General features: G+C 37.6%; 11 protein-coding genes and 1 non-coding gene across 31 annotated transcripts in view; 7 read left to right on the top strand and 5 right to left on the bottom strand.

Annotated features, from left to right (window-relative positions):
• The window catches only part of LOC128893797 (cyclic nucleotide-gated cation channel alpha-3), a 106,196-nt gene extending 96,556 nt beyond the window's left edge, over positions 1–9,640 (top strand). For 2 of the 3 annotated variants that reach the window (XM_054155028.1, XM_054155026.1), the window contains exons 12-15: positions 588–737; positions 7,048–7,215; positions 8,539–8,865; positions 9,372–9,640. In XM_054155028.1, coding sequence (XP_054011003.1) covers positions 588–737; positions 7,048–7,215; positions 8,539–8,865; positions 9,372–9,640 — 914 coding nt within the window. The remainder of the gene's footprint in view (positions 1–587; positions 738–7,047; positions 7,216–8,538; positions 8,866–9,371) is intronic. The other variant, XM_054155029.1, reaches the window with a different exon arrangement.
• LOC128893807 (uncharacterized) lies at positions 9,581–18,470 on the top strand. The gene is made up of 2 exons (XM_054155046.1): positions 9,581–9,720; positions 11,842–18,470. The coding sequence occupies exons 1-2, from the start codon at positions 9,677–9,679 to the stop codon at positions 12,803–12,805; spliced, it is 1,008 nt and encodes a 335-aa protein (XP_054011021.1). The 5' UTR covers positions 9,581–9,676; the 3' UTR covers positions 12,806–18,470.
• Positions 18,471–21,899: 3,429 nt separating this feature from the next.
• Positions 21,900–26,127, top strand: LOC128894361 (elongation factor 1-alpha). 2 transcript variants are annotated; one of them, XM_054156043.1, is made up of 5 exons: positions 21,900–22,020; positions 23,545–23,719; positions 23,950–24,558; positions 24,758–25,033; positions 25,281–26,127. In XM_054156043.1, exons 2-5 carry the CDS (start codon positions 23,576–23,578, stop codon positions 25,635–25,637), a joined length of 1,386 nt encoding a protein of 461 aa, XP_054012018.1. In that variant the 5' UTR covers positions 21,900–22,020; positions 23,545–23,575; the 3' UTR covers positions 25,638–26,127. The 2 variants fall into 2 exon arrangements, with proteins under 2 accessions (XP_054012018.1, XP_054012017.1); XM_054156042.1 differs by having other exon boundaries at positions 21,990–22,098.
• A 3,264-nt stretch (positions 26,128–29,391) lies between these two features.
• On the bottom strand, positions 29,392–43,109 carry LOC128894175 (protein ECT2). Of its 10 annotated transcripts, none has more exons than XM_054155694.1 (19): positions 42,414–43,109; positions 42,243–42,312; positions 41,020–41,302; positions 39,529–39,739; positions 39,301–39,436; positions 39,006–39,215; positions 38,764–38,910; positions 37,391–38,653; positions 36,783–36,917; positions 36,475–36,724; positions 36,031–36,158; positions 35,548–35,944; positions 35,028–35,468; positions 34,777–34,931; positions 34,545–34,630; positions 33,956–34,048; positions 33,056–33,230; positions 31,598–31,716; positions 29,392–30,574 (listed from the first exon to the last, which is right to left on the bottom strand). In XM_054155694.1, exons 3-19 carry the CDS (start codon positions 41,084–41,086, stop codon positions 30,532–30,534), a joined length of 4,056 nt encoding a protein of 1,351 aa, XP_054011669.1. In that variant the 5' UTR covers positions 41,087–41,302; positions 42,243–42,312; positions 42,414–43,109; the 3' UTR covers positions 29,392–30,531. The 10 variants fall into 10 exon arrangements, 9 of the variants coding, with proteins under 9 accessions (XP_054011669.1, XP_054011670.1, XP_054011671.1 ...); XM_054155695.1 differs by having other exon boundaries at positions 42,418–43,109; XM_054155696.1 differs by lacking the exon at positions 42,243–42,312.
• A 60-nt stretch (positions 43,110–43,169) lies between these two features.
• Positions 43,170–50,705, bottom strand: LOC128894179 (choline-phosphate cytidylyltransferase A-like). Of its 8 annotated transcripts, none has more exons than XR_008461473.1 (11): positions 48,437–48,890; positions 48,158–48,323; positions 47,700–47,844; positions 46,882–46,989; positions 46,441–46,549; positions 46,221–46,337; positions 45,964–46,115; positions 45,666–45,887; positions 45,434–45,601; positions 45,009–45,240; positions 43,170–44,768 (listed from the first exon to the last, which is right to left on the bottom strand). XR_008461473.1 is itself a non-coding variant. In XM_054155706.1 (11 exons), exons 3-11 carry the CDS (start codon positions 47,808–47,810, stop codon positions 44,666–44,668), a joined length of 1,212 nt encoding a protein of 403 aa, XP_054011681.1. In that variant the 5' UTR covers positions 47,811–47,844; positions 48,158–48,323; positions 48,437–48,883; the 3' UTR covers positions 43,170–44,665. The 8 variants fall into 8 exon arrangements, 7 of the variants coding, with proteins under 7 accessions (XP_054011681.1, XP_054011687.1, XP_054011685.1 ...); XM_054155706.1 differs by having other exon boundaries at positions 45,119–45,240; positions 48,437–48,883; XM_054155712.1 differs by lacking the exons at positions 48,158–48,323; positions 48,437–48,890 and adding an exon at positions 50,578–50,705 and having other exon boundaries at positions 45,119–45,240.
• Positions 50,706–50,844: 139 nt separating this feature from the next.
• LOC128894178 (importin-5) lies at positions 50,845–59,287 on the bottom strand. Its single transcript, XM_054155705.1, has 14 exons — positions 59,179–59,287; positions 58,081–58,230; positions 57,227–57,453; positions 57,030–57,126; positions 56,224–56,789; positions 55,810–55,918; positions 55,222–55,521; positions 54,961–55,143; positions 54,733–54,859; positions 54,281–54,643; positions 53,938–54,191; positions 53,329–53,849; positions 53,022–53,241; positions 50,845–52,949 (listed from the first exon to the last, which is right to left on the bottom strand). Exons 1-14 carry the CDS (start codon positions 59,257–59,259, stop codon positions 52,854–52,856), a joined length of 3,294 nt encoding a protein of 1,097 aa, XP_054011680.1. The 5' UTR covers positions 59,260–59,287; the 3' UTR covers positions 50,845–52,853.
• LOC128894451 (small Cajal body-specific RNA 8) lies at positions 56,877–57,005 on the bottom strand. The gene has a single exon (XR_008461554.1). It is a non-coding gene; the product is annotated as a small Cajal body-specific RNA 8 (non-coding RNA).
• A 1,677-nt stretch (positions 59,288–60,964) lies between the features above and the next one.
• LOC128894177 (paramyosin-like) lies at positions 60,965–64,962 on the bottom strand. The gene has a single exon (XM_054155704.1). It carries the CDS (start codon positions 64,960–64,962, stop codon positions 61,033–61,035), a length of 3,930 nt encoding a protein of 1,309 aa, XP_054011679.1. The 3' UTR covers positions 60,965–61,032.
• Positions 64,963–68,291: 3,329 nt separating this feature from the next.
• Positions 68,292–75,760, top strand: LOC128893757 (myosin-2 heavy chain-like). The gene is made up of 8 exons (XM_054154964.1): positions 68,292–68,789; positions 68,892–69,304; positions 69,461–71,546; positions 72,033–73,647; positions 73,768–73,881; positions 74,417–74,638; positions 75,022–75,047; positions 75,117–75,760. Exons 1-8 carry the CDS (start codon positions 68,292–68,294, stop codon positions 75,435–75,437), a joined length of 5,295 nt encoding a protein of 1,764 aa, XP_054010939.1. The 3' UTR covers positions 75,438–75,760.
• A 489-nt stretch (positions 75,761–76,249) lies between these two features.
• On the top strand, positions 76,250–79,119 carry LOC128894180 (uncharacterized). Its single transcript, XM_054155714.1, has 5 exons — positions 76,250–77,245; positions 77,490–77,680; positions 77,914–78,075; positions 78,383–78,547; positions 78,736–79,119. Exons 2-5 carry the CDS (start codon positions 77,570–77,572, stop codon positions 78,880–78,882), a joined length of 585 nt encoding a protein of 194 aa, XP_054011689.1. The 5' UTR covers positions 76,250–77,245; positions 77,490–77,569; the 3' UTR covers positions 78,883–79,119.
• Positions 79,120–82,917: 3,798 nt separating this feature from the next.
• On the top strand, positions 82,918–85,610 carry LOC128894444 (probable cytochrome P450 6a14). The gene is made up of 5 exons (XM_054156164.1): positions 82,918–83,486; positions 83,831–84,353; positions 84,454–84,675; positions 84,894–85,145; positions 85,219–85,610. The coding sequence occupies exons 1-5, from the start codon at positions 83,148–83,150 to the stop codon at positions 85,389–85,391; spliced, it is 1,509 nt and encodes a 502-aa protein (XP_054012139.1). The 5' UTR covers positions 82,918–83,147; the 3' UTR covers positions 85,392–85,610.
• A 6,815-nt stretch (positions 85,611–92,425) lies between these two features.
• Positions 92,426–133,875, top strand: LOC128894445 (hemicentin-2-like). The gene is made up of 10 exons (XM_054156165.1): positions 92,426–93,448; positions 93,553–93,976; positions 122,956–123,300; positions 124,107–124,418; positions 124,532–124,683; positions 124,783–124,927; positions 125,207–125,500; positions 125,995–126,384; positions 127,921–128,238; positions 132,140–133,875. The coding sequence occupies exons 2-10, from the start codon at positions 93,895–93,897 to the stop codon at positions 132,652–132,654; spliced, it is 2,553 nt and encodes an 850-aa protein (XP_054012140.1). The 5' UTR covers positions 92,426–93,448; positions 93,553–93,894; the 3' UTR covers positions 132,655–133,875.
• Positions 133,876–144,179: the final 10,304 nt, after the last annotated feature.

The following is a 144,179-nucleotide window of genomic DNA, read 5'->3' as shown; positions in this document are numbered from 1 at the left end:
GCGGCTGCCCTATCCACGGCGAAGACGAAGACGGAGAAAGAAATACAGCGGACTCTTTCTCTCCTCCAGTTCTCGTTCGCCTAACTTTCCATAATCCGTTTCCGGGCCGATGGAAAATTATTTTTCTGTTCGTGTTCATTTCTTTGCCCAACGTGCCAAATATTGGTCATCATTTGCATATGAATAACGAAAGTATGACGATACGGCGATGTAAGGATGATATTTTGTGTATATTATGCTTATTTGCCAAAATTTCGTACGAGATATTTATGTTCGTATGATATGTACGTGATATGATATTAATGCGACGATGACGATATGACGATGATATTTTCCATATATTTATATTTATATTTATATTTATATATTCGCTTATGAACTATACATTTATATAAACATCTGCAATAATTAAAGAAAATAGAAATAACGTACGTTGAATATATTTCACGATTATTACAATGATACTGTTGTTCATGAGTACCGTTTTTATGTCATTATATTAATTTATGTCATAAACGCATAAAATCCGCAGTTTAGTAACAATTATCTATCTAACCTATTACGAACGTATCGTGTACCTGTTGCAGGTGAGGTAGGAAAGGAAATGTACATAGTGAACAGAGGCCGACTGCAAGTTGTGGCTGACAACGGGAAGACAGTCCTCGCTACCCTTAAGGCGGGTTCCTACTTCGGGGAGATCAGCATACTCAATATGGGGACTGCAGGTAAAGAGTGCGGTAAATATTCCAAGCGGACCAGGGGCCCGTGAGCTGTCCCCCTCGTATTTCACGATCACGTTTTCACGTTTCACGTTCTTACCACTCTGTGAGAGGGCAAGCCGTCGAGCCGGTATGAGCCGATCTAAGACCGATTCTTTCTAGTAACATATTTTTTTTTTACTCTTGTACTCTCTCTGTCACCGACATTCCCATTGTCGACTTCCACCTGCTGTCCGCGGTCGACGATCACGCAACGAACCGAGGCGATCGTTCTTTTAACTAAAGAGTTAAATTCATTCCAAGGATGAGAAACTAAAGAAAATAAATCGATACAAATTTCTTCAATCAACATAGAGGGAACGAATATTAACCGGGACTGACTGTACGTTTCCTTCGTTTCCTCTCGCCCTTTCTGTACTCTGTTCTCTTCATCTCGTAGAAACTCCCCTTTTCCTTCCACCCTTTCATCTGTACCATCCCCTTTAAACTCCCTTCCGTAAGACTTCGCTATCTCGTTTTCCACCCCCTTTCAACCTCGCCTACATTCTAGCTCTCCTCGTCACGTTCACTCTTACTTTCCACCTGTTCGATTCGTCCCTCGCCATGCGCCCTGCCATACAATTCTACTGGCCACCCCTTACAGCTCCCTTGTACATATTCCATATGGCTCGAATGATATTAGTTGAACTATTATTTCAAGTAACGCGTTACCTTGTTCCATAATTATTTTCATATCTGCGATAACTTTTGAAATAATATTTCAACTAGTCTTGGAGTTGTTGTTCAAAGTCGTGTCAAGTCTGAAGTTATTTCAAACGACTATGTCAAGTAATTATAACATAAAATACTAGATTATTTGACATGATATTTAAAATGTGCCCAGGTTTGTCATCTGAGTTTTTTAGACTTGCTATGAATTTATCGAAAATATATGAGATGAACATTTATCCTGTATCCTATCTCCCTCAGCCTAAAAACACTCATCCACTCGATCGCTCAGTTCGAATCAACCCTTTGTTTACGCGCACATCTCCATTATCCTTTCGCTCAGCCATTCGCTTAACCCTCGACCCCCGAATGTCCCTCTCATCCTTGCTCGTTCTACCGTGTCAAAGACCACACAAAAATCGATAAAGAAAATGACCACTTCTTCTCTTCTTGCCTCAATTTCCCCCTCTACTAGGTAATTCAATACACAGCCATTGTCCACCACCCTTCTTTTCCTCCTAAAGCCGGCTGATTTTCTGCCACCATTCTTTTATCCCGTATGTACTCCTCCAACTTCTTTGCAACTATGCGTGTACACGCTTTATATAACGTGAACACCAACCCTCCCATAATCGTTCATATTCATCCCTCTCCCCATTTTACTGTAGACACAATCGCTCCGTCTTTCCAACACCCCAGCTATTATTCGTCTTTCCAAACCGTTAAATATTTACTACAGCGTATTTCACTGCGACTCTTCCTTTATGCATCCGGAACTCATTCAGCGAACCATTGAGATTTTCTCTTTTTTCAACCATCGAGAACCGACCGTTTTTCAGTCGGTCACTTCTTAGACCCGTGTCTGACCAATATCGTCAGTTATCACTTAGAGACTGAAACTTATTAAAATGCGAATTTTATGCATTTATCGTACAAATCTAGTAAAGCAAACCTTGTAAATTTCATCGTATCGTAAGTTCGTGTGCATAAATAAAGAAAATTTTATATAAAATTGTTACGGTGCATCGTAATAGTTTAATAGCGTTGATTGAATTTTTATGAAATATTGCTTATCGTATCGCGTAAGATTTCTTATTGCAATTTGTTTTGAAAACATGACCGAAGAAAGGAACCGGTTTACAATATCTGCAACTGAATCGAAGAAAAATCGTTGAAATCGTTGCGAGATCGTCGATGCGTTTCGAATACGGCCCGTGACACGTATTGCCCTTTAGCCTTCGCCCCTCTGTTTTTATCGATTGTTGTCCTCCAGCTGACGAACCGACACGACCTACTGAAACGTAATAGATACCGCCCGTAGATAAATCATGTTTCATATCGCGACTCCAACGCGGTTTTTTTCAGGGCAATAATATAAATATTCCCGAAAATAATAAAAAACAACCCCTCCGGGTGCACCGATTGTAGGTCGTGTCGGTTGATCGATTTAAAATGAAAAAAAAAACATACTTTTTGCCATTTCTAATTTTATCATGCTTACGTAGTTACATTAGAAGACCTAGCTTGGAATTTACCATTTGAAAGTAGGGCGCGCTCTTCTAGCATTCTTTGACATTAATTTCCTTTGGCACTCCATGCTTCTATGACATGCTGAAACTTACATTTTCTCTTCATTTTTTGTTCATGATAAATCGAAGGAAACATCTTCAAATTGTTTGCAAACGATTCGTACGAATAGAGAACTTCTTTAGAGTCGCGTCTGACCAATATCGTCAGTCATCACTTGGAGACTGAAACTCATTATCAAAATGCGAATTTTATCCATGTAATCAGAGCCAACTGATTGGTTCTCCGATAATGAAATAGCTGATAAATTAATCATACTAATAAACAATCTCCAGTTGGCTAAGAAAATATTCGAATGCTTGCCACTAATACTGTATGGAATACATATTAAAATTCTTGTTTGTAGGCGTTCGAATATTCTTTTCAAACCAACTGCATACTTTAGAATTCCCAACAAATATGGACACGGAAATCAACAAATATGTTTCCTAGATTTAATTTAATTTCTATATGAGAATATCGTTACTCAGTGCACTGTTCATGTACCTACTATATTTCTCACATTTTTTCATTACCATTTCTTAACGTAGCCTCTGAATAATAATTGCAACTTACTGCTGCAATGCGCGCACAGTTGGCGGATTATAATAAATCTGCATTCAAATACTATTGTTTTACACGTCTATACATTGGCTATCGTAGTTAGTTTTCTGTATGATAGACGATTCCTGCCATACGACAAATATTTCGCCAACGTGTTTAACCTCGAAGGGTAGTCAACATGTGCGATTTAATCTAATCTTTCGAATCATATAAAATATAAAATACAATTTTATAATCGAGTCATTATTCAAAGTATTATTTGTATTAGTAGGACCTGGGCAAATTTTAATTAAAATGAAAACAAGAATTATATTCAACACGGATATTTGAAGATAAAAGTAATATTAATTTAATTGATATAATAGCTCATTCAAATTACGAAAAAGAATTTTTTTAAAAATATATTTATAGAAATTTGCTTCGAGCAAAATTCTTTCTTTGAATAATTCGTCCACGAGAGATTTTTTATCTGTGGTCATTTCAAAATTGTCCAGGTCTGCTATTAGTAAATAATTAACAAAATTTCCATTAATATCGATAAATTCTTCTAAAATCTTGTCTGGTATGATTGATTAAAAATTAGCTACTTTACATAAAATGACTGCCTTTCACGAAAACAGCTTCACAACACACCCATTATCAATGAATTTCAGTAATGTCATGGGAATGACCGTGCAACATTGACACTGCGTTTGCGACATATTATTAATCGCTTCGAGCCTTTTTTATGATTAAGTTTTGGAATTTCTGCCAAGTACGCAACATAAAAAACTTGAACGAACGTACAAGGAAATTTTCAAGGAACAATTCATTAAATTAAATAAAAACAAAATCGTAATTGGGTGCCAATGAGATCATTTTTTTGCCGATTGTCTTTCACGTTATATGAATATCATTCTGTATTTTTAATGCTATTAAATTATCTGCAACCATCAAAATATTAATGAGATCAGGTGAAATAAAAACTAAATTAATTTAATTCGAATTAAATTAAGACCAATACGCAATTTGCATTTCGTATAGCAACGATTGACCATTTGCATTACGTTAATCAAATTTCCATATAAATAAACAGAACTTTATAACGTGTGTCATTGTATGCATTTCGTATGGGAACATAAATTCATTAACATTTGTGCCAGTAATTGGAAATCGAGTTTACCATTGCTGAGGTTGTATATCTTTCCATGTGCACGAATGTTAAATATGAAGTTCTTTTATGTTGCAAGCCTTAATATGCATTTACCCGAATACACATTTTATTCTGTTTGTATTCGATCATCCTGATTAATTTCACAAAATAAATACATGTCTACACAAAAAGTCGAATTTTCCATTTTCCAGCACGCATATTTTGTAATTTTTTAAGACTACCGGACGTGTTTGGTAAAATAAAAATAAAATTGAATCGAACGAACGTACCACAATGATAAAAGTTACTACTTGTACTCGATGTTCTTTCACGTGTAAATACCCTAACAGTGTATTTGATTCTGTATCGATTCTGTATTTGATAAGAATTTTTGCCGAAGATAAGTTGCATGATGATTTTATGTGAAAGTATTCGATAACGATTGGAAACAACAATGGCAACAGTGAATTTGATGTGGTAGATCATTATTCGTAGGTTATTGGATTTTATTATATGGAATGCTTGTTAAAAACATGTTATAGAAAATTAATACGAGAAATCCATTCAAAAAATTCTAATTTATGACGTATACAGTTATACAGTTTACTCTAAGTGTCAGTAGATTCGATTCAAATGATGTACATTTCCAAAATAAGTTTAGGGGTAGAATTTGTAATATGTGAAATGTTCAATTTACGATGAAAAGAATTTTATTTAGTTTATGAGCAATCTGATGCTTTAGATTGCTTTCAACAATTTAACAAAAAATCTACAGAAAATTGATAAAAAAAAAAAACTTGTTCCCTGTGGTTTTAAGTTAAGATAGTCCGTTTGACGTCGTACAAAATTTTTTTGCTTCCTACAATATATTAACTTTTTCATACCTTTTATAGTGCTCTACCCCTTAATTCCATTTACATGAGACTGCAGTGTCCTGAATATTAAGAATCTTAAATTCTCTTTTTAGATTTCTTAGAGATTCTCTTTAGATTCTTTTGGGTAAGTTCTACAGTATCCTCACGTCCCTCCAATTTTATTTAAGCATTTTAACCCAAAATTGAACCTCAATTTATATAATAGAGATAGTTTATATCTCGTTAGCTCTTTCATACAAGTTTTTAATTAAGAGCGCAGTCGAAGTACCGCAGCCATTTAATTTTCATTGGGTAGAGCGGACTTAATATTGCAACCAAAAAGTTAATAGTCCTTCAAAGATAAATCTGAGGTGATTCTGCATTCGTTCATCATGCGGTAGATTGTTGGGCTAATATTATTCAATCTTTGTCACGAGAGATGATTCAAGTCTCTTTCGTTATTGTATCGACGAAAAAGTTTGTGATATTTTAGTTGATATAAAAATACATTGCGCGCATAAATATTGTAGTCAGGCAAAATGGACATTTCGCATGTTACAACGCAACTAAAATATTGTTGTGTATAGTTATATCATCGTTTATATTTATCCTGCATATATCGTGTATACGATGCAATTTGGTGTTGGTTAAGTCTCCACAACGATTTACTTTTGAAAGCCCGAGACTGTTTTAAAAACGCACAGGAAAGTATAATAGAAATAATCCTAGAGAGATCTGAATTTTTGCTCTTTTACAAATTTGATATTCGTATCCTTGTCACTGAAAACTAATTCTATTTGATTGCACTAACACGACTAATACGTTCTCACATTTATTTATCAATCTGTAATAAGAGTTCGTTAAGCATGATTTTTGCCGCGAATGAGCCAAGGTTGTACTCTGACACGTTCGATGCTGCGCATGCGTGTTAAGGATATAATTAAAATTTAAATTTCTGGACACTCATTTAAAATAATATATACTTACGAGATGATAATTAAAAACGAAATGAACGGATTTATTAAATGTCGAAGAATTAATTTGACATGAATGAAATACCCAGATTAAAGTCAAGATGAATGTTCACAAATTAAACATTTTATAAATTATTATACAAAAATATAATTGAAAGTGTAATCTAGAAAATCAGAGGAGCTATAGATCTGAAGATAAACTGTGTAAATGGAACTCCTTGTTGCTATCAATACCTCGAGTATCGCGAGAATGTTCAATCCCGTTTTCTTGTAATGATTTTGGTTTGGTGGAATTTCGATTTCTTGCTAAATTGTTAGTCTGAAATAAAACGAAAAACCGCTACGAATGCGTAGCATCGAAAGTGTCAAACACGGAATAAACGGGCGTATCGCACATGGACATTAAAGGTAGGCCCACACCGCGGATGTAAATCTGTGGTATCGAGGAACGATCGATGGATCGATTCCGTCCGGATACAAAAGAAAGCTTGATGCACCCTGATAACCAATAAATGGCTACATCGTCGCAGGTAACCGACGAACAGCCAGCGTGCGCTCGGTGGGCTACTCGGACCTGTTCGTGCTCAGCAAGAAGGACATGTGGGACGTGCTGAAGGAATATCCTGCGGCCAGGATCCGCCTCGAGGCCATCGCGGTGAAAAGACTGGAAAAGTACAAACGGGCACCGCTCGAGAAAGGTAGGGATTTATTAATATTGGCTCGAGCCATAATTACTCGGGAATTGTTCTTTTCGAAACATTCCTGTTAGCTAACAAAGAAACCCAACTGATTTTCATGTCAATTTGTTACGTTAATAAATTCTTTTCATTGTATATTATTTTGAGAATTATTTAGCCATTTCTTATTTCTTTGACGAAAGAATTAATATATATATATATATAATTCACATCATATTTATTTTCGAATGACACGAAATTGCAATTAAAATTTACCCGGGTCTGTTACATCGTTTAACCTTTAAAATTAATTATTGGCACTCGATCGCGATAGGTTTCATCCTTGTCGGCCAGTTAGAATTTCAGTTAATTTAACTCAAAGCTTCCGTGTCTCGTAACTTTTCTCCGCGTTACAAACTGAAGTCTACCGTCGCATAAGCATCCCCTGTTGTTAACCTTTGCGGCATCAACTATCCATTATACATGGGGGCGTTAAATTATGTCGGAAGGAGGGAGTACCTCGAGCTTAAGGTCTTTTGTTTGCGAATAGTTACGAGACAATGGGCGAGGACGTCAAAGGACTCCCCTAAAGAATATTTCCCCGCAGTGTGTCGGCAACAAGCACCGTCGGGCGCCGGAGTTCTAATTAATTAATCCGGAAGTTCGGGACAAAACAAATGCCGGCTCGTCCGCCCTCGTCTTTCCCCTTCTTTTTTTCGGGCGAAAGAAAGTTCACCGCTATTGCGAGCGAACTTTCGAACCAGCGAATCCTATGGTGTGTACTCGGAAGCGAAGTTGCCCGACCTAACCGCGTGCATACCTATCGAAAGCACATGCACGCACTCGACTGCGGTAGCTGCGCGATGAGAAAGGCGCGGTGGCTTAATTAAAGAAGCTCGCTACTGGAAATGAGAGACGGTTAGACGTGGTTGCCAGAGGCGCCCGAGGATAACTCTCGAAACAAAGAAGTCGAAGACGAAGGTAGAAGTAGCTGAGTTATAGAGAAATTTTGAAGAAGCGTCGAAGTTATAAATTAATAAAGGTGGATGTTCACCCTCTATGGACTCACGTAACTTTCAGCTTACATGCTGAAACATACAGCTTTGCATTCGAGCCCTTTTTTTCTGGTATCTACCAGCAACTAGAGATGTTTCTTAGCATTCTATTGCCACGAATTCTAAGATATTTAGATTTTAGAATAAGCTCACCTTTGCCTCAACGATAATCATTTTATTGGCACTTCGATTTCCAAAAAAATTAAACCTAAAGAAAAGCTAGTGGTGACCGAGAGTCACCTCTCGACTGCACAGGGCTAAAACCTATATGTACGAAATGAATTTTCAGCGGCAATGGGACGATGCCAGAGCACGCCAGGACTCGTCGAGTCGAAAGGACGCATATCGCTGGAGGATATGTGGGTGTCACCCGTAGACACAAAATCTACCCACGCGTACTCGACAGGGCACTCGTTGTTCTCCCCCAGTCCGAGTCCGGTGATACTGCGCGGCTTAGCCAACACTGGTAGCAACGTCAACACGAACAACGTCGCGAGGAGCATGGATAGTCCGATGAGCGCCACGAGCAGCGGCCACAGCAGCGAGGATCAAACCGCCAGGGCACCGCACTCCGCTGCTACGCAAACCTCCACTGCCAGACAGTCCACCCAGTCCGGCAAGTATTTCGTTTTAGGTGAACAAACGATTCTCCAAGGACCTCGTGTTTTCCTCTGGGGCTTCACGTCTTTGATATCTTTGTTAATCGAATTTTCGAACCGGCGAAGCATCTCATGTGGCCCAAGTAAAATAAAATGCTCTCTGAGGACGGACCTAAAATAATATGTCACGATTATGTATACGATGGTAAATTCATAATAATGTTCTAATTTCAAATTGTATGAAAGCTTCATTTTTTAAATATTGTAAGAGGTACTTTTAATTAATAATTCTGCTGACGAGTAAGCATGTAACCTGTTAGAAGATCAATATCAAAATTCGATACATTGTAACGTCCATCAGGTTTAGACTTATTTATTCATTATCATGTATGACTCGTTACAATAGAAATCATGTTGAAGACTTCGAAAATTAATAAATATTTATACACGAGCTACATTCATAGACGACTGTATGTAAAAGGTAGAGAATTAATTTTATACTAATACGTATGATTCTTTCTAGGTATGACCTGTAACAGTATGACACAATTAGTCAGCGAAGGTGCGACGCCACTGTTGGATACCCACGAAGCATTGCTGGCAGAGATTAAACGTCTTCGCGAACGGTTGGTTTGCCTGGAAACTGAAAACGCGACAATGAGCGTCAAATTGAATCAACAGCAATGGGAAGTGGAGCACCGATTAGCGGAAATTGAGATGCAGATCTGCGGTGCCAGCTCGACCTCGAGCGTGGAGGACAATAACGAGAGAAATCGAGAAAGTATCATTTAACAAGAAACAAGGCCGCGAGAGCGCGGCAAAGCGAAAATGGGGCGGATACGACACTACTTGGCGGACGTCACCGACTACAGGTAGGGTGTACGACTTAGACTGACAAAGGGAACATATCCAATTGTCGCACGCCAATTTTGATTAAATTTATGTGGTAGGTAGATCTCAAACAAATATTTGACACGTATTTTCTTTTTTTTATCGGTAATGGTCCATATTGAAGGGGTGAAAACAGCCCCTAAAGGGTTTTCCCAGTGATGGTAAATAGTAGTATAGTAGTACATAGAACGATAGTAACTCTCAAGGATCATTCTTGTCACGATTTTTATAGTTATTATGCAATCAGCAATGATTTCAGTGAGAATGTTCGCTTCGCTCGATTGTTTGTCACATTCTATAAACGAATTATTAACTTTTACGACTCGTATAGGTTAGTATAGATCGTTGTGACATTACAGAAAAATTTCTGTTACGATCTCGATTTTTATTAAACGATCGTCATTAAAGATTTCAGTCTTGACTACACGGTACATCGTTAGAAATATTCGCTTTATTCTATTGTTTCTTAACATTTTGCATATAAATAATGAACATTGGTACTCGTGGAAGATAGTATAGATCATTAGCAACATTCGAGAGCAGGTATTGATACGATTTCGATTGAAATTAAACAGTTATAAGCGTTTTTCGATGATTAGTAAGGCGAAATTTAAATTTTGCGCTGGTGGCGCCATCTAGCGGTTGGATCAGGGAAGCTCCGGGTGAGTAATAGGATAACAGAACGCTAGTGGAGGTCTACGCTTGAAACTGTGCGAGAGAGAAAGATGTACTGTGCGAGAAGGATAGAGAGCACCGACGCTGGAAACAGCAGGGCGCATGCGCAGAGCACACTCATTTGTTTATCGTTTGTTTATCGGTTATTTACAAATAATCCGTGAACTTTTACATACTCAAATTAAAGCTTAGGCTTCTAGGAATCTTCTCCTGTAAATGGATTGAATCGTTATGCACTATTTAAATAGTTGTAAACAACTTAAGACAACCGTAGTTCCAAAGTAGTTCTGACTACACCATCTGTCATCGCAATTATCGTTAATTAATCGATATTCGGCATATAAATCCTGCACTCTGACACTCGTGGAAGGTAGTTTAGATCCTTTGCAACATTCAAGGACCGTTTTCGTTACGATTTTAATTGTTATTAACGAGTTGTCAACGAATTTCCTGTCAAGGACGCACTCCACCTGTCGCCAATGTTTCACGTACTCGGGCACCGTTTCTAAAAATTGTTCAGAACTTTTTTTAATCAAATATTTTTTTAAGAATTACCTACCACATAAATTTTATCGAAATCGACGTGCGACAATTGGATATCGGATTCGGCTGGTCTCCAAAGATTTTAGAAATGCGATAATTAAAACTAAGAAAAACATCGACGTGTTAATGGTCTCAAAGATCTATTCGTGATAATCAATTATTTTGAACACCGTAGAAAAGAAAAATACTGCTTAAATCGGGTGTTACAGTGTACATTAAATTCACAAGCATTAATAGCACGCCAGGAAACTGAATACGCGCCGCCCTCAGGGCCGTGCAGTAACGGTGTAGCAACGATCACGTTAAAAAAACAGCCGCGGGCGTCTCTTCCCGCCTAAATGGCGCGCCTGCCGATAGACAACACTCTTTCAAAACCTTTTAAGTAATTTTAGATGCCGTAGATAGCACTCTTACGCGTTTCACTCGATATTTCAATGGTCGTACATATTCATTGTTCTCGTGCGCTGTTAATTAATACATGCAGGGTCGTATCTAGGATTTTTAAGGCCCGTAGAATAAATTTCTAGCTGTATACACTGCAGTTTTTACACATCTATTTAGACTCTAAAAAGTAGAGATTCTTCCCCTCTGCAGTGGCAGATACATCCGCTGTAATAACTATTCGTACAGGAATCAATCCAAAATAAAACTTCGTATATTTATTTTATTAATAAGTTTCAGAGGAAGGAATAAAATTAAAGTTCGTTACCTTCAATGTTAACCTTTTATTTCTTTTCTTGTCAACTTTATTTTAAATTGGTTGCTGTACGAATACTTCTCTTTACTTTTGTAGTAAAATAAAAGGTCGAGTTATATTAAACATTCCAACAGATCGCTCCGATATCCCACGATTTCTTGATAAACGCAAAGAAATTTCTTTACAGGTACACCGCGAACGATCAAGAAGATCCCGAGGGAGCCAGAATATCCGGGAGATCTAGCGACACAAAGTCGATCGGTAGTCTCAGTCAACATTTCTTCGAGAGCGACGAGGACGAAAAATATTACGGCACCTGTAATGGTTACGACTCGCAGCCCGGCAGCAAATCGAACTTGTTACTCTGCGGCGAATGCGATCAAAAATCCAGAACCTGTACATACAAGCCGCAAGCGGCCGGCTCCGAGTGCAGGTACGTCGAGGAGCGTTTCGACGATCGGCTCCACGATCCAGGAAGCTCCCGCCCGTACAAAAGTCCTGTTCACGTGTCCTCTCCGCGATCTCTGCGTCACGATCAAGACTTCGGTGGTCAAAGTTCTTCGCCGAGGTCGCCGTACCGCGATCAAGACTATCCAGCTCGAAGAGGCTGGACGAAGAAACACAAGCAAGAACACGATCAAGAGCACTACGCGAACAGGGATTTGGAGCAGGACGATGACAGTCCCGTCTGCGATCTCTGTCACGGGAACGGTCACGTCGTCCAATGCGAGCACTGCGACTTCTCCAGCGAGGGTGATCTGATATGTTTCCGATGCCAGAGCGACGAGGCCTCGTCGAACGGTCAGAGCTGCCCTCGTTGCGAGACGAACGAGAGGATGATGTCCAGCAGGCTATCAGGAAGGTCCCAAAGGGTTGGAACGTCATCCAGCGACGAGGGGAAGTATCCGGTGGACGCCGTGGTGAAAATTCAAGTTAACGATCACATGATCGACGTGGACTCGGACGAGGCACCCGAAAGTGACTTGTCCAGCAGCCATCATCATCAGAGGAGCACGATGGAACGGCTAGACACCATCGTCGAGGCAAAGGGAGACACTGCCAGTGAGAACGACGAAGACAACGGGGGTACAAAGATTAATGGAACTAAGAGCGCGAGATATCTCAATTACATGATCGTACTGTTTCTGTAAATAAACACGTGGTCTCGAAATAACTGCGGTTCAACTACGGAGTGTGTTGATCCGTGGAGAATATTGTCTTGTTGAGATTAGTACTGGTCGAAGGATAGGTTTATTGTTGATACGTCGATTACGATATCGTTCTACGTGTTATTACACTATTTGTGCTGGTAGTGTCGACGCTATACCTCTAGACCATTTTATATTCTATTGTATATAATATATTATGTATTATATTCCATGATTAGTTATTATAATTGCTATCCTTTTATTTTATTATTGAATTCGATCTAAACGTTATGATACGGAATAGTATATACAGTCTATACTATTCTCGATAACATTTAACTTTGACAAGTTTACAGTCCGTGAATTAGTGTCGAGCTATCGAATACGCCGCTGAAAGGCGCGATAATGATATCATATTAAAATTACACGAATATGCATAGTAAGACTAATAAATTCAGCCGAACATTTCTTCAAGAGAACGACAACAAAACTTGTCGTCGCTTTTTTACACAAATCTTCTACGATGAAGTGATACGGAATTTCTATTCAAAATTTTAGTATCTTTTACTGATATTTCAATTTCGACAAAACGTATAAATCGATGAAATTATAAATTAAAAGTGAAATAATATTCAACTAAATAAAACAGGCTTAAATTTCCCGCACGGGAATTCGAAACATTTAAAAAAATAGCGATAGTGATAATCCGCAGTGCACTGACTCCGTTTAAAACCTAAAATTTGTAAAAATTATTTGGTGGGTCTATTTACCGAAAGTCAAGGACGATACTCTTCATTCGAAACGAAATATTTTCGAAACTGTTATCGCGTTACATTACATACGACGCGTGACATTTTCGAACGTGTTTCGCGGGTTGTTTGACATCGAAATTTGTATCATACGATATATGCGGCGCCGTAGCTCGACTCGCATGTAAATAAACTGCCAAAAAACCTTATTTCCTAGAACCGTATAGATTAATAGGTAACTCGTAATAGTTTAAATGCTATGTGAGAGAATGAGAAGGAGAGAGAGAGAGAGAGAGAGAGAGAGAGAGAGAGAGAGAGAGAGAAGTTACTTTACATTCGACACGCGCAATGTTGCCACGAGCTGAGATCCGTGATGCAACGATCGACACGATTCCACGCGCGACTTTTAGAATGGATTTGTGCAGAAATCATATTCATTTCTAATATACAGATTAATTATCGATTCTCGTAAATCCGAACAGTAATCAGTTTGTCGTATACATTTATCTAAACAAAATTAATCGTAGCAATAGAAAACTCGCTCGTATGTATTTGTTTAAATTGATTGCACGTTTTAAATGCTTCGTTGTGAAGCAATTAAGATTTATACACAAATCCATGGTATAACTACTCATGTTCGGGACCAACTAAAGCCACAATCTTCATTACCGCTTTCGATTTCCGTTCTCACTTCCGGTCATTATCCCTCAACCACTGCTTTCATGCACGGAACATGAGAATAGTGCAGAAAATTTCGGTATACTTAATCAAATAATATAGTCAAGGAAAGATTAACAAAATTTACCAAATTTACAAAATCACTTTCCTTTACGTACGATTCACTGATTTCGAATGATTAAAAATGAACCTATCTTGGGAAAATAAGTTCTAATGAAAGAAGAGTGACGAAACTTAATTCAGAAAGTGATTTAACCCTTTGCGCTCGAGGCCCTTTTTTGTGGCATCTACCAGCAACTCGTGATGCTTTCGCAGCATTTTATTGCCACGAATGCTAAGCTTAGATTGACTTTAAAGATATAGCCCGATTTGTGATCGCAAACTAATTTGAGAATCAGGTCACCTTTACTCCTTCCACAATTATTTTATTTATAAAACTTTGAGTTCTAAAGAAACGAAACTTGAACAAACATTAGTGCTGGTTGATTTACTGCGTGAAATCCGGTGGTGAAAGTCACCTCTGGAGTGCAAAGGGTTAAATGATCCACCGTACGCACATCTTCCGCAACGAGATTCCAATAGCCACAGAGGCATGTAAAAACCACGAGCGTGAACACTTGTTCGTCGAACCAAGCGAAGCGTTCGCAACGATACGCGTCATCGATTTCACGAAACGTAAGCGAATCGAAGGGCTGTACAATTCCTCGTCCTCGTGCCAAGAGATCATCTCTCCTCGAAGGCCTCGACGGGACCGAATTTCTCCAAACACGAAAAATCAAAACGGGATCGCATCCACCCTTCTACCTCCCGCGGAAACTTCGTAATCGGCGCCGGAACCTTTCGCTCGCCACGTCACTTCCCATCCCGCGTTTCAAAACAGCACCGGCGGCGATGTCGCGGTCAACTATCTGAATGTTCATTTACAGTTGCGTTTATAGATTTCGCGAGCGTACTTGTCCCGACAGCGAATTCAACGTTTCCTGTCGCAACGAAGACAAACGTTTGGAAACGCGATGACTAGAACGATATCTAGATGACCAACTGCACGGATATTCACCCTGTAATATAGTAAATAAGGCCCGTACTCGAAATGCAAGTCTCAGGAATTTGAACCATTCTGCCGTCAAAAGTTTTCGAGATTCTCAATTCATTCTTTTATTTTTTACCACTTGGATATCCACTTTAGAGAACTACTTTCGGTATGTTTTTTCGTAGGGTTCCGTATGATCCGTAATGTAAAAAAATTTTGATCCGAAACGTTCATTATTAAAAAAGCTACGGATTTTGGAGAAAGAACTAAAAATTAGACTCTTTAGACAGTTTCGTATTCTTTTTATTTTTTCAACTTTTTGCTTAAAGACGCGCAATTTCTCGTTTTAAAAATTGAAATCCGTTTAATCTCGCAAAATAATTTTAGGCGACAGCTATAATTAACTTTGCGCGAGACTTATTTCCAAAGTCGAACGCGGCCATTAGAAAAGTATTAGAAAAGTCGTTCTTCGATACACGAAATTCCAGAGATTCTTAACGATGTGTCTTAAATAAAAAACAAAAAAAAAAAAAAAGATATGCAGGCATTTAGATCGTATTTGAGTTTCCTTCGTCGTTATCCGTAGCTCTTCACGTCCGATACTATTTCTATGAATAACGAGTTAGCTAACGAAACATTCAGATACTCGCAATTCTAATTACGTCTTTTCAACCGTTCAGCCGTTCGAACAATAATATCGGGCGCAATGGTTGTGACTCGTCGAGCAACGTTCCGTTACGAGCGAGGCGTCGTTTTTTGTATATCATAGGAGAAAACGAAGGGAAAAGACGGAATATAGATCCTTCGAAATACAAAAGTACGAAGCAATTTTTAATATGGATAGCGATTTTTTTAGTATTTATAAATCATCGAATAGATTTTAACGGTTAAGTACAATTTTTTTAATGTTCACCTTTCCACTTTGTAAGCGTGCCGCACACGATTATCGCTTGGACAGACGAAGATCCGTTTTATTGAATGGAAAATGTAGCCTTTCGGCAACGATAGGGACGGATGAGGGGGTGGAGGGGAAGCGGAGCATAGAAACGCGTAATTAATTAGCACCGATAACTGCCACCGGGGGTATGTTTCTTGCGGAGGCTAGACTCACGTCATCTGTATAATATTCAGGGCGATAGACATTATCAACGATACAACGTACAATTTAAGGGAGTAATCGTTAAGGTGTACCATTATCCGGTAACTACTTTGCCTCGAAACAACGACGTGGTAACTTGAACGCGACGATCTTTTCGCAGGAACCTTTCTAATCGTTGTCATTTACAGTGGTGCCGATGAATGAATCTACTTTTGAATTTCTAATCGTCCGAGTAATTCTCCCTTGGTGATTTCTTTCTATTTTTCAGCGATCTTTTCGCGGAAACTTTTCTAATCACTATCATTTACATCACGATCGAGTAATATTATCTGTGCGTGTGGTTTTTTTTATTATCTTGTATTTTATGCGTGATTATTTCCAAAAAAAGATGGTAGTTTCATTTAGCGTCTAAAGCGAGTTGAAAATAAGAGACATATGTCGCGCGATTCGTAGCATGTGACGTAGGCGGCGAGTTAATTTCGTCTTAACTATAGCGTTCACGTAGTTTTAATAGGGTAGAATTGATCAAGTTACTTCGTCATTGCGCCGAGGTATCGAGAATACTACTCTACTGCCACGTTCTACGACTAAAAAGAACTTTGTAATCATTGAGAATACCTAGTCCTATACACATCGCGGAAGCATTAATTGAACAAACACTGGGCCACTAAATTCTCTCTCCATTTTATCGAAGTTCTACGCGAGATTGTATTCGTCGTAAATCAATTTCTTTTTTTTTTTTTTTTTTTTTTTTTGTAATTCGTAACGCCGTAGTAATCCACTTTAATCGTGTATGGTTACAATCCGAGAGTGTCGTTTGTGATTATAATAAGATGGGGAGAGAACATTCAATCGGATTCGAATGGAAAAGAAGTCTGTTTAATCAGCCTTACTTATACAATTATTAGGTATATTATTATATGAAGGATCTTGTTCACTTTCCGTAACAAGCTATCCGAAACAATTTTTAAAATTCGTATAAAAGTCATCAGAGTATAGTTTCAATTGTTTACTTGGAGAGCATTGCAGAATGCACTGGAAATTTTAAGCAGTTAACAGTATTCAACTGCTACCTTTCGATTCTCTTTGAATTTCTATTTGAAAATACTTGTTCCACGTTGAGAACCAACAAGCTCTTAACGAATAATTACTCTAATTTTAAACAAAAATTCTAAAGTATACGAATTAGGAAAAAATGTGAAACTGACGTTACACTTCTACGAGCCATTATATTACGTATATTTCCACGAACACAATTAGACACAATTAATCTCGATTTCTTCGTCCGTTGAAATCCAAATCAAACATTAACGTCGCATTTCGATGACTCCGCATTACAGATCCACGTACATCCGGTTTGCTTGAAGAAAATTGCTTATTACGGAAAGTCAATTAAGTGCTTTGTAAGCGTGATTTGTGTACGTACATGTATGTCGACGTAATTTTAATTATAACCCTGAGAGAATGCTGTGGACAACGATAATCTCCGAGCAACGTGCGAGTTGATCGACTTGTATGTAATTAGTACACGTTATTTTACAATGGATACGTTCAATATTTATTGCTACACAGCCGTTTCTTTGTATCGTTTAATAATCACAACAGTGTTATATGTAAAGTTCTACGCTATCTAAATGTCCGTGATACGTGAACATTAACAACTTGATTATTGTAATCCCTTTATTTTATTCGAAACGTGCCAATTTTAATATTCAGTTGTTCATAATCTCGTTCATTTGCCTGTAAACATATCCTTCTTTTTTTTCTATTCTCGTTTTAATTAATTTACCAACCCCTCACTCCGTGTCGACATATTTCATAATATAAAAGTAATCTGAAACGCGGCATTGAAATTGCTGACGAACAATTTACGAACCAACTCGATATCGTAAGCCTTTCGATATCTCATGTGCCATTGTAGTTTCAGAGATACCGTGACTGTAATTGCATTTTTTAGGGTGCATCTTTGATGAAACCGGGGGGACCGATACGCGGAATGACACTAATCGATATATCGATACAAAATTCAAATGAAAAAAATTGACAATTTTAAATCCGTCGAAGAACCAATGGAATGTTTACACCAACAACTTCCGGCGAATACCAGAATGATTCATTGCGAACCGGCTTATTTCCACCGCTAAACCTGCTCTCGTAATTGTCGCGATTCTTAACACGAGACAAACTATCCGACGAAATAAAAGGAACAAGAACGAGGTCTCTAAATGAATGGTCACTCAGGAATAAAGTTATAACGTAGTAACAATTGCGATATTGAATATTGACATTTAGCGAACAGCGTTTTTGTAAATATGAATATATAATATAAATATAAATGATAAATAAACGTAACGAATAGTATGGATATGTACGGAAACTGTGTACAGGGTTGTTGAGAAATGTACCGTGCGATCAGACCGAGCATTCGTTTCTTTCGACGAAAATATTATTGAACAAACGAGACACAGCGAACAAATACGAAATTAACGCATGCCAATAAATGTAATAATCGTCGTCTAAACTAACCAGCGGTTCGTTCGAGTTTACTTGGGATACATTCTTTTGCGTTAGCGTTTCTCCGATCAGAGATGAACAACCGAGAACGATGGAAGTCACCCTGTAATTTACGATTGTCCCAATAAGAGATAACAAGCCTGAAATAACAATTTATGAATGGGAGATGTATACGCCCGCGTGAGTGTTAAAATACGAACGAATGCGTAAAGAGTGAACGAAACATTGTGCATTTACTTCCGATTAATATAAAAAAGAAAAAAAAAAACAAACAAATTGACCAAAATGTCGGCATTAAGGTAATAAAAGATCCGTTGACGATCGTTACTATCAAATGGGAGACATCAACAGAGAAAACGGGAGTGATAAACGGAAGGAAACGCAGAAAAAAAAAAAAAAGGAAATCATCACGCGCGAAAAACGACTGTAACCACACGATTATCAATTACAAAACCGCGTAACGAGCACGCGTCGCGTGCATCGTGGACTATATACACAAACATTAAATACCGTTGGCCGTGCAAAGTGTGCACGGAATTTCTTGTTCACTTCTATACGTATATCCGTTTCCTCCTCGGTGATAGAAGTTATTTTTAAATTTTCGAAACTTAGTTGCGCCGCTCCCACGTGCGAGTGTCATGTACGATCGGATGTCAGTAGAAATTCAGAAATATAAATAGACGATTGAAGTTGGAAATGGAGTTTTATTTGAGAACACCCTCGCTACTATATTTATAGAGATTCTCGTTTCTCTGTTTGCGTTGTTCATGCACTTATTTTAAACGCACCTGCGCTAGGGTGATCTTTATTTTCACGATTTTTAAAATCTATGTTACGCACCCCAGCGAATATCTTACAAATACATGAAAAAACATTCCTGCAAAATTTAACTCCTGACGCCTCCGCCATGCTTATCTTTTTCCATAGAAGTAACACGGGTTGCCCTACCATCAGGCGCACGAGTCGTAACGAAACATTTATTATCGCCAATTGCATAATTTAAGCTGAACGATATGCGATATCCTTCTGTTTACAACACGATACATTCAAAGTATTATGCTTGTTAAACTATTACAAAATATTTTTGGCGATAGAAACAAAAAAAATACATCAGACCAATCTTGATTTCAAAGAGGTCATCGTAAATCGTTCATCCACAAGTGAAGTAAATAAGAAATGGTAAGGTCAACTTCGTTTTTTAAAATTAATTCATACATTTCTACTTACCTTCTATTGAAAAGGTAATTTTAATCTTTTTTTAACATCTTACCGGCCGGTAGCAATTGGACGCAATATTTTTTATTTTCAGAAATTTAATACCGTAAAATATTTTGAAAGAGTCATTGTACCAACTATAAAATCTATATTTCGCTTATCGTTGCTGTAACAACAAAAACATTTATAACAAAGCTTGGGAATTTTGTTGCCCTAGATCAATTTTCGATACAGTCGATAATAACCCAGACATGAACCTAAACTATTTCTTTGTAGGTAACAGTTAGCGAGGACTAATTTATATCGAGGAAATTATCAAATACTTCAATGATTTACATCAATCATGAACAAATTATTGATTGAAATGAAAATAAGAAATAACGATTTGATACAATTTCGAAGAACAATTTCACAATCATTTCGTATAATTGTAACATAAAATAATATGTTAGTTGTCATAATGTTTCAAATAATGTTTTGAATGTGATCACAAAAAAGGTTGAATATTAGTATTGTTACGTTAAGTAATGAAATATTTAACTCGAGCCTTACGAAACAAGGATAGGACATATGGAATTTTAAAAATGTAAACAATAGGGCAATATGAAAGTTCATGGAGGCAACATTCTATTGTCGCCACCGGAAAGACATTGTAACAGGAATCCAGGGCTGTAACAAAGTATTGTTAGTATCATATACATTCCTTCAAGATTCGCATAACCTCTTTTCGCCTTTCACTTAAATCACAGTTAGTGTAGCGTCGATAGGGTTCAAAGTTTCAACGAAAAATCCTCAAAAACAAAATTATGCAAAAATTCAGCTAAATATGTACATTTGAAGCAAATTTTCGAAATAAAAATCAAATAGTTTTATTTCTTTTTTAAAGATTAAATCCATCTAATCTTTATTTATATTTGGAATATACATACATACATGTAACTCCAAATGTTTCACATTTCTATCTTCCTATACAATTCCTCTTGTACTAATAAAGACTTCACTGATTAATAATATGGAATCTCCATATACGTACATATTTAAATAACGATACTTCTTTATCCGATCATGACTAATTGATTAATCACGATTGAAATGTAATACATATACGGTATTCAAAGCGTGATAAGAATACAAAGCAATCGTGATTGCCTAATGATGAACGTACATAAATTAATAGTTTGGTAATGCAATTGAAATAACATTACGAAAATATTTAATAATCTCAAAATGCAAAATGCTTCATGTAATAATCTTGGTTCGCTAGATTGCATCGTGGCCGTGTTGCTCCAGTCACAAATGGCAGTCGTAATTGCATCGAACTCACCTACACCATCTTCGATCGAACGCTCCGATGAAAAGTCAGCCTGGAAGAAAATCGACTCCTCTTTCATATTATTATTCAGCATCTTAAAGTTCAATGGGTTCAGGATTGTAACATTGAACTTGATGTTACGGATACACGAATGCATCCCTGATCATAGCGACCTAACATTCTCTATCTTTTTCCCGACTCCATGCTCGCACACAACCATACATCCATGTATTCTACCGTTTACTGATGTATATGTATGAACGCATGTATATACCTGTATATATGTATATATAGGTATATATATGTATGGGCTCGACGCGCCTGATGTTGCTGCGTAACCGTAACCTCGAATGCAGCGCACCGTTCTCTAAAGACTTTAATTTCAGTACTCGTCGAAATCAACGATTTACGAATGTCATTATTAAACTAATAATGCAACGTTTCAGTTAATTTATTAGAATATTAATAACAGAGGAAAGATAATAAATAATATGCAAACAAATGGTTCGTTACTTGACGAGTGATCGATATGGTGGAGGCGCTGGATTCGAGACTATGGTCGGAAGCCGTATGCGCATGTCACTTCACTTGGACGATCTCTTTCTGTCGTGGCATCTGGAGGTGAGTGGTTGTTCGTGGTTTTAGCACAGGACTGTAATCCGTTGATTTTCTTACCGAGGAGGTAGCATCGAACGTCAGGTACAGAATAGAACAACGAACGAATTATCGACGAATTGTGTTGTGACAACAGTTTTGCAGAATTATTGTTTTCCTCGGTGAATCACAACGATGGAAAAGAAGCGCATGGTCGATTGCTGTATTAGCCGGCTGTTCGAAACGCGGAGCACATGCTGTTCATCGTAAAAATCGTTCGACGTATTCTCGTAAAACGTTGAACCGCGTGATTAATTGTTGCCCGTACAAAGAAATATCCACGCGGTGAAACAAACGACGAGTTGGACTTGATTTTTAAACTTAAAAAATGAAGTAAAGGCAAATAACCGGATGCAGTATGGCGGTCGCTTGTCAGAGTTGCAAGATTCGGTCACGAGTTCGTGCATCATTGGAGATATTCTTAGTGTAAAACTTTTAATTGTGTGCTCGACGGTCGAACGGGAACAACGACAAAAAGAATTTTAACGATTCATCGAAAAAGGAACTGTAATTGATATTTAATTCTACGTAACTTTCGTATCCAGGCGTACGATATAAATCTGCTGGAAATCGGGTGCAACGACGACCTTGTGGGACGACTTGTTGCCGACAATGGAGTTCGTTTACCGATTTTCAGTGTAACAAATTGTTATGTTAATCCTTTTTTCTTATCGCAGAAACAAATATTCTTGTACTAAAGTGATAACAAGTGAACATTGTACTATCGGAAGTACTAAGTGACAAATTTTTAAACGAGTGATATTTACTTTTACGTACGCACGATACGTACTTCAAAATTGAACAATCTGTTGCATAACGTTAATTATATTTTTATAGTACTCGCAATCAATACATTTCTATTTAATAAAATTATTCGTTCTTTGCAACTTAACAAACTTAAATGGTAACTATATCAAGTAATTTAATCATTTTCTTGGATGTACTTTGTGAACATAGGAATAGTATGCGGTTGTTCGACAAACATCACGTGTATCACTTCCCCTGTAAATTTCAAATTGATAGCTTCGAATATTTAAAAAAATAATTACAGTCCTTTTTCTTGGAAAATATTACAATGATTTAGAACGTGGCATCGTGCGATGCCAAGCGTCAAGGAAATTACGGCAACGTTGCAATGATCTTGCCATCTACAAAATGGCTGCCAGTTCCGTTCTCGAATATTCAGATATCGCCACGTGGATGTTAGAATAAAGACAACTACTTTATTTGTGATTAAAACTTATTAACTTGTGCAATATATAATTTTATTGAAAATATGTCTTACGGAAAATTGTATGAATATTCTATTATATTTCGAAAGTGAATTTGAAATATTGACTTTTTGAAGCATGTGGTCTCTACACATAACCTGTTTAGCTTAAAGAGATATTCGTTAATAATTAATAATTTCTTGCCGGCTTCCGACTGTTTTAGACCCATACAGTTAATCTACGAAAATGTTAATCTTTAATTTTTTTTCTTTGTTTTCAGAATTCACCAGTAGTCTCGCCATAAATTCACCATGGGTAAAGAGAAGGTTCATATTAATATTGTCGTCATTGGACACGTCGACTCTGGCAAGTCCACCACCACTGGACATTTAATTTACAAATGCGGTGGTATCGACAAACGTACCATCGAGAAATTCGAGAAGGAAGCCCAGGAGGTAAGCATCGAATACATATAGCATGTAAAGTAAAGACCATTGTTTATATTTGTATTGCTTATTAAAATTCAGTATAAAATATTGAGTTCATGTCACTGATATTTCTTTTGCTTTAGTCCAGTGATATTCATGTATAATTTATATTTAAATATTTTGAAACGTCTAAAACATAGAATTTTAATTATATGAAAATTAAAAAATGGAATGATTCAATTTATTATTAATTCTAGATGGGCAAAGGTTCCTTCAAATACGCATGGGTATTGGACAAGCTGAAAGCCGAACGTGAACGTGGTATCACTATTGATATCGCTTTGTGGAAATTTGAAACTGCTAAATACTATGTTACTATTATTGATGCTCCTGGACACAGAGATTTCATCAAAAACATGATTACTGGTACCTCTCAAGCCGATTGTGCTGTATTGATTGTGGCTGCTGGTACTGGTGAATTTGAAGCTGGTATTTCGAAAAATGGACAAACTCGTGAACATGCTCTGCTTGCTTTTACTCTTGGAGTAAAGCAACTGATCGTTGGTGTCAACAAGATGGACTCCACCGAACCGCCATACTCCGAAGCCCGATTTGAAGAAATCAAGAAAGAAGTATCGTCTTATATTAAGAAGATTGGTTATAACCCGGCTGCTGTTGCATTTGTGCCAATTTCTGGTTGGCATGGAGACAACATGTTGGAAGCTTCTTCCAAAATGCCCTGGTTCAAGGGATGGAACGTTGAACGTAAAGAGGGTAAAGCAGAAGGAAAATGCCTTATCGAAGCTCTCGATGCCATTCTTCCTCCTACGAGACCTACGGACAAGGCTCTTCGTCTTCCTCTTCAAGTAAGTTACCGAATTAATACAATGGTATTAAGTTTTTAATTGTATTTTATGATGAGAACAATTTTAACTCATTCGCGGTTTCCACCGGAGAATTTTTTAATTCGTTGATGGCCAGAGATGTCTGACTAAAATAAACTCTTTATATGATTAATAGTCTTTTATGGAACGTATAATAATACTGCGTTAAATTTAATTGTAGGACGTATACAAAATTGGTGGTATTGGAACAGTACCAGTCGGACGTGTCGAAACTGGTGTATTGAAACCAGGTATGATCGTCACATTCGCTCCTACGGCTTTAACCACTGAAGTTAAGTCCGTCGAAATGCATCACGAAGCTTTGCAAGAGGCTGTTCCTGGTGACAATGTTGGTTTCAACGTTAAAAACGTATCCGTTAAAGACTTGCGTCGTGGTTATGTAGCCGGAGATTCTAAGAACAATCCACCTAAAGGTGCTGCTGATTTCACTGCACAGGTAAATGTCTAGAGCAATATTAAAATTAATAAACAAGTTATTTTATTCTAATTTGAAGTAAATAATAATAATAATTGGCACAATGATGAGACTTTAATTACTTCATTCGCGGTTTTCACCGGAGGATTTTTTAATCTGATGATGGCCGATGACGTCTGAGTGCTATCTATATTATAACATTCGTATATAATGAATTTGTTAATATTTATCTTAAAAAAATGTTTAATCTCATATTGTTGTTGCACAGGTAATCGTGCTGAACCATCCAGGTCAAATCAGCAATGGATATACACCAGTGTTGGATTGTCACACTGCTCATATCGCGTGTAAATTCGCGGAAATCAAGGAGAAGTGCGATCGTCGTACTGGAAAGACCACCGAAGAAAATCCAAAAGCTATCAAATCTGGGGATGCTGCTATTGTTGTGCTCGTTCCGAGCAAGCCCATGTGCGTCGAAGCTTTCCAAGAGTTTCCACCTTTAGGACGTTTTGCTGTTCGTGACATGCGTCAAACGGTGGCTGTCGGTGTCATCAAGGGTGTCAATTTCAAGGATGCTACTGGCAAAGTCACCAAGGCTGCCGAGAGGGCCCAGAAAAGGAAATAACTAGTTTCCGTACATATGTATTGCCAGATGGGCGTCGGTGTATAGTAGCCGAAGTAGTTTACCTTCTTTTTTCACGTTCCTCGCGCGAGAACAGCGTTATATTATTACCATCGCAAACTGCAATATTTTCTACAAAATCGCAACCAATGAATAAGAACAATAGAATTGATAAAAAATCGCGACGACTGGCTTTTCATGTGTGTGAAATTACACGTTCGCCACATTTCTTTGACATTCGTATATTTCGTTTATCGAAGTGGTTGCTTCGTCATTTTTCTCATCGGAAAGAATTTCGTAGGAAAGGTGAACGGCCGAACGATGGCGACACAACCAACCTATTTCTTGTTTCCACGAGTTCCGTGCAAAAAGAAAGTAAACTACAAGAACTACTTTTAACATCTGTTTCACAAGAACATCAACAGACTTCATAATTTAGCTCGGCTTAATTATATTTTCTAATTATACGGAAATAAATCCTATATCTGCGATATTCGAGAAACATCTCATTTTTTGTTGTCGTTATTACTAATTAGTCATTGCCATCCTTTTATCGTAAAACGCTTCATATTTCCGAATTTATGTTTAAGAAGTGTCTTGAATTAAAGAATTCTTTTATTTAACTTAAATTTTCATCATAAATCGAACGTCTTGACACAAGAACGAAAACTGAGAAAAAGAATGATTGGTAGTTCCAGTGCAGATTAGATTGGATAATGGGACCTGTTTTCTATTATTACTTTTCGATTACCTGATAGGTAAGGAATTGAATTGTTGAAGATATATACACAACATTTTTCTACGAAATATTTCTTTACAAGGGTTTACCTTACCTTTTTACACATTCTATCTTGAAAGGAAGTATGTGCGAAGATACGATTGCTCTGCAATGGTCCAGCACTTTTAGCCCGCAATTCTCCTATAATTGAGATTGGTTAATAACGGTTTTCTGTACATACATATAAATAACAGTAATAACGAATGAAAGTGAATAAAGGAGCTACGGAAACAGTTAGTGATTCATTCTTTCGTCGTTCAGTTTCCTATTCCTTCCAGTCATCTTTGAATCTGCGAAGTATAAAAAGAAAGTATCGAACGCCAAAAAAGGTAACATAATATATTACAATTTTTTCTGTCAGAATAAAGTCACAATATGCAACTATTGAGCGGCTCACTAAGCCGCTCTGTGAGCGGAGTTTAATATTAGTGGCGCCATCGGTGGAGAAACGTCTAAATTTGTAGTGAAAATAGTTCCCACCGTCTCTGAAAGATGGCGCAACGGATCAATTCTAATAAATTATATTTTATTAATGCATAATTAATACGATTCGTTGCTTTATAACAGGGCAAGTATTAATATGTCAAATTTATTATTTTTATGAATAGTTATTTAATGTAGTAACAATTATAAACCCTTTAAGTAGTGGCGCAATCTACCAGCAACAGTGGAAACTATTTTCACTACAAACTTGGACGTTCTCCCGGCGATGGCGCCACTAAAACCCGCTTATACCCGGTGGTCTTTCTAAATCCACCCATTGACAATATATAAAAATAATATGATTTAATAACAAATTTTCCGAGCGTTCCAACACTTTTGTTGGTGTACACTCGATGGATAAATTTTACAAGAGAAATAAATAAAGGATCGTATTGACAATTGTTTTATTAATAAAATCTGATTATGAACAGTGTTGTATACCATTTTTTGCCTCACACTAGCTCTGCTCTGATGAATACTTCAATTAAAAATGTATTACTGCTTGATACATACTTTGACATAACAAGCATTTTTTTAAATTTGTTAACCACCCAATTGAGTAAATTACATTTTATGGTTACAACTGAAAATTTTACGAAAACATTAAGACTTGGGGAAAGAAAGAAAGCAGCTTCATCTTTGATTTACATAATAAAGAAAAAATTTATACAATCAATTACAGTATCATATAAATAGTAACGACTATACGCGAATTACAAGTATTACAATAGTTTTACGCGTGTAGTAAAAAACATCATTTGCGCTATACTACACTTACATAGTACTTATCGGTAATATATACAGTACTCCGAATTGAACAGTACTTTCCCGTCCCTATCGGAGAAAACGCTGAACATCTAGTTCGTAAAACTCTACGATTCCAAATGTTATGTCAACGGTTCCACGACAGTAACGTCGAAATATTGACTATTTATCAAACACGTAACAGTTATTATAAAACATTAGGATATCTATCACAGTCCATGGACGTCAGAAAAATAAATCAACGATTCAGCAACCGATTCGGTAACTAAAATTCACTGCAATGCATTGCAATATTTATAATATTCTAAAAGATTTCGAAAGATTTAGAACGAAAAAACGTATTACACCTTTTCCTCACCGGCTAGACATTTTCTGATAATTAATTGTAACAAATAGATTTTATGAACAGTTATTTTTCTACGATTTTGCACGGTGTTCTTATATTTTTCATTTGCCCATGCGCCGTGCTAGAATGATGCTGTTCAATTTACCAAAACTTTAAAAAACCGCTTAATGGAAATCAAACATTGGAACAGTGACACTGGAACCTTAAGAGTCTAACATAAGTTAATACTCGAAGTACGAAGTGCTACCAGAGCATTCGTAATTACGCGCAAGCACGCACTTCGAGTGCTAAATGAAGAGTTACAAAAATATCATCCATGGATTTTTCGTTTCTCTCACACCAAAACATTGAGAAAATCGTTGTATTTAATGGTTCTTTTTATGTAAAGGCACATCATTTAAATAGGCATTGTGTGCAAGTGTTAAAGAGGCAAGAATTTCGGTAATTGGTCCTTGTAAAGAGTCAACAATTTGTTTTATTTCTTTTTGCAATCTTTCAATTTGAATCATAGTGCCAAATGTACATAAATATTATTGATGGATTCTTCTCTTTTAATTGAGACCATCAAAAGCAATTACATTGACTACTGAACACTAGAAGAACAGATTGCAAAAAGCACAATTTATTGTTACATCCACAAGGACTAAATATAATTGACACTTACATCTCACAAAATAATTTGCTTTCAATTATTCAACATATTCACTCTTAATTCCGTATGATTAATCAATCAATCAAATATTCATTCAATGTATTGATTGGAATAGTTTTTATGCAAAAATAGTTTTGTATCTCTTATCTCTATATTCATGAAGTGATAAGTATGCTTTTTTTTCTGAAATACAAATTTTAATCAATTCTGAATTATCAATTCTCAATTATCATTTTTGGTTGGTGTTCAGAGAAAGAAAAATTGGCATGTTTAGGGAGATTTTATTTCCAACCAAAAGAAGAAACTGTCAGAATTTCTCATAATTAATTAACTAATTAATTAATTAAAAAAAAAAAAAAAAATACTTCAGGCAATAATTTGATTTTCATTTATCTATTAGTATAATAAATATCTCCCAAATCTTATGATATGTTCATTTAATATACTGCTCATTGAGCTGGAATATTTACAAATTTCTTGTATACTATGAATAAAATATAATTCTAGAAATAGTATTATAATATGTTTCTTAAAAAACAATTATTACATCCAAAAGATTACACCACAGAGAATAGTGATTTTCATTTTGTACCAATATACTTTTTGAAATTTGTAATGAATCTCACAATAGTTTACGATACTTAATAATTGAATATTTTAAGATTTACGATACAAATAACATATACGATTAATATAATTGAAAAATGTATAATGACTACACAAATATTTCAGATCTGCGCCAAATTAATGAAATGTATTTCGTATTTCCCAAGAATATAAACATAATCCATTTAAAGTGTAGACAACAGAATAGTTTGTAATCTAAACAACAAACTGGATATTTTAACGTGAATTTTTATAAAGTCTACAATTACAATAAGCGTATAATTGGAGACCTAAAAAATGTAACAGTAATGTAAGGGTAAACTATTGCTTTTTGCAACTATTTCATATTACACAGTACATTATTTAAAAGAGGTATCGATATTAACGTGTTCAAAATCTTACTTTCTTTCACTGTATCATCATTCAATCCTTTCAAAATTCTCATTCTAATGCAATTACACAGTTATAAGAAAGAAATAAACACACTATAATACATATCTGCTTTTAACGGAGCTACATTTTCCAGTGATATTATATTAAATGAAATATATTAAAATCAAAACAAAATAAACTGAATAAAAAAAAAATAATGAAAACGAAGAAGTCATAGTGAATTACTGCAATTTATACTCATGAATTAAAACTGTAATAGTATCAGCGGCGGCGGTCGAATTAAAGTTCAAGTAAGAAGTGTAAAGTTAATATTAATTTTATGAATTAGCGTTACACATTTCTATCTTCTCACTTTAACAGAGCACAAGTTCTCTCTAGACAGTCTAATAAATTCTACATGTATCTTATACAATACAATTAAATGGCACAATAATAATATTCGTACTTCCTTTTTCTATAAAAGTTATATTATAGCACTGGAAATGTAATGTCCTTTCCTAGCTGTAAATCCAATTCCATCTGTCTTCCTGAGACAAGAGTTTGAACTATCTGAATGTTATATATAAAAATTAACGATCGATACGGTATTAGATACGGTACATCGTTAACATATATAGTTGTAGCTTCTTAAAGAATAACTGGCAATGTACATTTTCTTTATAAAACACATGTGGTTCTGTTGGCACATGGCAAGTAGAAAATTGTAATTTTTTCATAGTAATTTGCAGACGTCATTTTTCTTGTGCCTGATTATATTATAAAAACACATCTTCCCACCAACGTTTCCAATCCCCTCTATTTTTCCATATAGGCCTTTCATTGATACCAAAGAAACAAGGTATGACATAGTTGTGCATTATTCATGCCCTGTACTTCAAAGATCGGATTTGTCCTGCATGACTTCCTCTGAACAATTTCTGAAGGATAAACAAAGTAAAGTCAAAAAGAATATGGAAACATATAGAACTTAGGCAATTGCACCAACTCTTATGTCACAAACAAAAACCAAATACACTTCTATTAATTTCATGTTTCACGTGATTTCTTGCTAATTTATACTGTAAACTGAGTTGGTGAAGAAATTTATACAAGACAAATATTGACAATGAACAATGAGTAAGTCTTTTGGTCTTTTAAATCCGAAAATGTAGTAAGCATATGACTATTTTGCAATTTACCAACACAGAAGAATGGAAAGGAAAAATACCTACAATAATTTAATAAATATGCATTAGTTAAGCTAAACATTAAATTAGATGTTACAAAGACCTATTAATTAATTATGTAGGCACTAAATAGGCACCATTATTAGTTTCGTTTCTACGATATTCTAAGATAGTATTAGGTACTTATACATGAACTATAAAAAACGATGTAGGTGATTTTTTTTCACAAACACATATATACATACAAACATCGACACCAGCGAAAAACGTTAGATCCATGATCAAAAATAATTAATTGCAAACGTGATACTGCGCTTGCAGTATCTGAAAATTTCACGATTTGTTAGAGTAGATTTTCTTTGACCAACACGAGTATTTTAATCCATAACGTAAATTACAACGAATTTTCGATAAAACTTCATTCAAATCTTTCTGACGAAACAACAACCTTCTACAATACATTAAAATCTATTTAATAATAGTAACTTTACATTGTTCTAAATGTACATATAATAAAAATTTCAATGCAGTCTATATAATCGTTCAATATAAAGCGATTTTACGAATTTGCATATTAGTATGTTTATACCAATATATGAAAGATATTTACGTATATGGATCTCACATGAGTTTATAAATGTTGTGTTTCCGAAGAAGAATAAACTCAAAATGAAAAAAGTTCAAGGCACATTAATGATGAGAATGTTGACCAAATGTGGTTATGCAATAGTAGCAAAAACAAAAATGCATTGTTTCTGACATACTAACTACAACCTTCTTAATGAAGCCATACTGAGGGAACTGCATTTGGCCTTTCGTGTCGGTTGAACCGACATGGGTGCTACTAGAACATCATCTCTAGATGGCGAGCTTGAACCACCATTACCCAGCTCCTGGAAAGATATACGAATATCTATTTATCCTATTCATGTACACAATTCTCAAAGAAAATACCTGATGCAATTGAGAGAATGAAAAACAGTCATAAAACAAGAGAAACTTGACACACAAGGTAACATCTAACTCACACTGAAATATATAATTCATAAAAAAAGAATAATAATTTATAAAACATGCAATTTCATAGGTGTAATAAAGAAACAAAAATGCTTATATATATAGGTTTTTTCATTGCAAATATATTTAACAAAAAAAAAAAAAAAATAATAAGAAAAATACACAAAGAGATCCAGCCTATGTGACCTTTATACTGCAAGTCATTATAAAAACAAAAAATAAACTAAAAAGATCTGTCAAAACAAAATGCCTCTATAGGAGCAAAGTTAACTTCATAAGAATATAGATTTTCAACATTTGTAGAATCCAGTTTAAGGATATCACTCATTAACAAGATAAATATAGATTTTTCTATCTAATTTGTGACGCAAAGTATTTTGATCCAGTCGAAACACTGCGTGACGTCACATTCCTAAAATGAATTTTGCCTGTGAAAAGTAGTACTCTATTAACACTCCTCTCTACTCCCTTTCACGAGAGAAGACGTTAAAAGGTTATATTATTATTTCAAATATATTTTCGATTGAACGTTAATAAATAATTCCATACATACTACATAATTTAATAAATATTCCATAACATAACGCGCTATAGTATACTTACTGTGTTGGAAATCAAAATTTATCCATTAATATTGCATCAGCATAAACACAAGGTTTACAATTAATCTTGTGTTAGAGTAAACATAGCAAAGAAAAACATACACTATGGATGAATCAATATAACTCGTAAAATAAAAAAGTATATAATATATTAAAATGAACATAAGAGTTTAATATATTATAATGTACGTACAATAAAATAATCTTTTGAAGCATTTACACGAAGCTTTAAAGTGAATAAATAAAAAAGAATACGTTAATTTAATTGTTTTTAAATATGCCATAATATAATATCAAATTCATAATGTCATACTGTAAAAATATATACAAGACAAAATAATATTAATAACAAGCATGAATAGTTTTGGAGCCATGCATATAAGCAGATTCTACTGAGAATGGAAAGAAATTTTAATATAACGGTTGCAAGTAGGGTTAAATAAAGACGACTTAAAGAGAGATTTTCATAGGAAGCAAAAGACTGATTTTAACTGATGTTAAAGAGATAACAATCTCCTGTCGTGAAACGAAAGTAACCAAGGAGAAATAAAAAAATAAAGTGTAAGCAGAGAAGCAAAAGTAGAATACATGCGTTAATAAATTGTCAACTAACGTTAATATTGTTGCAACTAGCAAGCCGCATCTGTGCAAGTTGTTGACTTGCTGGAGTAAGGCTATTGGTTGATCCGAATGGCGACATCATCGTTGACATTGCTCTTTTCAATTTGCTTGGGGTTTTGTTAAAACTAAACGCTCTGCCGACTTTCATCCTTGTGCGAGACGCAAACCTGAAGAAAAATATTCATTACAAATTCATTTAAATTACATTCTACAGAAAGAGCGAAAGCAGTATCAAAACTTTACTTCTCCCAAATTTTAATTTTGTTTAACTATATACGAAATTAAGTAATTCATCTTAAGAATGAAATGTTACTAAATAGGGAGAAATAAATTTTCCAAAAGAAGGAATTAGCAAACATAAAAGTAAAGAAAAACCCCAAACCTTATTAAACCAGTTCAAGTAAATATTATACCATAACTGTTAATTTTAGTGTACATGCAAAAGCCAAATTATAGTTCAACAAATTTTATTCATGCTGAACTACAGAAAACAATTATGCCACAACTGCCAATCTACATTGTGAATATGTAAACGTGCAAATGGGGCTCAATTTTGAAAGTATAGAGTTTCTAATAAATTACTAAAATTTTTGTACGTTTTGTAAAATAAAAATAGAAGTGATTGGAACACATTAGTTGTATGGATTTGTAAGATGTGCCAATATTTTAATCCAAAATATATTAAACGTTTTAATCAAGTAATGTTAATATTCTGAAACAGGCTGATATTATTAATATTACGCTTGAACTGGTCAAGTTGTTTTCGCGAAACAATTTAACTTTCTGTATGTCGACTTCAAAGAATAAAATCGAGTACTCTAAACAAGCAGGGGACAAAGTATTGTATTAAAGCGAATAAAAAAAAGATAATCAGCCTGGTGCGAAAACTGACGGTAGTGGGACATGTAACGTGGTTTCACACATGCTATTGAGTAGGAACACATACGGGTCCATATACTCCAGGTAAAAATTATGAAATAGGCTCCTGCAACCAAACGAGTCGTCGCCCCATTATTTTTTGTTAACATGCAATACAGGAGAAAAACGGTTTAGAACACCTAATAATTTTTCCTTTCACAACTGTGCGTATTGTTCGTAGATATGTGTATTCAATTTAATGCTTATATGTATATAAATTTGATTATAACATTCTAAATTAGGTATCAGAGATCCTACAGTTTAGTAAAACGTAGTAATAATCCAGCTAAAGCAACTCTAAGAGTACAGAAAACTAGATACTAATTATCTGTCCTTATAATGCCTAATAGAGTTTCAACTTCTCTAAATAATATAATCGTTATTTTAAAACATTCCTCTTCACAACTGTAAGCACTACACTTCTGATAAATAATGCATAATTCAATTTGAAAGAGAATATGTAAGAAATGTACTTACAGCTTTGAGAGAAACGTAATTATTTACAATACTAAAACTGTACATCAAAGAAAAATTTTAAATTAAATTAACCTTGGACTACTTACTTAAATGCTTTGCTTAATGTTCCTAATGCTACGTCGCTTGTATCAATTTCAAGCTGATGCGAATCAAGACTTATCAGGAACGTATCCTGAAAATAAAAACAAAACAAAACTGCTATGGGCAATATAAGCTACTATGAGCTATACAATAAAATACTACTAATATGATGATAATAATAATAATACTGAAATAAAATACAAAATTAACATGCGTTAAATAAATACTGTGACTTACCGCATCAGCTTTGCATACTGTATTAGCCATTTGCCTGCACAAAGTCCGGAGGTAGTTTGTCTTATTTACCTCCTCATCGGTAATTGTAAATGAAAACAGTTTCTCTTTTAACTCTTGATTACTTCTTACCATTAAAGCAAAAACTTTATGACATTCTGTAAATATAAAAATAACCAATTTAAAGCATTTCTCTATCATATAAACACAAATAAAAATAGTACAACTTATTTTATATAACTTATATAACTTACCATCAGTTTCTCGTATATCGACAACTTTTTTTATTGTACTCAGTGATAACATCTTGATATGTTTATATGGTTTTCCTTGACTTAATTTAGTTGTGTGCAATCCATTTGCTGTATTAGGACTCTTTAATGAGTTAAAGGCTTTCGATCTTTTTTTACATATTTCAAGTGTATCGGAAAACAGGAACAAAACTAAATGATCACCACGCCCGCTTAAACCCTCACTAAGTTCCATCACATCACATTTACCAATAAATGATCGATGTGAAGAAACTAAATGCGGTGGACAGTTGTCAATTTCATTAAAAATGTCAAACATAACTAATTGACCCTCAGTTTTTCTTTTATCCTCGTTTATATACGTCATAACTTCTTTAATACTGCTAATCGACAACTCCAATGCGCTATGATCTGGATTATTTTTACTCGTATGTTTAAGGATATCTAAAATACAGGAATATCACAAATATTAATTATTTTTATTATTATTTGACGTAATGAAATAACTGTTCAATACACTTACCATTTAATAATAAACTAATACTGGGTAACCTTTGTACTGGCTTAATCAGTAATTCCTTTAAGCTTTGTCGACCACATTCAGGTTTCGTTTGACAAACCTTCAGAAAAGCATGAAATCGTGGTTTGGTTTGATCACACTGATCGAGCATGTCCTTTGTATTTTCGAAGAAGTTGACATACGACGGATACGCCTTGACTAGGTCAGGTGCAAACTTCAGAAATATATTACCTATGCTAATGTCCTCCATCCAATGTGTGGCACTGTATTTCAATTCTTCCAACATTTTTTTATGAACTTCATAAATGGGTGGAAAATTGCCAAATATAATTTTAGCTTCGGTACCATTTAATAATTCGCCGCTTGTATCTATGAGATCTTCCAATGGTGACTTGAACAGCTAAAAAAATAAGTAACGTTATTGAATAGAAATATATTGATTTACTACCTATTTCTTTATAATATACATAAAAAAAGAATACTTACTGTCATAATTGTACTGAGAATGCCAACATAATTTGACTCTGTTTGTACTAATTCTAAGAAAACCTGGTGTCGCGGTGATAAATTTTTTCTAGAGCTATCCGTGTTAACAGCTTCCACTTCTGGAATATCTGATAGTTATCAATAATTCAATTGTACTTTATCTTCCCCTTCATATGGTTCATATCAAAATTGTCTAATCGTTAGCAATATTAAGTTGGAAAATTTGGATTGCGTGTACTGTTAGTTTGATAATGTTAATAATAAAACTTTACAGAACAAAATAAATGAACCACCAAGGAAGAGAAGATGTACTGGGATTGTTAAAAAGATATTAAAACGTTATGAGATAGCAATTGACAATTATAGAAAATCCTTAAGAAATAAAATAACAAGTTTAAAAAAAAAAAGAAGATATAAAACATGTCATAGAACAAAATAACTTACCATCAAGTAATGGTTTATCTGGGCTTGCTGTGCAGTCAAGGAAACTTCCGCTAACACTCAAAAGTCCTGCATCACTGATACTGGATCGTCTCTTATGTAAAGCTGGTGAATCTGCACCATTTTGGACCAAACTAGATAAAGTTTCTGCTAAACGTTTACGTTTTCGTCTTGTAGACGCTGTACTCGGAGTTGTAGTTTGTTGACTATCTCGTCTAGCTGATATAGTTGGTGACAGAACAGATTCCAAATACTAAACATAAAAAAAACTATTAAACAAGAAATTTATCTAATAATCTTAATAAACTTACATCTTCAAATAAATACTCCTTCTCATCAGCTGCACCCTCATTTTGAACAGATGTCCAAAACCATTCAGCTTTTACAATATGAGCCCTTACTGAAGCTAAATCTGGTAATGCATTTACATTTGATTCATCCACAACCTAAAATAAAAAAAATGTATAAGTAGATAATTTATTAATGTTTTTGTAATAGTTGAGATAAATATGACAGCTATATCTGAAACATATAATAGATACAATGTTTTGTTAGTTCTAATAATACTATCCCATAAAAAATCTGGAGTAATATAATGTGTTATGTAAAGTAGAATACAAATATTTATGAATAACAATAATCAAGACATACTAATTCTACATCCAACATTAGCTCCTACAGTTCTGTAGACATACAGTTTGGAACATCACAAAGGTAACAGTACGAAGACATAACAGTTTATTACAAAGACATTAACAGATACTTTATTTCTACATTTGTATTTATTCCACACCTTATTTTTTATAATATTCTTATAGACTGATGGTCAATAATTTAGCCATAAATTAAATAAACAATCAATTAATCTGTATTTCTACAACCTATAAAATCCCATGAAAAAAAATTAAAATAAAAATACCAAAGATACTGGTACGTCCTCCTGTTTCTCCTGTCTTATATGATCATCTTTCAGAGCATAAATTTTAGAGGAAACATTTGTAAAAGTACTTCTTAAGCCATGGTCAGAATTTGATAATTTTGCTACCTTTGCAGGTATAGGAAGAGGAGTATGTAAAGGAGTATATTTCTGTCTTGGATGATTTTCTGAAACTTGAGGGCATGGAGCAGGAAGCACATATTTAGAGAAATTTAAATGACTAAGCTTTGATAAAAGGGACGAATTCAATTTGCATGAACTTAAAAAACTTTTATTTTTTGTAATCAGTGTGGGCGAATCGTGCAAAAGAGAATCATTGAATTCCGAATCATATCGCTTTAGTAAATTAGGATGAGAATGCATTTTTTTAAATTTTAATTTATCTGAGGAAGTTATCTTATGAATCGCAATACAAGACTTAACTTTTCGCCATTTTATGCATCGTCTAGGAGTTGCAATTTTTCGATTGACGAAAAAAGACTTTGGCGTACACTGTACATTTTTGCAAGATTTCAAGATATAGCTTTCACTATCAGGACAGTGTTTGTTTGTATGTTGAATAATTGTTTTCTTACATAGTGTAGAAGACTTGAAATTATGTAATTCTGATCGAGTACATGTACTTTCATTATTAGTATTTTTATTTGAAAAAACATTAGATGAATTATTTCGTGAATTTCTATCATTGTAAACTGCTGAAGATGAATCCATAGAATGTATATCTAACACAGTAGATGTTACAGGAAAGTTAGATCGTTGTGGTACAGTTAAACTACTTGATTGTATTATATTGTGTAAATATCTTGACATAGACATATCAATGCCAGAATCAGTTTGTGCTATAGACGATTCAGACATATTGGAAAATTCATTTGGCAAATTTGAATAATCATATAAATTATCATCCATATAAATTGCCGAATCTTGACTTATATTATCTGGTGTTGAGTAATTGAATTTATTTTCTTTATATTCAAGATAATGAGGCAGAGAAGAAGAAAAACAATACGAGAAACGTTTAGTACTCAATCTTCTTGACAAATTTATGTGATCAGTATTGCAAATATATGAGGAACTTTTTGTTTCCATGTTAGGAATAGTATTAGTATATGGATTGTAGAAAGTAAAGGAAAATGGTTTTGTTTTTGAGTAATGGTATGGAATATAATTAGGATTTTTAGTATATGGTAGCATGTCAAATGCATTGTTGGACTTCTTGTATTCACGACATCCTATTTCTGTTACCTAAAGAATTTAATGTCCTCTTGTAAATGAGATGTTTACATGTATAATGGCAATATTGTATACTACAATTAATGTGTATTAAAACATGAAATATTTTATTATAAACTTACCACATGCGTGCAATTTGGATCATCAATTTCTGTAGATTCACCACCTTGTTGTTGAAGAACTTCACACATGTGACGTTTCTCTTCATCAGGGAATCCAAAGAAACATACTTTTGCACCAAAGAATGGCTTTAGTTTATAAGTTGTGATCTGTACATAAATAATGTTTTCGACATTATAAACATAAAATCTTGAAATCTGGTAAAGTTATATTACACAATAATTATAATTAATAAGACTATTACCAGATCTTCATTATTTCCATAATTGGAAATATCGTCTTTGGCATTCCACAAAGCTGTCACCCAATCCATGGACATTATAGGAACCCGAAATGTAACAGCATATCTATACTTATCTCCACCGCAACAATTAGCAATGAGATGTGTCACTTTTGCACCCATTTCTTTCCTAATACTTCCACCCATATTATGAATCATGTTGATCAACTTGGTCTATGAAGATAAAATTAGCAATATAAAACTACTTTCTCATTGACTTTATAATATACCTAATATAAATTCATGATTTGACACTAACCAATTCCTCCTTTTTTCTAAATCCAGTAAAGACTACTACCGTGCCTACCATAGCTTGTGTGTACATTGGTCTATTAATACTAGGTAATGAGTCCTTTCGTTCTGCTAATTGCAGAAGCGCCGTCGGTCCCAATATTCTAAAATTTGTTAAATAAAAACAACCAAAAGTCAGATTCTTTTGATTATTTTTTAACAAATTAGAAAGTATGTGAAATTAATTACGACAAACCTATGGGCACTTTTATGGAGAGCATCGTATTCAGGTCCCTCGAATTGTTTCAGTACAAAGTAAGTACAATATGCCGTGTCTTCTATATATTCTGAACCTGTTTCTGATTTAAGAACAGGTACACTAAACTGCTGTGCAGCAGCACCCAGTGTAGAATCATCACAAGCGGCACCAATTAAGCATATCCTTTTTTTACGTGGTATAATCACAGCTGCAATTAAAATAATAAGATAAATAATAGCTTTTAATATTCTCCTTCAATGTACAACTATTAAATAATAATCTATGTTTTGCAACACAAATCATGCTATTGACAAGCTAACAAATGTATAAATCTGCAATAAGATCATGATACCTTTAATCATCCTTTTTAATTTCACTCATTCATACTATAAATGATTTCATATATATAAAATATATAAAAAGATATTGAGGAATTCTAATCATTTATAAAACAATAATTATCATTCATTTAAGTCAGTGTTAACTTTAACAATATGTTCATATAAAAATTCTTATTGATATTGTATAGTTTAAAAATGAATTACAAAATAAACATTAAATAAGATCTACAACAGGAATGACACACTAAGTTCAAATACTAGTCACAGATAAAAGGAATGACACAAGTTTAGAGAAACAATTCATAAATATAGTACACTAGAGTTTACAGGAAAGGAAATCCTTTTATATTCACAGACAAAGACTGCAGTAAATACCTATTATTACATGCCTAATCTCATTTGAAATAATAGCTACCAAGCAACCCTCTTGTCCCTCCTACTTTCCCCATTTTAAATCCCTCATAAATAATGACTAACCCAAAACAAATATACATGGGCACAAAATATCTCAAGTGACATTCCACTTTCATACACTAATTACTCAATAATTAATGGTAAAAAGGTTCACAATAATATTTTTTTAAAACTGTTTGAAATAATCATGCTGGTAAATGATTCAAAATATCACTACCATAAAGAATATGATTGTATAAAATTATATGTATATATATATTTTTTAAATAATGCATAATAAATAGTATTTTTAAGTATAACGCTCTTTTATTCATATATACGATTAACCTTTAAAAGACGCGAAAATAAACGCTAAAGATACTGTAAACACGAAACAAAAATGCAACATACTACGAGAAAGCTTATGAGGATATTTCGAACTTGATAAATTGTTCGTTTCTGACGTAATTTTGGAGAATAAGCCAAGGCCAAATTTATAAGAAACCGTTGACATCCCTCCCGCGTAAACTTGAAAACAATGCGAAAATGTACGGCGAGTGTAGAGGATATTATATCTTGATTTATCTACGGATCAGGATGGGTGACAGATATAAGACACTAGTATTGTCGCATGAGTTTTGATAAAGAGTGAGGTAGGGTTAGTTTGTGCTGATGCCCAACGGATGCGTATCGTTTAATATCGTACGTTAGATTTTAAGGGAAACATATAAAATGACAATACTGTCGAACTTACGGTCACTTCTAACTGCCTCTTCACTATTTATATCACTGATACTACTGTGAACGCTTTGCTCTTCCATTTTGGCCGTTAGTTACAACATCGTTTCACTCGTACGTTCTTCTTCGTACTGATTATTGGGAGCGCCTCCTATAGGCGAATCCAGTGAGAGAAAGGACCCGGAAAAATAAGGGAGAACAGTGGGGCTTGATGGCGCAGCGTATAGCGCCCTTGGTGTAAACCAAACCTGAGTTCGAATCCTGAACAGGTCCCCCACGTGAATCTTTTTTTACAAGTCCTACAGCACATGAGAAACCTCAAGTACGTGTATGTGCGCGTACGCACGCGTCTGGTATTACATTCGCATTGGTATCATGTGACGTGCCAAAATTTGAAAATTGTTCTTTTCACTTAAATCGACATGATACTTTGACTTTACTGTTGTATTTCGTTATCAATCTCTACGCTAACGATAAGTATAGTAGAGACTCTCGTAAAACACGGTTAATACATTACGTATTGTGTGAAATCGCGTAATACAAGAATTTTCCGTATACTTAATAAAACACAGAGAAGAAAGGATACTTTTTTAAATATGATATGTAATTATAATTATAGAGTATAGATACAATTTTATAATAATATGAGGTTATTTGAATAATTTAAATATTGAAAATTATACAACTATTATTGAAGGAATAATAACAAGGATGATATACATGAAACTTTTGAGAGAAAGTTTATTGATTTTTATAAATTATACATTTTATAATAGAATGATGAATACTGGGCAAATGAAAAAAGATTTGTTTTAAAGCAAATACTATAACTTTGTTTTTTTTTTCAATCTCCCAAAGCCTAGGAACAAGTTTGATGAATCATATGTAAGAAAATCATTTCTTAAAAATAAATGCAGTGTTCTGCAACCTCTTACTAATTTAATAATTATACGATTTAATCTCTAATTACATATTAATGTGTATAAAACAAAAATCTAAAACTTGTAAATGTAATAATAAACTTCCTTTTTTTCGTTATTATTAAACAAAAATACTACTTGATTACTATTATTAGTACTGTGAAAAGAATGAATAAATGTGTCCATGTCGTAAAATAAATATCATCTTTATTTTATATTATACTATTTCTCCTCTGTTAAATAAAATACGATACGTCAACATAAATACCAATGCGGTTGTATATATGCTTGGATATTGGCACTAAACGACACTTTCTACCGTCGGCGTTTATTTAAAATCCATTATGAATATGACTGCAGTGTGATCTACGTTGTTTTCTTGTCAAGTCCTACGAAAGTAATGGAATTGCACGAAATCATAAATTATCAGTAGCACCGCGTTTTGTTTTTACTTATTTCCGTCTTTTTCACTCTGTATTCTTCTACCCACTTACTACTGTTGACTGATTGCTGAAATCCTGCTTCTTTTTCCACGGACTAGCACGCGCACACAGTTAATGAATTACACACTTCACATTAGTATGAACAACTTGCTTTATCGTTCACAAAGAGATTGACAAGTTGAGGTTAAAATTAAAAATCCTCGCGAGAGAAACTGTAATTCGCATTAGAATGTGACGACAGATGTACATACGTAACAATTTGCAATGGAAGATTACATTTTAATAACATTAGGCGATTTTAACTGCTGAAAGTTAACGATAAACGAATACTAAAAACTGTACGCGCGGTTAACACCAGACCGACTTGAAGTTATCGTTCGTGTTAGCTATCCAGTGTACCAATTTGTATCGATGTCAATTACGTTTTCCTAACATCATAAATTATACAAATAACAGGAATTTCAAAGTTGTGGGTTTCACGATTGATAATTATGTAATAGAAAAATCAAATTTGTGATATGTAACAAAGAAAATGATGTACAATTGTGGGAAGTAATGGATACTGTTACATACATTTTGATCGCAACATTTGGCAATTGTGAGAAATCGTTGCTGTGTACTTATTTAGTGAACAATTTAAAGCTTTTAAACCGATATTCATTTATCATTGTTAACAGTTACACCAGCGAGGACGCTTATGTGTACTGAAAATAATAAAAGTTTTACATATAACGACGTAACATTCGATAAAAATATAAGGAGGTTGTAGGAATTATATTTCATATTTATATAAATAGAAAATATTAAAATTTCATCAATAATTTGTTATTACAGTTTTAAAAGTAAATTAACGTGTTTACAGTACAATAAATTTTTCACAAATGGAGTATTAATAAACCTCTTATACTAACAAAAAAACATATACTAAAACTATACTAAAAAGGCATAAATACATAAACTATATTTTACAGTGTGATCTATAAGTATTTGAAAATACGTTGCAACTAATTAATCTTATTCAATTGAACTTTAAAACAATTTTTAAGCATTCGTTGAACAACTTTTATTAGTTTTTAACCTCTTATACAAATAACATGAACGCACAAGTTACTACATTTCTTATTCATATTTAAGCAGACATGATTTGTGATATTATGAATATATGAATATTTTGCTTTAAAAATATATAATTTTGCACTATTCAAGAGTTTTGATTTTAAAAGAAAATTATTAACTACACAATATCGTCTCATCATTTAATAAACACAATTGCAAGTACTATTCTTATCTCACATTATTATACATTATTAATTTATGCACCAGTTACTCTTTAAACAAACATTAATGTTAAAAATGTTCTTGCATGCTTTGAAGAAACAGTGTACCAATTTGCATGTAATTAAATTAAAAGTTTCAACTCAGGCACCATTGGTATGTTTTCAGAAAGAAAATGTTATTCATTTATAAAGATACATTTTTTTTCTAAATATAAATTTAATTGCATCAACTACTGATCATTACCAACAACTTAATTTACTTAATCATCAAATCCTGTTTAATAAATTGATGTGTTTCAGGAAAGTAATAACTTTCCTGGTATTTTACATTTTGTTTTATAGATGTATTTTATAAATATTAGACATACTTGTTCAACTTCAGATTTAAATCTGATGCTCACCTACCACATGTTAGCCTTGAACTATACATTATTAACAGAGTAATTATGTACCAAAAGTAAAAATAAATAATACTCTTATCATACACATTATCTATATCTAGTAAAACACTTGAAAACTGAAGTATAATTTAATATACATTGCAACAAAAATATTGACTGCATATGTAACATTATTTAAGCGATTAATTATGAGGTAACTTGTACAAAATGTTATATAAAATTCGTAAGAAAGTAATTGAAAATTGTTATAAACCATGAATTGGACATTTAAATTACTAACAGATTTATAAAATAAGAATATGTCACTTGTCTATTGTAAACTCTTGCAGTTAATTATACAATTCAAAATATATAATAAATTATCGTTCACAACATAGGAACTTATTAAGAATGCAAGTAATGATAATGAAAAATTCTTGAAAGTAGTCATAACAGATGTTTTAAATAATCTATGCGATTTCTATGTGTAATCTATAAGAAATCATGCCATACAGAGACTATCAAGCATAGCATTATAATCCATATCAGCAGATCACATAGCTGTATGAAAATATCTCTAAACATTCTTGGAGAGATTGCACAGTATATTTGGTCAGAATGCTATTCTTGGGAAATGGGTTATCATTTGTAGTGTAAATTTTCCTCCTCATCGTCGCTATAATCATCACTTAAATAGTAATTATTCCGTGACAATTCGAAACGGCCAGTCTTTTTCGGCGGTGGACTGTAACATAATATGTACACATTAATTACACATACTTACATTAACATACAGTAGATATGCATTTCCATATTACATCTGCGTTCTATTCGAAGATTTCTGTGACAATACTATAGGTTATTTACATTTAAACATGTAAAAAATAAAACTGAACACACCTTTAACAACAAGCATTAGATCAATTGTGTATTATCACTTAAAATTAATCTAATGTATTTTACAACATGGGGATTGTATACTAACATAACATGCTGCAAATGGGTGGTGTGAAGTATTGAAGGTTTTCATATAGAAGCAGTACAAAATGAAGTGGTGTTGCATGTTAGTCAATTGACTCGAATGCTGTGATGTACCTTATCTGATCTTCATCATTATTGCTGCTACTACTGCCATTTGGGCTGCCATCCCTTTTTGGACTTGCAGGGGGAGATAATGCTTGCATCAACCGACCTTTACTTTCATTCCAAATTGTAGACTGTAAAATTTTTTTAAAGTGAAAATTTAAATCTTTGTTTCATTTGCCGAATTTTATGATGCCGATTGAAAAGAGTAATTAATATCAGTTAATAAATACATTGTTTATTTTTGTTAATACACATTTCGTAACGTATAATTAATATCGGGTACAAAATAAGTAATAAAACAAATCCTAAGTAAATACTACCCACCAATCTGCCCTCTCTGCCAAATAGTAGTAGAAAAGCATCGATAAAGTCTCGAGATTTTTCTTCCCATTTGCTGATCATATCCATACGTTTTTCACCAATGTTTTCCATAACACGTTTACCCTTATCTTTTAAATCGTCGAACTTATTTTGTAATCGGAATTTCTTTTCCTATAATTGTATTATTTAACGCAATATGTCACGATTATACTTTGTTTAAGAAATGTAAACTTACATTGAGAAAAGAAACATTAAGTTCTTTGGCACTATAACCTCGTGCAAGGTTTCTTCTTACATAAATATCATAATCTTTAACTATTCTGGCTACAATGTCTGATGTGGATACTCCTTCTGTCCTCTGTGTGGCTACAAACATACCTTTAGCTTTTAGTGCAGCATAAACGTCTGTACTATCATCTGTCATATAAGGTATGTCATCGTGTGCTACAAAGTCGATCTATAACATTAAGTATTAACCTACTAACAATCAATAAATGTATTTTTGAAAATAATAAATGTACAGTTAATTTTACCTTATGTTTTGTAAGAAATTCATCATCTAATTCCCAAGGAGCATCTCTAACCACTTCATCTACATATCTACAATGCTTTACTGCATCATACCTTTCAATATCTGTCATGACTGTTCTTCCTTTCTTACTGTGAGTCAGTTCATCATTACAAACTGTAATAATATAAAGTTACATTTAGAATAACAGAATTATTGTTTTTAATATTATGAAATTTTTTATTTAGTTTGTGCAAATATATTACAATTTATCTATCGTACCTCCTACAATCAGGTATACATTAGGAAAAATATTTTTAGCTTGTAAGAGTTGTCGTGCATGTCCTTGATGAAAGAGATCGTAAATACCATCTGCATATACCCTGACTTTCCTAGGAGCTGAATAGACAATACGTTGCTTGTTAGCATTTTGAAGGAGGTTCTATCATTTTTTATTGTCATTTATTTAAAAAATACTAAGTTGACTTTCACTTAAACTAACCTTTACCACTTTTCGCCATTTTTAACGTGATACGAATATTGTAATCACATGCATTCCTTTCAGCAAGTGCTTCAGAATCATCGCTAAAAGGTGCTTCCTTACAAATCGACTGAAATTAATTTATTAAAACACAAATAGAGTAAAAAGACTTATAATTTGGGATATGAAAGATTATACAAACATAAATTATTACTAAGAGAAATTAGTAAATAGAAGCATTTATTTAGGTGTACCATCCCAATCTTTAAGCAACCATAACTGGAGAACAATAATACAATTGCTTTGTCTATTTTCATTTTACTGCACTTCAAATATAAAGCAAATAGAATAATTCACCTATTTTTAAAAATAACATAAAAGAATTTGAATTTAATTGTACATTATATGTAATATGATCAAAATTATTTAAAAAAAAGCAAAAAAAACCCAAATTAAACTCACTGGAAGTTCTTTGTGGGAAACAGAAATTTCACTATTTATTTTTTTCAGTGAAATTTGACCTGAGTCATTATTTGATGTCCTGTTGGTCCCCCAAGTCATTGTCACCAACTGTGAATATTATTAAAAAAAATATATTTGTATAAATAATACTAATCCTTTTATATGACAAAATTCTCCTGTATCAAATTTGGGTAAACTTTTCTTAATATTTTAAAATACTTTTCTTTTTATAAAATAAAAATACAACATTTTGTTTCTGTTATATCACAAAGTATAATATCCTTCCAACTTTATACTAATGCAAATACTTGTGAAACATTCCAATATAGGCTGATTAAAGAATGAAGTATCTGCAGTATTATATCAGTTTAGATATGCCGATGATCTTACATCACGTCATATCATTATCATTGAAAGTACTTTCTCCATATTGGTTATGAGTGATGACATTAAAAATGTATTATCTTTATGATTAGAGATAATTTTTTGGCCTTACATGATCTGTATATAAACTTTATATTATTTGATATAAAAAATTCAGAAGTAAATTGACATATACACATAGTATTATGTATAACAAGATCAAAAAGACAACATATTTTAATATAGAATATTAAATGCAGTAACATACACCTTTATATACATATTACAAATAATTAATACTCATAGAAGATTAATTTGTATTCTTTATTTTCAAAATATCTTTAAATTATATTAAAATCTTTACGTGTGAAACACTAAATTATATTGCTTAATAATGTAAATGATTCATCAAATTATAAATAACATAATGTTAATAAAAGTATGAAAACACTCACAGGGTAGGCTGGCAAATCTTCGGTAGAGCAGGATGCAATTTCTCCATTTTGTATATTTGAATGTGATGTAGAATTCAACATAGTTTCTTCTCTGGCACGCTTTCTAGACATTTTCTATTGTATCAATGATAGGCCCATATAAGTTCTGGTAAATAAAACATACAATATGTTAAATTAATTTACCACTGGCAAATATGTTTCAGATACAACATTTTAAAGAACACAGGTTTTATATACAAATTTGAAGAAAGATAAGCACAAATCACGTATAGTAAAAACAGAACCAAGTTTAGAAACATTTACAGAAGCATTTTATAAAATTACACAAATCTGACACAAAGATATCAATATTTTATTATTTAATTAGTTTCAAAATCATTAATTATATTTTAATTACTCGTAAATTTTACTTTTTTTAGTACATTTGGTAACCTATACATCAGGTAATAACGGTTTACCTGGTTTTCCTACGTTCTTTCACGATTATTAACAACGATCATTAGTGTAGCTGTATTGCTCATGAATCATGGTTATAAGATTTGTTTGTAGAATATCTTAATGGCTGGTGATATTACACGTAATTGTTTAATAAAATTTCATACATATTCGTTCACTCTGTGGAAACTGGTGCAAACCATTAATATGTCACAAAACATGTTTTAATGTTAAAATGGAAAATAATACACGAAATTTATATTGCATTTGTCACAAAACAGTATGAATTCCAAATACAATACCTGCAACGTGATAATTTAACGATACAAGGAACGTGTACAGAACTAAATAAGTAACTTGTTGACCCGGCTTTCGATAACCTGACGTCATCTGAATTATCTATTGTTCCATGTAGTATCTTAACAAATTTTCAAAATGTCCAATTGAACTAAACGAACCTTTTCACGCCCTAATTTCCTTACACACGACTACTACATCCACAAGTAATAGGATATGACGAAAAATCGAAGAGTTCCGTTAGAAGTGTGTTAAATTCGTAGAGTTCAACGGATGTTTACCGAGCTAGGTTTACAGCACAATTTACGAAACACTAATGTGAAATGTAACAGGTATTTCGTGTTTCAAATCACTGTTACATATTATTTAACAGCTGACCCAGCAGACGCCCGTCACGACACTTGCGTGGAAATTCTACACACTGCACGCGCTTCAACATACACACAGGGCCGAATAACAGCACTATGAACCCCAGGTAGCGAAGTACTAAATAAGTAATGCCTAGTTGTGTACCTATATCCGTTTCAACCGAGAGGAACACGGGAATTACAAATGAGGCCAAGAAGCCGTACCTACACCTTTATTTAAATCTAGTTTTGTTTCTACAAATACTGAAAATAAAACCACAGAAATACCATGCTCTCAATAATCCGAACCGGAATTCTCTTTCTCCTCGTCTTTATTGGGAATATAAATATCGTGCAATGAACTTATGAAAACTAGGCTTTCCTGAAACTAACTGTTACACGCGATACCGATATAATATATTTAAATACCGATTTAAAGATGTATATTAGTTTCTAATTAAAGGTGATTTATTTTATTAATCATAACATAGAACCTTAACATCGATATTTCGTAAATGTCGTTACTTCTTAATAAATTATTGAAATTTATTCGAAATGAGAACGTCGTGATGTAGGAGTGAGTTAGTAACAGGGAGAAAATTCACTTTTGAAACTGCCCGCGTAAAAACAGTTTCAGGGAAAAGAATGGATACGGTTCGAAAGTAACATACGTTTTCGGAATGACAGCTACGCCTTGTGTACTTCTTAACCACCGAGGAAAAGTTTCTTAACAATCGCAAATTGTATACAACACGAACAAATAAAAATCAATTACACGGAATAAGATGTGTCACTTTTATTGTATGAAAAGCGGTTGAAATACTCGGTGTATGTGCATCCTTAGGTGTTCACGATGGAATAACCGCCAGATACAAAAGAGGGAGACAACGATGACGTAATATCGGATGATCAGAAACGTCACGTACTTGTAATATCACATGCACATATTTGCGCTTTTAATTATCGAAACATGGTTCATAATGTGTTTATTTACTTCCTTTAGCATCTATATTATACGATAAAATAATTAATATTTTTCTAGCTAAAATTACTCAATTATTAAGAATAACAACAACATTGGATTAAAAAAGCAGTTCGAGGAAACCATAATTAGCTGATAATGATATATAATAAGTATAAGTAAAATAATCGTAGCATACGTAGTTTATTGTTGCGTATATTAGACGAAATTCATTGATGGAAATTTCCACGCCCTCTACAATAAATTTCGCCACGAGTTGTATTTTGGCGACTCTTGTTTTATTATCACATTGGTAGAATCGTTTATTTGAATCACGGTGTTGAAATAAGCTTACCCACGCACAATTGAAGATAATATTTTATCCATCGGTATTCTTTTATTTTAAAGTAGAATACGAATTTGCTGCATAGCAGTAGTAAGCACGTTTTCGTAATTAAAAGTAATCGTAAACGTAATTGTCATTGTAATGTTCAATACTTGAATTTATTTATAAGCTGAACCAATATTAAAATAGTAGACGAATTTTCCTATTATATCATTACAAGTTTCACAATTTTTATTTAGAAAAATAATATTTTCATTTAACATGCGTTATTTGTAATGAAGTAATTTGTTAAGAAGGATTTATTTAACAAGTGAAATTGTCTGAATGTGATCTTAAAATACAAAATCTTTACATATACTTGTTTATCATATGAACATGTACGTACAGTACACACATGTCGTACAGTTTCTTTTTCTAACGTAATTTAATAACTTAATAATAAAGTGAGTAGTAAAAATGTTACATTTGTATCAAATTCGAATTCATACGTACGTCTATGCGTTTGCCTGGTCTATTACTTATGAAACGATACAAATTGATGCAAGAACGTATTACAAACGTAAAATTAATCAGGAATTACGTGAGGATTCTAGGAATTATCTACACTTCGATAAACTCTTACGAGGAAATTGCTCGTCAACAGAGTTACTCATTTAATCGAAACTTCATATACACTTCGTGTCTACTTTTAAGTTTCTTACCAAAGGGTGCACATTATTTACAATTTTGTAACAAAATAAAAGATATAGACTAATAAAATCGAAATTGAAGTACTTTTTATTAAAAACAAATATGCGTCCCTATCATCCCTGTGATATGTAAAATTATAATTATAATACTTATTGATTTCATAAATTATTGTCTAGAACGTCCAAAACATTGACACGATTTCGATACGATCAATTTGTTGGACATTTTATAAAAAATGGCTGGACGAATGTGTTACCATGAGACACTATTTTGAATTTTAGTAGATTTGAATAGTTAAACATAATATAAATTCAATTACGATTTGCGAATTAACTTACGTTTTTTTATTTATAGATATTCCACTTTAATGAGGAAGAAAATATATATATATATATATATATATATTTTCTGGAGGTAAAGCAAAACAATGAATTAAAAAGTCGAGACTCATTTTAATTAATAATAACTTTAAAATAATCTCTATATAATTATAAGAATTGTTACTTTACTCTTTTCATATTGAGTTTGTTTCCACATTTTTTTCCCACAATAGATCGCACAAACAGTCCTTCATTGACCGTAATGAATTATCTACAGTCGCACATTGTATTCTTTTCACATGATTTTTATGTTGGTCTCCATACAATTATTGAGAAGTGCTTATCACTGATCAATGATAATTACATTCATGTACTTGTATAATATTTATATACTTTGATATATACATGTACAAATAAATGTCAGGTCATTATTTCTACTCCCTTATATATATATCGTATTAAAAAAGTTTTTCAAGAGGATTTTACGTTGCAACTAACCGCAAATTTTATATTAGGTTTATTTTCCACTGCAAATTTTTATGCAACAGTAAACATTGTGTCAATTATTGTGTACAAATAAATAGCAATGGCGGGAAGTTGTAATTCCACTCATTTTGTTTTCAATTTTCATTGTCATTACACAATAATCGGAAGAAACGTAATGTCCAGCATTATCATATTTTTCTGCAGATGACACAATAATAAAGAAAGTGCAAAATTACAGCTAAATAAGCGTAGTAAATCAATGTAAATTAGCTGTATAATTATAAAGTCAAGTACAATTTATAGCAAACTGAAAATATATACGTTTCATTTTTTAATACATTCCGACGAATTAGAATTAGTAGGTAATTTAGTGTACTGCATATTTCAATATCATCCAAGACTTAAAAGTTTTTTGAATTCATTACGTTTCGTTCAAAAGGCATTCGTATACAGTTTCATCTAACTTCAACACTGTAATATTATCGACATTATTATTAAATAACATTTACTGTACCTAAATTTAATAATAAAAATACCTAAATCACAATATGTTCTACCATCATTTGATGGCAATGAGTTGGTGTTTTCCCAGTCTATTTTTCACTTTCCGCAGTATTATTATTCTGCCAAAAAAGTAGCTTCAGAATGTAGATAATCGGGACGAATTAGAGATCGCAGTGACAAAAGTATAAGCGTTTTAATGTTCGCAGAACAAAGCTATAATTAATATTTAGAATACTACGCAATTTACAAAGCTACATTTTAAAAAATTTAGCATCGTTCGGCTGTCAATGGCGGGAAATGTAGTCTTGTACTAATTTTGCTACGTTAAGAATACGTCCATATATATACATCACATTATTGTACCTTTATGAATGATGCGAAAAAAAATATTTTTTAAAAATTTCGTCAATGCGAACTCACTCATGTAATTTAAATAATTTTATTTTTTTAGACTTATGTGCAACGTATCACACTTCACCGGGTAGTGACGAGTGTAAGTATCGTTTTATGCAATTTGTAACAATCTGAATAGTAAAAAATGGAGCGACTATTGTACCTATTAGTGAAATATAATCAACAAATATGCAAGTTATATTAAATAGTTACATACAGTATAGTGTCTCTCTTCGTTATTAGGCTGGAGCAATGTTCCATAGGTATAATGTAGCTACCTAAAATCTGTGATTTCACGATAAGCTTTATTAAAGCAAATGTGTTTTTTTTTGTTTTTATATTAAGGCGTTAAAATTCGGGGATAAAAACAAATGACTAATTAGTAGGCTGTGCACTAAGTGCCTCGTGTAATGCTTGTTGTTGATCTGCTGTTAATGCGTTTATACACGCCTGGAACATAGACTCGTTGTTCTGGAACAAATTCCATTATTATTAAACAATAGAAATTTATAGGAGATTTATATAAATATTTATGTAACATACTTGTATTTGTCTAACGATACTAAGAATTCTGTTCATGACAGGATTATTTGTAGGCACTGCATCTCTGTGAAGTGCTTCTGCAAAGAAACTTATTAGCCGAGGTAGATTTGAATTATTTGGACCTAAAACTGCTACATGATTCGCTTCGATTAAATCGCAAAGATATCCATAAACGTAAGGTGCTTCATCTTCATCTTCTACAACTGGTAGCCAAGAGAGCCTAAATATAAAAAGAAAAATCGGATTCACTAAATATAATCGTTATTAACGCAATATTAATAATATGCATAACAACCCAAAAACTTACCAATGAGGAAGTATTTCATCAACATTAATTGCTTTATTGTTATATTTGAGAATTTTTGTTACTGCAGAAATAGCATTTTCAGTAGGATTAACATTTTCTGGCGATCTAGATTCTGGATCATTTATAACTTCCATTAACCTAGGTAAGGCTTCCGCACATGCTTGAGCAAATGCTTCTCCTCCATGTTGACCCAAAACACCGCAACCATAAGCTGCTGCCTGTCGAACTTCTGCCGATTTATCTGATACGTACTGTATCATTGGTCGCAAAAAGTATTCTTGATATTTTGCACATTCAGGGCCACCGAACTCTATCACGTCATCGAAAATACATAAAGCCCATTGATGATCCGACCAAGATCTCTCGGGACTTAACAATTTTACAAAATGTCCGCAAATTGGATCGAAGTATGGGAAGAACGATGACTTGTGAGTAGTAAACAAAGCATGTAAAATATCTGCTATTTTACTTAGTGTATATACATCTTCATCATCTTCGTCAGCAAGTTGCTCCTCAACAACCTGTAATAGTTTTAATAAAAACTCTTAATCTTAACAGGCGTTTACATTGCAATCGTAAGTAAAATTATAATTTTAAGTGAAATCTTACCTCATCGTAATCTTCATCCTTACGTTTTTCCAATCTGGCCACTGCTCTTTCAAAATGTTTATTAAGTAATTTATCTAATATACGTAAAAGTTCAGCCATAGGCTGTGCTCCTAAGCAACCAGCACCGAGTGTTTCAATACATTTAGCCAAAGAATAAAGTAGCTCTAAGAGGACTTCAGACTCTGGTTCTGTATCAATTGCCTTTAAAAGATCGGGGCAGATATATGCCCACATACCTTCGAGATACTGTGGACCTGTAACCAAGACGTTATTTAATATACTGTTACTAGTTTTTTAAACACTTCATGTCACAAAAATGATTTAACATTTTACATAGACTAACCTTTTATTTTTGCACAGTCGAGGAGGTACGGTAAACTCGCGGCAGCGGCTGTTCTAACGCCGTCATGGAAGTAAAATTTCAACATAGGAACCATTAGCCGTACTACTTCTTCTGCGTAATCTGCGAAACCTTCTTTCAATTCTCGCGCGTAACAAACTAACATTTCACAAGCGGAAGCCTTATCCTCCAAGCCAGCTGTTTTAATGCCGAAGTTCTGTTGTTCTCCAAGAGAAATGAATTCCCAGTCGAGATCTTCTATACCTTCCATATCTTCGTTGTCCAATAAAGCAACTTCCGGCTTCATAGCTGCTGTACGTAAAACTGGGCCCATTACCAATGGCAAATACTGTTCAAATAGTTTACCTAGAAAAGTTTGAAAAGTTACACATTTATACAATTATCTAATACAAATATACATGTATTTTTAATAAAAAGAATATTAAATAACTTACCGAGAATTTTGCAAATACGAGCCCACGCAGATATAAGATAACTTGTCTGTGGATCGTCATCTGGAAGATCTCCTTCAGAATGAGTTTTCAATAACATATCCATAACTTCACTAGCATCTGCAATAAACTGTATCATCGCAAAAACTTCAGTTTCGTTGAACATACGAAATAAGTGGTTTAAGAATATCATCACATTATAACTTATTATAGATATAAATATTATTGTACCTTTTCAGATCCAACTGCAAGTCCTATCAGACTCACGCATTCAATTGTTTTACCACGTAGCATTTTGTGCTCTTGTTGATTAGCATTTTGAATAATATACTTGAGACAAGGCATCAGTCTGTCATAATACGTTACAAACTGTTCTTCACAGGTATCAGCTACAGATGCGATAGTTGTAACAACCTATTGCAAAAGTAATATTAATTTATATAAATATAAATGTATCGTATTCTTTTAGTTTTATATAATTAATATACATACTTGTTCAAGAACAAGTTTAGTGCCTTTCTCAACTAATTCTTGGAATTTAGCAGTAAGTATCGACTCCAATTTAGCCATAATAGCATCTAAATATGGTGTTAATATATGTTTTGGACAGTCCTCACTGAAGTTTACAAGCGCTGCTCCTGCATGAGCTTGAACTCTCGGGTTTGCATTATCATCCAAAACCATCAATAATCCAGGAATAACTTTGTCGTGGAATTTTTTTTCAAATGTAGGTGCAAAATCAGTTGACATCTGACCTACTGCATTACAAGCAGCATATCTTACGCGAGGGTGCTAGAAAAGGACATATTCGATTATTAAAAGAAAAATGAAATATTGCTTAATTATTTTACACGAATTTTGTGTGTTCTATAACAAAAACTATTTAACAATAAATAGTTAACTCTCTGGAACACTAAAGTTGATATTTTAATATTCATATTATCAGAACGATAACATGAATAAATACCAAACTTATTTTTCTCTACCATAAATGTAACGCTATTATGTTCGTACAATAAACATAACTGCTGACTCTATTCATGGCTTTCAAATTGAATTGTTAATTACAATTTAACTTACCGGATCTTGTAAATATTGTATAACTCCATCCATGATTTGAGGTAATATTGCTTCCATTTGTTTATGACAACCTTCACCGACCGCTGAGATTGCCATAAGAGCTGCATGCCTAAATACAAATATTTAGTAAGGCTACATATCATGATTTTATAGATAATTTATACGAAGTTTTTAAAAATGTGAATGTTTGTTCTAAAACTATGACAATAAAATATAAAATTATTGTCAACTCTCTTGACAGAACAGCTACGAGGTTCTTCACTTCCTATCTGTCAGAACGACAGATAGAAAAGAATAGCCCCGCAGACGTTACTCTATCACAGATGTAACGCAATTATTTGCATAACGGCATATAAATGCTGACATTTCTGTGAAAACGCAATAATGGAAAATAAATACGTAAGAAGTATTTACCTATATTTCCAATCACTGTTATTCAACATTGAAGGAATATTCTGTACAATTTGTGGCAACATTGTTTTACCACCTAAACCACACGCTAATCTATCTAAAGCACTTTCGGCAGCAACATTGTTACTGTCATTGTCATCGTCAACAATTTCATCAGAAAAACTCCATTTTTCATCTTCTTCTATGTCAGTCATCATTTTTAGTATCAATGGTACTAGCGATGCGATATATTTTCCACCTACTTTACGTACCATTGCAGGAGCAGTTTCTGCTAATGTTATTAATACTTCTAATGCTAACTGTCTCCATGAGTCAGACATCTCTTCATTAGAAAATATTTTCATACACATTTCCATTATGGTTTCTAAATGTAATCTTAAAAACTTAGGTGTTGATCCAGCCAAATCGATTAAGACTTTCAAAAGAGCATCATCTGCCTGTTTTTCTACTGACTGAGCAGTTACTTGTATAACTGCAGGTAGTAGTTCTGAGAAGTGTTTTTGTATATTTTCTTCTTTATCATGCAATATAATGAAAGCTCCAATTGCTCTTACTGCTTGAAATCTGACCTATATAATAAAATGTATTAATCAATATAATCATACTTTTAATAAAATAAAATTTCATAATGAAACATTTTAATTTTTATTATAAATATATGTATGCCCCGTATCTGTCTGTAAATTAAAACTTCACAAGTCACAGTCATCAGAAGGCAAATTCTTTCTAGGAAGAATTTGTGACGAGAAGTCTAACAATTTTAAATCTCGTGTATCTGTCTTCCATATTAAGTAATAAAAATATATTACCTCATAATTTTCAGAATCCATGATAGACTGTTGCAACATTTGTTTGATTAGATCGAGATAATTTGCTTGTTGATTTCCAAATACACCTGGGACGGATCTATATACATAAATATATAATTTGATATAATATATATTTTCTTACAAACAGAAAATCCGTAAAACATTGATTTGAAAAGAGAACATTACTATGAACTTACGTGAACATTCGAAGTGCACTTTCCTTTAACGTCGGTAAAGGACTATTTGCACATTGGAATAAGAATTGTAGAAATTCTGGCCATTGGCTATTACCATCTTCATCAATTAAATTTCGCGCAACTTCAGCTGTAACCTCGCAAACTTTACGTCGTATAGTATCTGTTTGTTCATTTTGAACGGATAATAAAATTTGCTCTTTTAACTGAGTTTGAGCTTCTGGTGGAATCTAAATTGAAATTATAAGAATGTAAAAGATTTCAAATTAATGAACTTGTATGTTACAATAAATTAATTTTTCATAATTTAATTTACCTATTTATAAAGAATTAAATTTGTCCAATGACCTTTGGTTCAATTTTATAACTGTGTAAGCTTGTGTATTTAATAATTTTTTTGTATACATCAAATGTAAATGAATTTGGCTTGATACACTTACACAAAAATATACCAGTTTATCATAAATATTGAGATAATCTATCTAATCTAGTAATGTAAGATGTCCATGTAATATGATTAACAGAATAATTAAAAAAAAAAAATTAATGATAAGCATTTTATAAAAACAGAATATCAACAATTTATCACTCACAAGCTAGAAAAGGCTAATTTTTCATTGGCATTAGTTGTTGGCATAAACCACAGAAACCTTTATATGATTTAAAATTATTTTAGTCTTTAGTTTTCTATATTTATTAGTAAGAAATGCTGTTACTACATCTCTGTTACATAACTTGAAAGATAAATGTAATTTATTTTGAATAAAAATTTGACACACAACAAAGACCTTAATTTTTTTATTGTTTATATTATTAAAAATTTGTTTGAAAAAAAAATATGATAAAGGGATAATTACTTTAGGGTAAAAGTCCATAAACTCTGAAGAAAACAGTCGACGTAATAAGACTGCGGCCATAGCACGCATCTCTTCTGCCAGGCTGGCATTGCACAAAGAAGTTAGAAGAAATGTCACCTTGCTTTCCACTGGAAGATTATTATATGCCTCCTGAAAGATGAAATTGAAGGTTACATATATGTATATAATAAAATATATTATAAATAAGATCAATAGCAATTGTTTATTAGAAATATAATAGTGTTAAATACATAAAATTGAACAATATAATAATAATAATATAAATAATAATTTATTTAAATGGTAATCATTGACATACAATGTAATAAACATTTCAAAATAAATGGGACAAATGTCTCATAATGATACACGATTATATATACATTTATCAATGTCATGGTCATGGTCAATACATAAAAAAATGTAACAAAACAACAGACATAAAAACATTATATCATAAAGACAACAGCGAAGTTACAATAAATGCGTATTAAAAATGCCCTTATGAATAAAGAAACTTCCTATAGTATTCAAAACATGTTCGGAAATGTCGGAAACCTAACCGAACACGATCGCGTGTAGGCGGGAAAGCAAAATATACAAATTATCAATCTTGTTAAGTAATTACGCTATATATCGCAGGTTCACAACGCAAATGAAAATCGTCTTTGTACAATATCGATAAAAGTACTTAAGAACCACAAATTAAAGCTTAGGCATTCAAGAAACCAGCACTCAAAGTTAATTAAAACTGTTACGGAACATTGTAAAAGATTGGCGGGGTGCATGCTACTGCACGACACCATTTTGGATTTTATTAGGCTGTTCTAAACACTTGTCAGCATACATTTCATTCATTAATCACTTTTATTATAAAATTATTTAAGTTAGTATCGTACGAAAAAAATTCTATCGCAAACTTGAAACTATAATTGTGACTCGGTACGAGTGATCGGTGAACAGTACCCACATGCGAGTTCTGACAACACGTTGGCAACGTGCTCGACGATCGAAGTATCTTGTTTGAGAGTACTTGTGTTTTTAAGCAAATCAATTCATGCAAAATACGTACGGAAAAATTAGAAGGAGTATACGTACCTCTGCTTGCGTTCTGGCATCATTATCCGTGCTAAGAAGTGTGTTTAAAAGCTGTTGAAACTGATCAAGGTCTGCCGCCATTGTCGCCGAACGAATGAAGCTACGGCGCACACTCCTGGAGTTGATCGTCAATTGCTATTGCCAAGATAAATTACTGAAATATTCCTACATTTCTAGTGCTATATTTGCGGCTCTTTACTGGTTGAACATTAGCCTTATCGAGTCGAAATAGATTCAATTTGTTGAAAGTAGACAGTATTTTACAAGTAATTTTGATTTGTAATTACAATATACGTTGATCTATATTTCACAGGGCCATGTTTTTACAACGTCACTGTATTTGAGGATTCTATGCAATTTTTAGCACACGTCGGGTTTATTTAGATAAACAGAAAAGCGTTGTCACGTTTTTTAACATTTTAGCTGGTTTTATTAAAATATAAAATGCAAATAAGCCGCCCTGTGAGCGGGTGTGTTCACAAATTATTCGTTTCCAACATAGCTACTTTTCGCTGGTAGCAACCAATTACTGAACTATACTGTTACTAGTTTTAATTTTAGTGGCGCCATCGGTGGGAAAACGACCAAGTTTATAGTGAAAATAATCCCACCGATACATTGTAATAAATCTTTTATTGTTCATAAATGCATAATTAATACGATTCTTTGCTTTATAACGCTACAATGTATTATTTCAATATATTATTTAAACATTTATCTCCTTTTACATATGTATTAGAGTCTATAAGTTTAAACTGCAAACCTATAAGCAACATTTGGAATAAACGTAATGTAAACTTATTTTCCCTAAAAGTAGCTTACATTTAAATGAAATAATAAATGTATAACATAATAAACTAATAAGAACAAGTGTCAATATGTCAAATTTATCATTTTTATGAATAGTCATCTAATACAACAACCCTTTAGCTGGTGGTGCCATCTTGCAGGGCAACAGTGAAAACTATTTTCACTACAAACTTGGGCATTTTCTCACCGATGGCGCCACTGATACTAAAATCCGCTCACTGAGCGAGCGCCTCAGTGAGCGGTGGTCTTGAATACCCGCTTTATTCAAACGCCCGTTGGGATCCATCGAAAAACGAGTACCCATGTATTTTATTTGATTGAAAATTCCAATTTTTCGGCGTGTGTCAATCATCGAACTATCTTTTTAAATAAGTCAGTCGGTACCTATATCCCAGATTTTCAATTTGCTTCCACTGTGTTCGCAACTTACGTAGCTATGAATAATTGCACGAATCTCTATCATGGCAGAAGTTTTCGGACTCGTCTTTCAGCTAATGTCGTTGAACTGCTGCACCGTTTATCAGTACGTGATATGATAACTAAGTAGCTGTCAGAAGCAGACAGTTCGCTGAAGAGTTCAGGTCAGGAGGTGGTCAAAGTTTCAGGGGGAAGAAAGGGCGCGCCTGGGAAGGGTTCGAAGATTGTCCACTCTCGTGTATCCCGTATCGTAGCTACCCCCTTTGTATTATGCGATGGCGGTAGATGATGGATGAGTATAACTATTTATGTTATAGAATGAGCTTCGGCTTTTTACTGAAATCATCCTACGCAAACTGCCACAGTTCTATAGAGAACGACGATGATAGCATAGATTTTAGTTTAATCTCGTGATTATACTCGTGATTATATCTCGTGATCTCTTTCTTTTCTGTCCTCTCTCGCTTTCCCTTTACGATACATTATTGCGAGATAACGATGTTTTCTCGACTTAGACGTGTCGATATTGTTACCGATTGCTTGTTATTATTAAGCTTTGATTTTCCACTTGCGACTTAGTTTTATTACAACACATGGTACAATACGTTATAAATTAGGATTGTTAGATTATGTAGTGACAGGATCGACACAAATCCCAGCTAAATTAGGTCCTGGTTCGTTCATCGAATGCAAAAGCTCCTCGTTCGAAATGAGTTTCATCAAAAGATCTCTCAATTCATCGTCGATCCTATTCGGATTCCTCGCGCTCATCGTGTACTTCTTTATCTTCTTCACGGTCCCCATTACACAGCTCTCGAACTCTACGCTCCTTTCTTTAAACTTTTGGTAATCACACCGTAATTCGTTCGCCTTGCGTTTAAGGTCTGAATTCGTTTTCCTTAAGGTGTAAAGCTCATCCTTCAAAGCGGCTTTCTCAGATTCCAGCTGATTCAATTTCGTCCCAGCCGTGTCCAGTCGAACACGTAACGATTCCTTCTCGTCCCTCAGTTTCGCTAATTCCGCCTTCAAAGCTTGAATTTCGTCCGACGCGTTTCGCAGCTCGCCCCTCCTTTTTTCATCTTCCGCGAAATTAACGACGATGCTGTACCTCAGAGTGTTCACTTCCATCTTCAGGGCGACGTTCTCGATCTTCATCTTGTCCACGACTTCCATAAGTCTCTCGATTTCATTCCCCGACTTTCGTTCCGACGTCGACCCGCCGAAACAAATATTCGACCGGTCGATGCACGCCATCACGCCCACGGTGTCGTCGGTATAACTGGAGTAGCTGTTAATCTGTTTGTAATAAAGATTCATGATAGGCACGATCGCGGTTTCGTTCATCTCGTTCTGCGCGTACTCGATCTTCCGTCTCTGGGACTCCTCCCTCATACGAGTCAACTTCATTTTGATCTCGAAGTTCTGGCTCCTCAAGTTCAGCAGCTCGAATTTCAAAGCTTCGTTCTCCACTATCAGTTTCTTCAGCTCGTCTCTCGCGTTCTTCGCCTTCAGTTTCTCGGTAGGGCGTTTGTCGGACTTTTCGTTGACCCATTTTCTTTCGCGTTTCCCCGTGACGCGCTCGGCGATTTGTTCGCCGTGGTCGTTAAAAATCATTTCTTCGACCATCGCCGCCTCCTCTTTCTCCGATTTCGGGATCTCGGACCGCAGGCTGCTGACGTACTCGCAGTACAGCGTTTCCTTCTCTTTTCTCAGCACGGCGTTCGTCGCCTCGATAATTTTCAGCTGATTCTCGAGCACCCTGTACTCGCTGTGGATCTCGCTCAACTTCATTTTCAGCGCCTCGTTGATTTTCCTCGTCTCGCCGAGCGCGTTACTCTGGAACGCGTTCTCCGTTCTCGCTTTGTCGCACTCCGTCCTCAATTTATCCAATTCGATAGCAGAATATTCGTTCTCCGTTTTAACTTTATTCAGCTGATCCCTCAGCGCGACGTTCTTCCCGTCTAGCTCGTTAATACGCGTCGCGAGCTCATTCTTTTCTGTCAGAAGCACTTGCACGCGGCCTTCGAGGCCGGCATTTTTTAAAGCCAACGCATCCAAACTGCACCGGTGCTTCGAATTTTCCGACTCCAACTGCCTTATTTTATCTTCAGCCCCGCTCAGCTCCCCTCGCGCGTTCTTTAACTTTGACGCTAAATCCTCCGCGTTTGTTTCAAAGTTTCTGATCTCCTCTCGGAGCGCGTAGCACTCGTCCTTGTATTTGTCAACCTCGTTCTCGAGCTTGGCATTTTTCGCGTTAATGTTTTCCAAAGACTTCCTCAGCAATTCCGTTTCCGTCTTCAGTTCTGTTAATTCCGCTTTCAATCGTTTCCTCTCGTACTTGAAATCGGCCCTTTCCTCGTTCAATTCTCCGTAGTCCGACATCAGCTTCGCCAGTTCCTTTCGCGTCTCATCGACGGTCGTCTTCTCAACGCCCAGCTGATACACGAGCACGTCTTTCTTAGATTCCAAGTGAGAAATGCTGGTTTCCAGCTTCGACTTGTCGCTGGATAGATGGTTCAATCTGGCCTTCAGATCGATGATTTCGTGGTTCGCGTTGTTCAGACGGTCCCTCGACGTTTCTAATTCGGCTTTCATTTGATCTAGTCGGGCATCGACGGGCGTTGAAGATTCATTCCTTGGACATTCCGTGTGTTTACGTTCGGCTCGTTGGAGGTCGGCCAGTTTGCTCAGCAACCTCGTCTTCTCCTTCGAAACAACCTGGAGACTCTTTCCCATATCCGCGATTTTCGCGTTCAATGCTTTTTCCATGGCGTCCTTCTCGCCAGTAACGAACTTGAATTCGTCGTTTCTCTTCTGCAAAGCGTCACGCATTTTCCCAATTACTTTCAGCATCGACTCTTTATCGGCTTGCACGTTTTGCAATTTCTTTCTCGTCAGACTCGCTTCGTTTCTCACCTGTTGTAGCTGCTCCAGCTCCCCCTTGGTGGCATCCAGTTCGCGCTGTAGCTCCGATATCTTTCCTTCCATTTTCTTCGCTCTCCCCTTTAAAGTTTTATTCTCGTCCGTTAGCGCGGCCACTTTTATTTCGGCGTCCTTGGCTATCTCGATTTTTTCCTCCAGCACGGTTTCCAAATCGAATAATCTCTGCCTCGAAGCGTTCGCTCGTTCGTCCTTCTCGTTCGACTCCATTTTTAATAAAACGATCGACTCCTCCAGTTGCTCGATTCTCGCGAACAAACTCAAACAATCGTTAGACGCGACGATCACTTCCAACTGTTTTATCTCGCGACACACTCTACCAACGAAACCTTTCAATTTTTCAATCTCCTTTCCATCGACCGGCTTCCCCGGCGTACGACGATTCAAGCCATTCATCGTTGTCATCGCCTCCTCGACGATCGTTTGGACCTCCTCAATTTTATTCAGGTACTCCAGACCTCCGAGCTTACAATGCCTCGTTACATGATCGGACTTCAGTTCGTCGATCTCGGCGTTGATCTCTTTCAAAGTGGACTCCAAAACGGATATCTGCTTTATGCACTTGTTGTACACCGTCGTTTTCTCGCTGCCACTGGAAAGAAGAGGCACGGTCGACCTCGATAGTTCGACGTGCAATTGCTTCAAGTTCACGCGTAGCTCGGCGATTCTTTGCATGTAATTTAGACAATCCGGATCGCCAGCCCCGAGCAGAGCCTCCCGGTCGTTCTTCAGCTTGTTCTTCAAATCGCTCGCCAATCGCTCCGCATTCCCAAGATGAGTTTGATAATCCGAATTCATATTTAAAAATTCGCCATACGAATCATCTTTGAGCGTAGATAATTCAGCCTCGAGACGTTTCGACAGGTTTTCCAGTTCGACGATTCTCTTTTGGTAATCCACGGCGTTGCTATTCTTCGATCGTAGCATCGCTTGCAGCTTGTCGATCTTTAGGTACAAATTGTCGTTGTTCAGTTTGGACATCTGCAAGTGGCCGGTTACGTTTACCAGTTCCTCGGACAAATTGGCGATCGTCTCGGCGACTTTGTTCACTATGTCGGTGAATATAATCTCCACGGTATGGTCGACCATCATGAAGTGCTTCAGCTTGCACTTCAGGTGCTCCATTTCTGAACTGTTCTCGTCTCCTTCCTCGACCTCCTTCAGCCGACTCCTTAGGTAAAGAATTTCGTTGTTCAAACGTTCCGTTTCCGCGAAGAACTCCTGCTTAACGACCGAATGATCGTCGTTGAACGTCCAACTGTCCTCGGGCGTAACGCGGCCCTCTTCGATTAGGGTCGTCTTAACGTCGGCGATTTCCCTTTTCAGCGCCCGATTCGCCGCTTCGAGCCGCTTGATCTCCGCTCTCTGGTGCTCGATCAACGGATCACCGTGCAGGGTGTCATCCGTTTCGCGTCCAGCGACTCGCAGAGCCAGCTTCAGCCGGCAGATATTCGACCTCAGTTTCACGCGATCATCTCGCCAATCCCTCATCTGCTTCATTATGCCATTCAGCCTGCACAATGTGACGGCTGCTACTTCGGCTATTTTCGTCTTCCCTTTGTACGCGTCGTCGTTCTCGCCGATCGACGGGCAATTGTCCGGGTATTCCTCTCCCATTGTTGCTTCTCGAATATCAGGTAATGCCAACGAAATTCTCTCTCTAATTAATCTTCATAGAGACGAGGTGTGCCGGTACAGTTGTCGTCCAAGAGTTGAGCGCGGATTTTTGTAATTGCTTCGAATCGTTCAAACTGAATGTTGCTGAAAGAGTACGCGTATTTAAAAGTGTGATCTGTATTTATATCATTTTTGTGGATATTTTAATGGACATGTACGATAACGTTCATTGATTAACCTTTGCACTCGAGGCCTTTTTGTCTGGTATCTACCAGCAATTCGAGATGCTTTCTTAGCATTCTATTGCCACGAATGCTAAGATTATATTGACTCCGAAAATGAGATCTCTAATTTGAGATTTGAAAATCGGGTCATCTTTGTCTCGCCGACAATCATTTTATTGACACTTGGAGTTCCAAAGAAATTAAACCTAAAGAAAACCTAGTGGTGACTCTCGAGTGCAAAGGGTTAATATAATGTAGGAGTGTAAACGAAAAGCAAAGCACGAAGGAGATTCAACCCATGATCTTCGGATCCACAGTCGACCGCTTTACCTACGCGACCAATCCCGCGTTCTACGATTCGCGTTGTCGTTTGACTCCTTATTCTTGGATATGGGAGCGCGGATATTGTAATAACGAAGTTTTAATTAATTCCTCACCAAAATATTACAGCGGCAGTTGATCCCAATGGTAATTTTGTAAATGGTATCGAGTGGTTGTTGATTCCTCGATATAAATTTAAACAATCGTATTAAATAGTGATACATTTATAGTTGAAACAGGTATACGCGACAGCATTCAGTGAACCTTGAGATATTTAAAGATATGCAATCATTTAGAGCGCATATTAACTTTTAACTTTTCATTTTTTCCCAAATTTTATATTTTCCCCATGCTTTCACAAGAAATTTTTCAATCGAAAGAGGTTAAACTTTAAGGTTACGGCATTGCCAATTCATTTAATAAATATTGTCACGCTTGTCATGGGGACAATAAACGCTCGCGTGTTTTATTTGTTTAGAATAATATTAATCAATTATCTTGATCTTCTCTATAACTGTACAGTTTGCCTCATTTTTCTTTAAATCACGTTGTATATTCTTCGTCGTAATAAAACTGTAAAAATATATTCACCCAAAATGTGATTATATTTTGTTAAAAAAGATTTGTTTTAAAATTCCACTTCCCAATACGTGGGTATATGCAATATATATTATTCAAAATAAATAAAATAAAAACTACATTTTTTAAACTACCCAACGATTTTGATAATTTATGTATTAAAGTGTCCAATTGTAAGAAATTTTACGTTACATATAATATCGATCTTCATCGACGATTAAAGTTATGGGGGGTAGTAAACGTGTGACTGCCGCGACGAAATTCATCCAACCTCACATTTCTCGGATAAATTTTTAGTTTTAATTCGACCTGCTGTACGAGGCAAGAGTCGCGCTTAGGTGCGCCGAACGCTCTGTAATCGGTTTACGATAATAACACACTTTGATCGGTGACTTAGTGACACTGTTAGAGAAAAAGAATAGAGGAAGATTAATGACTCGAGTAACCTCTAAACTACGACCTAGTGGACAATTTGAAAAAGATATCGAAGACGTCGTAGAAAAATGTAAGGTTTTCTCCTCTCGTACAAATGCGAGCAAATATATATATATATCCAATTTTTCCCTAACTCGAAAACACGTTAAAAGATTATTTCCCACGATGGAGTCGCGAAATTCTCTGTCGCATTGCCGTTGCGGATGCAATGCATCGTCGTCGCGGGAATCGATTGATCCACCGAATGAGCCGTGCTGTTGCTGCAGTTACAATCCCTTCAGCGACAATTCCAAAGACTCGGAGATCTACGACCTCTCGTTTGCCCTGAGGAAGCTCACCGTAATGAAGTGTCAGATGAAGAAGTGGCGAATGGAACGACTTCAGCTGGAGAGCGAAAATAGGTCTCTGAAACAAGCCCTCCAGTCATTCGGTATCGATGTATGATATTTCGTACCCTCTTTTCGCGCGTCTGCCAGCTGGCACGCGGCAAATTGATTAATTAGAATTCAGTACGGATAGTTTCTCGTCCGTGTTTCCCTCTTCTCCTTACGAATCAGTATCTCGTTCGACGCAACCGACCGCACCGTTCCGTGCAATTAATAATAAAAACGAACAGGAACGATTGCGTAACCGTGTTTCTCGACGCGTGATGGTGAGCATTACTTCGTTGAGTGTTTCGTTTAACACTTTGAAGGTCGGACATAATTATGTTCTCGTACAGAATTTATTTTTTAATTCCACAGTGAAAATCCTTTCACGATATTTTATCACGTACATGTCGATAAAATTGTCCAAACAGATAGATAGACAGATAATTTATTCCTTGTAAGTTTTATATAAGGAAGAATTTTTGCTTACGTCACGTCACTTACGAACCGTAAAAAGAAAAAGAAAACCTTTAACCTATATTACATGGATCTGAAACAAAGACAAATAAAGATAACTCTAAAAAAATGTCTGCATAAATGTTATCTTATTATGAATATAAATACATAAATACATATTTATATATAAGATTCGATATATTTTCTGTTAATGTTACGAATTAAACGTGGTTTTGAATGCGGACCACGAGGTCTCGGTTTCGAAATTCTCTTAAAATTCAGAGTGCTTTCCACGAACAGTACCGCAGGCGCATCCCATTTCGAACGATTTTGAAGATTAGGTGTTTTCGTATAGGTGCGAATGCGGATGAGATATTGAAGCCTGATCCGCTGCTAGTGCACTCCCGGGAAGAAATCGAAAGGCTGCAAAATGCAAAAGCGGCGCTCGAGGATAAAGTGAGGGATCTAGAGGAAACCCTTGCTGAACGAGATTGCTGCGACGATCCCTGCGCGTCGGTGGATTGTCTCAGGGCGAATATGGCGTACATGCGGGAACGTTTTGCACTCGAAAAGAAAGAGTACTGGTCGCAAATTCCTTATACATTTTCCTGTATCGTGTATTCCTATATACACTTGTTGGTTTATAAGCAGATGATTTAATTGACGTGTCTATTAAAAAGTGGACACGCTGTTAAAAGAAAACTATATCGATTCTAATAGAGTCAGAGGATCGATGTAGAATCGTTCAGTATAGCAAAAAATAAATTTATATTCATGGCAATTAAAATGTTCATGATAGCAGTATAATTTACATTTAATTGTTCACGAATCGCGCTCCAATAATTAGAAAGGCTGAATCGGGAATAGTAATTAATCGTCTTCGCAACGTTCGTCCACTAAAATTCGTTAATCGGTAAATGAAATTTTCCGTAACAGATTAAGGGACATGATATCGCATCTGAAATTGAAACTGGCACAGGCCGAGGAGGACGTCAGCTGTCCCGCGATATATCGTTTGAGGGCGAAGCTGCGCGATCTGATGAAAGGACAGGCGGCCGATCAGCAGGTCTCGAAAGTCGTGGAGAGGTCGATAGAAACATTGGTGGACCTCTCGAAAAGTTGCGAGGACTTGAGGGTCGAGAACGAGCGGCTTCGGGCCGAAGTGGATGAATTACGTCGCGCTTTGGCTGGCCTTGAAGAGAAGGAAGTTTCGATGCTACGGACGGCGGAAACAACGACTGTCCCCGAGTACATCGATGTATCGGAGTTGTTGCAGAAGATCCAAGACTGCGAGGCAGTTGTTTCCGATTTGAAGAAACAGCTGGAGGAGAGGGACAAGGTTATCGATTCGCTGAATAAACAACTCGAATCGACGATTAGCCAGCAAGCGATGTTGGACGAGATCGCAGCCATGAAAGCGGAACTTCGGAAGAAAGAAGACAAGGTACGATATTAGCGACGGTGACGACGTGACAGTCATTCCGCGAGAGTTCGTACAATTTATATTCTACTATCTACTACCAGAGTTTGTATTATTTACTTTCAGATCAGAGAGCTGCTGGACGCATCGAGACAATCGGAAATAGAGTTGCTCGGTTTGGGAAACTTGAGGTCGGAGATTGATAGCTTGAAGCCACAAATATCTCAGCTCGAACTGGAAAGGGACAAACTATGGGACGAGCTAACGAAACTGCGAAAAGCGTTGGCCGAAAGGAACGATCAAATAATCGACATACTGGAACAGAAGAAGAAACTCGAAAAGGCTTTGGACGACAAGATGGCGGAAATGTTGGCCCGGGAGGCGATGTTGAACAAGGACATCGACGATCTGAAGGGGCAAATAGCGAGCTTGCGGAACGAACTGGAAGAGTGCAGCAAACGAAACGCGGAGCTCGAAGAATGCTGCGTGGACAAGGATGCTCTTTCGGAGAAGCTGCGAGCCATGGAAGAGGAATTGGCGTCGCTGCGGGACGAGCTGTCGTCCGCAAGATCCGCGATAAACGATCTCCAAGCAGAGGTGGACGCCTTGAAGAACGACAAAGAGGAATTATTGAAAGAGTTGGACGATATCAAGGAACGAGTCGCGGCACTGAATGGCGAATTGGCCGACGAAAGGGCGGCCAAAGACGCTTTGCGGAAGGACCTCGAGGATAGCCGAGGCGAGATGGAGAGGCTGAAGAAGGAGAATTCGGATCTGAAGGGTCAGCTCGATGCTGCAAAAGAGGAAAACAACAAACTCCGGGAGAAGGCGGAAGCATTAAAGAACCTGGTCGAGGAGAACGAAATGTTGAAGGCGGAGCTCGAGAATTTGAAGAGAGAAAACAAGGAATTGGCGAATAAAGTCGAGGAGCTGACGGATTTAAATAACGTGTTGAAGAACGACTACGAGAACGTAAAAAGAGCGTTGGATAATCTGGAGGCGGAGGTGAACAGGCTCGAGAACGAATTGAACAAGGCGATACAGGAACGCGACGCTCTGCTGGACGAGAATGCCGGCGTTAAGAAACAACTCGAGGACGCGATGGCGGAGAACAACAAACTCCGGGACGAGAAGGAGGCGTTGAAGGCCCTGATCGAGGAGAACGAAAAGCTGAAGGCGGAGCTCGAGGATTTGAAGAGAGAGAACAAGGGACTGGCGGACAAAATCGAGGAGCTGACGAATCTAAATAACGTCTTGAGGAACGACTACGACAACGTGAAAAGAGCGTTGGATAATCTGGAGGCGGAGGTCAACAGGCTCGAGGGCCAATTGAGCGAGGTAACAAGGGAACGCGACGCCCTGCTGAATGAGAATGGCAGCATCAAGAAACAGCTCGAGGACGCGAAGGCGGAGAACGAGGGGTTGAAAGCCGAGCTGAGTAACATCGGCGAGCAACTCGATAAATTGAAATCGGAGAGGGACGAGATGAGGAAGAACTTGGACGCGATGAAGCTCGAGAACGACTCGCTGAAAGGCGATATAGCGGCGTTAATAAGCGACCTCGAGGACGCGAAGAAGGAAGCGGACAAGCTGCGAGCCGACGCGGACGAGTTGAGAGCGGCGGACGAGGATGCGAGATCCGAAATCGAAGGGCTGATGGGCCAGATGGAGAACCTGAGAACTGAGAAGGATCGTTTAACGAGCGAGAACGAGGACCTGAGGGCCAGGAATTCCGAGTTGGAGCGGGAGCTCGACGATGCTCTGAAGCAAGCGGAAAAAATGAAATCGGAAAACGCCGATCTGCTTGCTGAGCTGAGACGTCTGAAGGAGGAACTGGAGAACGCTAAGAAAGAGATCGGTCAATTGAAATCGGAGATAAACACGTTGAAGGAGGCCGTTGACAAGTGCGTGGGCGAAATGGAGAAGCTGAGGACAGAGAACGACGATCTCAAGTCGAAGAACGACGCTCTCCAGGAGGAAATCAAGAAACTTAAAGCCGAAGGGGAGAAGAAGGATAATTTGGTCGCGGAATTAGACGGTCTGAAGAGCGAGCAGGCCGCGTTGCGGAACGAGAGAGATCAATTGAGCAAACAGTTGGACGATTGTATAGCGGATAACGAGAAGTTGAAAGCGGTGAAGGACCAATTGGAGGCGGAGAACGAGAAGCTGAGAGGCGAGGCGAACGCGTGCAGGGAGGAGAACGAGAAACTTAAAGCCGAGATCGAACAATTGCGAAGTAAACTGGAATCGCTGAACGACGAGTTGAACAAGATCAGGCCCCAACTTGGGGAGGCCGAGGACAAAATTCGGTCCCTCGAGGACCAGCTGGTTCGTTTGCGAAACGAAAACGACAAATTGCGAGAGAATTCGAAGGCCTTGGAGGACGAAGCGAGCCAGCTGAGAGCAAAGCTGGCCGAGGAACAGACCGCCAACGAAAAGATGAGGAACGACATCGCGATGTTGGAGAACAAGGTGCAAGAGCTGAGCGGAAAACTGGACGAGGCTAGGGCGAAATGCGAAGCTCTGGAGGAAGAGAATAAAAGGCTTCGGAACGAGATGCTGGAAATGGAACAGGAATTATCGAGCATGAGGGCAGAGTGGGCGGACATGAAATCCGAGATTGCCGATTTGAAGAAGCTAATTTCCGATCTGCAAGCACAGATTGCTAAGCTGGAGGAAGACGTGGAATATTGGAAATTGGAGAACTGCAAGATCAAGATGGATGTAGACAAATTAAAGGCTGACCTCGAGAAAGCGTTGAAAGATTTAAGCGAATGCCAGGTCAGATGGGCTAATTTTTATTACAAAGGTGTTCACGTTAAAGTGCGACAAACGTATATTTCAATAACTATTGACGATACGAAAAAATTGTTTGTATGTAAATTGCAGGATACGATGGACTGCATATCGTGGCTTAAACGAAATTTTGTTTATATACTTAATCTATGTTTTTTTTTTTACGCATTGTTTCCTTGCTGATTTTTTTTCGCCATTTCGAAAATTCGATAAAAATTTTTTGCCATGATATTCTCATTCCGAAAGGTTCAAACTAATATCCTGAATTTTTATGAGTCGATCGGAACGATACTGGCATAGCGGCAGTCGTTTAAACATGGCTAGGGTGCGACCTCGTTAATCACTAAAAAAAGATGAATATTTTATTGTCTCTAGCGAAAAAATAAGGCTCGCGCAACTTTAATAAAATCATGTCGCGCCGAGAGCATCTCGCAGATTATCTACGCAGAATCTAATTTCCCATTTCGACAGGCCCTGAAGAAGGCGTGCGAGGAAGAATTGAATCGGCTCCGGAACGAGAAAGCCGAGCTCGATAAAATGATCGCCGACCTAACGTCTCAAGTCGAGCAGCAGAAGAAAGCCCTCGAATCGGAGAAGTCAACCAAAGATAAATCCGAAGCTGAACTCGGTGTATTGAAGAACGAGCTCGACGCGTTGAAGAAAGAGTTGGAGAACCTGAGAGCAGAAAATAACAAGTACAAGAACGAGATAGAGAATCTGACGAGACAACTGTCCCAGCTGAACGACGATCTCAAGGCGTGCAGAGACGAAGTCGCTGCCCTGAGAGATAACAACGAGAAACTGAAGGACGAAGTGAAGGCGCTGAACGCTGAGAGGAACAGTCTGAAGGAAGAACGCGATAAGCTCAAGTCCGAAGTGGACGGTCTGAAAGCCGAGAACGCGGAGCTTCGCAAAGATCGCGAGAGACTGGAAGAAGAGTCTGGGAAACTGAAAGGCGAAGGCGACGGACAGAAACAGGAGATCGATAAACTGACATCGGATTTAGCCGCGGAGAAGGCGGCTGCCGAGAAGCTCAGGTCGGACCTGAAGAACTGCCAATCCGAGAACGAGAAACTCCAAGCGCAATTGGACGAAGCGAAGCGAAATCTAGAGAAACTGAACGAAGACTGTAATCGATTGAACGCCGAGATCGAGGATTTGAAGAAGAAGCTCGCGGCTGCCGAAGATAAAGCGAAGACACTGGAAGGTCGAGTCTCGGATCTGGAGGCTGAGAAGCGAGAGCTGCTCAACGAACTTCAGCGTCTCCGCGACGAACTGGACAGCCTCGGGAACGAATTGGAGAAACAGAAAGCCGCGAGGGACGCGGCTGTCGAAGAGTTGTCCGATTTGAAGCAGGAACTCGGTGCTTTGAGAACGGCGTTGGACGAGGTACGCGCCGATAACGAAACATTGAAGAACGAGAACGAGAAGCTGAGGGCGGAATTGCTGAAATTGAATCAGCAACTGGAAGGGTTGAGGAACGAGAACGCGGAGCTGAAAACGGAATTGGCTGCGGTAAAGGACAGATTGACGGAGGCGGAGAGGCTGATGAACGATCTGAGAAACGAGAACGATCAATTGAAGAAGAAGCTCGCCGACCTTGAGAACGTAGCGAAAGAGCTCGAAGCGCTGAAGAAACAATTAGAGGAATGCAGGGAAGAGTCGAACAGACTGAGAGCGGAGTTGGATAAGCTGAGGTCCGAAAAAGAGAGATTGGGAAACGAACTGAACGAAGCGAAGGCTCGGTTGAACGACTTGAAGAACGACTTGGAGAAGCTGAAGGCAACCAACGACGCGTTAAAGGGTGATTTGGAGAAGCTGAAGACGACCAACGATAAATTGAAGGATGATTACGAGAAGCTGAGGTCCGAAGCTGATGGATTAAGGGACGAGAGGGATCGACAGAAAGGCAATGGCACGATGCTGAAGAACGAGCTGGACAAGTTGAAGACGGAGAACGATCGGCTGAAAGCCGAAAATGCCAGACTGAAAAGCGAGTTAGACAGTTGCCAGGAAGAGAACAAAAGGTTGCGTGGAGAATTAGAAGATTTGAGGAAGGAACACGATGATTTAAAGGCATCTTTAGGTTTGTTATTAGTATTAGAAGTTTCAAACGTTTACCATTTCAACGATTAACGGAATCGTTGGAGTGTTATTTCGTCATTCTAAATTCTGTAATTGTAAATTGCAAATGAAACGAATGCAGTGCGCAAGTTGGAGCCGAAGGAGACGGAAATGGACAAGGATATTGTGGACGATTGCGGTGATTTCATTAAGGCGAACGATTTACTAAGGAAGAAATTTGAAAGGCAGAACGAAGGTAAAATCTTTGTTGAAAACGTTGGTCTTAGGATTTTCGCGGTGGGTAGATGTAAAAATGTGGCTAGTGAATGATGTATCGATCAAAATGGATTCTTCCGTTTATCACCGCGTATATTTACTGTAATATGTAAGCCAAGTTTATTCTTAGAATATACAGAATCACTTCGGTGCCTTATAAATACATTTTATTTATCAGTTCATTGATCAAAGTTCTTCAATATCTTATTTATTACCGCGTAAAAGTGAAAGTTCATACAAAGTTTAAAGTTTAAAGTTTTCTATTTTCAAACACATCTTACTAACGTTCATTATAATTTCTCATAAAATTAGCACACTGTTCGATTAACATCTGATTTATTTCGTACAATTATATTATTATTGAATTATTTGAATAGGCCTGTAAGATTGAATTGTTCTATTTGTTGTCGTTAAAAAATAAAGATAAGTAAGCACGAGAGAGACAATGATGTCTTAATCTTTTTTTTTTTGTAGGTACTTGCAATTTTTTAAGAATTTTCATTGTCTCGAAACAGGTATACAACGCGTTCGAGATTATATCACTTACTTGGAAGGTAAAGTTAAAGATGAACCCAAAATGGCGGAAAAGATGGAAGACGAAGTGAGCATTGACCCGAGGATGAGTCAGGAAATAGCGGAGTTGCTGAAAAAGTCAGAGACGTTATCCGAGAATATTTTTCGAACAGAACAAGAAATACAAAATATTGCTAACATATTGAAACAACTTCAGGTTCGTTGTAAAAATAATACAGGCCGTCAGAAACGCTTGACAAGGAATATAGTTTGTTGTACATTAAGAATTACTTATAAGAGAAATTTCTTTCCCTGTTACTACTTGATATTTTTTCTTGAATTAAAAATAACAAAGACTAAAATAAAATTATATAATTTATAATTTCATAATTATATTATTATTTAATATCATATTAATAATGACTTACGATGATTACTTTTTATTGTTTATGTAATGCGTCTTAAAATCATAGACATTAACGTAGACATAGTAAATTACAATTGATTTAGTTAATACAGTTCTTGTTTGAACAAAGTTTATCGTTTTAATATCATCATTGGTATCGAATTTGACAGGACGCAGGACTTGGAGAGAGACCAACGATAGCCTTCGATGCTGACTCTTGGCTAAGCGTAAGTTTAAAGATACCGCTAATCAATTTTACTACAAAATACCGTTATCATATTTGTTTTTTTTTTCAGTCATTGACATTGACTCAGCTGGCGGACCTTCACGACAAGATTTGCTTGCTGACGTCGGACATGGTGCAGCAGGACAGTCCAAGGGCCGTTAGCTGCGTCCCAGGGAGTCCTCTAAGAGCGGATTACAATATTTTGAACCAACGCGTGGCCGCGTTGCAGAAACAGATAGCGGAGAAGCAAATAGAAGCAGGATGGAAGCTGCAGGAATTGAAACGAGCTCTCCGGCAAGAACAGACTAACCTGATTCGAATCTCCGACCGAATGAATTTAGAGAGAAAACGCAATTTGGCTATTCAGTTCAAAATGGACGATTCACCATGAGTGGTATAATTATCGCGACCTAAAAAATAGGCCACGTTAGGACATTTTTGACACGCAAACTGCATAACGTAGGAAGTTGAACCGAATATTTATGACAGTTTTGAATCAATGTTTCTCGTTACAGTCTTACCGAGTCACCGATGTAAATGTGTGTAAATAAAAATTATGCTGGCCCACAATTGGTTTGGCGCTTGTTTCCTCGGTACAAATTGATCAGTAATTCAGTCGAAAGATACAGTCGAAAGTTTCAGTTGAAAGTTATATTCAGGATGCTACTAACTAAAAAAATTTGATAATAATTATCCGTTGGGAGCTTTCTGAGATTCCAGATTTTCTCGAGCACCTCGCCATGTTCACCATCATCTGAAAATTCGATTCAACCCGCAGCTAAGAACGTTGCAAACAATAATTATCGTACCCGACACAAATCACGACCTGCTTTAAAGAAATAAATATTTAAATCCGCGAACGAGCGATATCTCTAAAAGCACGCAGTGCAAGTTGCCCCGAACGGGCGGGGGGTCTAATATCGTTGGGAACATTTAGGCGGCTTCGTAATCGTGTAAATTATTTCTGCCCCAGTAATTTAGCCGTGCTGCACCGGTTACACCCCTAATTAACGAACCGGGAGGGAGAAAAAAGCGCGGCGCGGGCCAATAACGAGCAACGTTCTGGAAAACAGTAACGGCTAATAACGGCCAATAGATTCGGCGGGCCAGGCGAGAGTTTGCTCGATTTTGCGCGCGACAACGCGATTTCCTGTTTCGTTTTCGAGGTCGTGTTGTTCGATCGAGATTAATTCAATTGTTACCGTGGACTGCATCCGTTCCCACGACTTTATCAGGATCCGTCTGTGTGCGCGGATCGCGCGACCGTGTCGCGATGGAACGTACAGGATACCCACCGACAAAAGGGTACACGTATAATTGAAATGCGCGGCTAGATCAAGTGGTAAATGAATTGACGAAATCCGTTTAACAGTATGTACGTCCCCACGGAATTGGAATAAGCTCATAAAGCGTCGAGTGCCCGGCGACATGCGTTGCATTATCGGACCGACACCCGCCGTTTCGAGACTTTCCCGATTATTTTGATTCTTTTGTGTCACGTTTCGAGAATTGAACGAGCCCCTTAGTTGACGAGTGATATCAAATTCTTTTCTTTTAGATCGAGGAAAGTGAATTTTCCCGTATAAAAAAAAAAATATTTACAAACTTCGCGCACACGTAAGAATTAAACTGGAAATGTTTTACTATTCCAGAGGCATACTTATCTACATATTTAGCATAGAATGTCAGCAAAAAATTTCTATATGTGCACCCTACAAAATAATTCTAATATTTATGCCAGGAAGTCACAGCTAACGCGACGCATACAGAAACCGAAATTTTTCGGAGGAAATATGCCGATATCGATAGAAATCATCTTCTCGGTCCGACAGAAGTCAACCTCGTTCAATGTCCTCTCTCCTTTTCGCACGGCTATATCAGAAAGAATACGAAATGGAATAGGTTATCGACCGTTAACATTGGCATGCGACCAGTTCATCGACAAAGCGGGCATAACGTGACTTGTTTCCGCTATTTTTCGGTTTCTCGTGGCAGCAGAAAAGTTACCGGGGTCCAACGGAATACCTAGCACGCTAGCCGAAAGATAAATTTACGATATCGTCGGGGAGCTGTTGCATTCATTTTGGAATGGAAACCCATGGTCGAACGGTGTCTACAGGACGTTGCGGGAGACCAAATAATTGCTTGAGTAAACTGAACGCGTGCGATCGCTTTGCCGACGTTGATACAAAATTTTTGGTAATTCATCCAACTCTCTACGTGGAATGTAAATTACTATTTGGGTACTGTGAACGTAAAATTAAAAATAATAATAATACCATATAATAGTAACTATTGTTACAACGATATATAATCGTTAGTAATTAGTACTAGCAAATGATATTATCAAAATGACAACAGTATCAAATCGGATCGCTTCACCACGGTGTTTCCCACGATTATTTTTGTTCTAACTTTCATAAATAGTTATTCATTATTTCAGTTTCGCAGCTACAATGGCTTTTGATAAAATCACAGATTTCGTAGCTGTTATCTCAGCGAGTATAACGAATTATTGAAAAAATGTTCAGTAGCTCGAGAGCGAAGTCGGAACGAAATACTCGGTGCAAGGATCAAGAGAAAATGTTTTTCTTGTTGCTCAGTTTTTGTGCGCTACGGTGGTGCGTAGTGCAGGTGAGGATAAAATAATCGAAGGATTTTTCTTCCATTGGTGATTTGTATGGCGCGGCTGAGTGACGAGCTGTGATCTTGGGCAGAGTCAGTGATATAATTTGCGACTAAGAAAATGAAATAATAGAAAACGAAGGTTTTGATATTAATAAATTAGCTATTAAAATTATTTTAGTAGCTAATTAATTTACCACATTCGTTTACCCTGTGCTTTAACTGTTTCTTATTGCCACAAGGCTCACCTCGACTTGATGCTCGAAGATGCCGAGTGTGTATATGCTAGCGCCGAGTACGTAAAAGAAGATTCATGTACTTTGGAAGTGAACGACGATAGCGAATACGGGTCTACTTTGTCCTCGCACATAGAGGTCATTAAACAATTGCCTGACGGTATTAAAGTACGTATTCACAGCACTTTTATTCGACGAATGGGATTCATTCAAACGAAACGCATATTTCTAAACAAAGTATTTACATTCTTGGGGGTCGTCTTGGCTGTCACGAATTTTCTAAATTGTAGAATAATTTTGATTATTCGAGGAAGATGAGTATAATTTAGCGGGTAGTAGTCACGGTCGTATTCAAAATTAGCGAAATGTATTTAAGAAATGTCTGTTGCAGAAATTCGCGTGAATTTTGTGGAAGCTTATTGCAATAGATAGTTGGTGGTTACAACAACGCGTTACAGTGATAAACTTTTCACAGGCACGAGGAAATATAAACGGACTTTACATGGGCGAATACACGAACGACGTTGGGATCCATATAGACACGAACCTTTGCGAAATGATAAGTTTGGGCAACGACAACATAGCAACTCCCATGATAAGAGCGATAGATCTGAGCAGCAAAGATTGTCCCCCCGGACCGGTATGTAAACAATTAAATAAATAAGAATTTAAAAGATAAAGCAATGTATGTACAGTTGAATATAGACATTTTTTTTTATTTGTACATTTTGTTTATAATTTACATATAGATCCGCGCACGTCTGACGATTGCTTTAATTGTGTGATTAAAATTAACGCTAATGCATTATTGGGTTGTTCGGATTTCAGGGTGTCTACGGAAAAGAGAAATACGTTATCGATAATTTCGAAGGTATACCAAAAACGTTCCCCTCCGGCAAGTATTTAGTAAACGTTACCTTGGCGAAAGACGAAGATCTGTTACTACATTACCAGGCTTTTATAACAATTGTTTGATTAACGTTGTGATTAATTATCGTATTCATTAATAGAATGTGTCTATACGTAAATACTAGAAAAATAAATATAAATCTGCAAGTATAAAGCACGGTTCGTCGCGTTATATCTAATCCTCCACGTAATCGTTACCGTAATATTTACGAGTTAATTATTTAACTTAACGAAAATGTAATTCATCCATAGGTCTAATTTTGCTTCGCACTCTACATAAATAAATACAGAGAATAAAGTATATCGACAGCAACACTTTACTCTTCTCTTCCCCTGAATGATCACGCATGATTTCCCCTAATTTTTCGTTTCATGCTCACTCAACGCAAGGCACGAGTTAAATTACAATGCGTATTAACTAACCCCTTCGAATGGAGGAGGACAATCTACGGTAATGATTTGGTGGGAAGTCAGCCATAACGGGCCACGAACAAGGGGCAATTAGAGAAAATCAATGTTGCACAACGCGTTTGCATGTTGCATTTAATAATGGTGCTCGAGTGGAACTCGATTCACCCTTTGACGGCATAACGAACCGACGTTTGTGTACGTGTCCGCGCGCGACGCTTTTCCCTCGGAAAACAATTTTGTTCGGAAGAAAGGAACGCGAGTAACAACCCGAGGCCACGTTGCTCCCGACTGGATTACTCTAGTTTCTTACTTCTTTCGATCCCTTCTTTTACCGATCACAAATCGCGAACATTTTTCGGCTTCGCTGAGAAACGAAGAAAAATGATTTCGAATGCTATTCTCTTGTTGACTTACGCGAAAAATAAATTTAAGTGCCTTTTAAATATTGTAACGAGTATTTTATCTTTTATATTCTATCAGCTGTGTCCCGTAAATACGAATAGTGTATATATTCTCTATTCTATACAAATATTAAATTGTTTATTTATTATTGATTTATCAGAGACCGTCTTTATTTTAAATGGATTTCAAGCACCGGAATATTTTAAGTTACTTTTAAGAAACAAACACTTCAAATCCTATCCATTGATACTATACGATTCTGTGATTCACGTTTCTGGGTGTATTTACGTACGGTTCTGCGTTGGAGATCTTGTTAAAGTTTCAATTTTTATAAACATAGAAGTTATCTAACCCACGATCTTGGAATTTCCTCGGAAAAGTACTACAACATTATCGCTGAAGCGATTAACATGCGCTAATGATTACACACTTCTCCGTCGTCATTTTCGTATCTCTGAGAATATTGTTAACTTAAAACAGTAGCCATAATTCATTACCTTCAATGAAATAACAAAATCTAAAAGTCACCTTGAAATTAACGAAAAACTGTTTCTCTTAAATTGAATAGTAGAAGAGTATTTTATTTGTTTGTAAATCGCGACAATATTTAGCCGTATAAATAAACACATGTGGCACCGGAATAATTTACAAATTAGGAAACATTGGAATCTTTATGACACGTCTCGTGATACGACGAACAGAAACAAAAAAAGTGTTAACAAACAAGTAAAGCACCGAAATAGCATTGAGTATTTAGGTCTTATCTGAAGCATACTCAAGAAGGACCTATCTATAATTACCTCGAAAATGAGATTCATTTAAACTAATGGATAACGTGGTGTCGCATTATGACAACGTTTAAACATTACTCGAAGTGTTGTCTGATTAGATTACTCGTCAAACTATACGATAAACAAGACAATGCATGAATACATATTTCCATACTACTGTCGCGTAATTATAACGATACCGACGATATTCTTTATTTTTCGTTGCAAATGCATATTTGTCCGTCGCGCATGATAATATAATATACAGTGTAGTATATTCTGTGAATGAATGTTTATCAGTTGTTGTTCAGTTCCAACGTTACCCCGAAAGATCGGTTCTGATTTTCGAATGACTTGCACATAATCGCAAGACATGGTGGCGGTGTTGAAATCGTTATGATATTCAAATAACCAGGCCATTGGATTGGTTTGAAAATTAAATTTTCATAATCTATTTATTCGAAATAATTTAATAATTTAAAAATTACCGACTTCAATGTATTCGAACCCTGCGTTGTATGGTTTCAGAGAAGACAGCTTGTAACAGTTTACGCGGATCACTCTGTAGGAAAATTTAATTTGTTTGACCTCGTAAATCATGTTGTGTACGTACGAGAACAAGTACCGCACGTACCATATAATTATTAGCCGCGTTGGATGCGAGACTCGTATATAAGAAGTCTTTGTGTAAATCGACCGGTGACTCGTATATTCGAATCCATCCACGTAAAGGATTGGATGCAAAACACGTTGCAATGAGTATTCTATCAAGTCATGGAAAAGCAGAACAAAAAATGCATCGAGACTATATTTTTAAGTAAAAATTATATGTCGTACAAGGAATGATTCACTGTTATTACACATATAATATTACATAGTATACATTATCCCTAGTCAATTATTATAACACCAATATGTATTTACTAACAGTTCTCTATGAACAGAATTGAATAAATTAATACATTTAACAAATTTGTCAGAGTTTTCAGTTTTATTACGGTAAACACTATTTTGGATAATTTTGCACGTAACAAAATCAAACGTTGCATTGATATACTATCGTAGATTTTATTTCTGAACTACATGTTTTTTTCACTCGAGCGCCACTTTGATATCTAGAACATAAATGGAGACCATTAGCAATCAGTCTCTACCTCGATCGTGACACACTTTCGTTCTATGGAGTCTTTTACACTATGAAACGTTTCTACAAAGTCTTATATAAGCCTACGCACGAGATTTAACTTATCAATGTTTTATTAAAACGTGAAACTTTGAAGAATTTTGTAAATATGCCAATTAATTTAATCTCATTCATGGATAACTTGATAACTATATTGGGTATTCGAGAAAGTGCGTGGCGTATCTCAACCATTTGCACATTTGCACTTTGACATCAAAATTTTGATAGAGCATCTTCTCCGTAAAAAAGCACAAATTTGTTCACAAGCCTGCGTAGCCACGAACTTTTTCGAATACCCATTATAACATTATTACTTTATAAACAATAAAATTTATTGTAAGCATTATTCGCCAACGTGTCATTTTTCTCAGAGAAATACAGTATACATATATTGTTATTTTTAACGACATAACGACATTTGTGCAAAGTATTTTAATATCTGACTTACTAGAAAGTCGTGGAAATATTCGTAATTGCATGAAAGTTGCTCTGTCATTTTGCGTTGGATAGCTACTCAATGCTAACCCAGATTCGGTGTGAGGCTTTAGATGCAGCTCTAATTGGAAATACTGTAGGCTTCAGCGATACTTAACCATGACTCGAGAGAGTTCAAAAAATTTTAAAGTTGATTTTACTGCTATTTGAAAACTAGTGGTAGCTGTTTAACCGGAAGTCAAATACAAATAAACCTCGACGTGTTTACATGGTAGACAAAGAGCTGTGTATTAAATGTCAATTCGATTTAAAAAGTCAGTTATGCAATGATAGTTTCAACGATAGGTGTATTATATCTACAATCATATTTAATATCATCTTTAATTCGATATCTGAATAAAATATTTCATTAAATCTATAAAGAAATTTTATTTAAACTTAACATTATTTTTTCACCATTGCATTGTAAAATGCACCTGAATTCCTTTATGCATTGTAAAAATAATTTTGGTCATGCAGTTTGAGTGTCGAGTTTCCGTAAAATTCTTATAGAATGTTACAAGAATTATGTAAAATATGTTTCGATATCACAATAAAAGTATTTATAGTAAAAGAAATTCTATTTAAGCTTAAGATTCGATTTTACGCGTGTTAGTTTTGAAAAATATAATACATAGTAACATGTACCGCCAGTCATCGCAGCACCATAGATCCGTTAGATTCAAGAAAATTTACAAGCAATACGAGAGAACAATATTAGATGTTACGATAAGATACTTTGATCGTGTTCGGTAATTGTTAGATAATAGAGGAACGTATTCGTGTCCGTGTAGATGTAATTACTAGGTTGCACTGGCTCGCAAGTCATGGTATTAAATGTGTCTTGCATAAAGGGAACAGCAATGGGGAGATTGTAACATCGCGGAGAGCGTGTAGTGGAAAAACCAGTATCTGTACCAAACCGACTTGATATATCGCGTCCACAGTAACCGTGCGACGAAGGAACATGCCAGTGTGACCGGACTGACGTCCCTTTGAAATTGTCTCTGTTATAGCAACTCGCGATTGTTTCGATTTCAACCGTGTAGTTATTAATCGGGAACAACGGATAGAAAGTGCACAACGGGACTATGTCCTGGCCATTAGTCGAGACACTCGGACTCTTCGCTGCGGCGTTGTTCTTGTTTTATTATTATGCTACGTCAACGTTCGATTTCTGGCGGAAACGGGGCGTGAAGGGCCCGAAGCCACTTCCATATGTGGGCAATTTCATGGATGTGTTCCTTGGGAAAGGGTCGGTCAGCGATTGTTTCGTTAAGGCTTACTACGAATTCAAGGACGAACCAATGATCGGTGTGTTTGGAGGACGAACTCCGTTACTGGTCTTGAAAGATCCGGACCTGATGAAGGACGTCCTCATCAAGGATTTCTCCGTCTTCGCTGAGAGAACTCTTGGCCCTGTCGACGATGTATGTAAATTACGGTGTTTCTTTTTTAGTGAACATCGGGCGTTTAAGTAAAGGCGCGAATTATCAAGCGTTACTGTCCAGTATAATTTCGAGTTCGAGTCGCCATTAGTTTCTGAAAATATACTTAAAAGCGACTGTACGCAAATTAAACTTGAACAGGCAAGAATAGACGTGCGTAAATTATGGTATTTTTTTAACGAACTAACACACGTATTTCAATGAAACTCAGGAAACGAAGACTACGAGAAACGTTATTTTACGATAAATATCGCATATTGTACGAATGTAGGTGTATTTATACTTTTGCCCGAACTACAATAATATATATATATATATATTTGCAGGTTGAGCCATTATCGGTGCACCTCTTCAGGTTGGATGCACCGAGATGGAAACCATTAAGGACCAGACTTTCTCCCGTCTTCACGTCAGGGAAGCTGAAGGAGATGTTTCACTTGTTGCTCGAGTGCTCGGATCACTTTGTAAAGTACCTAGAAGCCCAAGTCGATAAGGGCGAGCCGATCGAATGTCGCGAAATCGCGGCGAAGTACACCACGGACGTGATTGGTAACTGCGCGTTCGGTTTGGAGATGAACGCATTGGGAGCGGAAGACAGTCCGTTTCGCAAGATTGGTCGGCAAATCTTTCAAACCAGCTGGAAGACCTTCTTCAGGGACAGACTGAGAGAGTATCCGTTCCTTTTCAAGATCGTTGGCCGGTTTTTCGTCGATAACGAAGTCAATGAATTCCTTACGGGCATCACCAGGGAGACCGTGAATTACAGGATTAAAAATAACGTTCGTAGAAACGATTTTATGGATGCTTTGGTAGACTTGAAACAACATCCAGAGAAACTTGGAATTGAAAGTATGAATCACATTTTTCTTTACTGTTTCCCCAGGAAACGTATAACGTTTCAAGTACAGCGTTCGAAAAAAACAATAATTAATTTCACTTGTTTTTACAGAGATGACCGAACAGTACTTGACTGCACAGGCGTTTGTTTTCTTCGTTGCTGGCTTCGAGACGTCTTCGGTAACGATCTCCCATGTGTTTTTCGAGCTGGCACTGAATCCACCGATTCAAGAGAAACTTCGCGAAGAGCTCAAACATGTTCTCCGAAAGACCAACGGTCAAGTCACATACGACTGCATAAAGGAAATGCATTATCTAGATGCATGTCTCAAAGGTATGGTTTACATGTTTAGTATTCGAAACAATTTACAGCGAGTAAAATCGCATTTGATAAATAAATAAATGGATAAAAAATAAGTAGATAAAGGATGCTCGGAGAAATCATAATATATGAGACACTCATTTAATAAATGAGAAAGGCTAAAAGACGAATAAACAAAGAAAATTGGACATGTACAAATCGAAAAAGATAATGTTGGTCTACTTTTGCAGAAACTCTTAGGAAATATCCAGTAGTGCTGTACCTGTCCAGAATGGCTTTAGAAAATTATACGTTCTCGGGAACGAAAGTCAGTATACCTAAGGGTCAGCAAGTATTCATGCCAGTTGTAGCGACTCAACACGATCCAGATATTTATCCGGATCCGGAGGTCTTCGATCCCGACAGGTTCACCGACGGAAGCGACAAATCCAGGCACCCGATGTTCTTCTTGCCGTTCGGCGATGGTCCAAGGAATTGCATCGGTAAAATATTTGTTCGATTAAGAAAATTTAAACGAACGTCGAATCGGCAATTGTATGTAATATTCTTTTCCAGGAGCGAGATTCGCCAACAACCAGTCAAAGTTAGCAATTATCAGGGTTTTGACCGATTTTAAACTCGAGGTGTGCGAGAAGACTCAAATACCGTACATCATGGACAAAAAATCGTTGTTTCTTTTGCAACCTACTCACGGAATATACGTAAAAATGACGAAGCTGATGAAGTAGAGAATGCTTAAATATTATATTACAGTTACAATGCAATTATGTTAATATTAATTTAGAGTTGTTTTTCCTCGTTTTTCTATCGGTATTCTTCTCCTTTATTATTGTGCACATCGATGCTTTATTTTACTCTTAAAAAAACGTATACGATTTTTGAGATTAGAAACGTCATTTTATATTTATCGTTTCATTGTAATAAAATAAAATTGCTGAAATCACCAACGAGGGTACATTTTCAACCCCTATTAAAATTATTTGTATCAAGTTGGAATATTTACGTGTTTTCATCTCGAAGAGATAATACAGGTGAATATCCGTAACGAAACTTGTGACAGAGCTAGGTAAATATTGACCGGGCAGAAGTCAAGACAGAAATGCGTATCATGGCAATTAGCAGCGAAGCTTCGCGTCTCCTGACAGGGCCTCGTTACACCGACCACCGAAATGTCATAATTGTCAGCCAAACAGAGAAACTGTGTATTCAAACGGGGGCCAATACCCCTTTGCCAGTTACACCCTAACAACCCAGGCGAACGGTCTTTCGTACCGTCAAACGACAGGTGATTCCGAGCAATTATCTGGCCCACATCACAACGGAGGGAGACCTTCACATCAGAGAAGGGTGAATTGTGCACCGAAGGCCAAACCTACCCCACTGCACCATGGATACGGACGAGCAGGGCAAAATAGTCTTGTCAGTGGTCAACGTGATCGCAATCAGTCAATCGGTTGATCAAAATGGTGATCAAGTAAAATGACGTGACAATCATTGCTGAGACAAGAAGAGCGACTAAAGAGAGGCTAAATGCGTGGAGCTACTAAAAAATGGCTTATATATAAATATTAGGAGGACCTAGCGGACAGAAGGCACCACAGGAGCGTGGAACTATTAATTTTGTCCCAAGATTTAGCTGATAGATCTAACGTAGCGTTTCTCAATCTCTGTGGTTTACACGTCTACATTTTGTCGGACTCGTTTAGACTTTTTATTATCAAAATAATAACCTAGATTACAAATCTGTATTAAATCTTGACGCCCAAAGCAAACGGTTTAAATTTTTCTAGCAGTGAATGGGTAATACAGGCTTTCAATGTTATTTGGAATAACGCAATTCCTTTGTACATTTTGAAAAGCAAAATTCTACAACCTCCTTCGTAATAATCGTCAAAGTTTTGTTGCAATAAATCTTTATCGTACCATTTGAAATCTACATTTTTCGAGGGGAGGCATCTAAAAAAAAAAAAAGGCGATAGACATTGGTTTAATTTGACTCCATTGTTGGGAGCCATACGTGTTTCGATTTACGGCGTCAATAAAAAAATCGCTGATAAAAAGGAAGTACCAATGTCACAGCAAAACGATATCGTAACTGTTACTTTTATGGTTACACTTAAATCGTCGGAGTCGCGATGATACCCTCTTAAGGGTAAATCGCTTCGAAGTTATAGTTTTACAGGAACAAAAGTCGTTATACGGAAGGGTCAGACGTTCAGGATGGCCAACTACGCGATTCGTCGTGATACCAATATTTACCCCAAGCCCGCGCCGTTCGGTCCCGAGAGGTTCCGAACGAGGATTTCGAGTCAGCAAATCCTGCGTCCCATTTAGCCAGTTTGGAAACGATTCTAGAAAACCGCATCGATAACTCTCTGAAAAATGTCTTATTACGTCCGGGGGATCTTTGCGTTTCTGCAATTTATTTTTTGCGGGTGATAATTGGAAACAACCCTGTGAGGGACACCTACCAAGAAAATCCGGGATGACGATCGGTTATTCAGCTGGCACATGTAAAAGTTTCAGAACTGTCGAAGTCCTGGAACATGGTTAAATAATGAAAAAGAAACAAAAATCCCATGCGTTACGCTCCGTGCAATGGGCTGAAGTAGAATGAGATACTGGTCAGACACGCTACGCGTATCGTTACAGCTATCCATACGACAGGGACTGCATATTTTCACTACAACAGTCTAATAGCTTATAAAAAAAATTACATTTAGTTTGTTTCATATTGCCAGTTTTGTTTCTTTTTAATTATTTACAACTAAGTTACAACTAAGTTTAGATATCGTTTAAGAAATTATAAACAGAATACTTTTGAGGAAAATTTTGTGATATCAATTACAAAATTGTTGAAACTGGTTGCCTTCCTGTCGTACGCATAGCAGTAACGATACGCGTAGCGTGTCTGACCATAATTTCATTCTACTTCAACTACGGAGCGTAACGCATGGGATTTTTGTATCTTTTTAATTATTTAACCATGTTCCAGAACTCCGAACGTTCTGAAACTTTTACACGTGTCAGCTAAATAACCGATCATCGTTCCTGATTTTCTTGGTACGTGTCACTTACAGGTTAATACGAGGGTAAACATCCGTAACTTTATTATCTTTTTTCTTGGTTGCTATTTCAGATAATTAAAGTCTGCAAAAACGAAAATATTCGTACTTATAAACTGCGTCTCATATATTTTTTCGGGGTATTTTTGTAATTATTAAGAGTAGAAAATAAATAATTTATTTTTTGGCACAATTACCACCCGCCAAATATTTTTCTTCGAAACAATTGTTAGCGTTGCGGTTTCTTCCCCTGACTCTCAATGCTGACCAAAAACATTTGCGCATTCGCAGCACATATTTCGGGCGGTCCTTTTGTTCGTCCGAATCGTGGCATGAAATGTTTCCAACGTTCAGGGGATCAACGTCTCTCGTCTCGCTACTCTTTTCTGTTGTTTTCCATGTTTGTGTCCCGGACAGAGGAGGGCCGAGTGCTTGTAATTTCGTAAATTGGACTCATCCAGGTAATGCACGAGCACGCGCCTGTATACGTGATAACGTTTATTGCGGATTACAACAAAAGGGACTCGGAATCTTTTCATTTTTGTGGATAATAAAAGTCCTGGAAATTTCGTGCTGGAATCATGAACTTGAATTGGCTCGTGCATCTTTCTTTTTTAATAATCAAATTAATTAAGTAACGTTTTAACTCTTTGCACTCGGATGTCCTCTCCGAGGGGACAAATAAGTCTAACAAACATTGTTTCTGAATAAATATTGAAACAACTCAAAATCTTTTAATTATTGTGAATAACAAAAGACTCGATAATTCGTGTTTGAATTTATAGGACTTGAATATATCTTATCTTTTATGTTAGCTCACGGACATAAACAAGATAAGACTGCATGTTCAAAAATATGTGCATACTGTATATACGCAACGTAAACAACAAAGTTCGAGGTAGAGTTGCATAAAAGGAGAGCGTGTGAGGTACATTTAGAGTGATGTACAATCAAGAAGGTCATTTAAAAAAAGCGATAAAGAGGATTTCTGGAGCATTTGTAGACGACAGATAGATGAACGAGGACACTTCACATAAAATTCGATTATTTAAGAAGATAAGCGAGCAAACCTAAGATCGTATCTCAACAGAAAGAAACTTTCTTAAAATAGATTTTGTTTCCTCGTTTTTTAAGAAAATAGTTCCAAGCGCAAAACGACAATCGAATGGGGGCGTTTCACTGTTAAAATTAAGAGTAACTGGTCGGGACACTACCATCAGTATCGTTCCGCCAAGATATTTCAGAATTTCGGACATCCGCATCATCTGACCAGTGTGTATTTTGAACTTAACCCCTTTCTTGGGGTGCGCCCCAGAATCTTATTGCGGAAGCAATAAACCTCTCGAGCACTCCATTGTCGACCTTCCCGAGCTTTTAGTAACCTCGTCGTAATTGTGACGAACGTAGCACTTCCTACCTCATTCAACGGACCCTTTTGTAACCGACTCGGGAGATCGTAATCAGAGATAAGAAGCCTCGCGCGATCGATAGCCGCGTTTCTCATTACTCAGGTTTCTTAAGCAGCAAATTTCTTAACGCGTTCGGCAAACACGAAACGCCCAGTCGTCAAGAAAGGCCTCACCTGTCCATCATTGATTTTCACTGCCGTTAATTCTCCTCGACATAGATGCTCCTTCGATCTTACAGTCAGTAATCGTTACTCGCTACACCATTACGAGATCGAATCCGAATCTATCCCACTAACCAGCGCGCATAAAAAGTTACCAGGCCTCCGTGAAGCGAAATATTACGTGTCCGCTTAACGCGACACGATTTCGCCCCCGCTGTGTACATATTTTTACAGGTTCAGCGAATACGCGTAAACCGGCGCTACAGGACGCAACGAACGCGAAATGACATTCGGTTTGCGTAATTCAATAAACAAGTTTCAGCGGTGTATCGCGACTGCGTCCGCTGATAACTTTATTCCGAGGGAGAGACAATAAAAAAAAAAAAAAAAAAATAAAATGCTATTCTCTTTGCCGCGACGGCAAAGCCAGGCGCGACAAAAGCCGGGACAGTGCCGGCACGGAATACATATTTATGAAAATGTTCATTCGAAAGTTCGACATTTAAATGGAACGATTTTTCACTCGCTGGCGGGAAACTTTTTTTTTCCCCGCGATGAGGCGAAAAAACGCGTCCGCTGTTTGGACGGCGGGTAACTTTCTCGCAGAGAATTTTGCAATATTTAGAGACATACGAAACCATTTCGTCCCTTTCGCGTGCTTTAATAGGATCCCGGCTGTGCTTGCGTCACAAAGGGCGGAGGAAAGTTGAACAAAAACCGGCGGAGCTTTGAAGTGACCGATAAGTTTGCCGTGTCGCCGATAGAGGGCGACAGCGTAGCCGTTTCCGGATCCGCGACATTCGCGTGCCCGGCAAACGGAAACCGTTGCCCTGGTAATGAGTTTGTAAACAGATTATAACTTTTACTTTATTGTTAATTAAATAGAAACGATGGTGTATCTTGTTCTCTATATTTTTCGAATGTTCGAGAGGTGTAAGTTTTGTAAACAGTATTTAATATTAATTGACGACAAGGACAAATTTTATTTCGTTGTCTATGAAAGACAACAGTCTATGAAATAAAAATTGGCAATCGAATTGGACGACTTACGATGAATATAAAAAATAGAAATTCGTCTACACATTCCGTACATTTAGATATCTGTTTGTATTGCGCGTGTAAGTGCATACATTCTGCATATTTGAATATAAAATATGGATTTGTGTAAATATCCCTGTTAGACTTATAACATGCTATCCTGTTTATCTGTTCGAAAGACGAAGTCCATGTGCTTATAGGTTTTCATAAAGGGCCGAGAAATGGAGCCATGGTTAGTTCAACGATGCCGAGTGAACAACCCGTTACTGGGTTCCAAAGGTAAATCGATTTTGTTTTGACTATGGTTGTTGACACATTAAACTTTCCCTGTAGATATTGTTGGAGCTTTTGGCGTCAGAAACTAATGTTTGGAAACGAAGGAAAGTTACAGAGTGGGATTATATGGTCTAGGCTTGTTAGGCAGGCTTACCAGTAATTTTGTTTGTACAACGACCAAGAATACAGATTCCTGTGTCATTTTGGAATTGTTTTGAAAATAAAATCCGCTTCGATGTCACGAACGAGGTTTTCAGCGTTTTGGGAATCTTGAACATTTTAAAAGTCTCGAATAGTCTTGAATGTTTTAAAACTCTTCAATATTTTAGAAGCTTCGAATTGTTTCATTCTCTTCAGAAACTTAAAATTTGTATCTTTAAAGTATTTCAACTTTAATAAATAGACTTGAATTTATTTATTATTTCTTTATAAGAGATGAAATAGACTTTATTATCTTCGTATAATTTTCTTTTCTTTACGAGAGACGAAAGAAAGATCAGCTCGAATTAACCTCGCTATAACGATCTCTAGCGAACCCGAGGCGAGTAATGAACTTTTGATGCTCGTAGAACCCATTAATTTCGCATTTCCATTTGGTGGAAATCCGTTAGAGCAAATGTATCGAAATTAATTTGCTTACGAATTTGTTTCCGCGGGCAATGCTACACCAGGAAATACGAGACAATTTAGGGTGACTTTGCCCAAGCAAATTCCATTTCATTTATGGCATTTATGAACAACTTGGGGCCACGGGTATGGCGAGGTTCGGTTTGAGAGAATGTAGGCCAAAACGTTCTAGGTACAGCGCTTCATAATTGGACGAGGAACGCTCAATTCTACGAGAACGCTCCTAAACGCAGCCCATTTTATTAACGAAAGCAATAATTCTTTTCACTCAAGATATTTTATTCTCTGAACAAATCTATCAAAGTTTCACGGTTTACTATAGAGTTTTGAATTTGTTTCTCAACCCTTTCGATCCAGCTGTTTTGAACTTGGATGCTATTCGTTTTTTTCCACAGCAACATTCATGTATATTATTTGTATATAGAGGACGGAACACGTAGCTGCATATAAACTTCGATAACTCGTTAAATATTGATTTAAACAAAAATCGCTATGGAGAAATGTGTCGATATATATATATGTTTCCTCAGCGTAAATTAAATTCATTTTTTCATCATGTTTCTAAAGCCTCAATTTCTGCAATGTAATGTTTGATACCTTGTGGTAGTATACTTGCAAGTTTCAATCTTGTCGGGGATTCAGGTTAAGGCTCTTAGACAGGGAGCAAGATGAAATTTAATTCTCATTTAAACGTCGAAGACTGCTGTTCCACTTGTGTAAAATCTATTAGGAAGGCTAAAGAAGCTAATCATTAAGGTATTTGCGTCTTACGTGGTCGTGGAGCAAAGAAAGTAGCGTTAAGAAAATATAAACAAATGCAATAGAAAATCTCAAAATTTCTGACCGGCCATGGCTTCTTAAACTCATAGGTTCCCCGTTCGCGCTCCGACACGTTCCAACTAGTCCAAATGATTCGCGATCTGTTTTTAACGTTCTCCGCTAAGTCCCTGGGATAATGAATGAATAGTAAATACGACGTTCGAGCTTCTCGCACCGTTTTCTAACATTTGTCTGTTCGTTGGGGGTTGAACAAGGGGAATAGCCTGTAGTGATCGCCAGCGAAGGGGCGGGAGGGGGGTATGAAAAGTGCTCGGAGAATGCTTTAAGCTGCCGCCGGAGGGTGGCGGAATTGCACGAATCGTACCGAGCTCAGCCGAATGCTCGGTTGCCCCTGTCAGTAGGCCTGCTGCGACGCAGCAGTGAGCGCGCCTTCTACTTCGCGCATGGACTACGCTCCTTCTCGCCGGGATAACCGACACGCACAGTGAATTATCAATCTATCGTATCGATCATTTCCACTGCCGAAACTCGTTTTTTTTTTAAAAAGTGCACAACGGAAAGTAACCTCATGCGTGAACCATTTCTCGTAATCCAACAGTGAACTCACAGACAGGACTAGATCAACGTTTGAAAATTGCGATCCATCGTCTCAGTGTCAGCTCCTACTCTGTCCTTTCGTGGTTTTAACAGACACCATAGGAATTTCGAATCAGTCGTGATTAACCAACAGAAAGTTCGAAATCGTTAAACAAATTCCTTAAGCGCTGTCAGTTTCTTAACGACCAGAGGAGCTTTTGGAAGGGTCTATAAAAATACGTTGACCCCACCTGGTCAACTCCACCTGTCTACCAAGGGTCGGCCACCGCTTTCTCGCCGATAAAACCGTCGCGAAGATGCAGATGGGAGCCTAAAGTGTTGACATTTCCTCCCCGTCGTCGATTCGGAAGTTTTAAACGCGAGTATCGTCGCTGGAGTACGTGGAACATCTTCGATCCTCCGTGGTACACCATGGACCGACGACAGCGTGCGTATCTTACCGCGATAGCATCCGATGGATCCTAATGACGCCGTTTGGGTGTCGTCAGTGTCGTCGGTATCATCTATTCGCGTCGCGCAAGTTATTTTAAAAAAGACGCCCGTTACGTCACTATCGACGAACGATGACGGACGCCCGTGCGAAGCGTAGCAGCGTACGAAGCCATCGTTAATGAACCGTGTACGAAACATGCGATTAGCCGATCGAGTAGCCCCATTAATAACGGCGAAGACGCTCCACAAAGAACGCACGCAGTCGCCCCGATGGGGGATGACCAACGGCTTAAAAAAAGGACGAGATCCCTCAGCGAGGTGCATTCTTGTTCAAACGTTTCGTGAATGACACTCCGTTCGCGTTTGATAGCGTGTGATTCTGTTTAAGACTAGTAGAAAGGTACATCGTCGCGAATTTGTTCCATACTCTCTTCCATGTATTCTTGTTCAAACGTTTCATGGATGAATTCTGTTCGCGTTTGATAGCGTGTGATCCTGTTTAAGGTTGCTCGGAGCATCAGATTGTCCCTGTCGAGAAATTAGACAATTTGTTCCTCGATCGAGGTAAACGTCGATGAGGTGAATAATAGACGAGCAACGAACGACGGAAGTCGGGGTGTGAAGTTGTGGAAAAGCGAGTGCGGTGTGAAGTTTGCGCGACGGACGCAGGTAGGTCCTGGAAGACGTAGGACCGGTTTGACGCAGGAGTTCCAAGCCGTTCCCTGGACTGGATTCGTTGAAACTTGTCAGTTGTCTCGACCTACTTGCTATCCAGCAAGAGGACGATATTCGAGCGAGGGAGGAGAAGGAGCTTGAGAGGACTGTTCGGCCAAACACAGTCGTAGGATGAAGGGGATGCTTTTGCTGATGAGCGTGATGGCTCGGTTTGTCGCGGCGGAAGTTTTCCTCGGGAACGTCGACGAGCCGAGTAAGTGATTGAAACTTCTGATTTATGTTGCTCCACGTTTCCCAGGAACGTTCAATTAAGACGTAAGAGTAATTCTGTTTGCAATTAAGGGGACTCGGTGAGCGCTCGCGATGCGAATGTCCCACGACTAATTATTTCGCTTAGGGTGGAACTAGGTAATACTGTAGTGCATACTGGGTACAGTGTAGGTCAAACGGTAGGATATGTCGTGTGATTAACTTGTTTGCGTCACACGGAGAAGGAATTTATTCTTATGACCAGAATTTTGTTTTTATTCTCTAATTCTCGGGCTTCGATTCAAATTTGAATTCTCAGCGACGAAATTCGAACCGAAAATTCCGCGAACGACGGTTCGAACACGGTTATTTCCCCTACTAAACGTTTCCTGGTCTCGTATCAATCCCGGAATTCCTGCGCAACAGAGCGGGTGTTTTGTCGTTACGTCAAACGCTGCTATCGTTGCAATTACGCTTCCAATTAATGCGGGAATACAACTCACCGCGGTGTCAGCCGTCAGCCGTAAAGACGCTGTCGACAGGCTCGTAATTGTTATGAAGCATTTACGTATCGTAATGGGGCATACGCGAATGCAGTATGTTCAACCCTTAACGGTTCAGAAGTAGAACCTCCGTTATGTGAACTAATTGCGGGGGACAAAAGTGATCAGATAAGAGAATTTCCACATGATGGAACAACAAGTGGTTAGGACACGAGTTATACAGTGAAAGCTTTTATTATGGGAAACCGAAAGAGTAAGATGGAGTGCTCTAACGGTAACGCAACACGTTCAGTCGGTAATACTCGGTAATGTAGAATTCTAATTGATCGAAGGATTCGTCGATACAATGGCCTACATTACCGTCAGGACGTTGTATCGACCGAGTGTTCTATACTGTCGAGCCATAAAAGAAAATAATTTATTCTGAAAACACGTTGCTTAAAGATAAATCGTGGCCACCTAAAATTATATATAAATCCTTTCAGGATTTTATGCTTGGATCATTATTCTTTTCCAAGATCTAGTTTCGATATGCCCTTTAAAGCTAAGGTTCCACAGATGGTAACGATACTTTTTATAAATTGCAAACTCTCCTTCGCTATTCAAATTGAGTGTAAACATGTACAATCCCCTGCATTCTGCGCAGAGTCAACCCCCGAAGCGTGCGTCTTAGCTGCGTGTTTGCCTAACGTGCTTAACATGCAAATCCGATTGAAAACGTTTGTGCATACGTAAAGCATAAGATTTCGTAGATAAAATATATTCATTGCAGTAGAACTAATCCAATAAATACACAGTACACTGACAATTACAAAGTATGCCTTCAAGATGTCGTTAATCATCGACGCTGATGACGCCTGAAAATATTACTAACATAAACGCACGTTCTATTTATGGTTGCACGCTTTAAAGGTTTCGATATAATTTTAATACTATGATGTGTAAATCAAGAATTTATTAAAAATGTTAAAATGCCAAAAGGACGTGGCCTATTCGGGTAAAGGAAAGCACGACCGTCAAAGCATTCGCCTAACGAAGGATTCTGATAATGAAATTCTAGCGCACCTAAAATCCCCGCGCATGTCCATCGTTTTCAGACGCGAGGTACGAAGGGGAAGTTCAGTAGCTTTGATTTCGAAGCCGCAGCACGCTACTGCCAATTATTCAACGTACACATTGTCCTATTGTGAATCAGTCGAGAGATGGTGGTCGATTACTGCATCCGAAGTGGAGCCGTTATGTCAATTTGCATAATGCATCGATTAAATAAACTGGTTGCGGTCCAGTCCGATGTCGTAGAGGACGGGAGTCCCAGCCTGTGCCACCCGCGATATAACTATTGACAGCCGAATTCTCCATACATTCCACGTATTAGCGTCAAATCTAGGCCGCATTGAAATTAATGCGTGTCCTCCATTTTTCTCTTTCTATTCCCTTCTCACGGATACGGTATGTTCAACAGGAACACGACTTGCCTGATTTTCGCAAAAATTTATTTTACAAATGTGGAAGTACAACTACAACGAAACAAAATTGTACGATTTAAAGCAGAATAAAATAAAATAAAATTAATATTGTTCCTTTGAATGATTTAAAAGGTTTGGGCACTGTGGTGGGGTTAGTAATTTGTACGATTTTTAAACAGTGGTAAGAAAACAAGTAAAGAGATTAAAAAATAAAAAGATAAAAAAAAAAAATGCTTGTTTAATGTCTGTAATAAATCTCAAGAAGAATTTTGCTCCATTTCTCAAGTTTCTTTTCGTGTGCTCGCCTTTCTCCGATAATTATTATTTTTAATTCTGCCGAGCAATACACGACACGATGCGCTGTAAAATTAATTGTTTGTTAACGCAGTCATCCCGCATTACGTCTCGCCGTGACTGTTTTCAATCTCTGATGTGAACACACCTGGTTCGAGGTGCGGCAACATAAATTCCGCGAAAATTGACACAATACAGAATAATTTCGCGACGATTGAATTCTCGCAACTGCTACGGCTTTGTTGCATGTAAATATGCTTGCAGGCAAATGTGGTTCAAGCATTGTGCATTTCCTAGTTCTCCGTAAATGGTTTCCTAACCGTACCCGGTCGGAAACTGCGCGAATATATCGTTTGTTTTCCGGAAAACAATTGATTTGCATCTCGCTTAAAGACGTCTATCGTAATAGCGATAAATTCGTCTGTCACTGCTAATTCAATTTTTATTTTCGAAACTAAGCGTCCTACGAATAAACTGTACATATAAAAATGTTTCGTCTGTTCATCCCCTATAAGCTGATCTTTCCTTAAAATTGATTTAACGAATATAAACGTTTCCGAGCCAATTTCTCGAGGGCGTATACACACGCCCGATTCGCAGTCAGAGGGTCCGTAACATTTTATTCGAACAATAATCTCCTAACAATTTATTCGCTGGAATATCCACTATATCCAGAGTTTAGAAACATCCTATATCATTCAAGTGCAATTAAAATTTCCGTTACAAGACCGACGTTCCAAGCATTGCCTGCGATATTTACGTTGGAATATCGAATCGTTGAGCAGAATGCTCTCATCCGCAGTTTAGCGTAAAATGAAAAGGCGCCAGGCGCCGTTTATCACGGGCGACGCAAACATTATGGCGCCGCATGTAACACGACAACGTGGCCGAGAAACTATCCGTTCGCTACGTGTGTGCAACAACTTAAGGCCGAAGTAGGGAGCATTCCTGTTCTCCTTCCACCTCCGGAGGCGAAATTGCTATAAATTCGCGATATTACGGTGCCGCGAGGTTTCGTAAATAACGCATAATCGCGGAAAAATTCGATGTTAATACGCTTCGATCGCGGGCGGCGCCGTCGACAAATCGGGGTCAATATATCGCGTGAAATATTCCCAGCCTTTTTTTTTTCTTTTTTCTTCTTTTTCTCCCCTCCCCCCGCGTGGAACGTTGACATCGAATAATTTTCAACACGCGAACCGTGCATACGTGGTTCGTTAGAATATTTCGTTATAACGACGTAATAACGTCATAGTTCTGCCGCGATACGCGCTATTTCGTACAGCCGCGCCGGATGACAATATTAACGTCATTTGGTATACACGCCGTCTGAGAAATTATTCAAAGGGCTTTCTCGGAAACGGAGGCGACGTTGCGCATTCGTTACCTTTTTCGTCCTCGGCTGGCATGATAACGTCAACGGTGACGATCCACGTTGTTTCTTTGACGCTACGTATCTGATCCTACGCTCTTTACTTTGCAACGCGGCAGCTTTATTTCCTTTATTAGAGGTTTAGCGCGGTATAAACTGCTGACACGGGTCATTAGCGAAATTACACGCCTCGAACAGTTTTTATGATTTCATCTTGCATTTAGTTACAAGGGAATGTTCGTTTCCTCCGGAAAAGTTAATCATTCGTTGCTCAACAACGAGTTATGTCGCAGGAGATGATAAAAGTTTCGTTCTTTGGAGAAGGTTAATTTCATTCGTTTCTGTTGGAATGTTTACTGAAATTCAACGTGTTGTTTTACTACGAAAATGAATGTACTGAGAATATATGCAGAATATGTTATATCTGTAACTGCAGAATAATGAAAGAGAAAGTTTTCGTTTAGGCTATGGCCTACGCTCCGAAGAGGACCCTTCTTGTAGTTTACTAGAGACTAAGATGTGCCAAAACTACGCTGTATACAGCTAGCGATTCTTTCTGCGGTTTTCTTATAACGTTCATCGGTCAGTCTTGTGCAGCTCCACCTTGAGAACAGATCACAGTTTGCTCGTGACAGCTTAGAAAATAAACCTAAAGTTAATCTGTAAATTTAATATTTTATTATTTACTTATACCCCATTTCCAATAGTTTCTAATAGAAACTATATCTTTAATTCCAATAAAAACATTGTTATCGGAAATTAGCTTTCTCTCAAATATTCTTGTATATATTTTAATTTTGCAATTATGTCAAAGAAGAATATATTTGTTGGCATCAGAATATTTTGATAATAAATACAGTGTACTTTTCGTTACAGCTAGAAGCTACTCTGGAACTTCAATAAAAAATCAATTTCTTTCGTTGCTTAAATAACATTTCAAAGTAAACAGTTAAGAAACGAAATTCTTTCGCACCAGCTTATCCTCATTTGTTTATTACAAAACTATGTTCCTAATTAAAACAAGGGCTTTATCGATAATACAATATGAAACTTTCAATCCGGGACTTCGATACCGTTTTTCGCTACGCAGCGATGTTAATTTCCCGTGAACTTCCTTACCGCGACGCGACGCCGCTATAAACTCCGTCAATAATTTTAATTTCGGTAGACTTTATATTACTTAAGTGCTTCCGCTTTCGAAAGTTTTCACCGCGGGCGTAGGAAGTTCGCGGGAACGTGAACGTTGCGCTCCACAGGTATTTGATTAGAAATAAAGGGCGGGACGCGACTACAAACCGCCGCGGAAGTAATGCCGAGTACACGGGGAAGTGATGACGTTTTTCACGGGACTGGTGAAGAAAAAAATAAACACCGGCGAAAAAAAAAAGCCTCGAGAGTTTTATATTAATCGTGGCACGGAGTCGCGAGGTTTTTATTAGCGAAGTGCAATTTTCGTGCGAATATTTCTCCTTGGTACCACGCGTTAGGATTAGTTGCGTTTAGTAGTTCCGTTTTCTTCGGGCGAGTGCCAAATTTTAATGTAGCCATTCGTCCGGTCGCGATAGGTTTAGTGTTAACTAATTCAGTCTTAACTTGCGTCGTAGCTGAGAAGCTACAAAGTGATTCTGTGTCACGAAAAAATATTAAAGAAATATTGAGAAAACTCGACAATTACAGGGAAGGACGGTTGTTCGATATATCGTAGGAGAGAGTCTGATGTCGGAGGACGCGTAACCACAATCTACGTATATGAGATCAGGCGTGACGCAAATTGACAATCACTGGGTGGTAACACACGATCCTGTATTAGTAAGAAGCTCTGACGCGCGTATCAACGTCGAATTTTGTAGTTCCGTTATGATCATTAAATAATCTGTCGTCGGTTGACAGCGGATGTGAATAGCTTAAAAAGGGGGTCCAAGTTTAGAAAAAAAGGCACTTCTCCGAAACGCTGGAAAAAATTGCAAAACTATTCGGACGGTTCGAAACTAACGGCCTGATACGTGGTGCGAACAAAAAAAAAGAAACCCAGAGTATTTCAAAGTTCGACGAGGGTTAACGAATGGAACCACGACAAACTTTTCACGGGAACAGCCAGCTGAAAATTTTCCACAAACTACCACCGAATTGTGACTAATGCGTCAGATCGCTCCAGCTCTAGAATTTTCAACTGTTGGATCTTTCTATTGCTGTTTCGAACGCCGCTTATCCCAGCTGGAATTCAACATGGCGTATTTTCAATTCACTTTTTAACTAACGCGTCATTTCACCGGGAACCTTTTTCGATAAAGACTTTTATGTTCGTTTGCTTCTCAAAATGGTCTGTAAATTGAGATTCCTTCTTTTTTATTTAGTGATTCAAGAGAATACTTTCTTAGGTTTGGATAAATTAAATTTAAAAAAGTAAAAAGAAATGCTTTGCCAAAATGTTTCCATCGAAGCGTCTCGCTCTGTCTAATAAAAATCTAATCAGAAATGTTATTATCGAGGAATTAAATTTACTTATATACAAACTAGCTAATTTATTTTAAACGTAAATCAGATACGACTGAATTCATCTATAGTAAATTCTGCGAACGTCCATAATTTCATTTGTGTATAGAAATAATATATTACAAGATTCATTTTGAAATAATGCTTCCAGAAATGTCTTCAAAATCCAAACGACCTCAATTTCGCGAATGATTAATCGGCGATATTATTAATTGTACTGCTTGATTAAACAAAAATAATAGGAAACTTGATCCGTCTCCATTTTAGTTAACCTCCGTAAAACTTTTCCAGGAGTATATTACCGTTAGATGCGAACCATTAAGAAGGTTATATCCGGAGAGAACATATTTTTTAAAGTTTTCTCATTTTCCACTGCAACAGTATCTCCGTGGCTGAATTACTTAAAATTGCGTCTGCTATCAACCTGGTCGCTCGTCTCGGTACGCGAAATACTTAGAAGGAGTAGAAACGGTAAATTATGTTTAAGAGTTGTGTTTTGAAGTGTTATGAAATGTGGTATTTGTTCATTTAGCCTCTGCAAGCATTTAGATTACATAGGATTGCGTTGAAAAACACGAAACAATGTACAGTTATTTGTTTTATTTATAAAAAGATGTATATCGTATAAATAATTATTATACCTTGAACAGCGAGTAACACAATAAAATAGATTGAAATGAAAACTGTTTATGGTTCAATTAAAATAATACGAGTTATTCAGAAACATTTCGCATAAACTTGTTGTTATTTAAATATACGTTGAAGTGAAAATATACTTAGCACATTTTCAATAAGATTCTTTTGAAGAATTTCTCATCCATGTAGTAGCACAAATGGAAACGTGTATCATATACATGCGAAATAATATTAATTCCATACTTCATACATTTAAATAAAATTTTTCAATAAATCAATAAATTCCCAGCGTTGCGAAACGTTAATTTATCTCTCCGCGCTTTTACGAATTCTCATGGAATTGTGTGCATAAATCTTCATTGTTGAACCGTTCAATAGACAAATATATAAAAATAAAAAAATTTGCTACAAACAACCGGGAAATTGGTGACAACGAAAATATCTGGCCTTGTTCGATGCTTTTCAGACGTAAACACAAATAATTTATATCTTTAATTCGCTATTCCCAAAACGATAGTTACATTGTAAAATACCTTTGAGAAGATAGGAAATCTTAAGGACATAGAATATACATGGTACCAATAATTTTATATGAAACTTTTCTGAATATTTCTTCAAATATTAATTGTAGCCAACAATATTCATTTCAGTCGACTATATGACATTATTGAGTATTCGATGTAAATCAAGTTTTTCTTACACTTCCAGCTATAACTTATGAAATAAAGAGACATTGGATACACCAGTTCACTATTATTATTGTTAACATTTGAATTTCGAGAAATATCAATTAAACATTCTCAAGCGTTCGCCTCTCTATTTATCAGTTAGTTCCTTCTTGTATAAAAGCTAAAACGAAATGTAGATTCGTGTAAGTTGCCAGCGATCGATCTTCCGAATGGATACTGGCCTGGCTTAGCCAGTAATGGATTTAGATGGACTTCAGAGTTCGATCCCGAGTTTCGTTGCCAATGCTTTCCATGCTCCGGGAACTTTGAAAAGCAATCTAGCCGTCCGCTAGACTTTTAAAAATCGCACCGCATTAGCTGCTTTAAAAATACTCTCGTACTATGTACACGTTGCAGGACGTAATCAAATTTTACGCAGTGCACGTCGTATAGAAAATATCGATCAAAGTGACTGTTGTAACACACGCAACTTATTATTTGTTACAAATAATACGTCAGAGATAAACTTTTCATCTTTATTTACATTCCGTCTTTTTCTTCCTGGAGATGGAAAAGTGAAGACTGTTTGGTTTAGGGTCTATTTACACATATCCGTAACGTGTCAGTTCCGTATCCGTTCAGTTCCGTAATGTTCCATCAGTGTCAGTGATTTTAAATATTCTTCTGTCCGTGGTTTCGTGACGTTACTGATACGGTACGGATACGGACCTGACGCGTTACGGATACGTGTAAATAGACCTTTATTGTTATAGTGCTTAGAGTCTACTTTATATTCGCACATACGTATTGCACTTTCCCGATACTTTTTTCTTACAAGACCTCTCTCTGCCTCGTTATCTTATTTTTCCATTACTTATCTTACGCCACAGGCTTTCGATACTTTTATATTTTATTCGTAGCTCGAAAAACTGGGGCGGACGGCCGGGAATCGAACCCGAGCTCTCTCAGCGTGGTAGTCGTTTACGCTACCCACTGCTCCACCGTCCGGCCCTAAAAGTGAAGAAAAGTAACTCGTTAGTAGGGCCATTCTAGCAGACCTTACCTCAAACAAAGAAACATTCGGTGGTCCTCTTTGTTTGGAGTTACTGTCGCGTCTTTCGTAACACCCGAGGACGATGACCCTATTAACCACTTACATCGCGTGACGCGAGACTCTTGCACTTTCGGATTCTTTGTTCTATTCAGCGGTGCAGAGAGGAATCTTCAAAACTGCGGTAGTTTTGAAAAGTAAAAAAAAAAAAAAAAAAAGAACGGATTAAACGGAGTTGCGAAACTTGGTAAATCTTTAGGTTCTCGTGATCGTCCTCGGCGTTTTGTACTTTGCCCCGAATGGGAGATTATGCGTAGTTTAGTTTCCTAATCCGTTTATGAGTGGGTCTTTGTGGTTTGCAAGCTGAGCCTGATTGTGTTTTCATGGAGGTTGAAAGGAAGTCTGTTTTCGCGCCTGAATGAAGTTTGCATACGCGATAGTGTCTACGGCAAAATCACGGTTAAACGGATTTCAAATTTAGTGGACGGAATTGGACGATACCGCGTCGGTATATTCCCAAGTAACGCGTCGTTCGATTTCGTTCCGTGTTACTTTAAAATTGAATCAATTTTTTTTTTTTTATATATAGTTAAACAATTTCGAAAGTTGGTCAACAATCAATCGAAGCCAGCAGCGGTCGCGAGCAACGTAGAAATCGCTCGAAGGATTAATTATCCTTACGAGAACCGGTGTCCGCTTTCCTTCGTATCCCGCGATGGTCATTATGTTTCTCTCCGTCCCACGAAATATCGATCGCCAATTAATTAATTCCTCCAACAATCCGTTTCGCAAATAGGAACGAGCGGTACGCTCGCGATTTATAGCCCAGGGAAAAAGAAAAAGAGAAAAACTACCGGAGAGCTTTCAACGGAGAAACATCCTCTTTGATCGAACGGGCAGCAATCGACATCGACGAGTCTCTTTCCCCGCCTATGCAAATTTCAGAAACTGTAATATGCGCGGGCGTAAAGTGACGTAACACGGTGTGCTCGCTGATTTTCCGTCGGGCGTCGATGTTTGCCGGCTGCCCCGGCCACCGATTGCCGATTATCGGACGGATCGCGGCAGCATGTTTATCGTGCGGCTATAATTCCGACCACGGTGAAGAGAGTAAAGAGATTTGCATATAAAACAAGCAATTTACTCCGTTTCGGGGGCGGGCGATCGGTAGGGGGGGGTGTGGGGGGGGGGGGCCGGGGGGGGGGGGGGTGATCGGGACATTACTCCTGCTTTAAAGGATAATGGAATAAAGCGGTCGCCTTGTGTCCGTTTTACATCGTTATACCGGTTATCGGGAATTTGCTTTGATTATATACTGGAAACCCGTGGCAATTTCGATGCCGCTATCAACTATAGAGCGTAATGGATGGACGCGATCCCCGGTGACGTATCGCTTTTGATATTTAATTGTGGTGACATTCGGACGACTAATTTGCCGTGATAATCCTCTTTTCTCGTCGCCGGTCTTTTGATCCGCGTCGGGTCGGGTTTAGGAGTTTGCTAAATCTAGGCGGATTCGGCGGGGATTATGAACGATAAATAATTGGCGAACGGGGTTGTTACACGGCCATGAATTCGGCGTGAATTGAACAGCGAACGAACACGTGAGATAGTTCAAAGGGGCATTTTAGTCCGGAGCGACAATTTTCAGGTATCCTTCTGGATCGTTTTCTTTATGTATGGACTTATGTTCCAGGAAAGTACATCGTTTATTTTTAACAATCAAATTAAGTACGTTCGTAGTTGCCACTCTGGTGGCCATTCTGCTCATCTGAAATGAAAAAAATCAAGAATCATAAAGAATGTATTATACGTCAAGAATGTGCGTAATTTATTTTTAATGAAAATGATCTAAATTAACCGTAATACAAGTTCATGTAATGTACATAATACGAGTAATATTAAATTTAGAATCCATTTATGATTATTCTATTATTATTGACGTTTTTAATAACGCTCGCGGGAACCGCGTTATTTTTCATCAAGAACCGTGTAACTTTCGCCTGAATAATTTCCTTGTGTTTCAAATAGTTTCCAAGATAGCGTCAGACGGATGAAACTTTTGAGGGTAGTTCCAACACTTAAACCCGAGTTATCGCTGCTGAAAATATTCGAGTCCCGGTTCTTGATGAAATTTAAGAGTTGTAGATGGCGTAGACATTAATATTAATAACGCGAGCAATAATATTTTCATGGTTGCGCTAATTTTTTATTATACGACATGAATAATACTAGAAATTACTGTTCATTCACTGTTTGTTTATTGCTCGTTTCGATACTGTACCTTTTGTAACTACGTTTTAGTGTTGTTTATACACACAAGTCAATTTTAGTATTGCGCATAGTAAAAGTGACACGATGAAGGAATAAAGTGCTTCCCGACAAAAGGAACCACAGAGATCCCGTGTTTCGAATAAACGGGATGGAAAAATGCAATATGAGCTGTGGCGCGTGAAAGATAGCGTTCGCCGGTAGGAATGCCGTCGTCAGACAAAAAGCTCGGCAATCATAGCTGAAGATGGAATGCAAAAAGTTCTTCAACCGGTAAACGTTCCTCCGCGACGTCGTTGCTTCAGGAGGAACCCCTACCAACGCGTAGTTATTGCTTTGCATTTATAGCCTCGTTTTCCGTCTCCTACCACTGTTTTCCCACGAAAAAGCGTTGTCTAGGGAACGGGCGATGCCGATAAGACGCGAAAAAGTTCACCTCGAGAGAGAGACAGGAATCGTCGAATCGAAAATACAAAGACGTTTCAATAAATACTGAAATTACGCTATTTTTAAAAAACATATTAACAACAAACATTTTAGGAGGATATGACGAAGAATCTTCAACTAAAAAAATAGGCAATTTTGAAAATATAACACGAAGTGTAAGAAGAATAGTTATATTTATTCTATTTATATTCTATTTATATTTACAGGTATTTTATTTATAAAAATGGACGTTTGACCGATCATCACGAAACTTGGCACAGATACGTATTTTTTTCACGGAGAAGGTTTTTATGGTATTCAATTTGTTGTAAATCGAAGGTTCCGATTCGAAATCTTAATATTTCCACTTTATCATCGTGGAATCGACTTTCACCGAGAAGAGGTTGCAGAACGTTTCTCCCGCAATCGCGATCATCGCGGCTGAGTTGCGATCGGTGGTCGTGTATTCGAGAACGTGGCTTCTCCTTTCATGCAGTCCTTTGCTGATTGCAATTTTGCTTAGAGATATTTGAATCCTCGTGAATCCCGACGCAGATCGGCCGATAACGCCGCTTCGGTTTCGATAAACCTTATCTAGGGGGCAACTCCACCGGCAGGAAAGTAGGAAGATTGTATCGAGACACATCGCTGATCGGACCGAATGATTATTCTTTGGTAGCGATTGCCCTGAAAAGCAGGAAACAGTCGATAAAGTCCTTTTATTACTCGGACTGGGGTATTTTATCTTTGTGGAGCACGAATGCTCATGAGATTAAATGCTGCATGTCCGAGCAGATGCTATTTTATCGATATGAATTATTACGTTTGTTATCCTTTGTTCCCGATGACATTGGGGAATGAACGAATGTCATATTCTTTATTCGCGACTCACTTTTAATTTTCAGTGCCTGATAATTTTTATCTACATTCAAATAAACGAAAAAATAATTTCTCTGTACGGATATAAAATAAAATTCATGCGATAAGGGTTAGGTCGATGTATCTTGTAAAAGTTTTCCTTATAAAATTATCAAGTTATTTAATGGCCGGGAAATCAACGTCACTAAATCTCAAGGAATAGAATATTACAAGATGTTCTCGAAACAATGTCAACTAGCATCTAGTGCCTCGTTCTTTCATACCCGCAGACATAAACAAGAAATAATTTTTCTCGTTGAGGATAAAATGAAACTCATGAAATGTATAACTAGTTTGTCATATTAATAACGAGACCTGAGAGTAAAACTTTATCGCATTCGTGAAACGGAAGGCACTAATGAATCTTACCGCAAAACAGAGGTACAAGGCTCATTAATACCCGTTCCCATTTCGAGATACCCACTCGTCGAGCCATCAAGTCGAATTAAACCCTACAAAGCAGTCGATGAACTCGGTACCTGGGAGTCACCAATTTGTCCTTGTTAAATAACTCGTTAACTCGATTCGCGATTGCCATCGAAGGAGAGAAGCACCGACACGAATTTACATTTCATTTATACGTTACGCACTGGAGGGTATGATTAAACGGTAACAGAAACATACACGTGGACGGCAAAAAGGAATCCTTCTGGGCGGAGCCGTTGAATTTACTCCAGGCGCATGTTCGTGTCGCTTCAACTGTTAGTGGTTACGCAATGTGCATTACACGTAGCTGAGCTGCGAGCAACTACGGGATAAATGTAATTGAATCGTTAATTGACGACTAATTTTGTCAATTATTAAATTGTTACGAGTTCTGTAGTTACGTAAAACCAATTACTTGTAGCAATTATAATTGACATTTAAAAAGTGCAGAAATTAATTGCCTGTGGCAATTATAATTGATTTGTTGCCAATTCCCAATTGCCGATAATAATTCAATTCCGACATTGTGGAAATCAATGACGATTCGATTCTATTTTTGAATCGCAGCTGCAGTTGATCGCAATTAAATCCTTCCTTCCACTCGCGATTAATTTTGTACACGATCGATGAATTAATTGAATATGCATTCGATTATTATCCAACGTTGATTGATGATTCCTGTAATTATGAAAAACTGTTAGCGTGCCACGGTATTAAGAGTGGTACGTATTTGTCGAGGCATACGTCGTACGTTAATGATCGTCGTCGCGGACCTTAATCGAGGAACCCTGCCAGAATTATTTATGCATTCCATGCTGTTCCGAGCGTAATGTCTTTTGTTCTTGTCGCGTGTTGTACTGTCGCGTCTCAACTGCTTGTCGTTTTAAGGCGAAACTACACAACGCTCTTTCGAGTAATGGTCAGCGGCTGTAAATTCGTGAAACACGGCACGTTTTTTGCCACGCCGAGGTAGCGAGTGATATATGTACGGAGCGTTCGAGAAAAGGGTTCCAGATATTCAGTGCAGCGGTTATATTCCAAAAAGTTTCAGACAAAGCACCGGCAGTAATTCGCAAATGTTGGCACAAGCCAGACAAACACGCAGACTTTAAATATAAATAATATCGCAGAAAAACTATCTATATATATATAAAAATTGATGTTTGTATATTCATATGTACATGATTAAAATTACAATATTTTAAAAAAGCATAATAAGAAATCGAATTTAATTCTTTCGAGATCGATACAGGCACTTTTCATTAGTAAATGGAATAAAAAGACAAACATTTTAGAAGGATTTGACAAAGAATATTCAGGTAAAAGAATAGGCAATTTCGAAAATATAACTTCAACTATATGTCAACTATATGTTGCTTGCTCCAGAGTAGAGACACCAAGAAGTCTATACGTATATACACCGAATCAAAAAACAAAAAATATTGTTTATCAACTCGCCTTACGCTAAACGTTAGGATTAGTTTAAATTATTTTAAGATCAAAATCTAAAGTCAACTCGCTCTTAGCACGGTTGAAGCCGTCCCGGGGCCTGCCGGTATAACTACATACAAACGTTTCACTATAAATTTCCGAAAGATTGAATTTACCCATAAATAAAATACCAACTGCCGCTAAAATATCCACAAACTAAGCCCCATAAATCGAAAGAATTGGCAAGAGTTACAGGAAAATCACAGAGACTCGTAGATTTGAATGTTATATATTATTAATTCCGCACAATTCCCGCTCTCCATCCATCGCCCTTTCCATCCGTCTGCAGCTTTCTTCTTAAGCCGTTTATCGTTCGACCGTGGTGTCGTTTCCATGTCCGATCGATGGGTCGAGATTGCTAGCGGAGCGCGCCAGGTGTAACCCGATAAAGCTGATTTTAAGTCGCCACACGAACATCATTTCGTGCTTCGTTCCTCCTCCTCCCTGTGCGCCTCGTGTTTCCTTTCTTATCTACGCCCGTGGAATCCATCTTTTCGTTCAGTTTCGTTCGCGCTCGGTGCTGGGAACCGGCGCCGCACAGAAAGTGGAAGGCCCGGGACTCAATGCGGGACTGATTGGTCCGCGCGATTGTCCGTCGGTCGCGATTGTCTCCCGAGTACAACTGGCAAAGAAATCCGGCAAAGAAGAACGTCAAAGGCCGCGGGCGGAAAGAAAGAAGCGCGGTGGAAGTGGACGGCCAGGGGGATACGGATGAAAGGGGGTTAGGAGGGGGCGAATCCTTTCTTCCGTCTTATCCTTCGAGGCTGGATTCATTCGACAGCTTCTAACGCTTGGATTTTTACGCTTTCAACGGAGTCAATGTCCGGTAAGAACGGTGTTGATATCAATCGCGTGACTGGATAACCAGACGGCTGAAATCTGTGGGCTTCTCAAAATAATTACTCAGCTTCACGCTACGATTGTCGGTCGTTCACGAGGTAAACTCGTGACAGTTGTTATGGCAACAAAGTTCCATAGGCTGCTCGGGCTCTGTGATTGATCGCTGGTTTTTTGTTAATAATTTGAAAACGAGGCACCGTCCGTCCTAGTCAAAGGGTTAAGTAGACGTCTCGAGGCATCAATTTTCCTCGTAGACTCTCGACGATAATTTTACCGAGGAATGGAACACCCCGCTCATCGAATAACACGGACAACGAAGGTTCGCTGCGCGTAATGAAAGATGAAGGCGAAATAAAACGGCGATATGTAGTAAACGGTAGATTGGAAAGAAGAAGGAAAGGATACTTCTTTCTTCGTTTTATCCCTTAGATCCGGATTCATTCCACTGGTCACCCACGTAGCCATCGACTTCCTATAACGTTTGGACTTTTATACGCTTCTTGGCTTCCAACCTTCGGGGAAAGAAACATTACCGGCATCAATCGTGAAGAACGAGCGTGATTTTCTCCGATGAGACGACTGCTCAAACCACGAGCTGCTTGAAACAATGATCTATCGCGTTCTTCTTTGTCATAAGGGCCACCGTGGAAAGACGGATTGCGTTTCGAACTTTCGAAATTTCGGTTTCGTTGCTCGTCGGGACACCTCTTTCGATCGCGAACGTATTCGACGTTTCGTTTTATAATGGGTATTCGAAAAAGTTCGTGGCGTTTTGTCGGTCGATCAAGGCGAGAATGCTACGCAGGCTTGTGAACAAATTTGTGGTTTTTACGGACAAAATGCTGTATCAAAATTTTGACGTGAAAGATGCTGTAGTCGACCGATCACAGAACGATGCGATGAAATCGTGCAAATGGTTGAGAAACGCCTAAACAATTTGTTCGTGTCATCAATAGTTATTGAAATATGCGTCTGTCACACTTTAGCGTGGCCATCCTGTATATTGCTCGCGTATTTACACTAAACATGTAAAATGAAATTAAAATGTAGACCATTGAAATTCTCGAAGAACGAAACAGATTTTTAGCAAGGTTCAATTTTCGCAACATTATTCGATCGAAATATGTATTCGCATAGACATTGGCAGGGTCGTCGATAATATTTGGATGGCAAATACTCGAGGAGGTTAGTAGCCACCTATCCGTAGATGAGTAAATATGGTACACGTCGAGGGATGCGAGCGATCTCGTTGCACCTGCTCCGAGACGATATTCCTGCAAACTCGTCTTCCATCTCGCGCTATCCTGCATAGTAATCTCTCCTCCTTTTTCTCGTCGCATTTTATTCACGTTGTTTCCCTTCACAGTTAACCGATCCTTTCCTCACCTTGTTTCCTTCTCGCACCTGTCTTCTCGAATTCACCATTGATCCTCCGCTTCGGTCTTTTCTCGCATTCGTAAGCTGTTCTTGTTCCCATCTCCACTTCGTCTTTTAGTTCCTCGTATCCCCCGGACTTTTAAACTTTGTTGTTCGATTCGATTCGATCTCTCTACTTCGAAAGCGTTCCCGATGCATTTACTTAACATACACGCTCCTCTTAGTTTGATTAAACATTTTATGGTTTTCCCTGTTTTTGTTATTTGTTCCTGTTTTCTCTGCTCTCGACTCGAGTATATTTTCAACCGCTACTGTATTCTACCTCGACTTTTATATTGTATCCTTTTGCGCATTTTCCTTCTCTATTTTTCGAGTGTTGAGACATATAAATTTGTAGAATAGAATAATTTCCATACGTGTATTTATAAACTTACGAATTGTTTCAAAAAAAAGAGGCTATAGGGTTTTGTTTTATAAATAACAAAAATGTCGGTTACGGTGGTATAATTTGTTCCACTTCTACTTCCACATTTTGATTGTAGATTTATAAAGAATGTTCAAAAAGGAGCTACAGAATTGTTTCTCTTTTTTTCATTTTTAAATGCAAACTACATTCGTTCAGAGTAATATCGGTGGACTCAGTCTATTCCCCATCGTCGAATCTTAAAAACCACCCCTGCATTCTTCGCGGTATGATTCGTCCATTTTACAACACCCCCGTTCCTCTGTTGCCGTACCTCCTTTTCCGAGAGAAATGTTTGATATCTCATATTTCGTTTCGCCTCTTATAGTATCAGATGTCCCTCTCTGTTCCTCTGTATCCTTACCTTCGTCCTTACAGTTATCCAATTCCCCCTCTCTTTCCCTCTCAGTCTTTCCCCCCTGTCCATTCCGTGAACGCTATTCTCCGCCGTCGTTTGTTACCCGGTCGCATATTACAGTAGTATACTCGAGCATTGGCGCGCCTTAGAACGCAGGAAGCATATGCACGGACAAACATGGTTTCGTGTATCGTAAGTACTATGGCCGTTGCATTAGGCAAACGGGCGCGAATACGTGCAACATGTAACGTCTCGGAATAAGGGGACCGGATGGCTCGAATTGATAATTTGAGCCTTATATATCATGCCCCGTGGCTTTAGCCGCGAGCACGCCGGTTTATCCACGGCAACCAGGACTTCTGCATTTACTTACGTGAAATATTCTTGAGACCACTGCCGGGAGAATCCGAGAATTTAGGAGCCGAGTTTAATAGGTGACCGTAGTCACTCGAAGGCAGAACAATTTTTTTCTCAGTTTTCAATGAAATTCTTTTCAGTACCCTTTTTTTTTCTTTAAAGCACTTCATAATGATCAAAGCCGAACATCAGTTTAAACATTTCGGTTAAAATACTTTCTTAATTTTTGGGCAAAAATAATTTATGATACAGTCTCATCACTTGTAGTGGATTCAATTAAAAAAAAAAGAAAGGGTTTAAATTTTCTTTAATCGACGAAATTGGAGTTTTAATGGCGATTTTAATTGTAAGAGGAAACTAGTATGAAATTCCTTTATGCTTTCACAATACTTTATTATTCATTTTATGCACTATTTGCTAGCACTAGTAGTCGAGATGTCGATAAATATTTTAGTGCTTAGTAAATTCGTAATGACTGGGAGATAGAAAAATGTTAGATTTGACAGAATCGAGGGTTGTTTATAATTTTTCTAATGAAAAGGGATTACAACAGAACAATGACAAAGGAGGGCGGGCTTAGGAACAGTTGGGGCAGGGAAATCGACCCATTGTTATAGTTCCACTGTAGAGCTGTCCGTGAGGAAGGAAATCGAGTGTCGTTCGACTGTCACACGGGCCACTTGATCCAAAATTGCTCGTGTCACAAGTGTCCTTCGACGTTTGGCCATGCTTTATTTGCCGGATAACTACCTCCCTTCGGTCAACCCTCGACGCAGCCAAGTCTGTCCCTAGTGTTGACTCTGCAATACTGAATAGTAACCCAATCGTAAACGTATCCAAAGATAATGTTCGAACGTTTGCGTAACAGGATGATCGTCTCGTGTTTATTTTTTTTCCCCATCGTATTAGATCAACATACGTACTAGGTTAGAATGACCTGTGAAATATAAATTTATCGAAACTTTTAAGACGAAACAGCTGCCAATGGTGGAAACTTGTGCAATATATTTCGAAAAATTGAACTTCTTAATTAAATTGTCCTTTTCTTCGTTTAGACGTTCGAAAACACTGAAATTACAATTGTCATGATTAGACTGCGGATATTTATGCATTTATGGCAAATGAACATACGAGGTAAACTTACGGTACAATTTAAAATTCATCAAATACGCATTAGATGGCGAATACCAACGCTTAGACCATTTCGCCTGACCAACGCTCATTATTTCCACTTGCAACGACATGAATGAACATTATAAACACTTATAAACGTTATTGGTGGTATGGCATCGTTTAGTATACATTGATTATACTATTTCAAAGGTAAATAAAGCCCAGTTGAGGTAGATGGATCTTCGAATAATTTGTAAAAATGTAAGTAGAAACGGTAAGCAATGGTCAGACAGTGACATGGTCGTCAGACATATCGAGTGTTTTGAACGAAACTTGATGGCATATTTTCTAATCATATTTATGAGAAGAATTACACCCTTTATGTTTGTGCCACCGAGTTTGTCTCATCCTGTATAATTTATCGACGTGCTCATACGACCTACAAAAGCATGTTAGGCAAACTGGTAGGAATAAATTCATGTTGCTCCGTGATAACGTATTTGTATTTATTGTAAAGTCAGTCGAAGAATATTTCTTTTAACAAAGAAGTGTACGCATTAGTCAGAATGGCTTTCAACTGTTATGCGTTGAAGTGGAAGTACATAACTTGAAAACGTAGAAAATTTAAACATTTATAATATCGACGCAAAGAACGCCAAAGCGTATCTTCGTATTTTTCTTATTCTATCATTTGTGTGTATACTTTTTTCAGCAGCGGGGCGAAGGGTGGGCTGATAAAATACCCAAGTCCGTAAGACGGCAATATGAAATTGTTTATCGCGATACCCTATAAAGGCGCATAAGCCTCTCGATCGAAAGTTGGTAGCGCGCGGTATGCATAGCGCCGTATACTCGGTGCCGTGTAACGCGAGAAAGAACTTGCGCACTTGATGTACCGTAAAATCCAATTGCGATCCGCGATGGGCGAAACTCGAGGAACGACGCATGGGGCATTAGCCACGAAACGTGCCAGCGTCGGGAGAAACGCTACGTCATACGTCGAGAGGGACCCGGGGTTGTTTTCTTCCGTTTTTACAATCTCGCCTCGCTTTTCACGCGCGTCAAAACAGATCCCGGCCGTCGGTGCCTCGGTTATACGTTCGCGCACTTCGCCGCACCGGGTTTCCACCACCTCGGCATCGGCTGCTTTTATATTTTTCGCGGGAGTAACCCTTAAATTTCATGGGCTAGAAACGGGAAGTCCGTTTTTATCGTTACTCGATATTCCCCTTTCATCCCGGTAAGTGTACCTTTCTACGCTTTCAACTCCGATGATGTGTACGGACGAGTGTTGTTGCCGAAATAAAGTTAACGATCGATTCGTTATTATTTGAAATAGCGTACCTGCTACAGCTGGCGAAAAGCGTTTTCCGGGCGAGGCTTCAGCATTCTTTTTTTTTTCGAAACACGAACAGGATCGAATATATCTGATTTCTTCGAAACTTGACGTGAAAGAGCTTTAAATGTAAAAGATGGCGTTGTTTAAATGTCCATCGATCGTGGTATAGAAAATATAATGTACGTAGTACATATATGCAATATGTATACATATATATTTATGTATACGTAGAATATAATTTTATTCTTGAAAGATAATACGCTTCCGTTTACTCGCGTCAGGAAAGATGACTAAAAATGTTGAACACTTGAAAACTGTACTAAATCAAGAAATTTAGCTTTAAGCTAATCTTTAACTTAAAGCTTATCGTTAAAAATATTTGTACGACTGATTATTCTATAACCTTACACCTTTAATACATTTTAACAATCACAAAATATTATTCTTGTAAATGTATTGGCATCGTTGACATTTGTATATCTAGCAAATTGGCATACGCGAAACCTTATTAAATGGCAAAAATAGACATTCGATATCGAGATAATTGACATGTAGACGTAAAAAAGCATGTCCAATTATGCTCGGAATTTATATCGACGTGAGTTTGAATCCATCGAAAAATGTGGAAGAGGGAAGAGGAGCTCAATTAAAGGACGACATGGACGATGTAAATTTTACGGAAAATTTGTGCCTCCGAAGCGACGACGTTTCAAAATGAAATACCACGCGATTACGTTTTGCTTTCCGCGTAATGCAGGTGAACACGGCAGGACTTGGTTCGTTGCCCCAAATTATGGCGACAAATATTTATAACGAACTTCCTCTTGTGCACCAAAGGGTTGGAAAATTATTACAAACCGAATCTCGCGCTATTATTGTGACCTGTGAAGCTTTTTCACAATTTTATGACGTTTGTTTTCATTTCCCGATGAATTCGGTAGTAGTGCTCGCGCGAAAATGAAAATATTTCTACGGAATATGATTAAATACGAATTCCCATGATATTTTAATTTGAAATGCGTGCTACTAAAAGTAGATAAATTGCGTAAAATCTGATAATCAACTGACGATAATGGGAATGAAATAATAAAGAGTAAAAGCTAAAATAGTTATTTCTTCAACAAAACTCTAGAATTCAATTACATTTCACTTTGAACGTGTATAAACCTATCCGACTAACTATTTAATTAAATGAAACATGGATATAAATTGGAATACAGCGTTTTACTTACTCATCTATTATTCGAATAAAATTTTGACCATTTCTGCTTCGGGCTGCCAAAGTGAACTGTCCATTGAAAATTTAAAAAGTTCAGGTTAAAAGCTTTCAAACTAACTAGAGTACGCTAGCTTTCTCCGCGAGATTTTCGACCTCGAATTGAGTTCGCTTCGTGTCCAACAGAATTGTTGATGGCCCGGATTTTGATTCCCGTCTAATTATTACTAATAAAATTATTTTTCGCACAGAAACGGAATGGCTATCAATTAATTTTTAAAAATTTGCCAATGAATTACTGTGGATTGATTCGTGTATCGTCCAGGAAATACAATTTTTAAGCTGAGGAGTGCTTAAGAGGGCCCACTATGAATGTTCGAGGTCTCTAAGAAGGTATCGTACCGGAAGTTCGTCTTACGAGTGCGGTTACATTGATGTGTGCGTCCAAATCCTGACACCTAACGAGGTTACGCCGATGTAGGCCAAGAACCTGAGTACAGCAGGGACACCTTACGCCTCAATCACACTTAATGCTCAAACATTATACAGAAGCATCGACTGACACCCGATATCCGAAGGCTCTACCGTCCTCGCAATCGCTTGCAGCGACAGGTACCGCAAATACTGAGTTCTGTCTATTATGGAGGGTGTGCTTACTTTGCTATCGAGATGAAAATGGTGCCCGGGTCGCGCTTCGTCGAATCGATAATGTTTTCCTCCATAACAGCGGGGACTTTTGCCGAAGTTAAGATAACACGTGGTTTATGTAAATTTCTGAGAGATTAAGTTACAATTTCGTTGGTTTCCAATTTTTTTTTTTTTTTTTTTTTAATATAAATTTGATGACTTAAAACAATTCACGTTTACTTGTGTTAAAAATCCTTCGTATCGAAGTCGATAATTTTTCTTAGGAGAGTCGAGGTATGTCTTGAAAACGAATGAATCTGAAAATATAATTCCTAATTAGAGAATCTGTATATGCGTATAAATGTTTGTGCTCGTTGTAAATACAAATGAATTCAGTAAATAAATAAAAAAAGAAAAGTACAAATGCAAATAGAAAATGTATAAATTTTATTTGCTCGGTTATCTTGTAGAAGAAAAACAAACTAAAGTTATTAACTAAAACGTCGATGTATTAGTACGTGACTTGAACCAACGTGCGAATTCGTCCCCGCGTATTTTCATTCGCGAGCGATTATTCCAATAAAACTGCGAGCACTGAAAGGTATACGCCACTCCGATAGTCTTGTCCCTCGCCAAGGAAAACTTGCTAGAAACTTCCACTAGGAGTGATCGAACTATCCTTTCCGCCCCGTTCCTTCTGCAGTTTACACAAGGCTCCCTCTCCGTCGCCAATCGAAGCCCTCGATCAAACCGCGAGCACACGCGTGAAAGAAAAATCTCGCTTCACCCTCCCTTTGCCGCCCACCACCAACGCCATCGCTTTCTCTTCGTCTGACAAGTTGCCGGCCATGTCTCTTCGTTTCGCGACGTCGCCGCGTGTTTGTCTAGTCGACGGTTTCGCGGATGGCCGACGTTGTTTTCCAGGGTATCGTCGGGAAGGGATCGTTACCGCGTTTACGCGAATGACGCTGTTTACACAGCGAAGTTTCCGCGAAACGGGCGTCGCGGCAGCTTCTGTACGATAACAATCGCTACAGTCTCTCTCTCTCTCTCTCTTCCAACGGGCGCATCGACTCTTTGAGCCACACGATTTAAAATTTAAAATAAAACTCATGCTGCACGGTAAAAGTTTCAACGATTTACCAGTGCGTTTCAACTTGTACGAAATTATGCTTTTATTTATTTATCATTTAGCGTTGGTCCAAAGCCGACCGAATGAAAAACTTTGAATAAAATATCGAATCTAAACAAAAAGAGAAAGAAATATTACTCCTGTTGCTCCCTAGTCAACAGCAATTCCGCCGAATTTTTAATCGTGTACTCAAAGGAACTAGCCTCGAGAAAAAATAAACAAAAGTAATGCTTCGTTATCTATCTCTCAGTGTTTCCCAAATTTCTAAACTGGAGACTGATAATATTTGGCAATTTTTGATCGAGTGTCTAAATCGGCTCTTCTCAAGAGTAGAATAAAAATAAAATAAAAAAAATCTTCCTAAACGGACCGTTAATTTCATCGAACAAGAACCCGCCAACTGATTAGCTCAGCCAAATGGATTCATGCGCTTAATAAGATCACAGCTTTCGAAGTGTCTGCTGCGCGTGCTGTTTCGTATCCGATTCTCCCGGTTACAAGCCGTCTGTTTAAATCCGTGAGCGCGGACTTGTACACACAAGGAAGCGGGTAATGCGATGCATTACCGATTCGTGACATGAGCTTGCGTTTGCTTTGAATAATTACTCCAGAATCGACGTGTACCCAGATACGTGTTCCGTCCTGAGAACAGATCTACACAACTCCCTCAAGTAAACGTTGATAACCCGGCCGAATTCGCCATGTCGAATGTGTAACCGTTTCGTTGTTTGCGTGTGTGCGTGTATCTGGTACGCCAATAACTCGATGCGCGAATCGCTAATTTGCTAAGCATATTCATGGATTTAGGCGGATAATAGAACTCCCTTGTCTCGTTACCACTTTTGTACCGTACACGTGCGTCGATCATTGGCTGGCTGTTCACTGGACCATTTGATTCAACTCTTTGAGGTGTAATTGCTTTCTTAGATTGTTTTTTGCTTAATGTTGATTTTATTTATCCGGTTCTAGTGTATTGTCTTAGCTACACGAAATTACACATGATTATAATTGCGATTACAGATTTGATTACAATTTCGATAACACATGATTTAAATTTAAACATGTTCAATTTAAACACGAATAAAGTCCTAAAGCTTCTTTTCGAAGAGAGTTCGTGCTACAATACTTTCTGTTCGTCTTTATCGCAATATTTTCAAGGAATATACAATTGTAACGACGGGCAGCCTGCGCGGAAGCCAACATGGAAACTTCCAGCGGTTTCTAAAGGATAGCGCTCCCATGTTATGCGAAGCGGTAGTTGACCAGTACTAACAAGGGAATTTTACGATTCGGACAGGCCATTGTGAACGGAATGAAGTTCGAAACGTAGGAACCAATAAGTAGAAACAAACTATAGAATGTACTCAATTTATACGACTGACTGACCCAGTATAGCCAAGGTGCTTGCAGCTACATTTGCTTATTACAGAAATTTATTTTCGTCCCATGAATATCTTCAGGTAGCTCTCATGATTTTTTAGAAACATTTTAATATAATTTAAAATACAGGTTTCGCAAATAGTGCATTAACGCTAAAAAATAGTATATAAATATATATACATATTCTAAATTAAAAATTTAAAGTGATTTGATTTGGATGAAATTTAGTATACATGGATTTTTGGGGGCGCTGATTATAAACGTGGACTCAGAATTTAAAAATTCAGTACGGCGGATCTAACATGGCGGAAGAAAGTACGAAAAGTGATTTGATTTCGCTAAAATTTTATATCTGAGGGTTCTTGAGGTCGCTGATTACGAATCTGAACTCAAAAATGAAAAAAATTGAAAATGCAGGAATTGGTAAGAGCTCACGGAGGGATTGTTGTACATTCAGTGTTGTACGGGAAGTTTTAAAGAGTCGGTGACAAAGTTCAAGAAAACGTAGTACTCGTTTCTATCGAATCATTTTTGTTTCTTTAGACGAGTACTTTCAAAGTTCATTACTGACTTCTGGAAATACCCTGTATCTCAAATTATAGGTAACTGGAAACTATTCCCTACAGCATGCCAGGTTAAAATAGCGTTACCAAGGACTCGCTGTATCTCAAATGATACCGTGACAGCCATATACCGAAACTGAAAGGGTCGAGTACTTCTCAGCTCCTCGCTCCCGAAAATTTTTAGGGTTGACAGGGTACACAGTCCTCAGTTTCGTAGCGGAACGATGAGTTTGGCTATCGTGCTGCCAGTGGTTGTCCGTATTGCGGAGTAGAGCTTCGGCTTGTTGAATGAGTTGCGGTTAATTAACTCGCGTACGGTCATGCAAAAACAGTAGAGGTTCGGAAAGGCTTGGCAGCGACCAATGTGGATAGACGGTGCTTGCGATCCTGTATCGCGTTGGAAGTTCGTGCTACAAGTGCGGACGTGCTAATTGGGTTTATCCCAATCTCGATACCCAAGGGACGGGTATACGGTGGTATAGGTCGCGGGCTGGGAACGGCAGAGTCGCCTTACGTTCAGAAAGTGCTCAATCATACTCAACGTAGCAGCAAATAGCCAATAAAGTAGCCATCTTGGAAACTGGAGGTTACCGTCCCCGCGTATCCAGGGTGCTAGTTGAAGCCGCGCTATCAAGGAACCGGTCATGAAGCTGGAAATTTAGGAAATTTGAACAAATTTTGAGTGAGCGGGACAGGTTATCTCATGGTGATTTTTATTATTACGAGGCTCCTTCAAATCTCAAGCACTTGGAAACTTTTTAAAATGTGTTATATTAAAATTTTTGTTGAGAGTAAACGTCAGAAATCTGACAAGTAACAAACTTACGTGCAAACGATTTGTTTTCTACTTTTATACGTGTGTTACTTTAACATACGTGAAATTTCATTTGAAAAAGATAATCTCTGAAGAAATTAGAGCGTTAATAATAATTACATCTTTCAGTATTTTATGTAGGTTTAAAATGCCTTGCTTCCATCGACACGAAAGATAAATTTCGCACATGTTGTTCTACGCAATATACACATGTAATATTCAGAAATAATTAGAGTACTAATTACATCTATATCCCCCAGTATTTTCCCTCGTTTAATTAAAAAAAGAAACCCAGCTTCAATCAACATGAAAGATAAATTCCACACATGTTGCCGTGCGCAGTATGCGGGTTACCGTATTCAGTATAATATTTTCATCTTCCTCGTGCCGCATAGATTACCTCGAATTCCCCACGTGCAGCCATTTCGGCTACCCGGAGGGAGCGCATCCTCAAAACTTTTGAAAGTTCCGCTACACGTAGGAAGCCATCTAATAAGTAACAGGCTGATAACCTTCTCAAAGAAGGCCTCCCGTCGTATATCGCAAATTGGCCCGTAAATTCATGCCGCTTCGCAAAGGAGGTTTCTTTACGGCGCGTCTTTTGATTGCACGCGATCCTTTTCGTTTAAATTCGCATCGATGCGTCTCCCATGGCGCGCGACGCTAAAACTTTCCTGTCGCCCCGTAAATTTGATGACTTTTCGAGCACGTACCGTGATACGATCGCATTTCTGCGACGATGAATTTTCGCGAAATTTTCATCCTTTTTCCCGCATTGTGATCCGCCGGTCTTCAATTCGAATCGACGGAGTTGCGAGATCGAATCTTTCGATGTGTGAACGCAATATCATTTGTTCATTATATAAATATCTACGTACACGTACAAAGGAAATATAGTTTTGTCGTAATTATTACTTCTTTTTTTCATTTCATTTTCTGTTTTAATTATTTCGTCTAGGCTCGGAAATATTGAAATTATTAAAACAATTTATGAAATAACTTTCACTAGAATTGCAATTCAAACAGAAAATTGAAACTGCTTTCCATGCACGATGAATATTCTCGTCGTAATATGAAATATTGCTATTTCTTCGTAACTGGTACGCTCGTCACGGTCGGTTACACACGTTGCTTGTAGCCTCGTTGTTAAACATCATTAACCACTTCAATAACATTTTCCACATGGCTGATATTAAACGAGAATGCAGAGTTTGATGGCTTGAGGCTTGGAGACGATACTAGATGGCGTCTAGACTATTCGAAGGAACACCTTAGGTAACGAAGAAGTTACATAACTTCTACAATGTATACTTAATACATAATTAATTAGGAAATGAACAGCATAGTACTATAGATTAACACACGAGACGAATCTGAATGTTATCTGTTAATACGAAGCCTCGATGTTTCTATATATTTGTTTAATTTTTATCTGTTCGTTATCTGTTCAAATATCAATTTTACCATTACTTACTATTTATATGTAGAACGATGTCTGTTATTGGCCACTTGGAACTTTGAATTGTAGTTTGGGTAAAATAATCCCAGTAAAGAAATTCGTCTCAAGTTGGAACTGTTTCGCCATGGACAAACAAATTCTGTGGATTATACGGTGAAACGCGTTCCGGTGAAGTCGCTAACGACTTAGTTAGCATCCTCAATCGTTAATTTCACCGGGTTCTTAATGTTAATCTCAGCGAACCTTACCTCTTGAACTTTCACGGAGTATTTAGTGGCGCGCGTACTATTCGTATATTTTTCAGCACGGAAGCTGACTCGTTGGTTTCGCGAAGCAGTCCCTGATATTCAGCGCTTCCGACAACGAAGGGGGTCGTGTTTAATGAAGCGCGGCAATGAATTTTCTGTTAGGACGGACCTCGGGGCAATATTTTGAACGTTCGACGCATGGAGAGCAATGCTCTGTAAAAATGGAGGGATGTAATCTCACGTACGAAACTTGCTATATTAGGGCAGTGATGAAGTAAATGCAATAAACAATGTCTCATTTGATACTCAGATTTTTAGTATCGTGTACAGATATTTTTCAAAGCTGTTGATATCCTCGACAATATATTCCAACGTATAATTTACTATCAATTACCATGCGATACCTGTATAGACGCTCGCAAATGCTGAAGTAAGTAGAATGGGCGAGTAATGGCCAGACACGGTACTATTAATCGCTCGCCACCGAATTTGATTACGTACAGGAATTTGATCTTTCTCGTTCTTCCTATCGAACAAACGTCGACGAAAAAATAAAGAAAGAGATCACTTATTCGTGCAGCTAATCGATAGGTCGCGCACGTTTAATCGCCAAAGCGAGTGTCGCTGGGGCGATTCCTCGTGATCCTGTTGTTTCCAAGGCCGGTAAGGAAAACGATAACGAGGTTAGAGTCGTGGGAGCACCCGAGTGGGAAGGGGGAGTTTAGGGACGATTGATGAGGTGGCTATGAAAGCCAATAAAATCGCGACGCGGCGGCAAGCCGGGGACCGAGGGCATAAATCGGCAAGTAGACCGATTAATTGGCTTCTCTCTGGCTTCGTACACCGACGTAACGCCGCCGCTGAACGTGGGTGTGCTCGTAGCAACTTTTGTTTTCGGCGCTGGCCGGTGTGCAACACGATTCACTGCGGGCTGGCCGGGCTTTGGCCAATTTGCAGTAACTCGGCTTTCGGTCAGTGACTGACTAAAACTGGAAATTTGCGGTTCGAGCAAGAAAATATACGGGATCCGGCGCTGGCGGTGGCTCGGCTCTGAGATCCGACGGGCTCGAAGTAGAAATAGGAAGAAAATCTATGCTGCAGACGGCAGTTCGTGCTCAACGACCGGCCACGCTTAGATACCGGGGAAACAAGGTCGCTCTCGAGCGTCGATAGATTTTCTAGAAATGAGATACATCGGCAATCAGAGCTTTTCGGTTTGCGATGTTACGTTCTGATAATATTCAGAATTTTATAAACAATTATGTCGAGATACTCGGGACTCTTACGGGGCTTGGTTCTTCATGGTTCGTTCTGATTATTCAAATTAATAAAAACTATTTTTAATAACAAATTTTAATGACAAATATTTACGGGATTGACTGTACATAGTGTAACAAATAGTTTCTCGATGAAACGAATGGCATACAAATTGAAAGCTACGTAAGAAGAAAGTTTTTACAATCAGTTTAGAATATTCTCCGTTCCAATGTACAGTTCTAATCAGTTTTAAATAACGTTGAATGAGACATTTATTCGGAAACGTCGAACTTGTCTTGTTTGGAAGCATGAGAGGAATCGACTTAAGAATATTAGTTATTTTTTACTAGTTAACTCATTGAATTTTCTGAAAGTTTGTCGGACGATTTTCCAATAAGTCGTGTGTGTTTTCCGATGTTTTTCAGTTCCTGTATTAGACGCGGTGGCCGTGTCTGGCTTCGAGGCTCAAATACCTTGCAACATTGATCCACCGACTAGAGACGAGGTGGTGAGCATGGTTTTTTGGTACAAAGGCGAAAGGAATGGCGAACCAATATACAGCGTGGACGCTCGCGGCAGATCGATAGGTCAGGCAAAGCTTTGGTCAGATCCATACGTATTCGGTGAAAGGGCAACCATGAGGACGGACGTGGAACCCGCGAAATTGGTGATCAAACCCTTGAACAAGACTGACGCGGGAGTGTACAGATGCAGGGTGGATTACAGGAATAGTCCAACGAGAAATCACAAGGTCAACCTTACGGTGATAGGTGAGTGTCTTTCACGCGATGTTCGATTTTTCCTGCGTAAGAATTTATCTTTACTTACTTTTTGACACAGTCGAGTACCCGTTATAAGCCTGGTCCAGGAGACATAGGAGAAATTTTTATCAGAATTTCAGCTTCAACACTACCGCGCAGTTAGTTTTGTCGCTCGACTACCTCTCGTGAGCCTGTTCATTATTTTTCATAATTTCAAACGTTATACAGTAGAGACTCCCGTATCCGAACTAATAGCGAGACGGAAGTAGCCTAATAGTGGAATATTCGGATAATAGAATAATTACTCTCTTTCGCGTTAAATATCATTTATTCGAGTAGAAATGAACAAAATTGAGTATTTTCCAACATCTAAGGACCCCATTATGTTTTAGCCGCTAGCCAAGGTGCAGAAAAGCATGGTTTTCTAAGTTTTTGAGAGTGAGGAACGCGAATCTGAGATCAGTTTTGAGGTACAATATTTCTGTGTCTGAAAACACCTGAAAATACGCAGGCTTACACGGGATAGTCTGGCGCAAAACGTAAGAGTGATTAAGTGGGGGAAATCGTTTCGACTCAGCAACTGGTGATTGAGGGAAAGAGGCTTATTAGGGGCAGGCTTATGACGGGGATTCGACTCTATTATATACGCGATGAACAAAACAAATTTCTTCGATAGATATTTATAGAAACATTTTTTTTTTTTTTAAAGAAATAAAATCTCCTCGAAGAGTAGGTATTTGATAGAAAATTCTTTTGGGAGAATGTTGAAAATGTTCACGGAATGTATGACTCACATAAATTCGCTCCTATGACAGTGCCACCGAACAAGCCGGTGATTTACACCGGCGACGATAGAAGTTTGGCTATGATACAGCAACCCTTCAACGAAGGCAGCAAGTTGTCGTTATTGTGCGCGGTAGAGGGAGGTTCGCCACCACCGAAGGTCACGTGGCATTTCGAGGGAAAAATGTTGGACGACACGTACTCGCTGGAGCATGGTGTCACTATAAATCGATTGGATATCTCGAACGTCACGAGGGAGTACCTCAGGGATAATCTGACTTGCCGCGCGACCAACACGCATCTCGTGTCAGCTCTGACTTCCGAGATCACTTTAAACATTAATTGTAAGTAAACAGTCGGTGGAACTCGTTAACCCTGCGCTAGGCTCGCTAAAAATCGTAGCACGATCGTTTAATTTGCATACAGCGTTAATTTACGAATCTCCTTCGAATTCTAGTGAAACCATTGGTAGTGAATATCATAAATAAAAGAGCACACTTGTCGGCGCTAAGGACGTACGAAATCGAGTGCATCAGTTCAGGTTCCCGGCCCAAGGCTGTGATCACCTGGTGGAAAGGTAGCCACCACGTCAAAGATATGGCCAGAAATGTGAGTGAAGTATCAGACTTTCGAATCACCGTCTGTTGCGTTCGGTTTCCGAGAACGTGCTGGAAGTACGCGCAAACTTAGATTCTGAGTTTTTCGTAGTTTCTAGATGATCCGAACGTTACTAGAAGCATATTGAGTTACGTGCCGACCGTGCAGGACGATGGAAAGAACCTGACTTGCCGAGCCGAGAATACAGTTGTACCTGATAGCGCGTTAGAAGACAGATGGCATCTACTGGTTCATTGTGAGTGTCTCTTTTCAATTCAAGTCGACTTTCCAAAAGGAACATGCCGCATTGTTGAATAAATTTATTTTTCGAATTTAATATTGTTCCTGACAAAATGACTACCACGATTTAATTCGTCGAGTGTATCTAGGTTTCGATGTACTTCATTTTTAAGTAGTCGTTGCTTTGGTATATTATGCAAATGATTACAGAAACGTGCTTTATACATATATATTTTCGACACGTACATTTATTACGTCTCTATATTTTTTTTTATTGCTTTATTGCTATTTTCAGATTCGCCAATAGTGACAATCAAGCTAGGCTCGAGTCTCCGAGCAAACGACATAAACGAAGGCGACGACGTCTATTTCGAATGCGACGTTCAAGCGAATCCAAAGGCGTACAAGATGGCATGGCTCAAAGATGGCAAAAAATTGCATCAGAACGCGACAGCCGGAATTTTACTCCCCAGCGGCCAATCTCTGGTTTTGCAAAGCGTGACTAGAAATTCCGCCGGTGAATATTCCTGCATGGCGGCCAATATCGAAGGGAAAACCACCAGCAAACCAGTGACGCTCACGATAATGTGTGAGTGCCAACTACATACGATAAGTTTCCTTTAATCCTGAGACAAGAAAAAGTAAATAATACGTTCTCACCGATTATACGTAACCGTGTAAGCTTTTTGGGGTCAGAAAGAATTTAACAAATTTAATATAAAAGTCGAGTAGTGGTTCAAGGTGTATTTGAAAAATAAAGAAATGATAGGACGGGTTTAACCCTTTGCACTCAAGGTCGTTTGTTTCTGGTATCTACCAGAAACTCGAGATGTTTCCTAGCATTCTATTGCCATGAATTCTAAGCTATCTAGATTTGAGAATAAGGTCACCTTTACCCTTTACAATCATTTTATTGACACTTCAAGCTCCATAGAAATTAAACCTACAGAAACATTAGGTATTATACATAGATTTGCTGCGTGAAACCTAATGGTGACTGAGAGTCACCTCTCGAGTCCAAAGGGTAAATATTGTTGAGATTTGAGGAGGCATCACGGTGCCTTTTGCTTGTCGCGTTTCTAGACGCACCGATCTGCAAGGACGGCTCTTTCACCCAAGTGGTCGGCGCCCTGAAGCACGAGACGATTTCGCTGGTATGTGAAGTGCAATCGAAACCGCCGCCGACGACTTTCCATTGGACCTTCAACAATTCCGGGGATCTGATGAACGTGCCGGCCAATCGATTCACGCAGGTCAAATCCCTGAGCCTAACCACCAGCCACTGGCACGGGCCCAGGCTGAATTACACACCGGAAAACGACATGGACTACGGGACGGTCGCCTGCTGGTCGGAAAACCGTATAGGGGTGCAAAAGACGCCCTGTCTATTCCAGATCATCGTGGCAGGGAAACCCTATCCCCTGCAGAATTGCACGGCGCTCCAGTCGACTGGACCCTACGCGTATCGAATGGGTAAGTGGCACTTTGCTCGCCCTATCGGGATCGTCTTAACACTTTCACGAGTACGGGCGCACCGGTGCGTCCTCGCTGATGTGTGCAAGACAGAAATGAATAGTAAGATGCAAATTTGGAGGTTTAAAGTTATGAGGCGACCTCGGCAGTTGTCATTTTTTACTAGATCAAGGTGGTCCTTTCTCAAATCTACTAGTCGGAACAAAACTCAAATATAGAAAGTATCAATAACGATATATTTTCTGTAATAAAATTCTTCAATTATTATTTGATTATGATTTTTAATAAAAATATCTACAGATTTCACGACGAGCGTAAGGATCAGGTGATTGAAAATCAATACAGGAAAGGGACATGCGAAATCATTTTTGCGATTTATTTTATTCTAACATCTTTATTATCGAGCGTTGTGTCAGTGTTACATTTTTCAGACATGCACCCATAAAAAAAGTAGTAATTGATACAATTACAGTTGCGGAGACAGAAGTCTGCATGAAAAAATATCGTACTCGACTTCTTTTTCTAACGTATATTGCTCTGGTACTAAACGGGCAAGTTTGGCAAAATTGAAATATGTTATTCTACGTTTATTAATTTACTTTCCATTCATTTTTGGTTTCGATCTGTCTTGTACAAATTATTTTAATGTGCCCATACGTTAAACGGCCCTGTCTCCTACCCTTCGTGGCTAGTGTCCTCCTCCTGACCTAAATGGCGCCAACTATACCGTCGCATTAGCCAGTCATCGAGGATGACGGCTCACGGTCGATAGCCTTGTTGCGATCAACAGCTTGTTTCCTGCTGTGTCCCGTGAAAAGGGAAGGTGGCCAATCGAGCGTGAAAAGGGTTGTTGTGAAATTAGGCGCGTTTTTAGGATCGATTGTGGAACGGTTCGACCGGGTCGACGTTCATCCGTTATAGGAAAGTGATACCGGAGATGAGAATCCCGATGTCTGGAATGAGCGTTGCTCGCGATCGGTTACACGAAGCGACGTCGACAGTTTGTACGGTGTGTAGGTTGTATTTGTTTCTTGTATTTCCGTTGAGATGGGATAACAGCGAAGGAGTTCCTGTCGGAACTAATGTGGAGACATTGCGTGCTCGGATAATGGAATTTTTCAAGCCAAAACAATTTCTTAATTAGTGTAATTATTACATAAATATTAATTATTTCGGACAGCTAAATAACTTTCATGGAGAATAAACTGTATCGAATGAAATACAACTCTTAAATTTTACAACTCTCAAATCCAATAATTCAATTTTTGTTTAGACAATAAGTAAATCAATAAAAAAAAAAAAAAATGCTGAATAAAATACCATTAATTAATAATCTTCGTTATAATAATTTAAAAATTCCAATTTATTTCGAAAATGAGTAAAAGAGTAGTCCTTTATCTACTAACGAGCGTTTCCCATTTGTCCCATCCTTCTCAGAGCCAGTTAACGAGATATTATCAAATCGAAATCGCTCGCTGGCTAAATCCTCATCTGCTAAACTCCCCAAAAAACCTTCCGTTTCTTTATGCGACACAGGCCACGAGGATTTTAAAGCCACCGACTCGAGAGACGCGGACTGGTTGATCGTCAAATGCTCTGAGGGATTTGACGGCGGTTTGCCCTTGACTAATTACGAAATCGAGGTCTACAGCGAGGAGAACGTTCGCCATGTCAATACCATTCCCCTGAACCACACAGAGAGATCCAGTTCGTCAGGTCCAGTTTTCGAGGTTCCTGGTTTAGAGCCTGGCCGTAACTACAGGCTTAATCTTTACGCTGTCAACGCCAAAGGACGAAGCGACGCCGTAGTCCTCGAGCCGGTCACCCTCAAAGGAGTCGCGATGTACACCACCGGTGAGTACACCAAATACACTTTCCGCCACGCTAAAGACACCGGGCGAGACGCAAGATCATTCAGAGAAACAGAATCTCCCGTGCTAAATATCGAAGCTTCCGAGCTACTTGTCGTTGTTGCATGAACAATATTTTATCTTCTAAGGAACAGACTGTTTCGTGTTTATTTATATGTTTATGAAATAATTATCAATCATCCGAATTACATCTCAAATTGCAAGTTAGTCGTTGTGCTTGATTTCGTTTAAATGGAAGGTCTTCCTTTATACGATAGATATTTCGAAAAACAAAGTCGAAGGAAGGCGAAGGTAAGATATGTCGAATAAAATATAACTTAACCCACTCACTTGTCCGGCAAATTTAAACATTGCATACTGGACAAAAGAGATCACGTGATCCGAAAACCAACGGAAACGTCATCCAAGACGGTCGAATAATAATCGTCGATGAGTTAATTGAACCAGAAATATGTTTCCGAGGCATCCGCTGCGTGTCTTAATTGGAGGGCATTGTGTCACGAGATGAACGACTCGCGGTATCGCGTCGCAATCGTCCTCGGTCCGCGTGCAGGGGCGGCAATTATACGCACATCCATGCTAACTTCGGGACCTCTTTCATCCAGCAGGCTCATTTCATACGATACGTTTCTTCGCATCCTCCTTTCCGCGGACCCTGAATTAAAATCCCATAAAGACCGAGTCCCTTTCCTCGCTGCTGTCTCATTCGAGGCGCATTTATCGCCTTTAATTTCCATCCTCATGGTTTATTCATGCCGCTCCGCGGACGATTCCGCTGTGTGTGGAAACGTTTGCTAGCTAGTGTCCGGGGACGGTCTCTGTGTACGTGTTCGAGCACGTAAGCGACACGAGCTCATCTCGAAGCTTCGGTTGTGCGAGTTTCACCAGCACCGACGCGACTGGCGTTCCATAGACTCTCTACAACCCCCTCCCAGCCTCCGCAGACTCCTTCAAACTCGTTCCAAACGGCTTTACTTCATCCGTATTATTTTCCAATGTTGAATGAAACAATCATTCAAATCCAGTCGTCTTTTGTATCCTCACCTGCCTTATTGTATTAATTTACGCCTTAAAAACTCCTATACACTCGCTCTTCACATTTTGTGCCGCCATATTCGATTCACCATCTTGAATTTCAATATTCTGAGTTCAGATTTAGACTCAGGAACCTCCAAAACCTCTGTATGCCAAGTTTCGTCCGAATCAAATCGCTTTTTGCATTTTGCTCCCCCATATTGGATCTGCTGCATAATTTTAGAGTGGCAGCCTTTTATATTCGGTATAAACAAATAAATTTTTGAAGTCGAATTAAATTGAAAATCACCTTACATTCTGTTTTCTATTTTGGGAAAATGAATGAACGTATTTATTTAACATCGTGCCTGACTGCGCGATTTTTTAATTTTAATAACACGTGTAAATAGCTAAAGAATGTAACTAATTTATATGTTTCAAAGTTAATATCAATTTATTAACACAGCCGACCGATCGGGGAGATCTCCTCATCTTCAACTCTTAATTTTACGTTTTGTATAAATAATATGTGAAATCGTTCTGTTAATTTCTTATACAGTCACCGTACCTTTGAAGAAGTTTTAATAAATATACGATTACAAACGTTACAGTTAATTGTTCAGGCTGATTCACGAACACGAAACTTCCTCGGCTCAAACATCCTCCATTCTAACTCAATCTAATCCAACCCCGACTCTGAAGTGCATTGTTGTGCCAGTATCGTTCTTCTCTAATTTCATTTCAAAATTAAACTTGAGTATTAGGAGCTATTTGCCTTGATTACAAATTGCCTGTAAACGTTGCCTGTATGTAAATCAAATCATGTCTGTATATGTTTGTCCTGGAACAGATACGCGCGCGCATCTGTGCACGTGCGCACAGAGGAGCCTGTACACGCGAAACGTTCGTTGGCTAACGAACCAAGGCGTATTCTGAATGCCAAAAAGCTCCGGCTATCGTCGTCAGTGGTCTGGTCTCCTCTTTCCTTCTTAATCTTTGCTGCCCCGGAAGTTCTTTACGTTCTCTTCGTGATCCAATAAATAGAGAGAAAAGGCGAATCTCGTTTACCAGACATGTTTCATGCGCTTTCTTTTTTTTTTTTATACGAAATAACGATGTTGAGGTCAATTCGAATCCTCGTCTTGACGAAGACGATGCTTGACTCATCGTTACGTCTCGAAAGAAATTTAGGAGAGCTATCGACTCGGAATTACCCGTGAATTAGTAACACGGAATGTGACTAAGGAACTGCGATTCTAAATATTACCAATGTTTTAGTCTAATTATAACAATTACGAGTAGATACGGATATCGCCAAACCGAATGAACCATTTTTCAAAATTGCAAAATCTCGAAGTTCTTTCGTTTCGATCGATCGAATAAATATTTCCCCGATGATTAAAACTACATCGTTTCGATTCATAACAATCTTATAACACAGTTAATTAAACCTCTGGCCGCGTCCATGGGAAATTCTCCGGCGATCAGGTAAACGAGTTCTAATTACATTTCTAATTGCTTGAACACAGCCCAGCGTATCGCGATGAAATTTTGAAACTGCGGCCTCTTCAATTATGAAATTCAATTATCCAGGGGAACGCTGGCTGTCTTCGAATATAAAATCCGCTACCGATGTCCGATACAGATGACTCGCCTCGCAATTCTCGAACAACAATCGGCAAAAACCGGCGAGCCGCGACACGGCGCCCATTAACAAACCGTCAGCAGTTCCTAAAAGCCTCGTTACGAGCCTCGAAAAGGCCCACTGTCTCCGATAACACCGAAAACCACCGACTCCGAGGCACGATAACGATCGTCTTCACGTGAGTCACGTCTCCCTTTGTCCCTAGGTCTCGGAACTTTGCAGAGGAACACGGACCGTTGCCTTCTGGTCGCTCGTTACCAAGAATTTGGTTATACCCTTGTTGATCTTTAAAATATTTCTACGAAATTACATTAAATAAATTTCGTAATTGCCAAAATTACAACCATTTATGATTACTTGTTAGATATATGTCTGTTCTTATCGCGCGCGTACTTATGAATTATGAATTTAGATTAGGGGAAATGCGTTTTAGCACGCATGCACATAATTTTATACTGTACTCGTTTCACAGGTTTGTGTTTTCTTAGCTTACATAAATTACTCGAATAAAATGAAAATAAAGGGTACCTCAAAAGTGGCTTCAGGAATATGTTGTTTTAAAATATAGCATGGAGTGCATTAAATTTTTTAATTACGATCGAGAGTACGCATGATCAGAATTAAATGTGAGAGATAATGTTGTGTATCCTGAAGACCCATCTGAGAAACCCTTTATATTTTCTTGACCATTCGGAATTTTGGAGGGCAATAATTTACTTTACGACTTGGTTTGTTCAGTGTTACGCACTTTACAATTACAGGAACTTATTCAGCGCCGTTTCGGTATAAGGTAATCTTAATATTGTCGAGTTTTTCTCTTTTCAGGTGACGTAATATATTCTTTCAGATAAAATATTACCTGTAGAAATTAATTCTGTGCCTTAACATTCCTACATTTATACGCTGTATAATATACGGTCGATTTAGATAGAAAAATTTACAAGACATTTTGTTACATTAAACTACCAACCTTCCAAGTTCTCAACCTGATTTCCATTATAACGAATCCACGAATAACACGTATAATATACGTAAGTCATGAATCCGGGAGCATTACATAAAAATTGGAAAATTCGTCTCTTGTCATTCTTCCAGCAGATTGGAAAGGCATCGAATTCATTCCTACACCTAATACCTTGGTAAAACTCGTAACACCGAAGATGTTCGACTCCGGGGCACGATAACGACCGTCGTTCACGCGAGTCACGTCTTCCTTTGTCTTCAGGTCTCGGAACTACCGAAGAGAACACGGACTACAGTCTTCTGGTCGCTTGTTTCGCTGGAGGGGTAACGGCCATGTTCATCGTGATCCTCGGGATAACTTTGACCTTGTATCGTCGCAACCAACCGATACAGACGGTCGTGCAGTACGGGCAGAAAGACGATCGGGTGGTGATCGCGCCGTTCAGCAAGGACTCCAGGTCCGAATCCAAGGAGCAAATATCAGCCGACATGCTCGACGACGATCCCGACGTGATTCCAAACAAGATGGACAAGCGACCGGACATCTTCGAGCCGAACTGCGGGACCGTCAGAATGGGAAGGACGAACGACTTCGGTCGTCTGGAGGACCTCGATTATCCGTCGCCGTCGTCGGTTTTACACACCTGGATCTATCCGAACGGTTACGTGGAGAAAGTGGGAAAAAGTCTGAGCCCGATGCGACCGAGCACGCTTCCGGTTCATCGCGCCCTTGATATTTACACGAGAAGTCCCCGCGTCCAGGAAAGTTGTATATAGACGGTTATGTTATGTCTGATCGTCGACGGACGCTCGTGTCCTGTTCTGCGAACGGCTGTGGAACTTTGATACAGCGATCGGGTGACTGTTGCTTGGATCCTGTTTAACTAGGACACCGGAAAGTGTAGTTGGGAAGGGGCAAACGTTCGACGTGATGGACGCTTAAAAAATGAAATGTTGAGCTGAAGGAATGTTGAGATGGATGAAGCAACACCCGCAAGGTTGGACCTGGTTAGGTTTGTTGATTGAATGGAAAACGGAGGATCGATGGAGATTTATTTTCACTCTGTTGCTTGGATCCTGTTCGTTGGAATAAGATAGCGGACGTGAGTATACTTGGGAACGATTTGACGCAATGGACGCTTAAAAATCGAAGGTCGAGAAATGTTAAGGTGAACGACATTAAAAACGAAAAATAAAAAAGCTCGAAAAATGATGAGAGGGTTGTTGTGGTTTGGGTCGCCTTAAAATGAGTCGATTTTCAGGAATTTTTTTTTGTGGGAATGTAAAAGAATATTAAAACAGAGTTAATTGTATATAACATTAAGCAATAATGAAACCGCTTGATTACATTTTTTTTCGTTGAAAATTTCTCTCCAATAAATATCGAAACATCCGTTTTATTTCGAAGGTATCATTTTAAGTATAGTTAAAATACAATTTTTAAGAAATTAATTTTTTGACCCACTCGAACCACGACACACCCTTAAGTTGAATAAGGAAACATGATCGGGTACGATTAGCTTTTCGAGCTAAGGATGGATGCAGACTATTTTTACTCTCCGATGCGAATCTATTTGCATCGATTCATGCCAAAAGCGTCGAGCACACTTACAGACGTTTGTAAATAGACAATAAGTATCGTTAAGATTCCCTCCCGAACTGTCGAAGACTTGCTCTTATTTTTCACCTAGGTTAAGTAACGTTTAAGTAGGTGTAACGACGATCAACGGACAAAGATGATGGTCTCCTTCGATTTCCGGCGTTTGTATATAGACAATAAATTTCCTTCCTTGAATGTTCTTGTACCGGCCAGAAGTTTCCCGTGCTCGGTCTCAGCGACGTGGTTCCCTGTCGAAAATCATTTTCGTGAGAATGTTTGGTGTACCGTGAAAATGAACGCGTTTACCACGCTTCGTGGCCAACCGATTTCGTCGAACCCTTTAAACGGCATATAAACGTTTGTATATATAGATAATAAACCTCGTTATTTAATAACTTGATGTCAAGTTTGTTGCTTCCGAAGAGAATCCTTTGCAGGTGAACGAACGAAGTGCAGGTAAGCAATGATTTCATTATTTCGGTTGATTATTAGCCGGGGAGATTAATTATTACTAAAATGAAGAAAGGTATAGGGTAATAATTATTTTCTCAACTGAAATAATTTCGGGTAGAAATAACGATTGAAAGTAATCGAACAAATTTTCTTGTTGTTAAGGTGGTCCTTTCTCAACTGTACTAGTGAAAACAAAAGTCAAATATGGAAAGTGACGAGCGAGAAAGATTGACATTTCAAATTTGACTGTTGCGATCTGTTGTGATTTTTGACCAAACCACCTTAAATAAGTATTATGGACGAGGGAAAATTTCGATTGCTCGTAACAGTTATTAAAAAGAAATAATATTTCATAGCTGTTTTTTTAAATTCCACTTGTATTACAAGAACATTTCCTTTCAGTAAATGAAATTACGAGCATTTTTATAATACTTGTGGAAACATACGTTGCTCCTCCATAACAAAACATGATTATTTTTCTCTTTTCTGTCTGCCAGTTACAAACAAAGCGTAAAACGTGGCTGTCCCAACGAGGAGGTCGTAAGGTTACAAATATTACGACAAGAATAATATTTTAACAAAAGGTCCACGGGGCGATCGCACAGAAATTTACTTAAAGATTAGATACGTACAATATAAAATGTCGAGAAAATTCTGAGAAATCCAGTAAAGGTCGAACGACAGACGGTCCATCGGTAAAAGATGAAAAGCTTCATCTCGTGGGTAACTTTCTATTTAGATTTCTAACGTAAGGGATGTCACCGAATGAGTTAAGTTTACGTGGAAGATGTTCGGTATTACTTCAGTAATGCCTCAATAGTTAAATGAAAATCCTTTAAGAAGGAGCTGCGTGGAAAGGCTTGTCGTAAGAAAGTTAGATTTGATTTTGCAAGAAAGTTTGATTTGATTTCACGAAACCGCACATGAGTTAGGTAACTAAGTAGCAAAGAGTAATCTCCTCTGACCAGAAGAAATATAATTTACATAGCTCATGTAGTACCTTTATATCGTATTCAAATTGAACGAAGTAAAGCTGAAGTTTGTCGCATAGATTGCATGGATGGGTCAGACGTGCGGTTCTTTGACATTTAATGCATGTATAATATATTAGATACTTTGAAAACGAAGTAGCCACTATCGCTGTCTTCAGTAAGCGAAGTACAGAGACTCGTGTCGATACTCAGAGACCATGATACTTCATTCATCATTGGAATGTACTTCTGATCATAACTAAGTTGGAATATTTTTTGTTGTGTGAGAAATACAAATTTAATTTACTATTAAAACATTAGTAATTAAAATTAGTATTAAGTAAAATTGAGTGGTTCGTTCGCATGAGGTTACACTGCAATTACCATCTAAATAAAGTTGTCTAAACCTAAACTATCATAAAATCATTCAATTTCGTTTCGTCTTAATTAATTAGTAAAATTGAGTACTAATCCTTTCTTTCTCGATTAATTGAAAATTCTCTTATACGAACCCTATTGTCCCACAATTAGTTCCCGTGACAGAGGTTCTACAATTAGCTCGAGACGTTTGACAAGCGTAGAAAGTTCCTCTCGAGACCTCGAATTAGCCGTAGGATTCTATACGAGGGTATATAATTATCGCCACGTAAAGAATCGGCAAGTTCGGTAGAGTTACAAAGTTGTCCGGCTAGTCGTAGAATTCGTTCCTCTCGAAAGGAAAACACATGTCTCGTGTTCAAAGCGTGGAAGTAAAATTTACGAGGCTCCAAAATGTTAGGGCGTCCGTCATAAATTCTGGAACGAGCACGAAAGAGCTCGGCGGTATATCAGCGCCGAGTTCGGGATGAAAATACTGTCGCGAGTTACTGATATGCCCCTAGAATATAGCTTACTGGTTAGACGTAGAAATCGGATAATATTACAGGGAAAATAGTTTGATAGCAAGGGTAGTGGCGTTATTAATATCGAGTGTTTCGTCGCGAGTCGCCAACGTACGAAGAGAATTACGAGACTTTCGTAGGAAATATAGTATTAAGGAGGGAAGAGTAAAAATTATTTTGTTACTATTTAATACATATATGATAAACTCTACTAAATAGATATTCTATTTACTTAATAGTATTCAGATAAAGAATCGTTCGATACAGCTGTAATTTTCATGCATCCAAGGTTGCTTACCTCATTATTCCAGGTACTTGCTTTCTGCTAAATTGTAATGAGCGAAGATCGGCGATTTGAAAATTTAATACGAAAGTGTAAAAGAATAGGAAAACCGGCGGAGGTTCGAAGCCGTTCCCTCGTTTTATCTCCGATTCCATTTCGCTGCCTCTTCCTTTTTGTCGGATGCGCCGTAGGCGTTTCGTGGATCGTCCGCATCGGTCATTGCAGCAGAAGACTAATATCCGAATCAAAAATTTAATTAGAAATCCGTGCAAAGTAATTCGTTTCTGCCACACGCTGCTGGTTGTGTTAGGGGCGCCGACTTGATGACGTTAATTAGCTTGCAGGCAGCGTTGTTATTACGTTTCTAATGAAACGGTCGATACGAGTAGCACGTCTCCTATAGTTGTAATATTATAAAAAGAATGAAACATTACGAACCTGGAAGCTAGAAAATTTATCCAAGAAAACTTTCTGTAAAATTCGCCATGTATCTCTACTTTAAACTAAAACGTTTAATTCGATAATGATCCAGTTAATGGATGGCAAAGCTTGCTGTCTTTTTCGTCAAACGTGAAGATTCCCTTACTAATCGAAGCACGTCTAAAACTCATCCACGACATCATCGATCACTTACGATTTGAAGCCATTCGAAAATACCGAGTGTACGTTTAACTAGCGAGTTCACATTGTTCAACCGGTAGGAAGGGGGTCTATTAACTGCAGTCCGCGTCCGTGACCATGAAACGGAAGTAACCTCGACAAAAGCCTCGAGGGAATTCTGCATCCGCCGCGTTGCGCTCACAAACTACATATATCGGTATATTGTTTCTGGCACGATGAACGGATTTTTACGATCCGTTTTTGCTGTATAGAGCCGCGTTCGTTACTGTTCAGAGGGTTATCAAAAATTTTATAAGCAGTGCTCGCTTGGGTTTGCCGCACTGGATGAAATAGCTGAAGTAAGCGATCCGTATATACAGGATGGGACATTTTAAACAGGTCACCTGATACGATGTAAATATTTCGGTACACGAATCTACGCTATATTTTCTTTTCGCAAAATCGTATTTTATAGACTAGCGTTAAAAACTATCGTGCAAAAATATTCATTAAATAAAGTTTCAAAGACAATTTTAAGAGTGCAGATCGAAAAGGTACGTTCTATTCACAAATTTCTAAACTGATGATAAAATAATACTGATAGTAATAATAATAAACGTTTTCATATAAATTATAAAAATATACGATATTCGATGTAAATAACAGAATTAAATGAATCATATAAATACAAGATATTGAAATAACACCAAGTAAATATCTATATACGCAATATCTCCACTATGTACGTGTAGAGTTTGTCTAAAATCGAATGATCTGATAATAAAGTCTTTCTAAGCATACAAAAACAATTGATCCATCAATTTCCACCAGGAAACACCAGAGATTTATGTCGGAGATATCATTTCTAATTAAATTTAATTGGTTCTCTTCTGGTTATTGTCCGCTGCGTGTCCCATTTCTCATATACACGTGTATTCTCTCGCCGTGTTTCAATCTCATTTCCTGCTCCGAAATTCCGCATTCCATGTTCTTTTTCGGGCAGCGGGAATCCCGCTGGCTCGCATCAAAATTTCAAACGGCAACGTTTCCGAACCGTCACGGCCGTAAATTCCTGCCGCGCGGTTAGATTACGCTCGAAAGAGATTTATCTCTTCATTGACACGTACCACACGACTGTGTTCACAAGAATTTGTATCGTTCTGAGGATAGAATAGCAGATGGGAACGCAAAGGTCTCGGGCAATGGGAATTTGTACGGTGTTGAGCAATTTTTGTTTGAAATTCGTTAAGTAAATTTGTTGAAAATGTCACCTTAGAGAGAATGACAAACCAACACTCGTTTATGTTTATAGTTTATTCACCAGACTTATGAACAATGAAAATTTCTTCAGTGGTACGGCGTTTCAATTTTTCGTCCCTGATTGTATTCACGGTAGTAATATCGGGTCGTTCACCACGAGAGACAACGTATCATCGACCACCGGAATTAGCGATACCGAATTTTGAAACGCGCAACGGGAAAGGGGAGGGGGGTTATCTCTTCACTGACGCGAACCATTCGACTGTGTACAGAAGAGTTTGTACCGTTCCGGGGTCAAAGCAGCGGAGAGTGTACAGGGAAACGTCAAGCTATACCTGAATGCGCAGAAAAAGTAAGAGCATTGGGGTTGAAAAGCCCGCGGGGGTTGTCGCCGCTACGGGACTCTCAAAATCGGGAATATCGAGATATCGCGCGCACCACCGTGAAATTTCACGACGTCATGTCCTTGCCACGAACCCGCGTAGCAATTTGCCAGGAAAATTCCCCACGCGAGACCACCCCCGACTCCTCGAGAGCAACTAATTGCGTCCAGTGAAACGACCTTTTTGCGCTCAGCCGTCGAGACGGGCGACGGGCGACCGGTGAGCATTCTTCCTCGGAGATTCTGTCGTCAGTCTCGATGATGAGAAGTTTAAGAGGGTCGCGATAAAAAAATTAATGAAAATGAATATGGAACAACACTATCTGGGACTTTACAAAATTTTATTGCAGAAAATTTATTAAATTTCTTTAACTTATTCGTGTAGAATTTTATTTTTAGGATTTTAGGTTTATTTAAACGTTTTTTTTTTTTTTTTAAATTTGTACGTGTAACAAATGTATATTAGATAGCTTACAATCAGTTTCATAAATATTCGTACCTTCTGTGTCTATTAAAAAAATATATCCATGTTACATGTTTGAATCTACTAGTCATCGAAGAATATACTCCCATTTTGAATAAATTTTCAGTCGTTAATCGCGGAAAATCGGACAACTTCTCGTTGCCTTTTGACAGATCTGCTTCTTTCCTTCTTTCATTTCCTTACTTTGTCTTTGTCTTTTAATTATTTCTTCGCTCTGTCAAATTAGTCGCAAACGAATTAACAGTACGATGAGTAGACCCGTGAGAACGTAAAATTTCACGGAGTCTCTAAATTGTTATTGTGTGCCACATGTTCCGACATTGTACGGAAGCATGAGCCGGAAAAACCGTCCTGCACAAAACAGTCATGAACGCTCAAGAATGAAAAGAGGCAAATCAAGGATAACCTCAAGTAATATTTCATGACTCTTTTATAAATATTAACGTATAAAGTAAACACCTAAAACACTCTTGGTATTAACTAAAATTATTATTATGTTCATTGTTGCACGAATTTGTAAATGTTGATTAATTTTCTACTCTTCTAAATTTTTGGGGGTTAATTGACGTCAGATCTACGTATAATTTGCTTACGATTCACGTACGTGTAGTAACTAAACTGTCGACGAAATATTAGAATATGTGCAGGTGGAAAAACATATAAAATATCAACAATAATACGGATGTTGTTTAAAAGATGAGACATACATTCATTTAAGTTTCAATTCTTTATCTGTTTCTGTGAAAATGGAAAGTAACAATTACACAAATGAAATAATATGAATAATCTCGACATATTTTTATTTTTCGCGAAACTGAAAATTTGTAAAATGAAAGTCAAAAGTTTCGAGCTTTTGTAAACAACTCTTGTAGTTTTTCAGTCTACTATCGTGGAAAAGAGAGCATGTTTTACTCAGAGTCTCGTGTTTTTGTTTTCGAACAGTTTACAACGGAAAAAAACTGGAATATCGAACACTGGGAAAGAGAGTGATGTCTGTTTTGAATGTAAAAATTACTAAGGTTTCCAGTGGTGTTTTATTTTCTCCAATATCAAATTTCAAATATGTTAAAGATACGAAGATGCGAGACGTACATTCGTACAGCACGAAAAAAGCGAATGTTTTGTTTTCGAACGAAATCGATTCGAAAGGACCTTTTAGAGGCATCTTAGAAGATGAAAGAACTATTTATGTAAAATTGAAATATTTGAAACAAGAAAGTACCTTTGACAAGGCCTTTTCAAAAAGGAAAGTATCTCTCAAAAGAATTAGTTCTAAAGATCCATCGCTATTTATAACGTATTTACGTATCGCTTGTGCGAAGAGTATTTCGTGCATCCGGTATCTATGGATCGCGTACCAGGTAGCACGCATCGCATACATCACGGGAATACACACGCGCGCGAGAACTTAAAAGACAGCTTTATCGTTTACATAACGAATAAATATTTCCCGTTCCCGGTATACAAGTAGAACGTCGATATTTGCAGAACTCTCATCTGCGTCTGCGGAACGGCTGTTTTCATATGCAACAATAATACGTCTGCCAAAATATACTCCGACGATTGTCCCCCACTTCGAAAAACGGGTTTTATTGAAACGTAATGCTTCAATTAATAAAAAGAGGATATACGGATCTCGCTATATGGATCTCGTCGAATGAGGAACGATAAATGCGGTGAATTCAGGGGACTCGTTATGCTTGAATCTGGCGCAGAAACTGATGGTTGAAAGCGTGAAATACCGTACGCTTAGCTTTCAAGTAGAAATCCAATAAAAACAATCCTTTACTACTTTTCCTAGAAATCGAACGAAAAGTGTACAGAAACAATTTGAGAACCGCTAGTTTATGGAGCGCGGGAGGAAAGACAAATATCGAGTTCTTGGTTGGAGAGGCGCGACGTTGATCCAGTCGCCGAAACAACCGCGGGAAGGTTATTCTAGAAGAAGTTGTAGAAGGGAGGTGGAGGTTGAAAATCTCAGTAGAAGGCGGTAGAACGGTATAGATACCGGTAGAAGGGTATCGAAACGAAATGGTACCGTACTTTGCGAAATGAAATACACTCACACCTATTAAAAAGCAGCCACCCCTGTATATACGCGAAGCGCGCGAACCAAGGGTTAAGACCAGCGTACAATTGCGACTGAAAATTGTCGACAGCTTTCCGATTTGCACGAGAGAAGGGTACGAAGAAAGGCACGTTTCTCCTTTCTGTTTATTTTCTTCGCTGACGATCTCTTCTTTCCGCGTACGAGCAACGCCGTGCCTAGGAAACATGGTGCCCTAGGAAATGACGCGTTATTATATCCTTGGTTTATTTCTATTGCGATAGGGAAATAAATATGGAAGTCTTATCGAATGAAATGTTGAAAAATACTTAAGGAGAGAAGCCACTGTAAAATCATTGAAACTATGCCATAATGAAATATTTGTGATGCATGTGAATAATCGATTTACCATTATAACTAAAAAAGAACCTAAACTACGCTTCTTAACAATCATTAAAAAAAAATATATGGTCCGATAATATACCTCAAAGGTGCCGACATAGGCCGCTGTGAAGACATGGGCGTTTTCCACTGGTCTGAAAGATTAAAAATGAACCGATTCACTGAAAATGAAAATAAAACATCCTGAGCACTTCTTTTTACATGTGCTCATCTGGCAAATCATTAGAAATTGTAAATTATAGTGTAGTTTCAATAATTTTGCAATAGCTGCACCCCTCGATGGTGTAAGTGAAGCTGTCAGTAAAAAATATCGGCACGTCGCATTTATTATTTCGTAATCGTCATCGATTTATTAGTTCCGACAAAGTCTGACAAAAATAGGTGCCAATATCACTCGTAACCGAGTAAATATGAATGTCACTCGAGTACGAGCGACGCGACCTCCTATGGGCTCTAGGTGTCACTTCGATTCGAGTGATATGCTTGTCGACGTGTACAGAAGACATTCCTGTTTACAATGTTGGAAGAATTATTCTTTTGCATTTTTCACACCACAGTGCCCCATAAGTACACTCCGAAAATGTAATAATAAAATTCACGAAGCGTTTAATCGTGTAGGTGTAAGTCTTGTTGCAAATGAAAACATATTTATTATAAGAAAAAGAATTGCGAGGAGTTTCATCGAAAAACGAATTTATGCAATTGCCATTACTTAACTTCACATGTTTTCTTTGTCGTTCGCGACACGCAGATCGAACGTATGTTATTTCGAAGAAGGCCGAGACCATTCTGTCGACGGTTGTGGCGGACATACTCGAGGAGTCGTTGCAGGATGCAAGAAACTTGGCGGTGGCCACTGGCAAGAGTAGCGTGACCCATATGGAAATGGAAAAATCTCTGAGGAATCTCTGTCTGCGTTTGAGCACCGTGCCGGCTTATAGAAAGCAAATCAGCTCCTGGACCGACTCCGACGAGGAGAACGACAATAATCACGAGAGTGCTTCCTCTCCCAAGGTTGGTCGATCGTCGAGTCACAGTCAATGACGTACGTCCGCTCGGATATCGGTGGGATTGGACCATCCCTCGTCGATAAACAAAATAGGTTGTTCCAGGTGCCTCGTACCGACGGCGACGCTGCAGTGCCTCATCACGCTGTCACGGGGACTGCAGTCATAAAATAATAACGATCTATCGCAACCTACGTTACGAGAAATGAATTTAGGAGAATTGTTTTAAAATAACTTTTTATAGAAATTATGATCCACGTCGATGGATAGCGAAGTGTATTTGAAATTGACTTAGACTTACTTTAATCTGTCATTCGTTTAGCATTCCGGTTTGGAGTGTACAGAGGTTTCTAATTGTGCGGTGTACAATGTTTTTGATAAATAAATATATCGTACTTCAATGGTTCTTGAACGTCAGTGAAAAATATTTTAGACAAAAATTAATCTACCAAATTTTTCATTTTTGTATCTGTTTTACCCCGATACTTTATTAAAGTATATTACATTGAACATTTATTTTACATTTACTTTCCAAATTAATCAATTGTTAATTACATGAATAGGTTACAGTAATCGTTCAAAAACATAGATCTTTGGATCCACAGTCGACCGTTTTGACTACACGACCGATCCCGAAATGATCCGCTTAGCCTTCTTCGATTCACGATTGATTGTAATAGAATTCAAATTAATGGGCGCTTTGCACGAACGGCGATTTATGTGAAACAGTGTATAGAGCGCCGTCAGACTAAACAATCTTCGAAGCAATCAAGGTGGTCCAGCTAGAACCGAAATTAACTGGAAACAAATTAATTTCAGTCTCACACCGATCTTCCCGGGAACCCCTTCATACCTGAGGATTATGCAAGACCATCCTACCACGCCCCACAGGTTTCTCAGAAATAATTATATGAACTTGATCAGATCCTAATTAAACAGTGAACATCTAGCATGCATTTATCAAAAGCTGGACTTGCTTTGAGAAATGTCTTCTACGTTATTTAAGGAAGGTTGGTATCCCGTGTTGAAGATTGTTTTCTAATCGTGTTTAGGAATTCGTTGAATTGGAAATCATTGGTTCTGTGATTACTCGTACGTGCTTTCTTTCGTTTACAACCATTATATTTTTCTAATAAAAATTTTTATTTTAATTTACATATATTTATATTATTTATGGTACTACTAATTGCAGTTTTTAATTTTTCAAGATAATTTCGAATGTTTCTAACATTGAAAACATAAGAAACATAAGAAAGAATATAACGAGAATTTAGAAATGGTAACGAATTCACGAGATATATGTTCAAGATGATCGTTGTTTAGTTCGCGTTGGTGCAGGTGCAAAAGAGACAAAGTTCAGCCAAAGTGCTGTTTTTGAACCTAACCGCACGCCCCCGTTCCAATGTGTCGATTATTTGGTTGCTCTTGTCAAACGTGGCTTCTCGTAGTTTAGTTAGTCCGAAAGTTTATCCATTTCCACTTCGGGATCGGATAATTGTGGTTTCTGGCGCTGGATCTGGGATTTTCAGTTGTTCAAGCCGTAGTAACCTAATTCGGATTCACTTTATTCATTCACGAAGTTTAGTATCTAATTCGAAAGCAAGTATCAGTATTCTTCGATCGATACACAAGCGATAAAAATAATTCATTGACATCGACGGTGTTACACAAATAATTATTTATGTACGAAACGACTTGATTTCTAGTTATTCCGATAAGTCATCTAATGCGATTACCAGAATCCTGAAATTTATTTATACAATCAATAATAACCATATCGTGCCTACGACAAATGCAAATTTTTCTTTCACGTATTGTACGTTTGCACTGGCGAATCTCGATTTACGCGATCACTGTCTAAATCTACAGACAAAAACAGATAGGATCGGAAATCAACCGAGCGGTTTCGTAGACGGTCAACGTTTATCATCC

This window comes from Hylaeus anthracinus, unplaced genomic scaffold, assembly GCF_026225885.1.
Source record: "Hylaeus anthracinus isolate JK02 unplaced genomic scaffold, UHH_iyHylAnth1.0_haploid 3, whole genome shotgun sequence".
NCBI lineage: Eukaryota > Metazoa > Arthropoda > Insecta > Hymenoptera > Colletidae > Hylaeus > Hylaeus anthracinus.
This window is presented reverse-complemented; position numbering and strand designations above follow the sequence as displayed.

What these genes read in the sequence shown, in the direction of transcription:
- LOC128894180 (XM_054155714.1), top strand. Translation starts at nt 77,570, where the DNA reads ATGTTCAGTAGCTCGAGAGCGAAGTCGGAACGAAATACTCGGTGCAAG. An exon ending in AATTGCCTGACGGTATTAAA is followed by an intron (nt 78,076 to 78,382) that starts GTACGTATTCAC and finishes AACTTTTCACAG; the next exon opens with GCACGAGGAAATATAAACGG. An exon ending in AAGATTGTCCCCCCGGACCG is followed by an intron (nt 78,548 to 78,735) that starts GTATGTAAACAA and finishes TTCGGATTTCAG; the next exon opens with GGTGTCTACGGAAAAGAGAA.
- LOC128894445 (XM_054156165.1), top strand. Translation starts at nt 93,895, where the DNA reads ATGAAGGGGATGCTTTTGCTGATGAGCGTGATGGCTCGGTTTGTCGCG. An exon ending in CGGGAACGTCGACGAGCCGA is followed by an intron (nt 93,977 to 122,955) that starts GTAAGTGATTGA and finishes GATGTTTTTCAG; the next exon opens with TTCCTGTATTAGACGCGGTG. An exon ending in GATCACTTTAAACATTAATT is followed by an intron (nt 124,419 to 124,531) that starts GTAAGTAAACAG and finishes TTCGAATTCTAG; the next exon opens with TGAAACCATTGGTAGTGAAT.
- LOC128894179 (XM_054155712.1), bottom strand. Translation starts at nt 47,810, where the DNA reads ATGTCTAGAAAGCGTGCCAGAGAAGAAACTATGTTGAATTCTACATCA. An exon ending in TTTCCCACAAAGAACTTCCA is followed by an intron (nt 46,550 to 46,881) that starts GTGAGTTTAATT and finishes AATTAATTTCAG; the next exon opens with TCGATTTGTAAGGAAGCACC. An exon ending in AATTTCTTACAAAACATAAG is followed by an intron (nt 45,888 to 45,963) that starts GTAAAATTAACT and finishes TTAATGTTATAG; the next exon opens with ATCGACTTTGTAGCACACGA.
- LOC128894177 (XM_054155704.1), bottom strand. Translation starts at nt 64,962, where the DNA reads ATGGGAGAGGAATACCCGGACAATTGCCCGTCGATCGGCGAGAACGAC.
- LOC128893807 (XM_054155046.1), top strand. Translation starts at nt 9,677, where the DNA reads ATGGGGCGGATACGACACTACTTGGCGGACGTCACCGACTACAG. An exon ending in GCGGACGTCACCGACTACAG is followed by an intron (nt 9,721 to 11,841) that starts GTAGGGTGTACG and finishes ATTTCTTTACAG; the next exon opens with GTACACCGCGAACGATCAAG.
- LOC128894178 (XM_054155705.1), bottom strand. Translation starts at nt 59,259, where the DNA reads ATGGCGGCAGACCTTGATCAGTTTCAACAGCTTTTAAACACACTTCTT. An exon ending in AACAGTGATTGGAAATATAG is followed by an intron (nt 55,919 to 56,223) that starts GTAAATACTTCT and finishes ATTTGTATTTAG; the next exon opens with GCATGCAGCTCTTATGGCAA. An exon ending in AGGATGAAGATTACGATGAG is followed by an intron (nt 53,850 to 53,937) that starts GTAAGATTTCAC and finishes AAACTATTACAG; the next exon opens with GTTGTTGAGGAGCAACTTGC.
- LOC128894175 (XM_054155694.1), bottom strand. Translation starts at nt 41,086, where the DNA reads ATGGAAGAGCAAAGCGTTCACAGTAGTATCAGTGATATAAATAGTGAA. An exon ending in ATCCAAATTGCACGCATGTG is followed by an intron (nt 38,654 to 38,763) that starts GTAAGTTTATAA and finishes TAAATTCTTTAG; the next exon opens with GTAACAGAAATAGGATGTCG. An exon ending in AGATAAACCATTACTTGATG is followed by an intron (nt 36,159 to 36,474) that starts GTAAGTTATTTT and finishes GATAACTATCAG; the next exon opens with ATATTCCAGAAGTGGAAGCT.
- LOC128893757 (XM_054154964.1), top strand. Translation starts at nt 68,292, where the DNA reads ATGATATCGCATCTGAAATTGAAACTGGCACAGGCCGAGGAGGACGTC. An exon ending in TTCGGAAGAAAGAAGACAAG is followed by an intron (nt 68,790 to 68,891) that starts GTACGATATTAG and finishes ATTTACTTTCAG; the next exon opens with ATCAGAGAGCTGCTGGACGC. An exon ending in ATGCTGACTCTTGGCTAAGC is followed by an intron (nt 75,048 to 75,116) that starts GTAAGTTTAAAG and finishes TTTTTTTTTCAG; the next exon opens with TCATTGACATTGACTCAGCT.
- LOC128894444 (XM_054156164.1), top strand. Translation starts at nt 83,148, where the DNA reads ATGTCCTGGCCATTAGTCGAGACACTCGGACTCTTCGCTGCGGCGTTG. An exon ending in CTCTTGGCCCTGTCGACGAT is followed by an intron (nt 83,487 to 83,830) that starts GTATGTAAATTA and finishes ATATATTTGCAG; the next exon opens with GTTGAGCCATTATCGGTGCA. An exon ending in TCTAGATGCATGTCTCAAAG is followed by an intron (nt 84,676 to 84,893) that starts GTATGGTTTACA and finishes CTACTTTTGCAG; the next exon opens with AAACTCTTAGGAAATATCCA.
- LOC128894361 (XM_054156043.1), top strand. Translation starts at nt 23,576, where the DNA reads ATGGGTAAAGAGAAGGTTCATATTAATATTGTCGTCATTGGACACGTC. An exon ending in CTCTTCGTCTTCCTCTTCAA is followed by an intron (nt 24,559 to 24,757) that starts GTAAGTTACCGA and finishes ATTTAATTGTAG; the next exon opens with GACGTATACAAAATTGGTGG. An exon ending in CTGCTGATTTCACTGCACAG is followed by an intron (nt 25,034 to 25,280) that starts GTAAATGTCTAG and finishes GTTGTTGCACAG; the next exon opens with GTAATCGTGCTGAACCATCC.